The sequence below is a fragment of the Halichoerus grypus genome, chromosome 2 (genome assembly GCF_964656455.1).
Source record: "Halichoerus grypus chromosome 2, mHalGry1.hap1.1, whole genome shotgun sequence".
Lineage (NCBI taxonomy): Eukaryota > Metazoa > Chordata > Mammalia > Carnivora > Phocidae > Halichoerus > Halichoerus grypus.
Window position 1 is genome coordinate 207,222,424 of NC_135713.1, and position 119,338 is coordinate 207,341,761.

Here is a 119,338-nt window from a genome sequence, read left to right on the forward strand (position 1 = left end):
CGCCTGTCAGAACAGGATGTCCACGCCTACCATGCCACTTACCTAAGACTTCTCAGAAAGTAGGGAGTTGGAGCCTGGCTCTAGGCAGGCTTCCTCTTCTGGAGGTTGGTGTCACCCAAAGTCACCCCTGCAAATGCAGGTGACAACCCAGCTCTGAGGTAGCCTGGCTAGATGCGCTCTTAGCAGCTGAGGGAAGAGGAGGTGACCTGATACTCCAGCTGAAGCCTCGTTGATCTTGAGCCACAAGTTAAGTTGGGAGTGCAGAGACAGGTAAGGCAGGACAGCAATCGCCGTCTCTCAAAGGTGAGATTCTAAACATCCTTTTACAGTTTGCTTCCTGCTAGGGAGTGGTCAAGAACATAGAGAAGGGAACAGGAAAGATTCCCTGGGGACATTAAAATGGCCTTAAAATCCAAAGGGTGTCTCCCTTGGTGGGGTGTTTCTACTGGAAGCATCCTCATTCCTAAGGCTGTGTTGGGTTTTACGACAAACAGGCTGCACCACGCAGGTCAGGGTGTTTTCTCAGCCACCTGACTCGTCCAGGATGTGGCTTCCTGACCCTGCCGGGCTGCAGAGTGCTGACCACAGTGCCCGCTCTGCCGGTCCTTCAACCACTCCCTGTTACTTGGGGCAGGCTCGGGGTTCTGGAGCCCACGAGCCACGCCTTCCCGTGGGAGCACACGCAGGAAGTGCCGCCTGGCCAGCAGGGCTAGCTCGTCACTGGCCTGGAAGGGCATCTGGGTTTTGCTCTGCTGGCGTCTCCCCAAATCTAACGGTGGCACAGGACAGTGTAGGGTAGGGCTGGGCTCTCCCTTCACTTGCCATTCCCAGAGGATCCCCAGATTCCCAGAGCCTTCCCTGCATTCTGACTAAGCCCCCTCTCCTGCTAGGACCCAGCAGGGACAGCCCAGTCCAGTCTGCCCAGCCTGGCACGCTGCCTGGAGCCCCCTTCTTTCAGAACAAGTTCTCTTTCCTGGGCCCCACATGAGGTCAGTACAAGGTCAAAGGCCACAGCAGTGGACACGGCTTAGATCCTGCCCAGATCCCGATGAACTAGACAGTGGGGGTGGCTGGTCGTGAGTTGGGGTTTGTGGCTTTGAGTAAATACGAGATCAATCATGGCAACCTGTGCTGAGCACCCGCTAAGCCCCGCCTGAACTCTGTGATGCTGGGTTTGAATGAAGAAGCCAGACTTGCGAGGGCTGGGCACTGCGGAGGGGCCCAAGGAGAACTGAGCTTGCTGTTCATAGGCCAGAGGAAGGGTAATGTGTCTGGAGCTTGTGGAAGGGAGAGAGCTGGGGACGGGCGGCACAGGAACCCCAGCGTTTTAAATTTGATCATAATCATCCAAGCTGGACTTTGTAGCAGCACAGGGGCCCACAAGTGCTCTCAGGCCGCGCTGGTTCTGGGGGAGAGGGCCGTGAGGAAAGTAGGGAGTAAGTGATACACATCACACACTTTGCTTGGGTCGTGGAACACCGGCACTGGCTGTATTGTTGTTGTTAATGATAAATTCTCCAGCAGCCCTAGGATGCTGCACTATGAGCTCACAGATGAGGGCACTGAGGGATGGAGGGGTAGGGGGTGCAAACGCAGGCTGGGGTGGCCTCTTGGTTATCAGTGACCATCCAGGGCCGAGCGCGGGCTGGAAACCCTCTACGACTATCGGCCACTGTGGTCACTTCATCTGCACAAGGTCCCGATGCGACGGGGCTGGTGACCTCTTTGCACCCGAGTGACCCACCTCGCGTCCTCTGTGCCCCTCCCTGGCCGGCCGCTGGCTCTCCAGGGCGGGGGGCACTGTCCAGGGTGCTGGGCTCCAGGGCTGGGGGCTGCTGGGGGAGAGGGGGGTGCAGACCCCTGCTGGGCCGGAATCCGGGCTCCCCGGCACCCCGCCCCGCGGGAAGCGGCAGGCGGCGCCTCCCCCTTGGCCTGGCGCCGGGGCCGCTGGGGGCGCCATGGGCGGCATTCTGGCCGCACCCGCCCGAACTCCCCCACGCCCGCAGGGGCGGGACCCGGACCAGAGAAACGAAACCGGGCGGCGGCGGAGGCTTGCGCGCCGGGGCGCCGCAGGTGCGAGCGGGAGCGGGGCCGCGGGGCCGCTGGGGGCGCGCCGGGCCTCGCCGGGCAGAGGGCGCGGGGCGGGGCGGGGCGGGGCGGGGCGGGCCGCCGGGTCCTCAGGTCTGGGTCGTGGCGCCTGCGCGCTGCGGGCCGTCCCCTCCCGGCTGCCTCTTCCGGCGGCGCCTGGTTTCGGTTTCGCCTCGGGCTCCCGGCCCCGCCCCGCCCCGCCCCGCCCCGCCCCGCCCCGCCCCGCCCCGCGCCGTGCGGACCCCACCCCCGGGCCGCGGGCACCGGTGGGCGCGCGGCGTGCGCGGGGGAGTCCCGGGCGCCGCGCCTCCCCCGGGAGCGGAATCCTTGCTCTCTCGAGTTGCCACACCGGAGCCGCGCTGTCGCCCGGGGTGCCCCTATGTGTGTCCACAGTAACTTTCTGGAGACCGGCATCCCCGCCCCCGTAACCGCGCCGCCCGGAGCGCAGCGTCCTCCCCGGTTTCCAGGGCTGCCCACGGCCACGGTCACCAGGCCAGGGTGGGCACCTCTGCCGCGACAGCCTTGAGGGCCACGAGGTGGCCGCGGGGAGGCCAGAGAAGGAGCGAGTGCAGAGATGGGGGCGGCCGGCCGCCCCTGACCCGCCCCCGCTCCCTGTCCCCCACCGCCCACCCCCGCTGGTAGGCTTGGTTTGGTGGCGGTTGGGAGGATGGGCTTTGAGTTTGGCGCAGTTCTGAAGTTGGGAAGAGTCCGGAAGCGATTGGATAGTGTTGTGCGTGTTCTCTTGGGTTCTCGTTTATGCCCTTAGGCCCCTGGTGGGGGCGAGAAACAATGGGACACTTCACGGAGGATTTCTGAGCCTTCTTGTGACTTTTTTGGTGTGTGGGGAAGCAGAGCCTTGCGGAGGAGGACAGCTTAGGGGTAGAGGCCTGGGCCGTGGGGAGTCACTGAAAGTCACAGAGCGAAAGCCCAGACCAGGATGGTGGTCACTTCCGTGGTCATGTGGTGGTGAGGGGCGAGGTGGGGGCCAGGGCTTGGCGGTGTCGGGTTGAGCCGGGCAGCCTGGCACACACCAGTGTAGCTCTGCCCTGCCCCTGAGAGCTCACTATCTGGTGGACAGTGAGCCAAGTCGGGGGGAGGCAGGGGCGGGCAGCTGGCTGGAAGCAGCAGGACGCAGCCCGTTAGCCCGTTGTTAGGAGTCCTGAGCACTAGCCCTGTTAGCTCTGGGCCGCCCGCGCAGGCGGGTCCCTCGGTCCGGGCATCTCTGCGGTGCTGTCGGCCTCGCCTAATCCCATGTCACCTGTGAGCAGGTGCTTCTGTCTCTGTGCCCCTTGTCCAGTGCACTCTTACACCATGCCTTATCTCAGGGTTTTGCACGGGCTGTGTCTCTGCCCGGAACAAACCCCCCTCCGCCCACACCTAGTTCTCAGTTGTCCCAGCCCCCAGTCTCAGCCAGGGGGGACAGTTTTAGACTCACTGAGTGACGGAGAGCCCAGGAGGGGCGAGCCTGGCTGGGGAAGCAGAAAGGGAATAGGGTGCTGGAGCCCCTGGTGGGGGAGGGGGAGATGCCCCCGGTCAGGAGCCGGGGGTGGGGCGGTTACTTGGTCGGGGGCCCAGGGCTATGAGTGCTGCAGGTGGGGAAGTGCTAGCGCTAGGTTTCGATTGAGCCGGAGGACCTTCTGGGCGCTGTTATTTCACTTTCCCAGAAAATGAAACTGAAGCAGGGCTGTGGTCACATGACAGGTGGCTCAGTATATAGTCAGCTGCCTGGGGACCCTTCCTTTTTCTTCCAGATCTGCAGGAGCGTTCCCGCCTGGAGAAGACCCATCCCGGGAGGAATGAAGTGTCTTTCGTGTGGGCATGTCTCCAAAGATGAAGCCCCCAAGTTCTGCAGCCAGTGTGGACAGAGGCTGCTTCCTGCAGCCCCCGTAGCCGGTAAGGGCCGAATGGGGGCGGTGGGGTAGGCAGCAGCCCAGTCCCACTTCCCTTCGCTGAAATGGAAACTGTGGCCAGCAGGCAGCTCAGTCGGGTAGTATGAGGTCTTCTATGGCTGGAGGAACTCTTACTAGAAGCGCTTTTGTTAGAAGAACAGTTTCATCTGGTCCTTTGCTGGAAGCTTTTGTTGCTTTTTAAAAACTTTCAGGGGTGCCTGGGTGGCTCAGTTGGTAAAGCAGCTGCCTTCAGCTCAGGTCATGATCCCAGAGTCCTGGGATCGAGCCTCGCATCGGGCTCCCTGCTCAGCTCTCTGTGCCTGCCACTCCCCCTGCTTGTGCTCTCATTCTCTCTCCCTGACAAATTAAAAAAAAAAACAAAAAACTTTCAATTTCATTTCTTGGAGAGAACTTGAGGGTTCTCCTCCTTCTCGGGACTGGGAAGTGTCAGGCTGAACTGAGGGATCTTAGTGGATTTCAGAGGATGCTGTGTGGAAGTGGTGTCCCAGGTGCTGTGATGGAGTGCGGGGTCCCCACAGCCTGGACGGGACCCTTCCCGGTGGCAGGTCAGTGCCTGAAAGGGGAATCATGTCAGGTGGCCCCCTCACCAGCCGGCTCAAGTCAGTCCTTAATTCTCTTGGTGTCCAGGACCACAGGCTGCCTTCCTTCCTTTCCTAGGTGTTCTTGGACCACAGGACCTTTGCACTGCCTGTTCCCTCAGCTTGGAATATACCTTTCCTCTGAGGGCAGCACCATTACCCCCTCACCTGTCTTTGCTTCTCCACCTTCTCCTCTGGAGGCTCACTCTGACTACCCCATTGAGAACTACACCTGCCCGCCCCCCCTCCCCGCCCGCACTTTACCAGGCTGTGTGTCCTTCTAGCATTAGCCCACGGCAGTGTGTGGCTCCAGACAAGACCTTTGCCCTCTTGTTGGCTGCTTTACTCCAAGTCCCTGGCACACAGTAGGTGCTTGACTAATAATTTCTGGACCAATCAAAGAAAGTCCTCTAGAAGATCATGTGTGTTTTCTAAATACAGCTTGTGTGTGTTTGCACGGGAGTCAGTAAATGCTTTCGGCACCAGGCCTTCTTGCTTGCCGACCTCTGGGTGATTGGCAAGGGTGCACTGTGTGTTAGGTGTGAAGGGGAGTCACTGGTTCGTTACTCACTCGTTTTTGCTGTGTGCGTACGAAGTGCTCACATCACAGATGTTTTTATTGGACTGACTGTAAGACGTACGAAGAGGCGACTGCTTTTGTTGTCAATTTTTGTTTGATTTTCTTTTGCTCCTGCCCCTTTAGGGGGGAGCTCTGGCTGGAGTCAGACCTGGGGAGTCTGTCTTTTCCTTTGGAACACGAGGGACTGGACTCACGCAGTCGTGCTTGAGTTGGCTTGGTGTCCGCTGTCCTCATGGATTCCTTGCTGTCTGGATATGGAACCGGGGCGTAGCTGAGCTCCCGGTGTCCAGGTGGAATTTCCCACCTGCTAGGGCTCCACACCCTGGTCACTACAACATCCTGAGTGGGAGACCTTGTGAGGGGGGTCTTTGGGACCCCAGAGAGTAAAAACCCCAAATCAGATCAGTTGGTGAGAGCCTGGTGCTGTGCTAAGTATTGAGGGGGGAGCTATCATAAATTCCCATTTTACGGATGCCAAGGGTGAGGCGCAAAGAGGTTAAGTAACCTGTGTGCAGTCCCACGGCCAGCAATTGGCAGAGACAGGATTTGAACCCAGGCCAGCGGCTCTGGAGGGCTTGTGCCCTGGGGGAAGCCGTGGTCTTGCAGCCTCCAAGGGAAGGGAGGGAAGGGGGGCTGCTGGCGGCCCCCTCTGTCTGCTCTGAAGTGCCACCACCTGGGCTGCGTGGATAAGCAGCTCCAGCCCCTGCTGGCCCTGCCTGTAGTGGGGGTCAGGGGTCAGGGGTGAGGCAGGGTGAGTGTGGGGCAGAGGTTGAGTGTGGGCCTCCAGGGTGGAAATGAATTACTGTGACCAGGTAAAGCAGGGGGATCCTGGACGGATAGGCCGAGGACCCCGATGGGCTTTCCTGGAGTCTGGGTCCAGTGCCTGGTGCCTCCTGGAGATCCACCTCTCTGGGGGAACGCGCGCTCCTCCCAGGGGTCTCCGGGGGAGCGCAGTACCTCTGCCCTGCTCCGGTTTTCTGCGAGGGGGTCTCAGCGCGCTGCAGGGGGCAGCCCAGGCGCTCGCCAACAGAACCGGCAAAGGAAGGTCTGTGTGGGAGCCTGGGCGTGTGGCATTTTTACAGGATGCCATGAAGTCTCCCCGTCCTCACAGTAGCCCGGGGGTCACCGTCCACGGCGCTGCCCATCCCAGCAGGTAGGGAGGGCTGGTCAGGTCCCAAGCGTCCCCACCCCTGCCTCCGAGAGGCTGGCAAAGGCCTGGAGAGCGGCCGGGGCGCTGGCTTCTCACGTGGGGGCCCTCCCCTGCGGCTGGCGGGAGCGGGGCCGGTCCTGGTCCCTCTGGCGGGGCGCACGGGGGATCCCCGAGGGCCGGGGTCTCAGGAGCGATGGCGATCTCCCCCAGCGCCCCCGCCCGGCACGGTGCTTCCTGCCTCCCCGCCCCTCCGCCGCCTCGCCCCTCCCTCACGCCGGGCTGTGCCTCTGTTTACAGGAATGCAAAGTGAAACCAAGCTGCCGGGGCAGGGCTGGAGCTGCCCCGGAGAGTCTTCTTCCTGTCAGGCCCTCCCAGGGCTGCCGGGCCGGGGCTTGGGGGCACGCCAGACCAGGGGCTCTGGGGTGGTGGGCAGGGCCGGGGTCTGGGGGCCCAGAGAGTGAATGGTCAGGAAAGAATTCTGAAGACGTTTTTGGTGCAAAAATGGTGGTTCTATTAAAGCAAAAATGGTGGTTCTGTTAAAGCACAGGGACAGGACCCACGGGCAGAAAGAGCTGTGCTGGGGTCGTGAGGAGCGATTGATTATATACTTTTAAGTTAGGATGGGTAGAGACAAAGGAGATTTCCCAAAGGGTTTTCTTAAAGGTTTTTCTTTTTTTTAAAGATTTTTTATTTATTTTTTGACAGAGAGAGACACAGCGAGAGAGGGAACACAAGCAGGGGGAGTGGGAGAGGGAGAAGCAGGCTTCCCGCGGAGCAGGGAGCCCGATGCGGGGCTCGATCCCAGGACCCTGGGACCATGACCCGAGCCGAAGGCAGACGCTTAACGACTGAGCCACCCAGGCGCCCCCCTCAAAGGGTTTTTTTATGTTAAAGAAGACTTATAGGATCCGGGAGGCCTGGCCATTGTTGAGCTAAGGTAGTTTTTGGGTCTGGCAAGACATTAACATGACAGCCCTTGGGAGTTCCTGGAGGAACTTCATCCTCTGCCTGCCTCAAGCGTTTGTCAAGGAAATTTAGTTTTATCTACCATTTCTTTTTGCCTTGGCTCCCCCCGTCACTGGATGACTGGGTCTTGGGGGTGTGGGGGGCCACGTGGATAAAGGCGTGGAAGGGGAGTGTGTGGAGAGTCCCAGCCCATCCTGGGCAGAGGGTGACCAACTTTGCCCGGGTCATGTCGGGCCAGTCCGATGGTGGAGGGTAGGGCCAGGGGAGAGGGTCAGGTGCCCCAGGGGACTCAGTGGGACTTGACCTGGCGTGTTAGAAGTTTATTATCAGGAGATGATATTCACTTTTTTATTTTCCGCTATTTCCCAGTGTCCTTGATGTTTTTATAATGGGAAAAAGATGAGAGCCTGAGGCCCTATAGGCATCCCGGGCAGGGCTGGGCCCACCGGGGGAGCTCGGAGGCAGGACAGGTACAGATGGGGGTGGCCCCAGGGGGGTTTGAGGAGGCAGCGGAGGGTCACCAGTCAGGGATGGAGCCATCCTGCCTGTTCGTGCCTTGGGGCTGGTGGCCACCCGCACAGGCTGTGGGTGTGTGCTCGCTGCGCCGACTTAGGTGGTGGTGGGGGCCAGGGGGACCTGGAGGGTTGTGTTTTCAGTGCGCTGGGTTTTATTATTTTAATTGTGGTGAAACATTTATAACTTGAAATTTACGGTTTTAACGGCGTGTAACTGTTCAGTGGCAGGAAGCACATTGTCACTGCTGTGCCGCCATCCCCACCTCCCCCTCCAGAACGTTCTCATCTTCCCAAACTGAAAGTCTGTCCCCAGTAAACACTAACGCCTCCCACTGCCGCTGGTACCCACCATCCTCTTTCTGACTCTGGGAATGTGACTCCCCTATGGACCTCGTGAGAGAGTGGGAAGCGTGCCTACTTGCTTTAGCCTTCAGGACAGGGAAGGCTGCAGCCCGTGTTTTCCAGCTGAGGGCTAGGCCCGGATGGCTGGGGGCCCCCGGGCTAGCTGGTGGCCGTCCCAAGGGCGCATGCGCTGCAGACCCAGGCCTGCTTCTGGGGCTCTCATTGGAAGGAAGCCTGGGTGTCGGAGTCAGCGTGGCTGACTGGTTTCGGTTGAGCTAATTTTGTGTGACATTTTGTTGTAGCAATGATTTGGGGTTGCTGGTGAGGCTTCTGCCTTCTTCCCTCATTCCTGTACTAATCAGCCAGTGACCTGATTTTGGGATCTGAAGGCGCTCAGACCCACTTGGCTCTCTGGATAGCCCTAGGTTTGTTTGCCTGCAGGAATGCCTGTTTGCAGGAGCAACGCAGGGGAGATCATGCCTCCCAGCATGCATGCGTGCTTCAGGGGTGGGGCACAGGAATTTGCTCTGATTCAGCCAAAATGTCCTGTGGGCAAGGACCATGGCCCCAACAGCTGTCCCCAGGGCCTGTCGTGGCTTCTGTGAAACCATGGGAGGCAGCCCAATGCCTGGGTTCAAACCCTGCTCCCCCATTGTTCTTCCATATTTGTGTCTACCAAACAGTAAGGTGCCAGGAAAAGCACCTCCCCCATTGGGTGGCTGCGAGTACTTAATGGGTTAACATGCAGAGTGTCTACTAAGTGCCAAGGAAGGTTTGCTCTTCCTGAATCCAGCTACATTCCTTTTTATTTTGATGATCATAGAAATATCACATGCTGGTGTGAATTGATGTGATTTGAAGTGGGGTTCAGGAGCGAACGGTCAAGAAAGAATTCTTGAAACGTTTTTGGTGCAAAAAGGGTGGTTTTATTATAACACAGGGACAGGATCCGTGGGCAGGAAGAGCTGCTCCTGGATTGTGAGGAGCTATTGATTATATACTTTGGAGTTGGGGGAGGTAAAGACAGTGCAAAGTTTCCAAAAGGACTTTCCTATCTTAAAGACTCACAGGATCCTGGAGGCCTGGCTATTGTTAAGCTAAAGTTGTCTTTCCTCTAGCAAGGCATTAACATGAAGATTGGGAATTCCTGGAGGAATACTATACTCTGCCTGTCTCAAGTATTTGTCAATAGGCTGCAGGTTATAAGGAAATTTAATTTTATCTACATTTCTTTTGCCTTTGTTCCTCACATCATGAATGACCTTCACGTTATAGGAGAGCATAAAAACCACAAAGCCCCTGACCTTCCCCCAGCCCCAGCCCTTCGCATCCCCAGCTAACACAACACCATTAAGTATTTGATGTGTCCCCTTCTGGATGTTTCCTCTGTGTGGGAACGTGCGTACGCACACGTGTTTCTGTAAGCTGGTGGGGTCATGCTGACGTAGCTTTAGAACATAGGTGAGGTTCGGTGGGGTAGGGTCCAGAGCCGACAGCCAAGGGAGAATTCTTGAGACGTCTTTGGTACAAAAAGGTGGTTTTATTAAAGCACAGAGGGGCGCCTGGGCGGCTCAGTCGGTTAAGCGTCTGCCTTCGGCTCAGGTCATGATCCTGGAGTCCCGGGATCAAGTAACGCATCGGGCTCCCTGCTCAGCGGGGAGTCTGCTTCTCCCTCTGACCCTCCCCCCTCTCATGCTCTCTCTCTCTCTCTCTCATTTCTCTCTCTCTCTCAAATAAATTAAAATCTTTAAAAAAAATTTTTATTAAAGCACGGGGACAGGACCCATGGACAGAGAGTTGCACTGGGGTCATGAGGAGTGGCCCATTATATACTTTCAAGTTGAGAGGGGGTTAGTGATGTAGTTTTAGAATATAAGTGAGGTCTGGGGCCAACAACCAAGAAAGAATTCTTAAGATGTCTCTGGTGCAAAAAGATGATTTTATTAAAGCACGGGGACAGGACCCGTGGGCGGAAAGAGCTGCTGTCCCATAGTTGTGAGGGGTGGCTGCTTATATACTCAGGAGTTGGGGAGGTGAGGACAAAGGGGGTGTTCAGAAGGACTGTCATATGCTAAAGACTCTCCAGGTACTGGAGGCCTGGTTATTGTCAAGCCAAGGCTGTTTTCCCCTCTAATGAGGCACTAACATGAAGACAGTTGGGAGTTTCCTGGAGGGATGTTACATTCCTCCTATCACACGTACTTGTCAATGGGCTTTAGGTTTAGAAGAAATTCAGTTTTATTTACATTTCCTTCTGGAAGCTATTGCTAAGGCTTTTGTAAGTAAACTGAGGGAGACTCCTGTCCTGCAAGACTGTGATCTCTATAGTTAACGGTTTGTTTTTCCTTTAGGGCAGCCAGGAGTGCATGAGGAATGTCACCCATGCCACATGGGGCGGAGGGGGTGGGTAGGACACCAGCTTCTGCTTTGTCCTCAGCAAGCCTTCTGCTCCCTCATCATTAGGGAGAGCGAAAGTCCCTAAGTAATTTCGGAAGCAAGGTTTCCAGGGCCTTGAGGGGCTACCTATTATTGGGAAAAGGTCATTTATTACCATCTAATAAAACCTGAGTCATGAGACCCTTCAGATGTCTATCAGTGGGCCACATGCCTGGGGGATGATTGCCAACATGGATCTTGGGGGGTAGAGATAAAGGGAGTATCCAAAGGAATTTTTATTTATTTTTTATTTATGAAGATTTCATTTATGTATGTATGTGTGTATGTATTTTAGAGAGGGAGAGAGGGAAGGGGCAGAGGGAAAGGGAGAGAGAATCTTAAGCAAGTTCCACACCTAGCGCAGAGCCCAGTGTGGGGCTTGATCGCACAACCCTGAGATCACGACCTGAGCCAAAATCAAGAATTGGATGCTTAACCAGTGAGCCACTCAGGCGCCTCCAAAGCAATTTTTATATGTTAAAGTAGACTTACAGGATCCTGGAGGGTCAGGCTAAGATTGCCTTTTGCCCTTAGCAAAGTGTCCACCTCGAGGCAGCTGAGTCCCTAGAGGAATGTCACTCTGCCTGGTTCAAGGACTTGTCAATGGGCTGTAAGTAGTGAGGAAAATTAATAATTTTTCTTCTGCCGTTGTTTGCCACATCACTAGGCACTTACCTTGTTCCACTGTTTTGCCGTAAGGCACATGGCGGGGTAGATCTTGCCCCCGGAACCAGTCTGTCTGGAGGACAGCCTGGTGTGTTTACAATGCATAGGGCTTCTGGCCCCTCTGACCTAGGGGTTTCGAGGTTTCTTGACCACCCATATCCTCTGTAGCACTGGGTGCTATCGATCTTGCTAATCAGTGCCAAGTGGATGGGTTAGACATGGTATCTCACAGATTTCTTTCTCACTTCCTTGATCAGTAGGGAGCCAAGGATATTTTTGAGGGTTAAGAGGTCACTTGTGCTTCTTTTTCATTGAACTGCCTCTTGTTTTCCTTTTGGGAAGCTCATTTTTTAGAAAAATTCTTACTGGTTTTCATAGTCTTTGGGCCTGTTTATGTTGGAGAGGACCAGAACCCCAGCTCCCTCCTTCATCAGCTGGAGGAATGCACTGGCTACACACACTCCACTCCAGATCCAAGGATTTGGATTTCCGTGGGGCTCCCTCTCTGTCCTGAGTTCCTCGGTCTCTGCATCTTTCTCTGGTCCCCTGCTTTGTCCTTAGGCTGGCTGTATTCACAGAGGCAAGCTGGCTCACCAGTTCCGGTGCCTGGCATCTGTTTGTTTGACTGTGGCAGGAAATCAATGTGTCTGAAACCCCAGTAACCAGACCTGGAGGCCGTCCGCACTTCCTGCCAATCACTGGGGCCAGGAGAAATGCCAGGTTCTCATTGGGTCATGCTAATCAGGGCCCGCCCCATGTAGAGGCAGGTGGAAGAGAGACTGGCCAAAATGCTCACAGTTTATCATCAAAGGAGAGTGGCCCTGGGCTGGTGTGTGCGATATCCTTGGTGCTTTGGTTCTTTGGCCATCAGTTTGTTGGGGAGGAAGAATTTTTCTCTGCCCTTCAAAATGCTTCTGGCTGGTCTAAGAATTAAATTGACACATGACAGATTGACGGGAGAAAATCAAATTTAATTTCCACACAATGAGAGATTGCAAAGACAAGTGAAGGGAGATGTATATGTCACCCTGAACTCAGGAGAAGGGGTAGGCACCTGGGAGAGGGGCTGAGAATGGGGCACCTGTCCCTCAGAAGAGAGGAAGAAGCACTTTGGGCAGGGAGGGGAGTGGCACGTTCTGTTTTGGAGACAATCGGGGCCAGGCCACTCTGCCGCTGCTGACGTCAGAAAGAGCTAGACGCTCAGACTGCACGTGCTGTTTTGGGGGTTCGGCCCCATCCTTGGGGTTGGGGCCAGGGTCCTGGGTCCCTCATGCCCACCCAAGAGCAGACATTGTACCCAGGGAAAGTGCATGATGGGGGAGAGGGCTGATCTGGCCAGTGTCCTGGGAGGATTTTCCTCCGTGACTTCCCTTACTTTTCCTTGAGACCTGACCCATGTGCACGTACCTTTGTAGGTTCTGAGAACAACAATCCTGAGGCAATGCCGGCCCCAGAGGAAAAAATGGAGCGTGGGCAGGAGCTGAGGGAGGACGGCGGCCCCACGGTGGCATCAGACCTTGAGGGAGAGATGGAGCGTGGACAGGAGCTGAGGGAGGATGGTGGCTCTTTCTTCTCCCCGGGCTCGAGTCATCTCCCGCAGGAAGATCTGGATGAGCCCCCTTCCAGCGTCTCCTTGGCCTGCCCAAGAGTGAGAAGAGTGAGTATGCCCGGTCCCTGGCAGGGCGGGTCTGTGAGGAGCGGTACCTGCCCGTTCCCGCTGTGTCTCCGACGGCAGGGACTGGTGGCCGCTGTGGCCGGGCCGGGTCTGGAAGCCTGAGCCGCCACGTGCGTGTGCGGGGCCTCCCCTCCGGACCTCTCGGCCTTCACGGGGCCGGCGCTGAGGTGTCTCGAAGCCACAGAGACAGGACTGGTGCTCCGGGAGCACGCGGCTGGCCAGGCGCTCCTCCCCGCAGAGTGGGGGCGTGGCCGGCCCCCCGCAAGTGTCGGGGGCCCTGGGTGAGGCTGGCGGGGAGCGCCCTGGGCAGGTTCGGGGAGAAGGGCGGCAGAGAAGATCCGTGCTGCACATCAGCCTGTCCGGAGCCAGCGGGCCTGTGCTTTCCTGCTGGAGGCCGAGAGGGATGCTGTCCTTCCGGGTCGGGGTTGGGGCTGCTGTCCTGTCGGTGCTCAGGTCCTTGTGGTGGTCACACCGGTGGGGGAAGCGCTGCAGCTGGCTGTGTCCTGGTCGGTGTGGGCATGGTGTGGGTGTGCGTGGGGGGGGTGTGAGTGTGGGGGTGGGCATGGTGTGGGTGTGCGTGGGGGGAGTGTGAGTGTGGGGGTGAGCATGGTGTGGGGTGTGCGTGGGGGGGGTGTGAGTGTGGGGGTGGGCATGGTGTGGGTGTGCGTGGGGGGAGTGTGAGCGTAGGGGTGGGCATGGTGTGGGGTGTGCGTGGGGGGGTGTGAGTGTGGGGGTGGGCATGGTGTGGGTGTGCGTGGGGGGAGTGTGAGCGTAGGGGTGGGCATGGTGTGGGGTGTGCGTGGGGGGAGTGTGAGTGTAGGGGTGGGCATGGTGTGGGGTGTGCGTGGGGGGGTGTGAGCGTGGGGGTGGGCATGGTGTGGGTGTGCGTGGGGGGAGTGTGAGTGTGGGGTGGGCATGGTGTGGGTGTGCGTGGGGGGAGTGTGAGTGTGGGGGTGGGCATGGTGTGGGGTGTGCGTGGGGGGAGTGTGAGTGTGGGGTGGGCATGGTGTGGGGTGTGCGTGGGGGGGTGTGAGTGTGGGGGTGGGCATGGTGTGGGTGTGCGTGGGGGGAGTGTGAGCGTAGGGGTGGGCATGGTGTGGGGTGTGCGTGGGGGGGGTGTGAGTGTGGGGGTGGGCATGGTGTGGGGGTGGGCATGGTGTGGGTGTGCGTGGGGGGAGTGTGAGCGTAGGGGTGGGCATGGTGTGGGGTGTGCGTGGGGGGAGTGTGAGCGTAGGGGTGGGCATGGTGTGGGGTGTGCGTGGGGGGGTGTGAGTGTGGGGGTGGGCATGGTGTGGGGTGTGCGTGGGGGGAGTGTGAGTGTGGGGTGGGCATGGTGTGGGTGTGCGTGGGGGGAGTGTGGGGGTGGGCATGGTGTGGGGTGTGCGTGGGGGGAGTGTGAGCGTGGGGGTGGGCATGGTGTGGGTGTGCGTGGGGGGAGTGTGAGTGTGGGGTGGGCATGGTGTGGGTGTGCGTGGGGGGAGTGTGAGTGGGGGTGGGCATGGTGTGGGTGTGCGTGGGGGGAGTGTGAGTGTGGGGTGGGCATGGTGTGGGTGTGCGTGGGGGGAGTGTGAGTGGGGGTGGGCATGGTGTGGGTGTGCGTGGGGGGAGTGTGAGTGTGGGGGTGGGCATGGTGTGGGTGTGCGTGGGGGGAGTGTGAGTGTGGGGTGGGCATGGTGTGGGTGTGCGTGGGGGGGAGTGTGAGTGTGGGGGTGGGCATGGTGTGGGGTGTGCGTGGGGGGAGTGTGAGCGTGGGGGTGGGCATGGTGTGGGGTGTGCGTGGGGGGAGTGTGAGTGGGGGTGGGCATGGTGTGGGTGTGCGTGGGGGGAGTGTGAGTGGGGGTGGGCATGGTGTGGGTGTGCGTGGGGGGGAGTGTGAGTGTGGGGGTGGGCATGGTGTGGGGTGTGCGTGGGGGGGGAGTGAGTGTGGGGGTGGGCATGGTGTGGGGTGTGCGTGGGGGGAGTGTGAGTGGGGTGGGCATGGTGTGGGGTGTGCGTGGGGGGAGTGTGAGTGGGGTGGGCATGGTGTGGGTGTGCGTGGGGGGAGTGTGAGCGTGGGGTGGGCATGGTGTGGGGTGTGCGTGGGGGGAGTGTGAGCGTGGGGTGGGCATGGTGTGGGGTGTGCGTGGGGGGAGTGTGAGTGGGGTGGGCATGGTGTGGGGTGTTCGTGGGGGGAGTGTGAGTGGGGGTGGGCATGGTGTGGGTGTGCGTGGGGGGAGTGTGAGTGTGGGGGTGGGCATGGTGTGGGTGTGCGTGGGGGGGAGTGTGAGTGTGGGGGTGGGCATGGTGTGGGGTGTGCGTGGGGGGAGTGTGAGTGGGGGTGGGCATGGTGTGGGTGTGCGTGGGGGGAGTGTGAGTGTGGGGGTGGGCATGGTGTGGGTGTGCGTGGGGGGAGTGTGAGTGTGGGGGTGGGCATGGTGTGGGTGTGCGTGGGGGGGAGTGTGGGGGTGGGCATGGTGTGGGGTGTGCGTGGGGGGAGTGTGAGTGGGGGTGGGCATGGTGTGGGTGTGCGTGGGGGGGAGTGTGAGTGTGGGGGTGGGCATGGTGTGGGGTGTGCGTGGGGGGAGTGTGAGTGGGGGTGGGCATGGTGTGGGGTGTGCGTGGGGGGAGTGTGAGTGGGGGTGGGCATGGTGTGGGTGTGTGTGGGGGGGAGTGTGAGTGTGGGGGTGGGCATGGTGTGGGTGTGTGTGAGGGGGAGTGTGAGTATGGGGGGTGGGCATGGTGTGGGTGTGCGTGGGGGGGAGTGTGAGTGTGGGGGTGGGCATGGTGTGGGGTGTGCGTGGGGGGTTGTGAGTGTGGGGGTGGGGGTATGTGTGTGGTATGTATGTGAGTGTGGTATGGAGTGTGTGTGAGTGGAAGGTGTGTGTGTGGGTGTGTTAATGTGAGGTGTGAGTGGGGTGTGGGGGGTGTGAGTGAGGGGTGAGTGTGTGATGTATGGGTGTGTGTGGGGGGTGTGTGATGTGTGAGTATGTGTGTGTGGGGGGTGTCTGTGTGTGGTATGTGAGTGTGGTGTGGGTGTGAGTGTGCGGTGTATTTGTGATGTGTGAGTGGGGAGGTGTGAGATGTGGCACGTGTTCTGTGCATGTGTGTGTGAGTGAGCGTGTGTCCTTCCCCTTGGCGAGTCAATGTCCAGAGCAGGATGTGGGACAGTGAAGGTTTCGGTGAACTCTGGAAATGGGCGCTGAGGGGCGCACACCCACAGGAGGGCGCGTGGCACTGTGAGTGAGCCTGGTTCTGAGCCCAGCAGGACTGGGTTTTCTTTTTTAACCTTGAAGTAAACAGAGTGAGTTTAAAGCTCTTTTGGAAACAAAAATGGGCAAGAATAAATCAAGAATGCTATGAAAAAGGAAAATCTTGAATGGGACTTACTGTACTAAATCAAACAAAAACGTGGTCCAAAGCCATAGTCAGTAAAACAGTGAATTCTGGGGGCGATTGCTGCACCAGAAGAGACGGCCCTGAGTCAGAACCTCGTATGTACAAGAACTGTGGGGGGGAATATATGTAAATATTTATCTGATCTCTGAATGGGGAAAGATTTTCTGATAATTAAAGCAATGGAAAAGGTTACAAACGAAAGACTGGTGGTTTTGACTTAAAAATACTAAAAATCTCATAGAATATGATAAGCACAAATGAAGAGCAAACAATCTAGGAAAAACATAGAATATTTGTATTTACATAAAAGTATTTTAGCAAAGAGTGAGTTGCTTCAATATGTCAAAAGCTCTTAGAAATCAAGAAGAAAACAGTAAACAACCCAGTCGGAAAAAAATGGGTCAATGGTAGATTGTAGTCTATAAATAAATGGCCTGTAAATTTATACATGTCCCACCTCTGAACTCAAACATGGAAAATAAAAAGAACTGCAAGCTTTTATATGAAACCTATCAAATCAGAGAATTGATTTAAAGTCAGCATTTGGGGCAGAGTTCTCCCTGCACCTGTGGGTAATGTGGTGGGACCACCCAGCAAGACAGGTGCTCTTCTCTGATTTCATTTTGAGAAACGACCCCAGAAAGGCATCTGAAGGTTTTGGAGAGGATTTAATCACAGTCTGAGCTTCTGTGGCCAAACACTGGAATCCTCCTGAATACCCACCATGGGCAGGGCCGTTCGTATTGTCCCTAGGCCAGAATGGACTGTGACCTCCGACTGCTTTTTCTCAAAGATTGAAGCCGTGGGGAAATTCTTGCAATCAGATCAGATAACTAAATAAATAAAAAAATAAAAGAAAAAAACAAACCCCATGGTAAAGGGATACCAGCAAAAACGGCAGAGAAGGGGCCTCCAGGGGCCTGTCTCTCCCAGAGAAGCACCAGCCAAACTGAGCAAAACAGTCAGCATAAGCTCGATTGCACCTTTGGAAAGTCTCAGGAGCAGGAGACTTAGCCCTGGTGGCAGAGCTTGGTTTGTGGGGTTTCGGCCTGGCCCCACCCCCTCCCCACACGGGGAGTCTGAGCGTGCTGCAGGCAACTGGAAGGGCTCCCTGCCCCCGCCAGGGGAGGGAAGTGGGGAGTCACTGCTCAGAGGGCATGGGGTGAGTGACAAGAGGAGGGGTCTTGCCACGTGGGGAAGCACCTGGGTGGTCAGAGGAGGAGGGACGAAGGGGGGCAAGGCAAGTTTGAGCAAGTTTAGGATTGGCTGGTCTGGATGATCTTGGTGGGCTCTGGGCTGTCGGGCTGTCACTCGTCATTTTGTACCCGGCCCTGGGGTGACTTAGGGCAGAGGAACAGTGGCTGAGGGAGTTGGGTGCGGGTGTGGGCTCTGCGTTGGTTGACTTGCAAATGGAAGGGAGTCTTCCACTCTCTCTAGGGGTGAGTTAGCCCTGGGAGCCGCAGTCTCCAGGATTAGCAAGGACCCCAAACTGTCAAAGCATCATAAGCTGCAGAAAATAAAACACAGGATTAATACCAGAGGCGGGAGCAGGACAAGTGAGGGATGAGGAAGGCAGGGAGTGAGCAGGGGTCTCCCGGCCACACTTCGGCTATTACCCTGGGTGAGCAACTCTGGCCACTTGAACGCAGTACAGGACCAGGGAATCCTTGTGGAATGGACAAAGCCATCTTATTAGGGGTTTAGTGTCTGTCAGCCTCGGCCTGCACCATCTCCTCCAGGAAGCCTTCCGGGCTAGAGGCCACCTCTGGGCGGGGCTCCCAGGGGCGCGCTCCGGGCCCTGCACGGGTCCTGCTCTCCAGCGGCCCTGGCAGCAGCTCCCTGGAAATGCAGACTCCCAGGTCCCCCACTTTCGGTCTCTCAAGGTCCCGTAGGAAAGGCTTGCGATGTCGGAGTGTGATACACGGAGGCCCACAAGCAGCACGCTTCCGGGATGTCCCCTGGGAAGCACTTCCAGCGGAGGTTCTCAGCTTTGATCTGGCAGAATGAAGGGTGTGGTGGGCACGGCTCGGCCGCGTGTCCTGCAGCTCTGTCCACTGCCCGCGTCCATTTGTGTCTCTGCTTCAGTCTTTCCAAGATAAAGACATGGCAGATTTGACAGATATAAGGGGGTTTGGTCAGGCTAAGCTTGACGTACTTGAGACATTGAAAGGAAATTGGAGGAGAGTGTTGGGAGAGTATAGTGACCCTAGGAAATAAAATGAGTGTCTCTTCTGTTTAGAGCAAAAGGAAGAGAGGGAAGAAGAGAAAGAACCAGAACGCCTCCACTTCCGCAGAGCTGGACTCCTTGTTGGAGGCCTCCTCCATCCCCAGTAGTGTCAGCTCGCTTGCAAACCCCACCTTCCAGGACTCAGCCCCACCCCAGAGCCAGGCTCCGCAAGGTGGTCCGACCCGCCAGCCGAGCCAGCCCCCGGGTGCCACCCCGACGCCACTGGAGGGTGGTGACCGCCCAGAGCCCGTGGGGCATGTCGAGGCTGGCAGCAGCCCTCTGCAGGACCAGCCCGGGGGAGGTGCCCTTCTGAACGGGAAGGACCATGACACCCCCGAGCCCTCCCAGGGCAGAGGCCCCCCCCAGGAGGGGGCTGGCCCAACCACCTCTGCCAGCAAAGACTGTCCTGGCAAGGAAGGTGCTGCTCAAGAGCTTCTGCCGCCTGAGTCCAAGCGGGGCTCTGAGCCCAGGAAAGAAGCACAGACTGCCGCGCAGCAGGCCGGGGCCCATGCCTCTGGGGTGAGTTGTCAGGGGAGTGATGAGTGGGTCCGCTGTGCCCGGACGGCGGGCTGTGGCCAAGCAGCTCTGCCGTCACCTCCCTGCGTAGGAAGGGCACCCCTGGGACTTGTTCCTTGCGATGGTGCCCCCCCCCCCCCCGCCGAGCCGCTGATCCCTCTCGCTGGGCTGGTGGCAGAGCTGACCCCTACGCCGTCGGGTCATCGCCTGGGCCCTGACGTCTGAGGCCTCTGTCTCCTCCAGGAAGCTGCTGCCGCAGCCCAGCCGGCTGAGCCGGTGGGAGGGGCTGGGGACAAAGTGAAAGCCAAGACTCAGAGCAAGAAACGGCTGCCAGCAAGCGCCCCTGCTTCCCCAGAACACCGCCAGGTAGGGCATCTTGTTCTTTATTTTTTATTTTATTTATTTATTTATTTATTTAAGATTTTATTTATTTGAGAGAGAGAGAATGAGAGAGAGAGAGAGAGAGAGCACATGAGAGGGGGGAGGGTCAGAGGGAGAAGCAGACTCCCTGCCAAGCAGGTAGCCCGATGCGGGACTCCATCCCAGGACTGCAGGATCATGACCTGAGCTGAAGGCAGTTGCTTAACCAACTGAGCCACCCAGGTGCCCCGGGCATCTTGTTCTTAAAAGCCTCTGCGTCCTGCTGTCTGTCCCACCATCTGCTCCTTTAGGCCCCGTTCCTTCTAAAGTTCGTCCTTCGTTCAGTCGTTCGGTGATTCTCTTTTGGGTGCTAGGGATACAGCCATGAAGGAGACCTGACTCCTGCTGTCATGGCCCACCTTCTACAGGGGGAAAGACAGAAAGCAAAGTCAGCATGGCGAGAGCCACGGAGAAAAGCAGGGTGTGGGTGGAGGGTGCTGGAGGTGGGTGCTGAGAGAGCATCGCCAGGCAAGGCCTCCCCAGGGGGGTGCAGGTGGAGCAGAGATCTGCAAGAGTGAGGGGCAAGCCATGTGGCTCTCTGGGGACATGTCCCAGGCAACAATGGCAGGTGCAAAGGCCCTGTGGCAGAGTGTGGTGGGCCTGTTTAGGGAACAGGAAGGAAGCCAGTGCCCCCAGGAGCAGGTGAGGGGAAAAGGGTTGCAGAGGGACTCTTGGAGGCTGTAGCAAGTGGGTCAGAGGGCAGTGGAAGGTTCTGAGCAGGGAAGGGACACGACCACTCTGGCTGCTATGACAAGCGTTGACTGGAGGGGGCAAATGTGGAAGTTGGTCCTAAAGGTTGGGGCTCGGTTACTTGTTCCAGGAAGCTGAAACCAAGAAGACAGCCGTTACTGGAGAAAAAGCACGTGGAAGTGAGAAGGCCAAGCCAGAGAGTCCGAAGAAGCCAGAAGGGAATAACAAGAGTTGTGTGGCCGCGGTGAAAAATGAGAAGGAGCAACAGAACCGCAAAGCCGGAGCGTGTGAAGTGAAGGAGAGGTGGGTGTGCACCCTGGCACTTGGGAGCAAGGACACAACCTGCCCCGGGCAGGGGACGGAGATTCCTAGGCTGCCCTTCTTGGAGACTCTTTTGGGGGGCCACGCGTCCCCTCTCCTTGCTTGGTGAAATGCTCCAGCACACAGCGTGCAAAGGCCCTGGGGTCCCTGAGGCCACGTGGGCCTTACAGAACTCAGGGGAGAAGCTGGTACATCCCAGAGTGCTCATCAGCCCCCTCCCGCCAATGCCCTCAGCCCTTCAGAGCTGGGCTGAGATGGCCCCCCACCCTGTGGGTAGAAGCCCACCTTCCTGGTCCACCGGGGAGGGAGACCCAGGAGGACCCACATGGCATGGGGTCTGTCTGAAGTGTGGATGCTCTCGCACTCTGCCAGGGTGTGTGTTAGTGCACAGTCGAGAAACAAGGACCCTGTTGTGCACGTGTGTGTATGTGCATGTGCATGTGTGTGTGCGTGCAGGGGGGCAGGCAGATCTAGACCTAATTGGTGTTTCCTTTTACGGCTTTCTTCCAGCCCACTGAGTCAGCAGGAGAGCATCACGGTGTACTTCCATGCAATCATCTCTAAGGATTTCAGCTTCGACCCCAGCCACCACCAAGTGTTCGTCAAGGGGGGAGAAGAATTTGGGAAGCCCAAGTGGAATTTGAATGTCTGTGAGATGCACTGCACCAAGTGAGTGTACCAAGGGCTTTGTGGGGAACGTACAGAATATCCGGTCTTTGAAATACGTTGAAATAATAGTTTTTTTCAAGTTGATGACGTTCTTACACTTTGGAAAACGACTGTTTCAAACATCTGTATAATGCATTTCTGTGTCGTATGTCATCATGGCCCCTTTAATGTTGGTTCTGTCTGCAAACTATGTCTCATTCTAGAAGCATCCTCTTGGGCAGTAGATTTATAGCTTTGGGTCTGCACTCCAGGCTGCGTTTGAGGGGAGCTAAAATGTTCCAAATAGGAGTTTTTGTGGATAACCGGCTGGTGTCGTGTTTATTCAGAGACCTGCATGAGAACGGGTTCCTCGTGGAAGGCAGCGCTGTCCTGTCCCGGCAGCACCTGAATAAACCCATTCCTTACAAGTACGTCGTCAAGCGCGGCAAGGGCCACGTGGAATATGAGTACATCTACAAACAGCAGCAGAGCAGCGAGCACGTCAACCGCTGCCTGAGGGTCGTGGCCGCACATCTGGGCTCGGGAGGTGAGTCGCTGGCTGGGCCCCCGGCTGAGCTCGGCAGTGCGGGCACCAGGCCTCGCGAAGCGGCTGTTCCTCTGCAGAGCAGGCCTCCCCGCCCGCCCCCGGGGTCCTCTTCCCTGGCATGGCCCCCGCCCCCCAGGCCCCCGCCTCCAGCTCTGCGTTGAAGAAACCTGCGTTTAGAAGCCTGTTTTTGATCAGTGTAATGGAACCACTCGCTTCCAAGGGGAAACCAGGAAAAGGATTTTCACTAACGGGCGGGGAGGGTGAAGCCGCTGGGGGTGAGGGGGTGAGGGGGTGAGGGGTGAGCGGCTGGGCGGAGGGGCCGCAGGGCGCTGGCAGGAAGGTGCAGGGCAGGAGGACGAGGCTGGAGCTGCGGGCACCCACCCCCTGCCCCAGAGACTGTGAGTCAGACCCCCGCCCGCACCCACAGCCCTGCTGCTTGGCGTCCTGGCCGCCCTCCACTCTTCTCCTTTCTCCTGTTTATGTCTAGTGGTTTTCTTTTCTCTTCTTTTCTGTTTTTTCTTTGTTCTATTTTCCACTCGTATGCAGTGTGTGTGAACATGGTGTGTGTGTGTGAACATGGTGTGTGTGTGGAGTGTGTGTGTGTGAACATGTGTGTGTGTGGAGTGTGTGTGTGAACATGGTGTGTGTGTGGAGTGTGTGTGTGGTGTGTGAACATGTGTGTGTGTGTGAACATGGTATGTGTGTGGAGTGTGGTGTGTGAACATGATGTGTGTGGAGTGTGTGTGGTGTGTGAACATTGTGTGTGTGAATATGATGTGTGTGTGGAGTGTGTGTGGTATGTGAACATGTGTGTGTGTGAGCATGATGTGTGTGTGGAGTGTGTGGTGTGTGAACATGTGTGTATGTGTGAACATGGTGTGTGTGTGGAGTGTGTGTGGTGTGTGAACATGATGTGTGTGTGGAGTGTGTGTGTGGTGTGTGAACATGTGTGTGTGCGTGAACATGGTATGTGTGTGGAGTGTGGTGTGTGAGCATGATATGTGTGTGGAGTGTGTGTGGTGTGTGAACATTGTGTGTGTGAATATGATGTGTGTGTGGAGTGTGTGTGGTGTGTGAACATGTGTGTGTGTGTGAGCATGATGTGTGTGTGGAGTGTGTGTGGTGTGTGAACATGGTGTGTGTGTGTAGTGTGTGTGGTGTGTGAACATGTGTGTGGTGTGTGAACATGGTGTGTGTGTGGAGTGTGTGTGGTGTGTGAACATGTGTATGTGTGTGAACATGGTGTGTGTGTGGAGTGTGTGTGGTGTGTGAACATGGTGTGTGTGTGGAGTGTGTGTGAACATGTGTGTGTGTGAACATGGTGTGTGTGTGGAGTGTGTGTGGTGTGTGAACATGTGTGTGTGAACATGGTGTGTGTGTGGAGTGTGTGTGGTGTGTGAACATGGTGTGTGTGTGGAGTGTGTGTGTGTGAACATGGTGTGTGTGTGGAGTGTGTGTGGTGTGTGAACATGGTGTGTGTGTGGAGTGTGTGGTGTGTGAACATGGTGTGTGTGTGGAGTGTGTGTGTGTGAACATGGTGTGTGTGTGGTGTGTGAACATGGTGTGTGTGTGGAGTGTGTGTGTGTGAACATGGTGTGTGTGTGGAGTGTGTGTGTGTGAACATGGTGTGTGTGTGGAGTGTGTGTGGTGTGTGAACATGGTGTGTGTGTGGCGTGTGTGGTGTGTGTTCTACCTATACACGATCTCCGTGGCTTCCACATGGGGAACTTGCGTGGACCTTCTCTGTGGCCCGCTGCCCGCTCTGTGGCGGGGTCCCCGTGTGCTGAGCAAGACCGGGCAGTGTGCTGGGGGCGCTCGGATCTCCGACCGTCGAGTGGGTGAAGCCTGTTTGATAGTAAGTCCTTTCTCGAGCAGTTGGCCCGTCAGCTCCCGAGAGGCCTGTCTGCGTCCGTCTGTAGCCGGCGCTCCTCCCTGTTGCTGGGCCGTGAGCTCCGTGGCCTCCAGACACAGGGTGACTGTCAGGACCTGGGGCCGCTGGTGCCTGAGCCAAGCGGGCGGGTTGGGGCGTCGGAGCGGGACGGAGCTGAGGCCTGGTGACCAGCGGGAGGGCCCACTGGCTGGCTTTCCGCGGGCCAGGAGGTCATTGCTTGAGCCCAGGGGCGGGGTGCCCCAGCCGCTGACATCGTCCCTGCAGGCGGTTTGGGAAGGGTGTCTGGAAGGTGCTGGAAACGTGGTGATTGAGAGAGGTTTTGGGCTCTGCTCTACCTCGTGTGGCAGGGGCTCATCTATAGTAACTTAAATAAACGCAGGTTTCCTTATGCCCAGTGCGGGTGGGGGGAGAGGTGTCTGCCCCCCTTCCTCCCTCTAAGCGTCCCCGCAGAGCGTGAGCCTCAGCGGCCAGGTTCCAGAGTGGGGGTTCCGGGCTGCAGCCCCGTGCCCCAAGAGACCCAGACCAAGGAAGCGCATGCTGGTGGCCTGGCTGTGGGGGGCCTGAGTGTTGTCCCTCCGTGGTCCTCCGCGGCCCTCCGCAGTCCCTCCACTGTCCCTACACTGTCCCTCCACTGTCCCTCCGTGGTCCCTCCACTGTCCCTCCGCGGTCCCTTTGCTGTCCCTCCGTGGTCCGTCCGCAGTCCCTCCATGGCCCTCCGCGGTCCCTCTGCCACGTGCCGGTGCCGTTCTGCCTGGAACCAGGTGGTGCACCTGCTGTCCGCACCTCCAGCTCCTGCTTCTCCATCTCCGCCCTCGTCTCTGCTCTGCCCTTTGCTCTGGGGTCTGCCTCTCCGGCCACCTCTCTGTTTCGCTGGGCTTTCATTGGTTTGTTTTATTTCATGGTTTTTCATTCAGTCTGACCATCTTCAGTGGATGCACTTAGCCTGCTGGTTGCTACTGGACTTTTGCCATCTTGACTTGTCTTTTCTAGTCACCTTGCTTTCATGCCCTTTTTTGGGTGTTTTTTCTAACTTGCAGAATTTCTTTTTCTTTCTCTTTTCTCTAGTGGGTTGGAAACTTAAACATTTTATTTATTTTCTTCTGGTAGATTCTGAGAAACCGAGACCTCTGATGTCCCCCCTCCCCCCATCCCAGGGTCGAGGGTGTCCCCTTCACGGAGCCCTGGGTGGCACTCCCTCCCCCTCTGGGAAGGGGGTCTGGTCAGGCCAGGAGCTCACATGGGCCTCTGGAGGTGGGACGCAGAGAGCAGGAAAAGCAGTAATTCCCGACAGTAATTTCAAGTTCTCGCCAGGCTGGGATGGAGCAGGGGTGGGGTGAGGGGGGACCTCTGTGCAGACAGTGGGATGCACAGAGTACCCGTTCTTCCTGAGACTTGCACATTCCGATCTTTATGGCTGAGTTTATGTGTTCATGTTGCCTCTGGCTGTCTTACTGATCCCTTGGTCTTCTAATTATTTTGCAGCTGATTTTGCTGGATTTTCTAATCAACACTCGTACCTTTGCACCTAGTCCCAAGAGCAGGGGTGGACTCAGCCCTGGCCGTGCATCGAGGGCTCTGTCTTGTCTGTCCTGCATGGAGTGGGCGTCACAGCTCCCAGCACAGAGGAAACTAGCTCTTGTAACTTAGCAAAGTGGGGTGCTCAGCTGCTAGTGAGTGCAGTTTCGGGATGGAATTCTTAACCTTTGTGTGATCACTTTCTAACGAACCCACGTACCAAGTGTGCTGGGTCGTCTGGTTCAGTAAAGACATGTTTCGAGTATTTTCAGGCCTGCTGAATCCTGGGACCTTGGGTCCCCCTCTAATCACTGTGGGGCGGCAAGGGTCCGCGTCCTAAACACAGCTCTGCTCCCCCATGGGACCAACCTCCGCGTTGCTTCTCCACCGGCGGGGCCCTGGCCCACATGAGTTCGGTTCCTTCCCTTCCTCTGCCTCCTCCAGTCCATCGGTCCGCCTGCCGGGGAGGGGGGCGGTGTCTAGGTCAGCGCGTTCGGATGGCCCACAGTGTGGTGTTTTCCTCTCTTCACTCTTAGACTGGCACCAGTATGATGATGTGGTTCGTATGAGGTGCCCGGGGACGCTTCAGAAGTTGATGAATTCTCTGACGGACGGTATAAGGAAGGACGTGGTGAAGGGGAAGCAGATCGCGGCCACCGTCATGCTGGACAGCATCTTCAGCATCCTGCAGACCTGGAACGCCATCAACCTGAAGAGCTTTTTTACCCAGTTCCAGCAGTTTTATTTTGTCGTGAAAGTGCCCATGATCTACGAAGGCCAGGCACAGCCCTGGCACGCTCTGCAGTACAATGAGAAGGAGGTACTGGGTATCAGGGGTGTCCCCCGCCGCTCCCCCCTCTTCTGGGCAGTCGGCACCACCCCTCTTCTTACTGGCAGGGGTTGTCCCGGGGAGCAGATGGGGGCAGGTGGACGTCGCCCTGCCCGTCGTGCAGGCACTGCTGCTCGTGGATTCTCTGTCCTCCCCATTTTCTTCCTTCCCCACCCCTCCCCCACCCCTGGTCCCACCTCCTCTCCCGGCCACACCCCCACCCCACCCCAGTTCCCACCCCCTCATCCCCCTTGCCCCCCAACCTGGCCTCTGGGGGAGTGGAAGGAATGGGTGGAACCCTCCTTTATCACCTCCCACCACGTTTTGGGATGGCCCTGGCAGTGTTGAGAGGAACCTGGGGCCATTTCTGAGATGGAAGTTGGACCCTTGCAAGCATGGAGGGGCCCCTCCACCAGGCAGGGTTTCTGGACTGCACCATTGGTGGTAGCTCCTAGCAAAGGCCCACGGCCACTAGGCCTGGGAGGTGGGGGGTGCTCAGGGTTTGTTGGGGAGGGCAGGGCAGTGGGATGGCCCCTCCATGGGAGCTGTGTCCGCCCCTCGGGGGCCTTGGTCCGTTGCCCAGCTGACCTGGCACTGAGGGCAATGAAGGGGCCCCTCTCACACCCCTGATGGCTTCAACTCCATGGTTCTGTCTTTTCTTCTGGGACCAGGTGAAGAGAAACCTGTGGGAGTATTTGAAAAAACAAGCGGCGCCGTTTCTGGAAAGAAGTGGGGGCCCTCTGCCTGAAGACAGCCCAGTGAGGAGTAAATTGAGAATGGGCCTGATTATCCTTTTTGCAGTGGAAAAATTTGACATTCCCTTATCAGAGAATGACCTGAAGCTGCTCTGTTGCCTTCTTTGCTCGAACGCCAGTTCACCAGGTGACCTTGACAGTGACCTAAGGCACATCTTTGGAACAGGACACAGGTATTGTGTGTGTGTCAAATGATTTTATAGCTGTTTATAATGATGATCTGATTATACAAATGAGCGTTTGTCACAGGTTGGATGCAGACGTGCCAGGAGTAAAGTCTGCCCGTGATTTCACTCACCTGCCAGTTCAGTGTCTGCCTCGCCAGCCTTCTTCCTCGCATATGTTTGGTTTTTACTTTTATTACTCTTCTATCGAATAGCTTGTTTTTGAGAAGCTTTGTGGTGTATCATGCCTTGCCCCTGGTGACCCAAAATGAATAAACCTTTTTTTTTTTAATTAAAAAAATAAATAAATAAAGGAGGTGGGGCACCTGGCTGGCTCAGCCGGTGGTGTGGACGACTCTTGATCTCGGGGTTGTGAGTTGGAGCGCCACGTTGGGTGTAGAGATGACTTAGAAATAAAATCTTTAAATTGATTTTTTTGTTAGTTTTTTTTTTTTTTTTTTTAAGTAGGCTTCACACCCAACGTGGGCCTCCAAAGCACAGCCCCAAGATCAAAGTCACACACTCCACTGACCGAACCAGCCAGGCGCTCCACATAAAAATGAAATCTTAAAAAAAGAAAAGCAAAACAGGAGAAGTATTTTATTTGAGCCCAAGTTAAAGCAGCTAACTGGGACACACACCAAGAGGAGCATGCATGCTCCGGGGAGGGAACACGAGGTGCAGGTGATACGTGCTTTTTACGGAAGGAGTTACAGATCATCACGACAAAGGACATTCCAGAAAGTTATAGACTTTATCTTATGCGTTTAATATGTGCAAGACTTTAATCTTATGGGAACCAGGACGTGTTTTCTCTTTTTCTTATCTTTCTGTTTGGAATGCTTCTTTTTGATTTTTTTTTTTTTAATGAAGCAGACATACCATGTGTGCTCTGTGCAGAAACACAGCCCGTGGGTTGAGATCATTTTGACCTTTGTAAATGTCAAAGTTTAGCTTCCCTGGGAGCCAAGGAGCAGCGCCCACAAGCACGAAAACTTGAAAATGTCCTGTATCACCCTGTGTACGTAAGGTTGCAGGGATTAGGGCTTGAAGATTGACTCTAGGGGCCCAGCCCAGGCATGCCCATGGAAGCAAGGGGGTGCTCTCCCTGGGCCTCAGCCACAGGGCGCTGGGCCAGGTGCAGTGTGGAGGCACCGGCCTGCCCTGAGGAGCTTCCGTTGGCCCGGGTGGAGGGGCCCGCCCAGCACCCGCTGATTTCAGGGCCTTCCTGCGCTGTTTTCGGCAGCTGTGTGAACGGAACTAGAGGGCGGTAGGAGGCGGCCTTCCCTGAGCAGTGAGTCTTATTAGGACAGCTGCCTCTTGGTTTTACAAACTTGAAACACTGAGTGCAACACTACATTTTTTAAGAGAGAGGAATTGGCAGCAAATGTACAGAGTGTTTTGAGTGTTTCCAAGCACCGGCGAGCATTAATATCTTGCGACTAAGCAGTTTGCTGAGTGTTGTTGGCAGGCTGCCCCCCTGCACTGGCCAAGTGGCTTTCTATCTGGATTTACTGTTCCCAGAGGGTCTGGGCCCACAGATCACATAGCCCCTCTGAACCTCAGCTGTCAGGGGGATAGACATTTGCTGTGGGGCTTCAGGGAAGGCATGTCCAGGGCCCGAAGCTCCGCGGGGTGCTGAGGGCGCCCCCGGTGTCCCATGCAACCACGTTTCTCCTGGGGCTAGTCACTCTTTTCGGCCACCCCCGAGCGCTCCTTCCCTCCTCTGTGTGGGTTGCTGTCAGACCCCTGGGGCAGGACACTGGCCATCCCAGCTCACCGTGGGCTCTCTGCTTCCTTCCCAGCTGGCGAGAGTTCTTGGTCAACCTGTGCGGACAGTGCATAGCGAAAACAGTGGACCTCTGGGTGTTCACCCTGCCCGTCTTGCACCACTGCGTGGCGTCATCCCCTCAAGGAAAGGACTCCAGGAAGCAGTCTGAGGACACCTGGGCGGCCCTGGAAGGAATCTCCTTCTCTGAGTTTCGGGAAAGAAGGCTAGATCAGTAAGTTGTAGAGCTGCACTTCCATCTGTAAATCTTGGAATCATGGCTGTGCTTCGGGGATCTCCGGTGAGCCCCCGGGTGCACACATTCCCGCTTCTAGGGCTCTTTTAAAATGACTTTTTCAACAAATTTTAAACATACAAGAAATGTAACGAAGAATATAAAAAAGAAAAAAACAGCCTGCATCCCCAGAGATAATCGTTGTTGCTAACACTTTGGCATGCACATTTCTGGGATTTTGTCCGAACGCAGCTTTGCGGGCACCTTAGGTGCTCGACAACAGCAGCAGATTCTGTATTCTGTTTTCCCACGGGCTCTTTTTCACTTCACAGTACTTTGTGAGCAACTCTATGTTGGTAAACACGCGGCTACATTGTTGTAATGACTGCTTACTCATTAGAACTTATTTTTACTTAAGCAGTGACTGGGCACGTGGATTATTTCTTCTTTCTGCACTCTGACTTTGTAAGCATGCATGCTTTGACGAGCATCCTTGGTGCTTCCCTGTCCAATTCTTTCCTCGAGCTAGATCCCTGAAAGCAGGACTGCCAGGTAAAGGCTTGGCACATGGTACGTGCAAATCTTGAGGTAGTGAAGTACTCATCTCCAGACCAGGTGAGCAAAGCTTTCTTAGAGAAGACACAGAACGCACAATCCACAAATGAAAAATGGTAAATCGAACTTAAGGACAAAAATCAAATCAAAATTAAATTAAAAATTTTTAAAAGATGAAAACTTCTGCTCAGTTGCAAGCACAATGCCCCCCGTTCACATTGTCTTGTGTCAGAGAAAGGAATCCAAGTCTCACCTGCTCCCACCCCTCCACCAACTCAGTACACTCCTGCCCATAGGTTCTTAGGGATTAAAATAGCTCAATTAAGTTATTGCTCCTTCACTATTATTGGAAACTTTAGAAGTTAAAGCCCAGTTAAGATTATTTAGATCATTGCATATATTTTAAGGACCCTTCAGTGGTGTACAAACCGTCTGGAAGAAATTCAGTTGTTGACAGTGGAGAATGGCAAGCACCAGCCTTGGTCTTAAAGACCCTGTCTTTCAGGCAGACGTGGTCTTTACTATGCCGTGAACCTTCATCCATGCGATCTTTGTACACCTGTGACTTCTGTGGCACCTCACTTTATTTTCCAGTGGTCATCTTCTGGGGTCTCTAGTACAGTGTCACAGAATCAACATAATTTAAAGACCTTCACTGGGCTCACTTGGACTCTTTGATCTGGAGCATTCACTCAGTCGCTCATCGAAGTGCTTAATTCATAAATCATTGCAGCCAGTATGGAAAAATCATCTCAAAAAGTTAACAGCGGAGCCACCCTGTGAACCAGAGGTCCCTCTTGTGGGTGTGTATCCCAAGGAAATGAAATCGGTATCTGAAAGGCATACACACAGCCCCATGGTCTCTGCGGCGTTATTCACAATAGCCGAGACGTGGAAACCACCGAGTGCGCGTTGACCGATGAGTGGGTAACGAAGATGTGAGACACGCACCCCCCCCGCCCACGGGAATATGATGCACTTGTGTGGAAGCTAAAAAAGTCAAATTCATAGAGACAGAGAGTAGGATGGAGGCTGCGGGCGGAACTCGGGAGGTGTTGGTTGTTGTACAAATTTACAGCTAGAAGATGAGTAAGTTCTGGGACCCTAATGTGCAGCGTGGTGACTACAGTTAGTGATACTGTATGATAGACTTCCAGGTTGCGGAGAGAGTAGATCTTTTTTTTTTTTGAAAGATTTTATTTATTTGACAGAGACACAGTGAGAGAGGGAACTCAAGCAGGGGGAGTGGGAGAGGGAGAAGCGGACTTCCCGCCGAGCAGAGAGCCCGATGCAGGGCTCGATCCCAGGACCCTGGGATCATGACCTGAGCAGAAGGCAGACGCTTAACGACTGAGCCACCCAGGCGCCCCGAGAGTAGATCTTAAATGCTGTTAGGACAAGAGAGGAATGGTGGTCATGTGACGTGGCGCTGGCCCTAGCTAATCTTTCCGTGAAGTGTATCAAGTCAACACATCGTACTCGTTAAGCTTACACAACATTAGATGTCAGTGATATCTCAATAAAGCTGGAAAAAGTACTTAAATCTTAGTGAAGGTTTCTGCGTGGTAAAATATACACATCACATAATTTGCCCTCTTACTCGTTTTCGGTGTGGAGTTCAGTGGCATCCGACACACTCGTGTTGTTGGGCCTCCACCTTCCGTCCCAGAGGTTTTTCAAATCGAAACTCTGTCTGCATTAAGCAACATCTCTGCTTCCCCTGTGCCCCCACTCCTGGGTAAGCACCATCCTACTTTCTGTCTCCGTGAATTTGTGCACGCTAGGGACCTCACAGAACTGGAGTCAGAGTGTCTGTCCTCGCACCACCGGCTGGTTTCACTCAGCATCGTGTCCTCAAGGTTCATCCATTTTGGTGAATTCTTAATATGTTATTGTTTGCTTTTCATTTGATTCAATTATTTTTAAAGTTGGAACTTTATAGGTCTCTTCTAACATGACTGTACTTACCTTAACTCCGTCTGTGTGTGTTGACCCCACGGCTGCCCTTCTGTTCCTGTCGTCCCTTGTACAGGACACAGTTAGTTCAGCTCATGGGAGAGCGGAGCCATTTGCTGTACGTAGATGCGTGTCTGTTCCGGTCCTGGTTCAGTCTGCTGCCTCTGAGGAACTTGGTTTCCTACATGAAGAACCTCGTGGACTATCTGAGTCACTTCCCGGCTTGCGTCCTGGACTGCCTTCTAGGGACGTCGTACCGGCTTCAAGGGTTTACGGAAGTCTCTGGCAAAAATCTGGAGGTCTGTTGTCTGTTGTCCGGAACAGGCTCTCGAGTCCTTGCTTAGCAAAAGCAGATCAGAAACTAGACATTCAGGGCCTGTGATTCCTTTTTTCTGAAATCCTGGCAGTGAAGCACTTCGAAACCAGAGACGTGGTGGGCCGCTGTTTCTTAGGGCTACAGGGGTGTCTGCTTCCCATTACTCTGGGGCGGGCGACCCGGGCGTTCAGGCCGTGTGTGTGTGTGTGTGTGTGTGTTGTGTGTGTGTGTGTGTGTGTGTGTGTGTGTTGGGGCGGGGGTCCAGGCAGGGCCCACACAGCTGCTCTCTTCTTTCCCATTTCGTGGGGTGCAGAAAACAGTATAATCTTAAATCCTGAATTGTATTTGTGAAGGATGTAAGCTTGGTTCTTGAGCACCTTAAAACTCATTTGTAGAAAGAAAAGAACCCATTGTTTTGCCTTATTTAGGTTGTTTTTATTTTTATTTTTTTCCAGTTCTGTTTTCAGAAAGATGGTGGCATCATGATTAACTCTTTTCCTATCTTTTCTCTTCACTGCCCCAGAACATTGAGGAAATGTTTCAAATGCTGTTGCACCTCCTGGATATTTATCAGGACAAGTAAGTAGAAATGTGAAACGCAGCCTCTGTCTTGCCCGAGGTTACCCACACACACACTGACTGGCGGTGCCCCCTATTTGCTGTTGAAATCAGAAGATCCTCAATATATATCCCAACTCCTTTTTGAGCTATTAACATCCTGGTTTTGTTTTGTCTTGTTTTAAGGGAAAATAATAGATATCAGCTGCTAAGATTTTGGTTTATTTCCATCTAGTCTTTTTTCCTATACATTTTCTTCCATTTATTTTTTAAATGATCACCATATTGCATATTCATGCTTGTGTTCTGCATTTCTTTAATGTTGGTCTCTATGTCTTTTGCAAGTCAGGTCGGTTGAAAATGAAAATCAAACGTAGCTTTACGTAGTTATCTGAAATCATGTGCTGCTACAGATCTGTATGACCTCTGACCCCCCGAAGGGCGCTGTACTGCAGAATGCAGAACAACAGAAGCCCACACGTGGCTGACAGGTGTTTCCTGAGATCCTCAGGGCTTTTCCCATATCACCTCCCCTGAATTTTTAGGGTGTTCAGGATGGCTGTGGGGGCATCAGATCTGTTAATGTCAAGCCCTGGTGGCTTCGAGGCCTCTCCGGGGTCCATCACAGAAGCACCCCCACAGTGCCTTTCTCCCCCCACCTGCCACACTGCGCTCTGGTCAGCTCCCGTCAGCTTGGGCCGCGTGCCAGCCAGGGAAGGCGAGACCTGGTCCCCACGCACAGTGCCCGTTCTAGCATTTTTCCCCATCCCTCCCTCCCTCCCTGGATCTTTCTGAATTTTTTTCAAATTTATGTAGTATCTTAATCTTCAGTGATACGCATCCCTAGCTTCTTTTTTTCAAATAAGGGGCTACACCTGGGAATAGTGTCACTTGATTTTGTTAAAACAGTTCAGACCATGGAGACAAACCAGAAGGACTTTGTTTCTTTTTTATCTTGGTCATAAGTTCAGGATCTATTGAAATGTTCCCAATGTTAGTGTGTATGGGATCAGAACCGTGCCTTACTCGTAGGCATTTTGAAGGGAAGGAGCTTGTCAGAGATCGTGGGTACTGTTTTCTCACGCCTCCTAAATGACTTCAGTGATCTCTCTTAACTCTTTGCGGGGTAGGATTCTTGAGGAGCCCTTGGTACAGCCCTACTTGACCGCGTGCCTGAGACTTCATGAAACTGTCTGCCGCATCACAAAAGACCAAAAGTTTTATGAGCTGCCTGCCTTATCTGCTGAGATTGTTTGCAGAATTATTACACTTAAGCCTCTAGTGGTAAGTGGAACACACACACCACGTCGCACCCACAGTAAGTATGGAATTTCAAGTGGCCTCAATTCAGAACGGAGATCAGCTGGTTTCTAGGATTGCTAAAGGGACACAGAGTGGCTGATTCCGTCCTCAGATATTTGCTGGGCACCTGCCCCATGCCCGGTTCTGTTCTGTGCGTTGAGAATGTTTGGTGAGCGAGTCTGCACACTGGCCCTCCTGGGGCTTCTGCTGGAGGCAGAGAGGCAGTGCGGGGTCAAAGCACAGAACGGGTTAATTAACGAGCAGTGCAGGTGGCTGGGAAGTCAGGCAAGGTACCCACAACGTGTACCCGAAATGCATGTCCATGCGTGGTCGTTCCCATGTGACCTCATTTCCTGCACACTGTTCCTTAAATGCAGCAGCCGAGTCCACCCGTCCCAAGTGCACACCTCAGGGCCTTCCACACGGGTGCACGCCCTTGTGCTGCCTCCCGAATCAAGCTGTAGGGAGACCCCGGTGCCCTGTGCCCTCTCCCTCCACTCCCTCCGCACGCCTCCCACGGGGAACCGCCTTCTGTCTCCTACCGCCGAACCTGAGTTTTGCCTGTCTTTGAACTTCCTGTGTTTTGTGTCTGCTTGCTTCACCCAACACTGTGTCTCTGAGACTCACGCCCATTGCTGCTCACGGCAGGACTGGCTTCTTGTTTTGTACTCTTTGCACGCTTGAGTTTATGGGCTTCAATTTGAAGATGATAGGAGATTTTACATTTACACTGACCAATTTTTTGTTAACTGTATTGCGATTCAGAACTGGGATGTTAGTGATAGGAAAGAATTCAGTGTATGTTTTAACTTTATTCTTTTCACTTTTTCTTCTTTAAAATACAAAAGACACATTTTTAAAATAACTATTACTGGTAAGATGATTGCTTTTTATGAAGCAAGTGTCATTTAAACCATCACAGGCAGGTGCCCACTTCCAAATAAGCTGTGTTTAGGAAATTTGTCAGTTTTCTAGGGTATATTTTCCTGCAGAAAAAAAGTCTTAAATATGGGTTGGAACCCCAGACCAGTGTAATCTACATCATGGTAAAAATACTCTACCTGTGCCATAAAAACAAAAAGGTTTGCAAAACTACAATTCAACAAAAGTGTATGATGAGTTTTCAACCAACTTCTGGATGGGTCCTGACACAGAGGGTTAACTGGATTGGCAGGACACCAGATGGAGAAAAGCAAGAAGCACACATGTGAGCCTTCCAGCTTAGATTCTCAGGCTTGGGCTGTTCACTTCTTGCCTGTCTCTGCCTGGCCCTGTGCTGGGTGCAGGGGACACCAGGATGGGGGTGACAAAGGCCCTCCTCGCAGCGAGGTCTCTGTGGGGGGGCACCCAGTGAACATGTAACTGCAACACAGGGGACAGACAGTAAGCTGGAGTCGATAAGGTGCCCTGAGAACCGAGGGCAGGGCTTGCGTTCCTATGAAGAGGACACAGCCCTCACCAGGTCAGGGAGGAGGAATGTCACCGCTCCTGAGGGCCTGCAAGGAACGGAGTGTGGCAGGAAAGGAGCCAGGTCCAGACAAGGCCAGATCACAGGGAAGGCACACCGTGCTGAAGCTCTGGATTATTCTAGAAAGTGCTGTGCCATTGGGGATTTAAAACAAGGGCTGATCGCTTCTCGGCCTTTTGGCTAAGATCAAGTGTAGTATCTGTTCTTATCAGTTTAAAACAAGGGCTGAGATGTCCAATTTTCAGCTGAGAACCATCGCCACCTCTTGCCATCCACTGATCTGGCATGCTGGCCAGGCACACCTCCACCCACCCTCCCAAGCATCTGGCGCCCTCCTCATCTTTAGGGACAGAGCCTCCTCCCGCCCCAGGCTGGGTTCCGTCCCCTTTGTGTGCCTTGGGAATACCTCGTACTTTCCCTACTTGGCATCTACCGTGGTTAATGCCTGTCTGTCTGTCTGTGGATGGTTGCCCGCTCCCCCGCAGCATCAGCATCTGCTGGGCCACCAGGCGGGAGGGAGGGCACGTGGTGGTTCTCAGGGAGTGTCCCTGGAGGGAGGAGTGGCAGTAGATCCCGTTGTGGGTCCTGACACTTCTAATTTGTGGGACTCCATTGAAGAACACACGCTAGCACAGAGCTGGGAAGACCCTCCCAGGGCCTCAGGGAGCAGCTGCCGCTGAGGTGGGGGTTCTGACGCCTGCACTCATGCAACTGTGCTTCTGCCGCGGTGGGGAGGCATTGCCAGATCCCGTGGCCCCAGGGAACACGGATCTTCCAGAGGGAGAGAGGGAGTAGGGGAAGCCTCATGGGAAGAAAGCATGGACAGGAGGGGCCTTGGGTTTACCTCTGGCCCACAGCGGGCTGTTTCTGTGGCCAAGGAGCAGGGGTTTGCATGACACACTAGAAGGGGGGGGTGTCTCTGAGCTGTTGGAGGCTCTGTGATTGGGGCTCATCCTCTCCCAGCCAGTCTGGAGAAGGTGGGCGGGCGTGGCCTGGGCTGGCATGATCTGCTCATTGGTAAGGCTGGGTTCCCTGTGCTGTCACTGTGCTGGGGCGGTTCATGGGGGTGGAGTGCTTGTCCTTCCCACCCCTCCCCCACTTTGCCTGAGCTGTCAGCTCCCAGAGCGAACCCAGAGTCCAGGAAAACTGAAGCGCCTTGAAATGCACGCCCTGGTGAGGCGGGTGTCCCGAACGCACTCGTGTGACTCAGAGGTTGCTGTTCTCGAGTGCCTGCTGTGGATTGAGAAGGGAGAGTGGTGTCTCCAGAATAGCCTGAGTCACAGCTCGGGGACCATTACACGCCCCCTCTCTCCTGCTGCAGCAGGATTCAGCCGAAGGGCCGAGAAAGGAAGCCGGGAAGATTTCTGTGCAAACAGTATTCCAGCAGACAGTCACCTGGACAAGAACTTGGCTTCAGGGCATTTTCCGGGAGAGCATCTTTGGGCACACCTACTCGTCACCTGTCACGTTCAGATACCGGGAGGAAATCAAGGTAAGCTCTGCTGGGCCGAGATGCTGGCCAAAGGGGTCCGAGCAGGGATGCAACGTGCTGGCCCTGGGCTGGTGCTCCATCCGCAGGATCAGAGAGCCCAGTGCTGGTCGCGCTGCCCACAGGCCCCCATGATGGGCCTCGTGGAAAGTGCAGGGACACGGGGCCTTCGGGCTCTGTTTGAGCAAGGAAGGTGGGAGGTAGCTATGGCTGGAAATGTCAGGAAACAGTGGAGGCAAGAGGTACTTGAAGGGGAAACTGGGCAGAAGGGTTTCTGATGTCAGAGAGGGAAATAAGCCTCAGAAAGGCTGAGAGGTTTCCAGAACGAGGCTGGATGAGGTGTGGGAGGACGGGCCACTGTGGGGTCTGGCCCATGGGGGTCACCTAAGCGAGAGCGGACGAGTTGCTCAGAGACGGAGGGGTGGGAAAAGGGATGTGCTGAAGGCTGGGGGTTTTTTACGTCCTCTCCTGTTTTTTATCCTAACGCCTTAATGTCTTCTTCCTACTTCCTACAAGTTATGAAGGGTCTACCACTTGAGCTTCCAGGGTGTTGGGGAGACCACGGAACCCACTTAAAATGATCTCCATGCTTGACATGAGATTTTTGGCAATCCTGTCAATGTGCCACGTGACCCGTCTGGCTTTATGGGACTGGGTTAGGTCCTGCAGGGTTGTCTACACGTCCTGTCCGTTTCCTTTCTTGTTCCCCCCCCAAAACTATAGAGGTGACTGCCACTAAGGAAAATGCCCGAAAGGAAAACACTGGCCAAGAAAAGCATATGATCCTCAGAGGCTGCAGGTTCTCCTGGCTGGTGGCCAGCGAGTCAGCAGTGTGTATGCAGCTGGTTCCGTACTTCCATCCTGGAGTGATCCGTGGTTTTCCTTCCCACGTCTGCCTGGGGTGATGCAACTAGTATCTGGCTCACGGTTCATTTCCAGATTCTCCTCAGTCTCCTAATCAGACCTAGCCTCTACGTCAGTGCCCGTTTCCCATCAAGATAGAAAGTGGCTGCACATGTTGGTCCCTCGCATAGAATAGTCTAGAATATGGGCAAAAAAATAGCCCCCAAAAAGGACAGAAAGTTGCAAATTTCAGCTTGTGACTCTTAAGCATCAGAAAAGTCTTCTGTAATTGCTCTGCGAAATTTCAGACTAAGACTTAAATCCCACCGAAACAAAATGATTGAATTATTGAGTTATAATTGCTGAGTTATTAAATGTTATTTCAAGATTTCAAATGGTATAATCCCCCAAACATTAAGAACGAGTTCAGGATGGCTTTTGGTCCATTGACATGAGAGGATGATTTTCAGTTAAATGCAGTAGTAATGGTGAAATGATAATGTTAATTAAAATGTCATTGAGCATCCCCTCTGAGGCTGGTGCTGCTGTCCCCCTGTCTCGTGGAGGAGGCAACCACAGTTTGGGGAGATGGGGCAAACCCAGCCATGTTCTTGAAGACTGTTAGCTAGCGCTAGGACACAGCTGTGGAAAGGGAGATGAGCAACCCAGCCAAATGGCTCATTTTACCAGGTTTCAACAGGATATCACCTTCCAGGGACACTTTAACGGGATGGTCATAAAATCACACGGCTGAGACCATACAGGAACAGGGCTGATGACCCTTGCTATATCTCAGACTTGCTACTTCTCCCCACAGAGGGGAAAAGATCATGAATCCAAATACTCGGAGCACAGAACTTCTGGCACTCATCCTGAGAGGGACCGAGGCTGAGATCAAAGTGAAGAAAACGCACATGAGTCTTGAACTTTATTTATTTATTTATTAAAGATTTTATTTGTTTATTTGACACAGAGAGAGAGACAGTGAGAGAGGGAACACAAGCAGGGGGAGCAGGAGAGGGAGAAGCAGGCTTCCCGCCGGGCAGGGAGCCTGATGCGGGGCTCGATCCCAGGACCCTGGGATCATGACCTGAGCCGAAGGCAGACGCTTAATGACTGAGCCACCCAGGCGCCCCTTGAACTTTATTTAGAAACTTCGTGGTTGGTGGTGGAACAGACATAGTACTTCTGGAGCGATCTGTGTGTCCTGTTAAGACTGAGCAAATAGCACAGGAGTCAACACTGTCGGGAGCCAGAGTTCTTTCTCACCGTGGGGAAGAGAGCTGCGGCAAAGGGCAAGGGGCCAGCGGTGTTGGTGTGAACTCATGACCCAAAAAGCTGTAGTGGCTCCCAGCTCTCTCCACTGAAAGGCCTAGAAATCAGGACAGCCAGGCCCGGGAGCACAGTGGGAGCGCCAGGCATGGTTGCTAAATACCAGCCCCACGAAGAAACCTGTGCTTCTGGAAGGACAGCAGGTTCCAGAGGCAGCAGGAAGAGTGCAGCGCCAGCCTGGGGCCAGTGGTGGGAACTGGGGTGATGGCGGGCTGGCATCCTAGAGTAGACCCTGGGATGGAGACGAGCTGCATCCGTAGCTCATGCTGCTCTAGCAATGCCCCTTCTCTAGCTTCCATAGCCCTACTGAGGCCAAGGAAGGCATGAACTGCAGGGGAAGTTGGGTTGAGCATACATGCGAACCGTCTTATCTTTGCAGGATTTTTATAAATTGGAAGTTATCCCACATGTTTAAAAAAGGACACAGAAGCTAGTCTGAAGGACAATTAGCCAAATCTAGGACAATTTGATCATCCAAATGAGTAACACCATTACTGGATTACAAGTCATTGATACTTGTTTATAGAAAAAAAGGAGGGGGGAGAGAAAGGAAAGCTTTTTTTTTTTTTTTTTTTTTTTTTTTAAGCAGTCTCCATGTCCAGTGTGGAGCCTGACTCAGACCTCGATCTCATGAACCTGAGATCATGACCTGAGCCAAAATCAAGGGCCAGATGCTTAACTGACTGTCCTTTTTTTTTTTTTTTTTTTTAATGAAGAATGCAGCTGGCTGGCTCAGTCCATAGAGTGAGTCTCTACCTCAGAGTCGTGAGTTTAAGCCCCACATTGGGCATGGAGCCTACTTAAAAAAACAAAAGAAAACAAAAAACACCCTTCATTCTGTAACACGGCAGGAGTAATGGACTTAGGCAAGATTCATCCATGGGTGAACTCAGTGCATAGGAGTGTGAAGGAGCAGGATATCCAGCGTAGCCTGCCACAGATGACCATTTAATGCAAAGGAGAAAAGGAGAAGAGAAATCCAGCAGCCCTGGCCATCAGCCCTGACGGGACAGGGGTCTCATGGCCTCCTTCTGCAAGTCTGATGCGACAGCACTCCCGAGGTCTCAGGCGAGCTGTGGGAAGGTGCTGACTCTCGACCCTGCCTGACCTACAAAAATACATTTTCAATATGGCTCAACTTCATAGTGCTCCTGCCCCAAAAAATCAAATCTGGATCTCCTCCCGGGAGAATTATGAGCCAGATCAGGTCGAGAGACAGTCTACAGGACAGCAGAGTGTGGACAGCGCCCCCATCAGAGAACTGGGTCCCACTGACATGAAGTGCCCTGAGTGTGGCACGTGGATCGTGATCGTGCAGCAGAAGGGCCACGGTGTTTGGAGATGCCTGCCCGAGTCTTTCAGGGCCACATGGCGTGGTACCTGCACCTCCTCTTCCAGTGGTTCTGCAGAGAAAGCGCTTCTTATAGAGAGAGCACAAGAGAGGAAGTAGCTGTTGAGTATTAGCACCTGGGGAATCCAGCTGAAGAAATATGGGTGTCATTGGGCCACTCTTGTAACTGTTTTTGTATGTTCGAAGGTTTTTGAAATAAAGCAAGGGAGAGAAATACTTTCAGAATAAAAACCAGTTACACGGTAGAAGGACCCTCCTGGTTGCCTGGTCCTGTCAGGGCCCTTGCTTCTCAAAGGCTGGGGTGGGTGGCTCTGACTCACCACTGACACAGCTCACCAGGGACAAAGACAGGCTCAAAACCCAGGTGCCCATCGCCCCTGGAACTGCCATAATAGTCTCTCCTTTTTCATAGAATTCATCATGGCACTTAGTTGTCATGTGGCTGTCACTGACATGTGGGCTTTGCAGGTCTGGAGACGGCTGGCGGAAATAAGCTTCCCCGTGGAGTATGGCTGGAAGGAGTCCTTGATGGGGGACTTGGAAGGGAGAATCAAACAGGTACCAGAAGTCAGGATGTTCTTTTCAGGGGGCATTTTGATGAAGCCAGACCATCTGTAACAACCTACAGATAGAACGGTGCATTTGAATGGATAGCCCTAGTGTGCGCAGGGCATTGGGTCAGTATGACCTTGCATTTTTCATCCAGCCTTACTAGTTTGACCAAAGATGATATTCCAGTGAAGAGGAAGGGAACGGGGTCTTGCCACCAGGGAAACCCTAGGTATGGGGAGTAAAGCCCCCCATATGCAGTAGCTCCAAGTGGCTTGTTGGTGACAGAAGCCTTAACCCAGTGACAAATGAAACAAGTGTTCTTCGTTTTTAGTGAAAGCTTGTGACCCTAGGAAAATTAGGGTTTGTTTTTACATGATAGGCGATGTTTATATGTAACTATTAAATGATGCTTTTTAGAGAAGTAGAAACAAGGGGAAATCACTTATTTTTCAAAATTTACCTGTTTTTGTAAGCTGCGGGGCCAGGCGCTTTTTCTGCAGGGTAGGAAGGGAGACTCTGAATTGGGAGTCTTGTTTGTGTCATGGCTACAGTTAGAGGGGCCCCGCGGGGGACACGGTCAGTGCGGGGTGGAAGGTGGAATAATGGGGACCCGCTGCAGGGTGGGGAAAGTAGAGAATAATGTTCTTACTGCGCAGTGTTAAGAGTGCAGCCCCCAAAGCGCTCACTGTTCTCGCAGGAGAAGCCTCTGGTCCAGATCTCCGCCTTCTGCAGCCCCCACTGGGATGCCACGGGCCTAGAGGACAGCGTGTCGAAATGCTTCGAGAAGTGTGTCATTGAAGCAGTGAGCTCAGCCTGCCAGGTGAGCCACCCCTCTCGCCCGGGGACGCGTCTGGGTTCCCCGCGGTCTCGACATCCCGAGCTGGGGGCCGGGTGCTGAGCCCCGCCGGTCCTGGGCCCCGCCGCCAGCGCAGGCGTGGGCACGGGCATCCGCCTCCCGGCCCAGGGGAAGGTTCTGCAGTTCGGTGTCCCCGACGGCCTCCCTGAGATGCCGCCCAGCTTCCTGCGGCCACAGGTGCCGCGCCGTCAGCCCAGCCGCTCGCGGGGGAGCTCGGAGGGCGAGCGGGTCACTGCTGCGGGCCTGTGTTACCGCCGGCGGCGTGCGGTGGAACCCTCCCCAGGCCGACGGAACGTTTACGGAAGAAAATGGACGAAGTTGAAAAGATTCTGTCGACTCACTTGGGGGGAGCGTCTTCTCTGCAAAGCGGGAAGTGATTCTGCAGCACACGGCCTCTTAGGAACAGCCTCCGACTGTGCGTGTGTGCGCATGTGCGCATGTGCGCGCGCGTACGCATGCGTGTGTGCGTGCGTGTGCGCGTGCGCGGAAGTGCGTGCACGCGCTCGTGCTCTAGGGTTTTCTGTACGTGGGATCCCGTCATAGCTGCTGGGAGTAGTTTTACTTCTTCCTCTCCGACCCGGATGATGCAGATGCGTCTGTAGCTTGTTCTTGTTAATTGGTCTGATTCGAAGCCCCGGGGCAGACGTCCTCGTCTGGCTCCCCATCTCCGGAGGATGCCCTCGGTCCTTCGCCCTGAGCGCGTCGTTGGTTAGCCGGGGGCTTTCCGCACGAGCCTTTCGTCAGGTCGAGGATTCTCCTCGTGTTCCTGCTTCATGGGGAGATTTATCCCAGATGGCATGGGATGTTGTGTGGAAGGTTTCTGCGTCTCCGGAGACGAGCCTGTGATTCCCCCCCTTTTCCCTAGATACGATGTATCACGCTAACAAAGTCTTTTTTTTTTTTTTTAAGATTTTGTTTATTCATTTCCGAGAGAGAGAGAGAGAAAGAGAGAGCGAGAGTACGAGCAGGGGGAGGGGCAGAGGCAGAGGGAGAAGCAGGCTTCCCGCGGAGCAGGGAGCCCCATGTGGGGCTCGATCCCAGGACCCCGGGATCACGACCTGAGCCGAAGGCAGAGTCTTAACGACTGAGCCACCCGCGCCCCATGTTAACAAATTCTTTATGTTAAACCAACCTTGCCTCCCGGGGATAAATCCCACTTGGTCACGGTGTATAATTCTCCTTATAAGTATTTCTTATAAACTAACCCTATTTTTTTTTTTTTTTTTACAAGTTACCAAAACTTTTTGTACAAACTTTGAACCTAAAGAAGGGGGAGGACATTTTATCTCTTGGTGGAGAATTGAAACATATGTGCTGTGTGTAGGCAGGCTTTAAAAGAATGACAGTTTAGAGTTAGGGTTTATGACAGAGTGTGTGTGTACCACTGGTTTACACATATTATTATGGTTGGTGTTTTTCATGGTAAGTCCGGGAAAAACACAGAAAGTGACGGTGAGCCAGAAGGAGAGGGGCTGTGGCCTGCAGGCGCGTCTGTGTGTGTCTGTGCGCGCCTGTTTCCACATCTGTGTGTATGTGCGTGCACATCTCCATGTCTCTGCTACCCGTCACATATGAGGAGTCAGCACACAGGGAAACGGGAATGTCTTGGAAAAAGTGAAGTATTTTATTCTCTTGCTTTTTTTTTGAGATTCTTAAACTATTCACAAAGAATTTCTGGAGTGCTATTGGATGAGAGATTTGTTATGTTATTCAAAAGCAAACCAATAAAAAAAACCCTCCTCCATCTCTCTCTCTTTGTTCATTATCTTATAGTCTCAGACCAGTATTCTTGAGAGAATCTCTTCTCATGACCTGCGGAAATTTGGCACTCTTGTGTCGGCTGTGATCACTAAGTCCTGGCCGAGAAACAACGGGGAGGCCATGGATGACCTGGATGAGGTTTTAAAGCACCTGCTCACATGGCTGGACGTCAAGCATCTCTTCAAGTTATGCGGTACGTCTGTGTGGGGTGCTGGGAATGCTTGCTCTGTCTGCTTGTGTCTGCCCGACCCCCGGGGTAGGGGAGCAGACTATGACCTGGTACTCCGTTAGGATGTGTTGATGTTTGACAAAGGAAGCAGACCTGATGGAGGAACCCAGGGGGATTCAGAATATCCTACACTGTGAATAAGAACTAATCCCAGGGGTGCCTGGGTGGCTTAGTCGTTAGGCATCTGCCTTCGGCTCAGGTCATGATCTCAGGGTCCTGGGATCGAGCCCCACATCAGGCTCCCTGCTCAGTGGGAAGCCTGCTTCTCCCTCCCCCTCTCCCCCTGCTTGTGTTCCCTCTCTTGCTGTCTCTCTCTGTGTCAAATAAATAAATAAAATAAATCTTTGGAAAAAAAAACCACTAACCCCAAAAGCCACCCTTCCCTGAATGCTGGCCATGCCCCAGCTACCGTGCCAACATAGGTTCCCTGACACAGTCCTCGAAGATCCCTGTTCTTCAGATGGCGGTGTAATGTGACTTACCCAAGATCTCAGGGATAAGTATCAAGGACTAAAATTCAAACTCACGTGTGTCTGGCTGTAGAAACCCCTCTGTTAGTCTGGGATCAGCGTCAATGTCCGATCCTATATTGTCGACTTTTGACCAAAGACTAAGTACCATCTGTCTCTTTCGCCCCCACCCCCGCACCGCCTGAGTGTTTTGTGATCAAAGAGGGGGAAATACGTATTGCCCCAAAAACATCACATTACAGTTTGTAAGTCGTCAGATTCAGATTTAGTGGGAAAGCACTGGATTTAGAACTAAAAATCCCAGTGAGATGATTTTGGAGTCTCTGTTCCATCAGATGACAGGGACAGCCAAAAAAAAGCTGAGTTCCTTGCATGTGGGTGTGGTAGGGATAAAGTAAGATCATGGATGTGGGATTTTAATGTACATTATTGAAAGCTACTCACTTGAAAAGATTACATTTGTGTTTTTTAAAATTAATAGACACTTTTTTTTTTTTAAAGATTTTATTTATTTGAGAGAGAGAATGAGAGAGAGAGAGAGAGAGCACATGAAAGGGGGGAGGGTCAGAGGGAGAAGCAGACTCCCTGCTGAGCAGGGAGCCCGATGCGGGACTCGATCCTGGGACTCCAGGATCATGACCTGAGCCGAAGGCAGTCGCTTAACCAACTGAGCCACCCAGGCGCCCTAATAGACACTTTTTGAGCAGCTGTAAGTTTACAGGAAAATTGAGCAGAATGTACAGAGTTCACATATTTGTACCTCCCTGCCCCCGACACACAGTTTTTCCTGCTATTAATGTCTTAATGTGGTGTGGGACATTGGTTATAACTGAGGAGCCAATATTGACACAATTATTAACTAAAGTCCACAGTTTGCGTTAGGGTTCACGGTTGGTGTTGTACACTCCGTGGGTTTGGACAAATGTACAATGTGTGTCCACCAGTAGGATATCCTACAGAATAGTCTCACTGCCCTAAAGATGCCCCGCGCTGCACCTGTTCACCCCTCCCCCACGCCTCCCTGTAGCTCTGCCTTTCTCAGAATGTTCTCCAGTTGGAGTCGTACAGCCTCTGGCCTCTTCAGATGGGCTTCTTTCAGTTAGTGATATGCATTTAAGTTTCCTCCATGTCTTTTGTGGCTCAAAGTGCCTTTGTTTTTATCACCAAATAATATTCCATCGTCTGGATGGACCACAGTTTGTCCATTCACCCACTGAAGGACGTATCGGTGCTTCCAGGAATTTGCAATTATGAACAAAGCTGGTGCATGTGCTTTTAATGGCACAGAGAAATCCGGTCTTCTCATCATGCCGTGCAACCCTAAAATTACTCAGAGGGAAAACTTCTGGTGGTTGAACTAAATATATTTAAAAACTCTGTCTTCTAGATTGATCTTAAAATTCAAATTCAAAATTTTGCCAGAGAGCCAAGATGTGCAGAGAATCAAACCCTCACATTGATGTTTCTCTGTTTCCACGTGCTGTGAAAACGCCCCCTTAAGACCATCTGGGTCACCCTCACTGGGTTCGAGTGCAGCCACTCTTCCCCTGCACGGATTCTCCAGCTGGGGGCACGCAGAGGAGACAAGTGGTTTAAGAATGATATTCAGCATGCTGAGGGGGCCCCCGGTTTTAAAACCACGAGCAATGTGGCTCTCCTGGCTGATTCCCGCCATGGGAGGAGTCCTCTTCATGAACAAGGTCATTGGGAAGCTTTCCAGGCAAAAGCAGAATCGAGTGAAGGGAGAAGCACATCTGGAGACACAGAGTGACCTTCACTTGTCTTGTGTGGAAGTGGGGGCAGAACAATGAGGAGGCTGTTGGGGACCAACCCCTGTGCTTCTCAGAGTCGGGGGGAGAAGCGGGCACCCACTGTTTTAACTCTGTTCTCCACCTGATCAGGAACCGATGAGACGATATTAGCCAGTGTTACCGAGGACAGCAAGAGGCTGTTGGCTATCGCCGACTCTGTGTTCACGAAAGTCAGTGGGGACCTCCTGAATGCCACCATTTTAGTTGGACAACTGGAGCTCATCACGAAGTACACAGATCGGTTTCTGGACATCTGGCAGATAAGTAAGTATCCGAGTGGGGTCTGGGCTTCAGGTTAGTGGGCAATGACTGCACTTGCCTGTGTATTTTGTAGAGGGGAGACATTTGTCATCTTTACGATGAGTGGCTCTTCCTGTCAGTAAGTGGAGAGGGGATGGTTTCTAATGCTCCGGAAAACAGTGGGAAAGTGATAAGGCGGTGACCCAGTAAGACCCGCTCTGTCTCTCTCCACGCAGCTGAGCTCATAGGCATCTTGCCCGTGCGGCTGTGCACACAGCCCCCTTGTCCCTCCCCGTAGCCATGAACGTGGAGCATCTTCAAAGGGATGTGGAGGAGACAGTTGCATGGAAAAGGCTCTGCTTGTTTGTTCTACTGGGTTCCTTTTTTCTTCCAGAGAGAAAAGGTCTTTTACCCCAAGAGAAAAAGCACAACATGAAGGAAGTGCTGGACTGGAGAAAGGATGAGCTGAAATTTCTGAAGAGAGAGAAGACGTGTGTGGACAGTCTCCTGAGGTTGTGTGAGCAGGTGAAACATCTGATAAAAGGTGATACTCCTAAGAGTGAACATGAACGACATTGAGGGACCCCCAGGGGGGAAGGGTCAGAGGAGCAGACAGTGAACACGAGTCACAGGGCAGCCTCGGGGGAGGCAAGTCACACGCACGCACCTCCTTATTCTTTTTGGTATTTATCCCCATGCCCCTGCATGGCGCACCTAGATGTCCCCTTCACCGTTCAGGCTGAAGCATCAGTCCCCGTGGAACATGAGGGCTGGGTCTCTGTTTCTCCAGGCCCCGCACACACACGCACCCCTTCCAGCCTCCCTCCATTCCCGGTCCTTTCAGGGTTTCAAGCAGATCACCATTCAGGTCTATGATCACGTCTGTGTAAATACACCATTCACAACCAAGCCGTGAAATAGACCATCGTTGTTTTATATTTCTTGCACCAGCATTGTTGTTTCTGGAATTAAAATTCTCGTCTTCTTCTATGCTTTGTTTTCAATTCAACCCCTGGCTCTTTACCAATTGTGTGGATTTCCTTACAAAACAATCAGTTAGATCTTCCAGAAGGATTCTCCCCAGACTGGAGGGCTGTAGTTCTAGAATCTTCCTTCACCATCCTAGGGGTTTCCTTTACATCTCTCCCCAGTTAGATCTGTTTCCCAGACCCCATGATTCTCCTGTCTTTCACTCCTGTGTTTTAGTGGAATGAGTTCTCTGTCCCCTGCTCACTCCCGAGAGAGGGAACACATCTCGAATCCTTGCGCATCTGAGGATGTCTGCCCTTGTGCCAGGGTAACCCCTGGGCCAGGCAGAATTACAGAGCAGAAATCCTGCAGGATCTTGGACGTGTTGCTGCACCGTCCCGGTCACTGTTGAGAATTCACATGGGATTCTCACTATTGATCCTGTGTGTGTGGCATGCTTACTCTCTCTGGAGGCTCTCCAGATCTTTTTGGTCCCACTCTTCTGAAAGTTCATAATGATGTACCTTGGTCAGGGTTGGTTTCCATCCACCGTATTGGACATAATGGGATGGGTTTTTCTGGTCCAGAAATCCACATCCTTGACTCCTGGGCAATTCTCCTGAGTTCTTTAAGTGGTTAGTTTTTCTCCATGGAAATGCACATCGTTGGGTGCCAGACCTCCTGGGGTGGCCATCGAACTTCCCTAACTTCCTCTTCTGTTGCCTGTCTCTTTGGTTTCCGCTCTGCTTTCGGAGAAATTTCTGCAACATAACTGTCAACCTTTGCATTGTGTTTTTCGTTTCACTTCACACGAATATTTGATTTACGGGAGCAACTTCTTCTCTGAATGACCTTTTTTTATACTATCCTGTTCTTGTTCACAACTGTAGTGTCTTATTTTTCTGAGATTATTGGCATTTTTGGTTTAGAGTTCTTTCTTGTCTTTTTTTTTTTTTTATGATTTACTCATTTACTTGAGAGGGAGAGAGCAGGGGGAGGAGCAGAGGGAGAGAGAGAATCCCAAGCAGACTCCCCACTGAGTGTGGAGCCTGACACGGGGCTCGATCTCAGGACTCTGAGATCATGACCTGAGCTGAAATCAAGAGTTAGAGCTCAACCAATTGAGCCACCCAGGCACCCCTAGAGGTTTCCTTGTCTTTTACTCCCAGAGTTTCCTGTTTCCTCCGAGTCGTCTTTATGTTGCTACGTTTTCATATCTGTCTTTCACGTAAAAGATTTTTCACGTATGTCTGGGAATTCTTTTTCTGTCTGTACAAAGAGGGGGACCCAGCAAACCCATGGAAGACCCTGAGGGTGGTGCAGCTAGCCCTGTGGTGGACACGTTAGGTCTTCTCTGGGGCTAGCCGGCTTGGTGGCCACAGAGCACCCTCCACATTAGCAGCTGTCCCTTGCTGGTGTGGAAAGGGCGGCTGGCCTGCTATCTAGAATGGGGTGGGCAAGAAAGTCGGACCTCTTCACTAGCCTTTCAAGCCAGGCCTCCTCACTTCCTCACCAGCTCCCTACCTCCAGCAGCCGTACAACCAGTGTGTATGCTGCTGGGAATCCTGTGTCAGGAGCCTGGCTGACTCCCAGCCTCCCTGTTGCGGGCTGGGGTTCCACGTCCTGGGGCCCAGCTTGGCCTTGGCCACTGCTGCACATCTGCTTTTCAACTCCCGCCCCCCCCCCCGCCCTTTTCTGCTCCTCCCAGCCCAGCTGGCTTATGACTTTTCCAAGACCATGTCTGTTCTGCCCCTGGAGTGTGGGATGTGGGGAGGGAGTGAAGCAGGCAGTGTCCATGCTGTCATCCCTGCCCAGAAGTGACCGTGCTTGCTTTGTTGTGAAAATTCATGAACAAGCTGGGAGTTGGGTGGGGGCTGGTGGGGAGACAAATGGGTTCTTAGTGAGGAGAAATGCCAGCAAGTGTGTTCATGTGAGTTTTCTTATGAGTAGCAAGGACAGTAGGTATGTGGAAAATAAAATACAATGGTGTGGCCAGTAGAGGTTTGACTTCTGATGTTCCTTTATGGTTTCAAAGTGGATGTGGAAGAGATGGCAGAAAGACACTTGGAAGATCTCGGCAGTAAAAGACTGAGTGACGCTGTGACAGTGAGGTTGTCACCCAGCTCCCCGGACGTGAAGAGGACAACGCATTACAACCTGAGCCCCCAAGTCCAAGAGATGGCCGAAAAGGTGGAGCAGCTAAAGGAGAGCTACATCTTCCGGGTCTTCTGGGAAGACGCTGCAGAAGTGCTGAGTGGGCCCGAGGAAGAGGTGGAAAGGCAGATTCTTCAGCCTGAGGAGGTCTATAGATCTCTGTTTCTCCCTTGTTTCAAGAGGTTTATGAAACTATATGAGGATCTGAGGTCAGGAGAGATCACCTTTCAGGAGGTCGACACCACCTTCAAGGACTTTGTGAATAAATACAGCGACCTCGACACTGACCTCCGTCTTATGTGTGTCCTGGACCCCAGCGACCAACGGGACTGGATCAGGGATCGCGTTGGGCAGATCAGGGAGTACCATCACCTGAACCAGGCTGTCAGCTCAGCCAAGGTCATCTTGAAGGTCAAGGAGAATTTGGGCCTGACCGGTGACTTTGGTGTTCTGCACACTTTGTTAAACTTTGTAAGTTATTTGCCAGGGACCCGTGGGGTGGGGGGTGGGGGGCTCCCATGGGCTCCCCGGGTTCTGGAAGCTGGACAGGATGGTTTCACAGCTTCCCCCAGGAGTTCTTGTTGCATCTCACCGGATGCCTGATGATGCCAAGGGCTTTGTTTCTACCTGTTTATAAGCAGTGCGTGCACTCCTGGCGAGTGAGCATTTTCTCACGTGGCCATGAGGGACAAGAATTTGGGAATGTGCAGTGACCCTCTTCTGGTAGCCAAGGATTTGGAATGAGTCATCTGGTTTCATCAGGCTAGAGAGAGGCTGGAGAGGCAAGAGCTGGGTTTGTTTTGCCCCCTCTGCGTTCACATCTCTAGTGCTGGCAAGGAGTGGTACACAGTAAGCCGCCTCTGCTGTGGTGAAGAAGCAGGGGCTTTGCTTTGTGTTCCTTCAGGCGAGGATTTACAAGGTATCCCATGATCTATGTTATGATGTAGATGTGAAGATGGTGAAAATTTAGCACAAAATTTGGAATTATGCACACCTGGGCTTAGATCCCAGCAGTGTGTTCTCAAGTAGGTCACTGCTCTGGGCCTCCGCTTCTTTACCCATGAAATAGGAAAATTAACAGTATGCACCTGGGAGAGTTCTTGCGTAAGGTGCTTTGTGGACTGCCAGGTATGGAGGAATAGTAACTACTGTGGATCGATGGGGGGACGGCAGTGGGGGCTCTAGCGTCCCAACTCCCGGTCAGGAGCTTCGTGCACCTGCCTTAAGCTGCTGCAAGTCCAGGAAGAGTGGGACGGGGTCTTTGGGATGGTCAGTGCCGCTGCTTGGACTCCAGGGTTCCAGGTAACCAGGTCCAGCCCACAGTAGAGCTCTGTCTTGCAGACTGACAACTTTGATATGTATCGCCATGAGAAGCTGGAGCGGATCAGCAAGCAGCTTATCCATGCCAGCAAGCTGCTGCAGGACATCAGTGAGACCCGGTCCCAGTGTCTGAGTGAGCTGTCCCTGAGCAAGGAGTTCATCAGCTGGGTCCGGGAGGCTCTCGGAGGTACAGCCGGTCATTGAGGTTGCTGGGAGTCGGGGGAGAGTGTTGAGATGGCTCATGGGTTCCATAAGCTTGCAGGCAGTCCCTCCCCTTGCTCCCGGGCTGTGGAGAGAGCAGACGTGCCGTCTGCACCCCTTCCGTAGCTGCGGTGTGTGCCTCCTCGATTGTCGGGAGAATGGGCCTCAGGGCCGTATTTCGTATGTTCCAGCATAAAAACTTCCCTTGGCTACTTTTTGCCCCCACTCTGGAGGCTTGCTGTGAACAGTTGGGTATCATTTTCTTACAAATCTTGTCCCCTTTAGCTTTTTCCTCTGGTTGATTTTAACTAGAAAATAAGGTAAGCTCTTGTCCACAGAAGAGATTTCATTACATCAGCTCATCAGTGTTATGTGCACTTCTTTTTTTGGCCAAGAGCTTGGAAGCCTTTTTTGTCCTGTGGTTTAGGTGCCTCTGGCAGAGGGGTTGCACGGTGGGGAGGAGAGGTAAGGAAGACAGGTGGAAGAAGCAGGAAAGGGGCGGCAGGCGTACTGGTATGCAGGGAGGGGGTGCTGTCTCTCATCCGGATGCTCAGTACTTTCAACTGTGGGCTCCTTGGCCCACTTTGATGCACATCCTTTGATCAGTAAGTAGCCCAAAGAGAATTATCTCCATTTCTTTATAGTTAATGTCAACATAGCATTTACCAGCTGAGCCCATTTCTTTTTGTATTAAACAGCGATGTTGTGGGGCTTACACGCGACAAAGTGCACGGAAGCCTTGTGCCGTGTCCGGATGTTGCTGTTGCTTTGTAAGGGCCAGGCATTGGCCAGTGGTGTCAACATCAACAGCAAAAGAAACACGGCCCCAGATTTGTACTAAAAGCAGGAAGTGGATCAGACCCTAAAAATCCATCACTATCCATTTATAGCCTAAGTGTTCTTGTTTGAGGTCTGAGTGTGGGATTGTCCTGGAGCCCCCAGGCGCTCACCTGTCTCTCCTCGCCCCAAGGCATCAACGAGCTGAAGGTATTTGTGGACCTGGCCTCTATCTCCGCGGGGGAGAATGACATCGATGTGGACCGGGTGGCCTGTTTCCACGACGCCGTGCAGGGCTATGCGTCGCTGCTGTATAAGCTGGATGCGAGTGCGGGATTTGACGAGTTCATGATGCGTCTCGAAGAACTGTGGAAGGCCCTGGAGAATGACCTGCACCTGCCCTATAAACTGGTAAGTCTCCCTTCTGGCTTCATCCGACCAAGCACACAAAGCTGCATACCGGGTCGTTCGGCATCACGAGGGGCAGGACTACAAGTCACCCCACCTGTGTGGCACATGTTAAAATGCTGTTTAAAACCAGTTTTCCTTCGTATGTGGAAATGCTTTCTTTCCCTTGTTACGTTAGAAAGTAGGATTCAAAATTTCACGTAAATAAGAGCAATTTCCACCGTGCAAAACACACATGGAGAAAAGACTAACATATGACCAGTGTTTTTTTTCTGAATGGTGGTGTTACTTAATTCTGTATATTTCTTGGTACTTTCCATGTTTTCCACAATTGGTATAAATTAAATTTCTTTAAATAATCTCTACGCCCAACATGGGGCTTGAACTCAGGACCCTGGGATCAAGAATTGCATGCTCCACAGACTGAGCCAGCCAGGCACCACTGTAAATTAATTTTCTTTTTTAATTTAATTTTATGTTAGTCACCATACAGTACATCATCAGTTTTTGATGTAGTGATCCATGCTTCACCGTTCTCATACAACACCCAGTGCTCCATGCAGTACGTGCCCTCCCCAATACCCATCACCAGGCTAACCCATCCCCCCGCCCGCCTCCCCTCTAACACCCCCAGTCTGTTTCTCAGAGTCCATAGTCTCTCATGGTTCGTCTCTCCCTCCTATTTCCCCCCCTTCGTTTTTCCCTTCCTTCTCCTAATGTCCTCCATGCTGTTCCCTATGTTCCACAAATAAGTGAAACCATATGATAATTGACTTCCCTACTTGACTTATTTCACTTAGCATCATCTCCTCCAGTCCCATTCATGTTGATGTAAAAGTTGGGTATTCATCCCTACTGATGGCTGAGTAATATTTCATTGTATATATGGACCACATCTTCTTTATCCATTTGTAAATTTTTAAAAATATTTATTTATTTGACAGAGAGAGACCCAGTGAGAGAGGGAACACAAGCAGGGGGAGTGGGAGAGGGAGAAGGAGGTTTCCCGCTGAGCAGGGAACCCGACATGGTGCTCAATCCCAGGACCCTGGGATCATGACCTGAGCCAAAGGCAGACGCTTAACGACTGAGCCACCCAGGCGCCCCTATCCGTTTGTAAATTAATTTTTTATCAGAAAAATGAATGAACATGTTAGTTTGAGTAAACCATTTGCACCGGGGTCCGAGCAGACCCATCCTGTGTCGCGTGGCTAGTGCGCAGAAGTGATGTCCGCCAGATCTACCGGAGGGTGAGGGAGGAAAGGAGAAGCAAAAGGACCAGGTAGAGGTGGCTCCATTCCTGCTGCTGGAAGCTTATGTCCGAACAAAAAGTCTTTGTTGTAGTTTCTCCAAGTGCTTCCATTTGGACTTGGGGTCCCCAGAAGCACACTTAGAATGTAAGGCCGCACTGCTCTGCTCTGTCCAGCATTACCCCTGCCTAGGGGCCTGGCAGCACGAAGCCCTCCCATCATTCCATCCACCTGCCCCCATGTGCTCGCCAGGGCAGTGGCCACTGGGAGGGACACAGACAGGCCATTACATAAAGTGCAACACTGTGGGACAGCGACTGAGAGGGATAAACGAGAGGGCAGTGGGTGAGGAAGGCCTCCCCTGCGGGCAGGAGATGGGGACGGGGGGCTTGCCCCGTGGGAGCAGAGACGGAGTAGCCACAGGAAGAAGAGAAAGAAGGTCGCTCACACCGTGGCCTGTTTCCCCTCCTGTCCCAACAGCGTGACTCTGCCAGGAACTTGGAGTGGCTGAAAACTGTGAAGGAAAGTCACGGGTCAGTAGAACTCTCTTCCCTGTCATTGGCAACAGCCATCAATGACAAAGGCATCTATGCGATCCGGGCCCCCAAGGATGGCCAAAAGGTGAGCCTCCCTGCCTCCTGGCACAGCTAGCAGTGGTATGTGCAGGCTGCTGCAGAGTGGGGTGGGGGTGGGGTTCTGCCTCCAGAAAAACGACCTCTGAGCATACACAGTTCCACAGATCTCCCCAGACACGGTTCTGCAGTTGCTCCTGCCCGAGAGCCATGGAGGCCGTGAGGAGGTGCGAGTCTACTCTTTGGAAGACCTCAAGGAGCTTTTGAACAAATTGATGCTGATGTCTGGCAAGAAAGATCACAGCAACGTTCAAGTAGAGGTATTTTCCAAGGTGAGAACTCGTGATGACATTGGGGCCAAGCAGATGTCATGAGCTCATGTTTGGGCAGAGGACTCTCACTGCCCAGTAACCAGAGAAAGTCAGAAGGGTTTGAGTTTGGATTAGTTGATAGGAAGCATTCTGCTTTAAGTCCATGGAGCGGGGAGCCAGCAGGTCTGCAGAATGCAATCACCCCAATTCCTGACCCCAAGAGACGTCTGAGCTCCAACAGGCCCTTTGGTCGGTAGTCCCTTCTTAAGATGCACAGACCGAATTGTCCTTAGTCCTCCGAATCGCAGAGGAGATAACCCCATGGGCAGGTCTTAGACTCCTCTTGCTTCGCTCACTCTGTAAATCAGCAGGAACCCACAAAGACTTAAAGATTTACATAGTCATTCTTCATCGAAATCAAAAGTGACCATGTTGATAAAGGAATATCCATTTATGACGTAACAGTCTCTGGACTTTGTTACGGGTTTTTTCTTTCAAGGTTGTTTGTATTTTATGATGACATCCTTTAGCCTTACCAGAGAGTCCTATGGGAGGCTGATGATGTAAATGGGGAAATAAGGCCTCTGTGATTACCCTGTGTGCTCAAGGCCACACAGGGAACCAGTGGAAAGACATGAACCCAAGTACTTCAAGTTATATCTGCATCCGTGTCATTCTGGACGGTTGTTAGGAACTCTGGCGCAGCTCTGTGACATCTGCCTCCTGGTTCCATTTGCCACAGGTGTTCTGCAATGTGCAGAGGCTTGTCCAAGCTTTCATAAACCTTTACTGTGCTGGAAACATGTTGTTCAGGGCCTGGCATGCCAGGGTGTACTGCTCCCCCTGGCACAGCATCTCCATTTGGATGGACTTCTGCTTGGAGCCCATAAGCCGGCTCAAGGGCAGTGAGCCAGTGGCCGAGCTGTTGGAGGCCATCAGCAGGCAGATGGAGCACTTCCTGGACCACTGGAAGGGCTTCGTGGCAGAGAAGCGGGCCAAGCACTTTTATCTCAACTACTACACTGCCGAGCAGCTGGTGTACCTGAGCACAGAGCTCAAGAGACAGACGCCCAGCAACGCTGCTCTCACCATGCTGTCCTTCATCAAAGGCAACTGCACCCCGAAGGACGTCGCGAAGGCCCTCGAGGGGCCCGACGGTGAGGCTGCCAGGCACCACGAGAGCACGGTGGTCGAGGGGCTGCAGCTGATGCTCCTGCATGAGTTGAGCCTGGTGGGCAAGCTGAGGGCCGTCATGGAGCAGTCGATGGCGTGCATGAGTGCCTTCCTGCCTCACTGCCTGGACCTGGAGACCCTCGGCCGCTGTCTGGCCCTCCTGGGCTGGATGAGCGGACGTCCTGTGGAGCGGCTCCTCCCCAGTGGCCTGCACGCCGGCCAGCCCAACCTCCTCCTCTGTGGCCACTCTGAGGTGCTGTCGGCGGCCCTGGCCATCTACATGCAAACCCCGCACCAGCCGCTGCCCACCTTCGACGAGGTGCTGCTCTGCACCCCGGGAACCACATTTGAGGAGGTGGCACTGCTCCTGCACCGTTGCCTGACCCCAGGCTCCCGGGGACAGGGCGTCTACAGCCTGCTGTATGCGGACCTGCTGAGCTACGAGGTGGCCTGCCAGGTGGAGGCGCTCTTCCTGAGCCTGTGCTCGAAGCCGCACCGTGAGGACTTCCAGCTGGTGATGATCTGTGACTCTGAGCGGGAACATTGCCACCTGCCCTCGGCCTTCAGCCAGCACAAGGTCCTTGTCACCCCCCAGGCGCCCCTCCAGGACATCCAGGCCTACCTGGCTCGGCATTTCCAGGTCCCCGAGCACACGCCATCGGCTGCCGACGTGTTCCGGGACCGGATGTGCGTGGGGATCGTGGCCTCCAAGCGAGCGGGCGTTGGTAATGACAACTCCTGGGGTGGGTGGGCCCCTTGGGTCCCAGGGACCATCTGGCAGCCCTTCCCTATCCAGCAGGGGCAACTCAGGTGGAGCCCTCTGTAGGGAGGGAAACTGAGTCCCGGGGAGGTTTTGATTCTCAAGCTGTAAATCGGGGCCTGTGCTGGAACGGGACACCCTTTCTCCCTGGGTTTCACGCTCAGGTGAGTCCAGGGAGCAAGTCACCTTCCTCTGAATAGGCTTCTCTGAAACTCCTTCTCTTTTAAACTCCGTTGGCCACTTCAGGGTTGATGTGGGTCTTGAGGGCAGAGGGAGGTGTGATTGCTTTGTCTTGGGAAGAAACAGATGCCCCTTGACTTCCCTTTTTTGACTTTATCCCCTTAACAGCACAACCTTCTCTGCATGGAAAACCTGCACCTCCCCTCCCCTGGAAGTGCGTGGCACAGCCTCTGTCCTTCGATCGGATTGCCACCATCCATCCCAGGGGATGGCAAGGATAGTGAGCAGGCGGCAGCAAGGAGATTTGAGGGTTCAGAAGTGTGTTCTTTAACGTGATGTTACATTGCTTCTGTTCTGAATTTTGCGTAGAGAAATGACTTGTAATCTTTCTGGATTCTCTCATTCCTGGTCCACAGCCCTGGCACCTAATTTCCATATTTTATTTTGTTTCATTTTTTTAAGATTTTATTTATTAGGGAGAGAAGAGCACGGAGGGAGGGGCAGAGGGAGAGGGACAAGCAGACTCAGCGCTGAGCGAGGAGCCCAACGTGGGGCTCGATCCCAAGACCCTGGGATCCTGACCTGAGCAGAAATCAAGAGTCAGACGCTTAACCCACTGATTTCCATGTTTTAATGTTATAGGAAAGTCTCTCTATGTGGAGAGATTACATGGAAAACTGAAAATGAAGCTTAGAGGCAAAAAAGTGCCCCTAAAGGTGATCCGACTAATCGACCCTCAGGTGGATGAGAACCAGGTTCTGCGCTCCCTCCTGCCTTTCCTGGAGGCTGACGGCCAGACGAGACCCACGATCTTCCACTTCGATGTGACCTCTTCAGTACGTGCCCCAGGATTTCAGTCGAGTGGCCCCCATGTCCCGCCCTGCCTCCTCCCCCTATAAAGAATTTCCTCTGTGTGTGTGACATTCAGTATCACCATGTCCAAGGACAGAGTACTACGGTCCTCAGGGTTGGGAGATCTCATCGTCTTTTGTGTATGTGCTAACAAATCTGCGTGATTCTGTCTCTAGGTGCAGACTGGACTTTGGGTGTTCATTTTCAAGCTCCTCATCCTCCGGTACTTAATGGATATAAATGGGAAAATGTGGTTTCGGAACCCGTGCCATTTATACATCATTGAAATCCTGGAAAGGACTCCAACGCTGCCCAAGAGGCCTTCAAGACGGGTGTGTATCACAGAGCCTTTTCATGTGTCTGTTCCAGCACTCCCCACTTCTCCTCAGTGAACCCACTGGCTGCCGTGTTAGTAAAGATAAATTAATCTTTTTTTTTTTTTTTTTTTTTTTTAAAGATTTTATTTATTTATTTGACAGAGAGAGAGCACAAGTAGGCAGAGCGGCAGGCAGAGGGAGAGGGAGAAGCAGGCTTCCCGCCGAGCAGGGAGCCCGATGCGGGGCTCGATCCCAGGACCCTGGGATCATGACCTGAGCTGAAGGCAGACGCTTAACGACTGAGCCACCCAGGCGCCCCAGTAAAGATAAATTAATCTTTACAGTTATTTTTTAATAATGTCTGGAATGAAAATACTCTTACTAGTTAGAAGTATCTTGAGTTTGATTTGTTCGATTTGGGATTGATGCTATTTGGGTGAAATGCCAGAGGTGCTCGGAACATGGTAAATCTGCTGGGCACAGTCTGTCCTTCTTAATGCCAGCTAAGATGGGAAAGAGGCTCTTGTCATATACACTTCTTAACAAAAGGAACCTTGTGCACACACGCACACAAACACGTGTGCTTAGTAGAGATTTTGTTTCAGGAAGTTGGGTGACAAGGACCTAACAGTGGAGCAGGTAGCTCCCATGATGCCTCAACATACAAGAGAGCAACCTGTGCACAAAGGAGTCCACAGAAATCAATTTATGGAAGTGGGTTCTTAAAAGGGTCCATCCAGTGTAGATCGCGTGGAGGATTAAAATGCAGAAGATTTTTTAGGAAGTGAAGTCATAACCATTTTATTTGTGTCTCCGCTTTCTAGAGTACACACACCCCCCACTTCAGTTTTCTCGATGTCTTCCCAAAAGTCACCTGCCGGCCTCCCAAAGAAGTGATAGACATGGAGCTGAATCCAAAAGAGAGCTACAGCGATCCAGGGATGGATCAGAGAGTGTTCTGCAGCGAGACTTTCCAGAGGCCTTACCAATATTTGAAACGGTTCCATGAGAAACAAAACCTAGACACGTTTCGGTACCAGGAAGGCTCCGTGGAAGGCACCCCTGGGGAATGCCTCCAGTATTTCCTAATTTACTGCGGGTTGATAAATCCGTCCTGGTCAGAGCTACGGAACTTTGCTGGGTTCCTGAATTATCAGCTTAGAGATTGTGAGGCTTCCCTCTTCTGTAACCCAGACGTGATTGGAGACACACTGCAAGGCTTCAAGAACTTTGTGGTCACCTTCATGATCTTCATGGCAAGAGATTTCGCCACACCGACACTTCATACATCCGATCAAAGCCCAGGGAGGCACACCGTCACCATGGACGGGGTCAGGGAAGAAGACCTAGCCCCTTTCACTCTCCGGAAGAGATGGGAGTCAGAGCCTCACCCATATGTGTTCTTCAATGGTGACCACACGTCCATGACCTTCATAGGCTTCCACATCCAGCCCAATGGGAGTGGCAGCCTTGACGCCGTCGATCTCTCCAGTGGGAGGGTGATCAAGAAAGACGTCATGGGAATGGAACTGTATCGGGGGCTGTTGCTTCAGAGGGTGCCCTTCAATGTTGACTTTGATAAGCTGCCCAGACATGAGAAACTTGTAAAGCTCTGCCTGGCATTGGGGATCCAGTGGCCCATGGACCCTGATGAAACTTACGAGCTCACAATGGACAATATGCTGAAGATCCTTGCCATTGAGATGCGGTTCCGGTGTGGGATCCCCGTCATCATCATGGGAGAGACTGGCTGCGGGAAAACCAGGCTCATTAAATTCCTCAGTGACCTGCGACGTGGGGGTACCAAAGCTGAAACCATGAAGCTGGTCAAGGTCCATGGAGGAACCACTGCAGAGATGATCTACTCCAAAGTCCGGGAGGCAGAGGAACTTGCTCTCTTCAACAAGGACCGACATCAGCTGGACACCATCTTGTTCTTCGATGAAGCCAACACGACGGAAGCCGTAAGTTGTATCAAGGAAGTGCTGTGCGATCGTACAGCGGGCGGCCGGCCCCTGGCCAGAGACTCGGGCCTGCATGTCATAGCGGCGTGCAACCCTTACCGGAAGCACTCCCAGGGCATGATCTGCCGTTTGGAGTCGGCCGGTTTGGGGTACAGGGTCAGTGCCGAGGACACGGCGGAGAGGCTCGGCTCCATCCCCCTGAGGCAGCTGGTGTACCGAGTGCACGCTCTGCCGCCCAGCCTGACCCCACTGGTGTGGGACTTCGGACAGCTGAGTGACGCCACCGAGAAGCTCTACATCCAGCAGATCGTGCAGAGGCTGGTGGACTCCATCGGTGTGGATGCAGACGAGACGCGCGTGGTCACAGACGTGCTTTCTGCCTCTCAGGGTTTCATGAGGACGACAGTAAACGAGTGCAGCTTTGTCAGCCTCAGGGACGTGGAGCGCTGTGTCAAAGTGTTCAAATGGTTTTACAGCCACAGTAGGATGCTCCTGTCAAAGTTGGATTCCTTTCTCCAGGAGTCCCACATCAGCAGAAACAACTTGGAGAGAGATCCTGTCCTCTGGTCCCTGGTGCTAGCCCTCGGGGTGTGCTATCACGCCTCTTTAGAACAGAAGGAGTCATACTGGAGAGACATTTGCAGGCTCTTTCCAGAACCATATAATGACAGCAAGGTTATTCTGGAGGAGATAACTCAAACACAGGGTCTTTTTCTAAATGGTGTGTCTTTAAGGAAAACCATTGCTAAGAACTCGGCTTTGAAGGAGAATGTCTTCATGATGGTTATCTGCATTGAGCTGAAGATTCCCCTCTTCCTGGTGGGGAAGCCCGGCAGCTCCAAATCTCTTGCCAAGACCATTGTGGCAGATGCCATGCAAGGCCCGGCAGCTCACTCGGACCTCTTCCGGAGCCTGAAGCAGGTCCATCTGGTATCATTCCAGTGCAGCCCACACTCTACCCCCCAAGGCATCATAAGCACCTTCAGACAGTGTGCCCGCTTCCAGCAGGGGAAGGACCTACAGCAGTACGTCTCTGTGGTGGTGTTGGATGAGGTTGGACTGGCAGAAGACTCGCCTAAAATGCCCCTGAAGGCTCTGCACCCACTGTTGGAATACGGATGCATTGAAGATGATCCTGCCCCCCACAAAAAGGTTGGCTTCATAGGCATTTCCAATTGGGCCCTGGACCCTGCCAAGATGAACCGGGGTATTTTTGTGTCACGCGGCAGTCCCAACAAGAAAGAGCTCATAGAGAGTGCTCAGGGGATTTGCTCTTCAGAGCCCCTAGTTCAGCAAAGAGTCCAAGGGTACCTTGCACCCTTTGCCAGAGCCTATGAAACAGTGTGTCAGAAGCAAGACAAGGAGTTCTTTGGGCTTCGTGACTACTATAGCCTCATCAAAATGGTCTTCGCCAAGGCAAAGGCTTCTAATAGAGAGCCCTCCCCACGAGATATTGCACAAGCTGTCCTTCGGAACTTCAGTGGCAAAGATGATATCCAGGCTCTGGACATTTTTACAGCCAATTTACCTGAGGTGAAGTGCTCAGAAGAAGTCAGCACCATGCAGCTGATCCAGCAGAACATGTACAGTGACCTTCAGAAGGTGTCAGGCAAGGAGCTGGATGACTCTGAGTCCCGCTACCTGCTTGTGCTGACCAGAAACTACTCAGCCCTGCAGGTCCTGCAGCAGACGTTCTTCAGGGAGCACCAGCAGCCAGAGATCATTTTCGGTTCCAGCTTTCCCAGGGACCAAGAGTACACCCAGGTCTGCAGAAATATCAACCGAGTGAAGATCTGCATGGAAACTGGCAAGATGGTGGTGCTGCTCAACCTACAGAGCCTCTACGAGAGCCTCTACGATGCGCTCAATCAGTACTACGTCTACCTCGGAGGCCAGAAGTACGTGGACCTTGGTCTGGGGACCCATCGGGTCAAATGTCGGGTTCACCCAGACTTCCGCTTGATAGTCATTGAAGAGAAAGACGTTGTCTACAAACATTTTCCCATCCCTCTCATTAACCGGCTGGAGAAACACTATCTGGATATCAACACCGTTTTGGAGAAATGGCAGAAAAATATCGTAGAAGAGCTCAAGAGCTGGGTGGAGAGATTTGTAGATGTGAAAGCAGAGCAGTTTGTAGCCAGACACAAATACAGCCCTTCTGAAGTCTTCGTGGGCTACCACCCGGACGCGTGTGCCTCTGTGGTGCTCCAGGTCAGTGAGAGGCGGGCTCGCAGCCCCTTGACCGAGGAGCTGTACCAGCAGGTGTCCGAGGAGGCCAAGCTGCTGCTCCTGGGTTGTTCCACGCCAGACGCGGTGGTTCGGCTGCGTGCCACCTCCCTGGGCCTGTCCGCCGCGCAGTCCCTGTCGCAAGAATACTACCACAGGCAGCAGCATGACTCCTTTGCAGACTTCCTCCAGGCTCAGCTTCGCACCGTGGATCTGGAACGCCGTGTCGTCTTCACAGAGGTGATAATAATTTTACCCTTGTCTTCCTTCATCTCAGAGGCCTTGCATCCCTCGTTTCAAGAATTCAGGATTCTTTCCAAGCCAGTGTTCAGAAGTCATAAATGGATATGTTGAGACTTTAGTTTCTCTCCACTAAGTGCGAGGAAACCCAGATATTCACCAAAATTCAATGAAAGCAAGTTTTGAGTGCCTGTTTCTGTGCAGAGCTCTGTGCTGATAGTAAAATTATATACAGTGTTCACTTCAGCAAATGAAGTGACACATTTGAGTACCGTGCTGAGGGCACCAAGGATATAGGAATGCATTGGCACAGTTCTTGGCCTTGGTCATCATGCGGTGTAAGACTTGTGAACGGATGCCATGGGCATCACACGACGGTGCTATCCGTAGGGGCAATAAGGAGCAATGCCCATGAGAGCTTGAGGTCAGAGGACCCTCAAGCAGATTGTGAAATGCGTCTGGGAAAGTATTATAGGCAGAGGTTCCTACTTGAGCAAAGGTGTCGAGGTGTGAAACAGTGCCGTCTCTGCCAGAAACCAGGAGCCGGTCGCCAGGCAGCGTGAAGCTCGAGGGTGCAAGGGCCAAGAGATGGGGGTGAGATGCCATTGGAGGGACTTCATGGAGGGTCTGATCAGCGGTGCTGACGAGCTGGGTCTGCCGTCAAGAGGGGAGGGATAGAGGAATGCATATTGAGGTGTGTCCCATTGCCTGGGAGAGGGAGGAGAAAGCCTGATAAGAAGACTTATCACAGAGAAATAGGGAGGGAGGCTGCTGTACCAGTTCAGTCAAAGTAGAGGAGCGGGTAGAGGGAACTGAGAAATAGTTAGGATGTGCATCGGCAGAGCTAATGACTTACTCCATTTGGGGGCTGTGGAAGACGAAGGGGTCTAGGGATGGTTTCCTGGATTCTTCCTTGGATGGCTGGAGGTTTGGTTAATTATAGTCCAGGAATGAGCCACAAATATTGGTGGTAAATTCCGTTTGGGACAGACTTTGATGCCCCTGTGGCATCCAGGCAGACACATCTGTCATGCAGTTGGATATAGGAATCAGAAGCTCAGTGGAAAGGCTAGCCTGGAGTTAGGGGCTCAGGAGCTATGATATCTGCACGCCCAAAAGGAGTATTTTTGGGTTACTCTGTGTGTGTGTGGGGGGGTGTGATCCAGTGTTACAGGAGAATTGGTCATAACTGTGGGGCGGAAGGAGCACTGTCCATTTGAACTCCATCTGGAAGTATGCAGAAGACCAGGAGGGAGGAATGGCATTTGTGTTGAGCCCTAAGGGATCATCAGAATTTCTAGGAGGGGCCAGGCAGGAAGAGACACTGGAGTCCGAGGAGATTTGAAGGCACCTGGGGACAGGATGAGTCTTCTCTCCGATACCTTTTGATTTCATAGGTTCTGTTTGCCTCAACACTGCCTCATTTTTTTAAAACTCCTCTGGGTTTGGATTCTTTTCTGTGTACCAAATGCACAGTGCATGCTGGGCCCATAGAAGATATTTGCTTAACATTCTCATGTTTCTAATCCCAGCAGACCTGCAACCTTCCTTGAATTCTAGCAAATAATTAGCATTTCCTGACTTTGCAGATCACCACTTTCTCCAGACTGCTGACCAGCCGTGACTGTGAAAGTTTGGAATCAGAAGTAATGGATGGAGCTCTGAGGCCCACGGTCCTGTCTCTGCAGCAGTTTGACACCAAGAGCTCATTCCTCAGAGAAGTCCAGTGAGGCTTCCCCCCTTCCCTCTGTGTCCCCTCCACCCCCAGTGCTGACCGCTCTGTGCTTTACGTGCATGACTTCAGGGACCACTGGTGCCGGCACCAGCCCTGGTTAGTGAACACCGAGGACACGTGACGGAGAAAGACGGTGTCCCATTCTCCTTGTGCCCCGTCTCTACTGCCTTCTGCATGGGCATCCTTCTCTTAGGGAAGCACTTACTGGAGTTTGTGTGCTCTCCACTCGCATAGAGAACCCTGCCAGAGTGATTCCACACCAATAAATTCCTTCATATTTCCCATCCCTCCAGGGAATTTTATCACCCATTGTTTAGGGCAGACAATTTCCTTTTTCTTTCAGAAACTGCTTAACTAACGTAGCCAGATGTAAAATCCTTATTATTCAAACAGATTTTGAAGATGGAGTCCGTAGTGCTCAGCTCATCGCTTCAGCTAAGTATGTTTTTGTTATTTTTCTCAGAAACTACCCAGAAAGCTCAAATTTTATTCAGGAGTTCCTAAAGAATTTCTTCCCTGAAAACAGTATGGTATTAGAATAAACAAAGAAATAAAAATAAAAGGACTCTTGCTTTTTGTTCCTCACAGATAAGGGGTTAGAGAAAAGGCTAAAACAAGGCAAAAATGGTAAAATGTCAAGAGGTGTAAATAATAGATTATTAGTAGGATATGAAACAATATCCTAGGAACGTATTGTCTGCAGACATGTCTTGGTAATTATTGGTGTTAAATTATACAATTTGAATATATTGCAAGTTCAAGAGCAATCAGTATGTAAAAGCTTTCATTTGTATTTATTGGACGTTTTTATAGTATTAGTAAATAGCAGAAGTTTGGTATTTTTAGAATTAACTGTTCTCTTATTAAGTTAGGGGAAAGATGATTTCTGGGCCTCTGAAGGCATTGGAAGCCATATTTCATAGCATGGTTGTGGGTTCACAGAATCCTGCTTCTCAGGATGGACAGTTCAGCTAGCCTTACCCATCGAGGGTTGTAGGACAGGGCTCCTGATCAATAAGGAGAGGGCACTTCGAAGCAGAGGGACACAGGAGTGGGGAAGAAAATGTACCTGTTGGGACAGAGCTTGCCTTCCTTCTTTCATGAGAGGAGACAGTGAGCATGAGGGTGTGAAATTTATCTCGGGGCACCTGGGGGGCTCAGTCGGTGAAGTGTCTGCCTTCGGCTCAGGTCATGATCTCGGGGTCCTGGGATCGAGCCCCGCATTGGGCTCCCTGCTCAGCGGGGAGCCTCCTTTTCCCTCCTCCACTCCCCCTGCTTGTGCTCAGTCTCTCTCTGTCAAATAAATAAAATCTTAAAAAAAGAAGAAATTTATCTAAAACTAAAAAGACACGAGATTGAACACGACCACTCATAGGACACCCTTCAGCCACTTCACGACTTTGGTTTTATTTATTTGCTTGTTTTCTTTGTTTTGTCTTTGCTTGTTTGTTTTAAAATAGGTATTCTGCCATAAATGAAATCAACAAGATGCGAGACAATAAGGATTGCATCTTGGTCTATTTTATCACAAAACTGTCCCGGATGGGAAGTGGAGCATCCTACGTGGGATTCCATGGAGGTAGGATGAAAATGTTAGTGAAAATGCTTATTTAGATCATGTCTGAGATCTTTCTAATTTGGTCCCATGGTGTACAAGTCTGGAATTAGAACATTGATGTTAATCTCAGCAATACTCGTTTCAGATTCAGTGAGCTTTCTTACCAGTGGTTACCGTGGGAAACACTCATGTCTGGACTTGCTGCTCCAGCGTACGGCATCCCCTTTATAGACCGGTAGATAAACGCTTGATTGGCCTCTCTGGGTCCTTGCCCCTCGTAACACGGACAACCCAGAGAAGATCCTGCCGGCTGGTCCTTTTACAGAAGCGCCAATACTTTCTTCCTGTTTCTGGAGGGAGGGAAATGCTCTCTTAAACCTCTTTCTCTCTCTTTTTCTTCTAAGAACTAAACCAACTAATATGTTAAGGAAATTGGTATTCTAGAAATTGGCAAATAACAGTTTAGAGAATGGGAGGCACGTCTGGCCAGTTTCCCACACTCTTCACTAACTGTGACGCAGCAAGTATAATACAAAATGTAAGAAAACTCAGAAACTTTCAGATACCCTTTACACAAAGGCAGTTCTCTTCATTCTTACGACCGATGTTCACGTTTTGGTCACTGGCGTAGACACAGAGCCAGGTGGTTTCTGCATGGATTCCAGGCTTTGGGCATCAGGGCACACGTCACTGAGCAGCAGTGTACTGAAACAGCTTGTGGCTGACAAGAGGACGCCAGGAAAGGCATGGGGAGACTCCAGGTGGCTTTTACTTCCCACAGGGCTGTGGCAGTCTGTGCACATTGACGATCTCCGGAAGTCCACGGTCATGGTTTCAGATGTGACTAAGTTGCAGGATGTGGCCATCAGCCAGCTCTTTAAGCCAGAAGAGAACCCTGAGTGTAAGTCGGGAGGAAGCCTTTGGGAATGTAGGTAGGACGGTAGGAGTGGCAGCCACGGGTGCAGAGGTGCAGGGAGGTGCACTGCTGTCCCGTGAGGGCCAGGCCGTGCCCTTGTCCCCATTGAGTCCTTGCACCTGCCCCGGTGGGGCACGAGTCCACGGGCACTGCCTGCTCCTTCCCAGGGCCAGTCACTGGTCAGGAGTCCCACATGGGAAAGCGGGTCTTCGTGGACGCAGCAGGCTGTGAAGTGGGGGTCTCTGCCACGTGTCACACCCTGGTCACCGGGGCTGCGTGTCAGCTGTGCACCCTGGACGGGAGGAAGGGTTGCCGCTGGTGGCCCGCACAGACGGGGCCGGTCAGGGGCCAGCCTACATGATCCGTGGCCTCTCCTGTGGGGCCTGCAGCGGGGGCGAGGGGCCGGGAGGCCTGTGGGGAGAGCCCACGTGCCACTCCTGTCCCCAGCAGCTTGCCTGTGCTTCTCTTGCAGCGGAGCCAGGACACGGGGCCGGAGACGGCCGGGAGGAGGCAGAGGAAACCCAGGCTGCAGGGTCAGGGGAGGCGGCAGAGGCGGGCTTGGGAACAGAAGGCTCTGAGTTGTTGGGCAGCGGATGCGCTGAGCGAGGCAGGAGTAATGTGAGTTCTGGCTCTTTCTCGTTCTTGGGCCTCCCGGAAGGCCAGGCTACCCTGGAGGTGGCCTCCCCCTCACCCCTGGAGTAGAAGCCCAAGACCAGGGCAGGGTTCCCCACGGTGGAGTCCCCCGGCAGTGGCCCTCAAAGGGACGGGGCGGGCTGCGGGGCCAGGAGGCCTTACTCTCCCCGCCATACACGTGCAGATCGTGGACACCACCAGCCTGCTGCAGAGCTGCGTACAGGGTGCCGTGGGCATGCTCAGGGACCAGGAGGGCCGCCCGCGCGGCATGCGGAGAGTGGAGATTCTTCTCGGCCTCTTGAATGAGGATGACACGGAGAAAGGTGCAGGGCCCCGGGGTCACACACAGGCGGGCGCCCCCTAACGAGTGCCCGTGGGACATGCCCAGGACTCGGCTCCTCTGCTCTTTTGCAGCCGCTTTCCTGAGGGTGTGCAAGGCGCGCCTCTGTGCTCTCCTCGAGCAGCAGGAGGAGAACGGCTTCTTCAACGTGAAGGCGTGGGTGTCGAGGGAAGCTTTGAATCAGGACGCTCTCCAGGAGGCAGGCACATTCAGGTACCGGGATGAAGGGCGCTGGTGGGGGGGCGAGATGTGGTGGCGGGGCAGGAGTGCCCCGGCCGTGGATGGCTCGGCCACCTGCTTCTTCCTAAAGCTCTGAGCGGTTCAGAGCAGTCACGTGTTTTCTCGGAAAGGTGCAGGATGGTCCGGGTGGTGGGTACATGGGGTTTGCTAGACTCTTCTCTACTTTTCTGCATGTTTACGTTCTGTCCTAACAACAACAGAAACGGAACACCTGTTCTTGCAGGATGTAAACATTGGCCCGCGTGTTCGTCCCACAGAGATAGCTGCTGTTGTAGGTTGTGGAGGAGGTGATAGGCAGGGAGGGAGGGAAAATGACTGTCCCAGGCCTGCAGCTTGGTTGAAGTTACGTGATAACCACCGACATCAGACTCGGGAGTGTTCATTCATCGGCCATGGTCCTTTTTCTGTAAAACCCTGACCGTTTTTTCAGGACTAAGTGAAGACAATCCGTGTCATGGAGGGAGGCAGGATGCTGTGGGTTCCCCAAGGAAGATTCGGCCTCCCCTCGTCCGCAGAGTCCTCGTGGGCTTGTGACAGTCACTCTGCCCCTGGTTTCCTCACTTCTGAGAGAACGTTCAGCTCACCTGAAGCCCCTCCCATCCGGTCTTCCCAGCTGTGATCCGTGTGGCTTCGGGGACACTGCCTTTGTGTGATGGGCAGGAGAGAAATGTGGGAGCCCAGAGTTGAGGGGAAGGTGTGAGCTTGTCGGTGTTGGTTTCTGCTGTGGGGGGATTTCTGCGTCAGTTTTCTTCTCTAGTTACCCTTAATGTCTTTCCTACTTTCACTTTCTGAGTGAGGAATTTTAGAAGATCAGATCCAAATCTAGATTGTTTCCTTGGTCATTCCTCACAGATATTACTAAATACTTAATTTCACATCAGTACTCCTTAAAATCTGCATTTTTGGTGCCTCTCCAGCCACCGGACTTCCCACACTTGCCAGGTGTTCCGAGTGGCACGTGGCCCCACTTCTGTCTGCTCTGCCGGGGGCTGTGGCTTCGGGGCTGGCCCCCCTTAGCTGCCCCAGTGCTCTCTGAACACACCTTCGTGGAGTGGTCAGGGCCACACCTGTAGGTCCCCTGTGTCAGCTGTCAGGCGGGCTCTGAAGCCTGCTAGCCCACTCTCACAATCTCGACATCTGTCTCTGTTTACCATCCACGTACTTGGGACCCAAGTCATTTGCCCCCTAGGGATTAAAATCCAAGGCGTGATAGTCCTGGTTGTTCCTAACGTCCGAGGTCTGTATGCCTGTCCAGGTACGCCTTCCTGGGTGCCCTGCAGCCGGCCTTCTGTACTTCCCCGATGTGGGCGCTCTCTCCTTCAGTCAAGTGCTCTCTTGATTGTTAGCATGCTTTGTTTCCTCAGTAGACGCTTGTGAATTCTCGCCAGGTCCCTGCACACCACATACTTTAAGAAGGAAATCATCTTTCTTTCTTCTTTTCAAAATGGAGCCTGAATTGGTCTCCCTGACTAGCTGGTAGTAGATGTGTTACACTGTGTTACAGAGTTTATGATTATGTATAAACTTCGTGGTAACAGCGAAGGACAGCATAGTTCATAGAAGCAGTGAAATGTTCCTCTGGATATGTGAACACTCAGATCCAGCGTACACAACCGTCAACAGGAGCTACCTTCTAGAGAGACAGGTGCTTTCCTGTTTCGCTTGACCTGGAACACATTTATTTTGCCTTGTGCTTTATTATATTCTTTGCACAACTGTTTTTTGTTTTTTTTTTTTCCTTAGAGTAACATTTATTTTTTCCCCAAATGCCACATGGTCCCTCTTTCTTTATAGAGTCTGGACAACTTGCTGTGGGAAATTAGCTATATAACAGAATTCAACAAATGCTGCTTGGCCTTTTCAGGGAACCAATGACCATATTTTCCATGTAGAATTAAGGTCCGTTCCAGTCCTGCCTCCAATCTTAGAAGTTTCTATCTGTGAATTTTTCTTCGAGTACTTAAAAACAATGGCAGTTAGCGTTTACTGCTGTAGCCATAGTGTGGAATCGGTAGACCAGACCTGCTGTTCCAGCCCAGAAGGAGCCAAACGTCAAAAGGAGGCGGGACTTCCACGGCAGCGTGTGCTGGTCGAGCTGGAATGAGATCTCCTCTTCCTGCGCTGTAGGCAGACCCTCTGGAAGCGGGTCCAGGGTGTGGTGACCCCTCTCCTGGCGAGCATGGTATCTGTCCTGGACAGAGACAGCAACCTCGAGCTACTGATCAGGCCAGACTCTCCATCCTGGACAAGAGATCTTTGGATGTTTATTTTCCGGGACATGAAGCTTCTGAACATTCCTCTGGTGACAAACGATACGAGGTAAATAGGAGAGTTTCTTTTTGTGGGAAGGGGAAAAAATTGTAATGCAGCAGAAGTCTTCATGTGCTCTTCCAAGTAATTGATGAAGCCTAGGTTTCAATTTTGGAATCACATTTATTTTATTTTTTATTTTTTTAAGATTTTATTTTTAAGTACTCTCTACACGCAGCATGGGGCTCGAACTCACAACCCCGAGATCAGGTGTCGCACGCTCCACCAATGGAGCCAGCCAGGCGCCCCTGCATCACATATATTTTAAACGCTGCGTCCTTCTGCAGCCTGAGGGTGATGGCATTACAGTAACAAATGGGAGTTCTGGGAGGTTCTGAGAAATCCTGGTCTCATTCCCCTTCCTCATTCCCCTGCTTCCGGAGCACCCGTCACAGGTAGAATTGCCAGCTTCAGCTTCGTCTACACTGGCGAGGCTGTGCTTCAGAGAGCTGTTTGATCTGTGGGGCTCTGTCTGTTCCTCACTCCGCAGCACGACCCACACGGCCCACCCTGGGCCTGCTCTTGCGCAACTCACTCTCAGCAGGCCTCCCAAAAGCTTCCTCTTGGATTTCAGGGGCTTCAATTTTGGAGTATGGGTGAATAAAGAGTATAGAGGTAACTGGGATTCTGAATCTCCAGTGGAAACACTTACTCAGAAGACAAGGCACCGTTGACCGTGAGGGAAAGGGTTGCTTCAGACAAGCCGTGTTCTATATGCGTAGGTGGAGGGTGAGGGTAGGTCCAGACACCGCAAGACCCGGTTCTGGCCCAGACGTTGGGCAGCCTGCTTGACTCTTCCCAGCCTTGGTTCGTTTCTGTTTGTCTGTGAGACAGAGATGATCTGTGGACATCCTGGATTCCTTTGTAATAGAAGCCCTGAGCTGTGAAATGGGCCAGCAGGCTGCCTCTGAAGCCTTTTAAGCACCTGTGTTGTTGAGCATGGAGAGGAACTGGCATCAGTGTGGGTCTCCTGCCTCGAGCAATCTCTCACTGATCCTGTCCTTTGTCCTCCTTTGCCTGACTGCAGACCTAAAAGTGAGATGCCCTACATCACGGTGCAGAACTACATGAGCCCTCCCGAGGACGTGTCTAGTGACGTCCCATTTAGCTGGAGAATCAAGGACTATCTGGAGGAACTGTGGGTCCAGGCTCAGTACATCACTGGAGCTGAAGGTGAGCCCAGGGATGTGGTGAAACAGGACATGTCCTGACTCGCCGTCATAAGTGGGTCATTGCCATTCGGAGGCTTCTGGACAGCTAGGGCACCAGCACTCAGGAGATGTCCCTAAGTGAGCCTTTCCCAACAGTGACCACAGAGTGGAATAGCTTCCTCCAAACTGAGCAGTCAGTGTCCTGAACCACGAGGCTCCTTGTTCTGCCGTCACAGGCCAGACAGGCTGGCCATAGGCCATAGGCATCCCCGGAAATCCGGGGTAGTGCATGCTTTTTTGCAAAAGTCATCTTTCATACGTGAGATAGTCTTTTCAAAGTTTACTTATGGTATTACCTTTGAAAAAAAACAGGTCAAGGGGCGCCTGGGTGGCTCAGTCTGTTAAGCGTCTGCCTCCTTCAGCTCAGGTCATGATCTCAGGGTCCTGGGATAGAGCCCCGCATCGGGCTCCCTGCTCCGCGGGGCGTCTGCTTCTTTCTCTCTCTCTCTCTCTCTCTCTCCCCCTTCCCCCCCCCGCCCCTCTCCACTGCTCATTCTCTCTCTCTCATTCTCTCTCAGATACATAAGTAAAAATCTTTAAAAAAAAAACAAAAGGTCAAAATACCTGACCATCTTACTTCTGTGGGTACACATTCTGCAACTTTCTCTGAACAAACTGAAGCAGTCTCTATCCTGAGGAAGGAGTGTTTCTTTTTTTCAAGGCCGTACCCTAACTGACCCTGCTTTCCTGTGACAGCAGGTGACTTAGGGGCCTGCACTCGTCCACTAGAGGCAGAGCTTTCTGGTTTAAGCGGCACGTGACCCCAGCCCCTGAAGAGCAGCCCACTCATTCCTGGCCCACTTGGGCCCTGGGGTTCCTGAAGCACATTATGTTGCTAGCCATAGAGCCTGGTCTGTCTCAGGTCGTTTCATCCCTTGGGGGCCAGCTAGGCTGTTGGTGACAAATCTAACATCTGTTCTGCCTTTGTTTCTGTTACTCCACTGGAAAAACATCTCAAATGTCTAGAAAGGACCATTAAATCCTGCAGCTCGCTCCCCTTTGCCAAGAGCCGCTGTTCAGCGGAGCCTTATCCGCGGTTACTGCTTGCAGAGCTGCCCTTCCCCAGGAGATGCGAGGTGTTCTGAATGCAGGGCAAGAGTTACGCCTCACGTTCTCCCTCCATACCCTCCACTGCTCTCCTCTGCAGGAGTGTCGAAGAAGTTAGTGGAAATCTTTCGGCAGACCCCCCTGGGCAGGTTTCTTGCTCAGCTCAGTGTAGAATGGCAACGAGAACTGTTTATGTGCTACATTAAGGACTTTCTCCTCTTGACGATGAGAGTGTCCACGTGGGAAGAACTGAAGGTAAGTGCTGGGTCTGGGGCGGGGTGATGCTGGCGTCACATGGACGCGTGCAAGCCATTCTTCCACTGCTGAGTGTGTGACCCTCAGCCCCCACCTGGGGCCCCCAAACCATGGGCTTTTCATTAACACGAGGAAGACCTCCAATTTCCCTGTAACACCTTCTTTTTAAATGTGGAGTTTCTCTTGAAGAAAATTAGGTGAATATTTAACTGATCATTACAGACAATAACGGTAACTGAAATTTTAGTGGACATTATGATACTTCCGATGACCGAAGGATTTCAAACTTAAGTACATAAAAAAAGAAAGTGACAAATTTGAGGAGAATATATTTACAACCAGTATGATTAAGGGTTAATAAAATATTCTTAGGAATTTAGGGGCGCCTGGCTGGCTCCGTCAGTGGAGTGTGTGACTCTTGATCTCAGGGTTGTGAGTTCGAGTCCCATGTTGGGTGTACAGATTACTTAAAAATATAGAATAAAATTGGGGGCCTGAATGGCTCAGTAGGTTAAGCCTCTGACTCTTGATCTCAGCTTAGGTCTTGATCTCAGGGTCCTGAGTTCAAGCCCCACGCTGGGCTCCACACAGGGCATGCAGCCTACTTAAAAAAATAAAGTGCAATAAAACATCCTTAGGAATCAATAAGAAAGTCTCCTTGGGGCACCTGGGTGGCTCAGTCAGTTAAGCATCTGCCTTTGGCTCAGGTCATGATCCCAGAGTCCCCAGAGGGAGAGCCGGAGGGGCCGAGGGAAACGGAGAGAATCCTGAGTAGACTCACCACTGAGCCTGGAGCCCAACACAGATTTTGATCTCATGACCCTGAGATCACAACCTGAGCTAAAATCAGGAGTCGGATGCTTAACCCACTGAGCCACCCAGGTGCCTCAGAGAGTCTTCTAATTTTAAAAAATAGTTGGAAGTTATATAAACTAAGAATTAAATTTTATACAGAGATCTAGAAACATTAGAAAAACTAGCTAGCCTCACTGTTAAGTCAACAGAACATGAGTGGTTTTTAGATACTGCTTTCACTTGCCCACGTAGCAGGACTGGTTTGTGACAAGGCCAGAGACTCCTCCATTGCTGGGAATCAGCCAGTGCTCCTGGAAAAGCCTGAAGGCAGGGATTGGGAACCTAACAAAATCTGAACCGGAGTTTTTGTCCCGAGAGCATGATCAGATGTGGGCACACGTTTTACCCACGGGAATGTTCTTTCTAGCTTTGTTTCTTAAAACGAAAAAATAGAAACAATTTAATTGTCCATCATAAAAGGTGAGGCAAATTAAGTTACAGCCATTTGATTGGTGAATGGTTATTGTAATTGGTGCACACATTAACAATGGTGTTCTTCAAGTGTATTTAATGACGGAAGTGTTCATAATGGATATTAAGTGGGGGAAAATCAGGAGTACACCGTGGTTGTAATTTGAGGACAAAACGGAGGCAGAATATGGATATAAAATGCCTAGAAGGGGTGACACCAGAAAGTACCCAGGGACAGTAACAGTGTGCGTGGTTTTTAATGTTCTCTTTTGTCATTTCTGAGCAGTTCAAATTTTCCACTGTGAAAACGTATTTTTTCTTTGTATTTTACAGACGTACGATAAAAGCTTGTTTCTCATCTCAGGTTTTGCAGGTGGCACTGGGGTCCTGCATTAATCAAGTGCAGGCAGGGAAGCCGGAGGAATATGTCTCCTTACCGTGGGTGCACCTCGCTTATCAGCACTTCAGGGGCCGGCTGCAGAACTTGTCCAGAATCTTGACTGTCTACCCCCAGATTCTACAAGTGCTATTTTACAACATAACAGAAGGCCCATGGAACACCAGATTGGACGGACATGAGCTGGTATGGCCTCTCGTGGAGACAGTTTGTGCTCAGAGTCAGGGCTTGGCCTTCCTGGAGCGGGGGGGTGGGGGGGGTTTGCTTCCAGGGCTGCCCGGGATGGGAAAGCCCGGGAGCCGTGTTCTGCACGGGAGACTGCTTCCCGGGGCAGGTGGGCCTGAGTAAGGCAGAGATGCGAGGAGCACATCTGACTCATGCCTTCTATGGCCCAGGACGAGAAAAGTTGAGGCTCAAGCCTGGAGCACAAGAACACACTGGGTCACAGCCTGGACCTCTGGACTTAGCACGTAGAGCAGCGAGAAGGGGTGAGGGTGCTGTTTCATCAGGTGCTTGTTCTCCGTCCCCCAGACCCTGGATGCACTGGCAGCAGTGGCCTGCACGGAGGTGCTGACGAGGGACATCCTGCAGCCCAGCCCTCAGGTGTGGCTGCAGATGGTGAAGAATCTGTCCATGCCGCTGGAGCTCCTGGGCTCTGACGGGTACCTGCCAAGCTGCGGGAGGGTGGCCAGAGATGTCATCAGGGAAGTCAGGTGAGACCGGCAGCCCGGCCCGCACCCATCCCTTCCCCATGTGCTCACCTGCGGCTGGCCGGGTCCCAGGCATGTGGGGTTCTCTTGCCCTGGAAAAGGGTCCTTTCCTCACTCACATCCCATCACATCTGCTGAACCTTCTTCTGTGCCAGGCAGCATGCTGAGGCTGGAGACACAGAGAGGGAAACCGCATTCAGGGAGTGCTTGGGGTGTAGGCGGGACAGAAGGGAGCGGGTGCTTGGGGTCCCGTGGGAGAAATGCTGGCAGAAGGGAGCAGTGGGAAGGGGCCCCAGGCAGGACAGTGGGCACCAGCAGGGCAGAGGAGAGGTGACGAGCAGTTAGGCTAGGCGTCCCGTGCTGGCCGTCCAGAGCCAGGCAGTACTCAGGCGGCACAGGCTGCGTGTAGGACATGGCCCCCTGGTCCCCTCTGCTCTGCAAGTCTCAGGGAGGCCGTGGGGGACACGGAGGTGGCTGGGAGGTGGCTGGGGGTTGGGAGCACACAGTCTTCCGTCTGCCTTCACCCCACCCCTTTCTCGGATCCTGCCCTGCCCCCTCCGCCTGGCGTCTCAGACGCTATTGTCCGAGCTCAGGGAGTGACAGCCCTCTCTCACAGAACCCATTGGAACCGCATTTTCCCCGTGGCCCTTTTTGTGGAACACGTGCTCCTGGGGGTTGAGAGCCAGATTCCTGAGCTGCAGGCTCTGGTGACTGAGTACGTCTTCCTGCTGAACAAGGTGAGTGCTTGGGCCGGGCTGGCTGAGCCAGCAGCACCCGCGGGCCTCCTCCTAGGGTGCAGGGCCCTGAGGCGTCATCGGACATTTATCTGTGGGGCGCTACATCCCCTTCCAGCTGAGAGTTGCATCTGGAAGTGCAGAGGAGCGTGATTTTATCACACCGGCCATGACATCCGCCATGTGCAGGTGTTTGTCTACCTCTCGTGAGCGCCAGTCAGGGTTCCCCAGCAGGAATGGAAGCGACTCAGGCTGAGGCAGGGAAGATGCTCTGGAACCCGGGGGACGGCTCCACCCAGGCCTCCAGTGGCCTCAGACTTGCCCAGCCCAGCAGTGTGGTCCCTGGGGAGGCCAGGTTTGCACGAGAGTGCCACTGGGCTATCGGCTTCTAAGCAGGGGCTGTGGTGGACCAAGGAAACAGGAAACCCTGGGACCTCTGCTACTTGACACCCTTCATAAAGTTAGCAACGCACAGGACAGTGCCCCTGCAGGAAAAGCCACCATCTCTGTGCCCTCGCACTCAGCAACAATGGCCACTCAGCCAAAGATGGCTTCTGCCTCGGTTACCCCTGGAGCCTCGCACGAGTGCATCTAACAGCTTTAGCTGTCCAGGCTCTGACGTGCAGGGGGCACGCTCTGAGGAGGCTGACATGGACACCAGGAGCCAGTCTCCTTCTCAGTGACCAGAGTATCAGTGGCAGAAACAAAATGTTAGGCCTTCTCTCACATGACCGTGTGAGCCTAAGCAGTCCGGGGCAGCGGACGGCTCCCCCCCATCAGGTGCCCCAGCTCCTCTGAGTTGTCCCTTTGTTGTCCTCACTACACAACCTCCACCTCGTGGTCTGAGAAGGCCCTTCTTGCCGTCATGTGCCACGGGACACGAAGCATGGGCCGTTTTGAGAGCACAAGCCAGAGTATGTCCACACCACTGCAGGTCATAGCTCACTGCCCTAAAGGCAGTCATGGCCTCACCTAGCCACAGGGGAGGTAGGGACATCTCGGGTGGCGTGGTTATACGCCCAGGTAGAACCTGGAGGTTCTTTTGATGAGAGGAAAGTGGAGAAAGAACTCTAGAAAAAGCTGGTGCTCTGGCACCCAGGATGAGCACAGGGACCCATGGTGCACTTCTTCCTGCACAGACGCCACCTGTAGCCTGTCTGCGAGCCCTGCCCCATCACTGGCCGGGAGCCCCGGGGGCTGCTCCATCCGTCCAGCCAGTCCAGTGTGGCTCCTAATGGCCAGGTGGCCGGCAAGCCAAAAGAGAAGTTACCAGGTCCCTGCACGCCGGTACGCACACACACACGGGCCTTTGCAGGCTAGGTGTGTGGGAGGTCTGTAGGCCAGTAAAGTCACCCCAGGAACTTGCTGGGTTTCTGGTGTGTTTCTTCCCAGTCAGATCTGGGTGTGAATGACCAGAGCCAGAGGTCTTCTCTCATGCATTTTCACACCTGAAGGCTCTCGTGTTTATGGCCTCATGCTCTCCTTGTCCCCTCCAAGGCCACCCTTGAGGCCACTCACAACAAGAGGCCAGAGGGGGAACATTGCCTGCAAGGCTGGCTCCCGTCGTCTGGCTGGGAAGGAAGGCTTAACCGGGCGAGGCCTGGGGTCTCAACTCATCTTCGACTGGGGCCACCTTTTGAGAGCGGCCACTTAGAGTGAGCCTGCGCCCACAGTCAGCAAAGCCTCCCCCAGGACTTTGGCAAAAGCTGTGAAAAGATGGATGTTCTGTTTAGTTCTGTAGAAAGGATGGGTGGATGGGTGGATGGATGGGTAGATAGTTGGATAGATAGATGTTGGTACGTAGATTCTCTTGCCCTGTGATCTGCCTCCCACGGGGTCACATGGGACAGTCTTACCAGATGTTGTGTGTGGATCATAAGGCCATCAGCTTTCTAGTCTGAAATGTCCCTATCCTTACCAACCAGCGTCCAGCCACTAGACTACTGCTGTTTTTTCATTGAGGTAAAATACACATTACATAAAATGTATCAGTTTCACCATCTTTAGGTGCACAGATTAGTGACATCAAGCACATTCACATGTGATGATGATGTACTATCATCACCACTGTCTGTCTCCAGAACTCATTCATCTTGCAAAACTGAAACTCTGTCCCCATGAAACATTGACTCCCCATCCCTCCTCCCGGCCCTGGTGCCCACCACCCTACTGTCTGTCTCTCTGATTTGATGACTAGGGACCTCACACAAGTGAAATCCTCCAGTATTTATCCTTTTGTGAGTGGCTGGCTGCACAGTGTCCTCCATGTCCATCCATGTGGCAGGCATCAGGATGTTCTTCCTTCTTAAGGCTGAATAATATTCCACCGTGTGAGTGGACCACATTTGGTTCATCCATCCACCCACCAATGGACATTCAGTTTGTTGCCACCTTTTGGCGACAGGGAGTAACGTGTGCAAGTATCTGAGTCCCTGCTTTCGATGCTTTCGGAGATCTACCTGCAAGTGGAATTGCTGGGCCATATGGAGATTCTGTGTTTAACTGTTTGAGGAACCACTGAACTGTTTTCCACAGGGGCTGTAGCCACTGCACTCCTACCCACAGTGCACCACGTTCCCGTTGTCTCCACATCCTTGCCAACACTTATTTTTCGGTTGGTTTGGTTTGGTTTGGTTTATAATGGCTGTCCTAATGGGTGTGAGGTCGCATCTTATTATGGCTTTGATTTGCATTTCCCTGATGACTAATGATGTCGAGCACCTTCCTAAGTGCTTGTGGCCCATTTGTACGTCTTTTTTGGGAGATGTCTGTTCAAATCCTTTGCTTCCTTGTGAATTAGGCTGTTGGTAACAAATCAAATTTAGCAAGGTATTAAAAACACGTATCATTTCGGGGTGTCTGGGTGGCTCAGTTGGTTGGGTATCTGCCTTCAGCTCGGGTTGTGGTCCCAGAGTCCCAGGATCGAGCCCCGCATCGGGCTCCCTGCTCAGCGAGGAGTCTTCTTCTCCCTCTGTCCTTCCCCCGGCTCATGCTCTCTCTCTCTCTCTCTCTCACCCTCCCTCAGATAAATAAGTAAATAAAATCTTTTAAAGCAACACATATTTCAAAGTGAGATTAATCCTGGGAATTCAGAGATAGCTCAGAAATCATAAAATCATAAATGTCATCAGCTAACGTAACAAATTAAAAGGTAAAACCTTAAATGCTCATTTCAGAAGGTACAGAAAAAGCATTTAATAAAATTTGTAATTTGGAAAAAAGATACTCTTGGCAAACTGGAAAGAGAAGGGGATTCTCTTTATGCTGATAATGATATCTATTGCACGCATCATGCCTGAGCCCAAAATTCCAGAAGCACACCCATCACACTCATTATCTTATGTCATTGAAGATGTGCATCTCCTAAAATCCAGTGCTTCCCCTTCTAAACACGTGCCTTAGAGAAACTTCCCATTGGTATACTCAGGCGGACACATGGAAGGATGTTGGGTGCAGAACTGTAATTGCAGAACAAAGGGAACATTCTAGATGCCCATTAACCAGAAAACAAGTAACTGGTATATCTGCCAGTGGGTGCCCTGCAGCAGCTAACAGGAGTGATCTGGACCTACGTATAGCAGCGAAAACTTACGTACAGCGGGACATCACTGATGCAGAGGCTAAACCCATTCAGAACAGTAACATGATCTTCATGCACGCGTGCAAATGTAGTGAACGTGGGAATTTAGGAAGGCGGTCCTCTGGGGGAGGGGAAGGAGGGCCATGTGCTCAGGAAGGCGGTCCTCTGGGGGAGGGGAAGGAGGGCCATGTGCTCAGGAAGGGACGTGGGGTTGCAGCTGTATCTGTAATGTTTTGTTTCTTTAAAAAATAGTCTACAACAGATATTCCAAAAATAAGATTTTTTAAAGCTAGGTGATGGATACACAGGTGGGCATTATGTTATCATTTAAAGTTTGAAATATCTTGGGGCACCTGAGTGGCTCAGTCAGTAAAGCGTCTGCCTTCGGCTCAGGTCAGGATCCCAGGTTCCTGGGATCGAGTCCCACGTCGGGCTCCCTGCTCAGCTGGGAGTCTGCTTCTCCCTCTCCCTCTCCCTCTGCCCCTCCCCTCTGCCCGTGCTCTCAGGCTTTCTCTCTTCTCTCTCTCAAATAATTAAATTAAAAAAAAAAAATTAAAAAAAAGTTTGAAATATCTCATAATGGGAGAAGTGTGAACCTGAGAAAAAGAGAGGAAGAGGGAAAAATCAGAAGTGGCGAATCTCATCCTACCCCAAATGCAGCATAATGATAAAGGGCATTCACAGCTAAAGAAACTGCTAGAAACAAAGGCCTTGCCCTGCAGGCTGACCCGGCGGTCCCAGGGCCCAGCAGCTGGGGGGGGGGTGCCCGATGCGTGCCCTGTGTTCCCCGGGGGAGAGTGGTCTTGCCTGGCTGACCTTTGCCCTTCCTCACGCCTCATCAGCCTCCTCATCACTGCCCCTCTCTCCATCAGTGTCTGCAGGAGGACTCTGACATCAAGACATACAGGCCTTTCGTCGCAGTGATGAGCACTCTACGTAAGTGCAAGGACCAGGCCAGCAAGACCCTCGCCAGGTAAGATCTTCAGTTGGAGATCCCCGTGGCGGGGAGCGCTGCACGTGTGGGGTCTGCAGCTGCTCGCAGCCGCTTCTCTGCTTCAGAGCCGGTGCCCCTGCTTGGATTCTAGGGTTGAGATTGAGCCGTGCCCTGTCTGCCTGGGAGATGCCCAGGATCCGGTCTGCCTGCCCTGTGACCATGTCTTCTGCTTGAGCTGCATCAAGGTCTGGCTCACCCTGGGGCAGATGAGATGCCCCTTTTGTTTAACAGACTTGCCAGAAGACTACTCTCTAACCGTGTCCCAGGAACACAGGTAAATCACCCTTTCTCCTCTTTTTCTTCCTTTTTTTGGCAAGTACAGTATTCAGAAATATAAACTGTATTAACCTTAGAGAACCTGACTTTGGAGAACCATCCTAAGAGAGACTGCCACCTTCATAAACCCCTAGTGTCTCAAAATCATTCCTTCTGCAAGACACATCCAAGCGTAGATTTGGGAGACGACACGATTAGAGGAAATAAAACAGAAAGTCATAAATTAGATAAAACCATCACAGGATACCCAAGGAGCTTAGGACACAGCCAGTTTGGCTCCAGTGACCTGAGGGCAAAGCTAGTTCCTGTCTGGCCGTGCTCTTCGGAGCAGTGGTAGAAACAAACGGAAGCTCTGTGGGCTCAGTGACCTTCAGCTCCGCTCTGGCGATGGCTCCTCTCCCTTCTGATGCCTCCTGACAGTGTGCAAAGCCAGCCCAGGGCACGGGATCTTTGCAGACTTTAGGATAAAAGGGTATTGCTGGCTCGTCCCAAGGACCAAAGCGCTCCTAGAAAGGGACGAGTCTGCATAGCATCAGGCGGTGCGCATCCAGCTCAGTCAGTGTAAGGAGATGGTTGCGTCTTTTTACTGAACATCACAGAATGCCGTCCAAGTCCCGAAGCACTGTGTGTGCAGGGATTCTGGAGCATGCTCTGCAGGCCCGTTGACTGCGTTCCAACCATTCCCCAGGGAGGCCATCAAGAAACACGCCTGCGTCCGGCAGCTGTGCAACAGTTTCTTCCTGGACCTGGTCTCCACCGTGTGCTTCAAAGATAATTCTCCACCACAGAAGGAGGTGATCGATGTTCTGCTAAATTTACTCTTTGTGCAAAAGGAGCTTTTAAGAGACACTTCCCAAAGTAAGTTGCTTACTTCCTGTGGACCTAAAAATCCAGTTCCTTGTCTCACTTCTTCATGGCTGATGGGAAAATGAGCCACCTCTCTCCCTCTGGCTTAAGGACACCGTGAACACACCAAATCCCTCTCTCCGTTCAATGACGTTGTGGATAAGACCCCTGTCATCCGCTCGGTGGTCCTGAAACTGCTGTTGAAGTACAGGTGAGCGCAGCTAGCATGGGGTTTGCTTCTAGAACGCCTTGCCGCCTACTTCCCTCCTGGCTGCTGCTTTGCTGCCAAGCACCCTTGCCTGAGCTGGTAGGGAGTTCAGGATTCGGCGGGGGGGCGTCTGCAGGAGGGACCTCCTGGCTCCTTTATGTGTGCTGCTTGTGTGCCTGACCCCTTCACCTCTAGGCACGGGAGTTCGACGTCACCACGAGCACCTTGTTAGCAAGGAGGAAGCAGATTCCAGGGAGAGGAGCGAGGTGCTGTGATGCGTGGGGGAACCTGTGGGTGGGAGCCGGCAGTTCTGAGCCTCCTCACACAGCTGCCTAGTCCTGTGATCCGGGGGCTGCTAACTGAGAATGTCCCCTCACCTTCGTGGTCCTGCATGCCACCTGCGTCTCACTTCAGCGTTTCAGTTTCTCTGATCCTGTGAACGGACAGAGAAGCCCCTATGGTGCCAACGCTCAGTACTCTTGTCCAGTTATGCTATTATAGAGATTTCTTAGGAAGCTGATCTGTATTCAGAGGCTTCTTTGCGAGGACACTTTGTACACTCGGCCTGTGTTCTGACTTGCCACAGCATTCTTTGAGGTGATCGCAAAATCAAGATGCTCTAAGAAGCGTTCCAACAGGGGTGCCTGGGTGGCTCAAGTCAGTTGAGCATCTGCCTTCAGCTCAGGTCATGATCTCCAGATCCTGGGGTCGAGCCCCGCGTCAGGCTCCCTGCTGAGGGAGCCTGCCTCTCCCTGTCCCACTCCCCCTGCTCCTGCTCTCTTTCTCTCTTTCTCAAATAAAAAAACAAAAAATAAGTTCCAATAGAAACAACTATTTCTAGCTTAAGTGTCCCAAAGCAGACTCAGAATGAAGATTAGATTTACATTTAAAATGTGGATCTTTTGCAACCTTATCTATGGACGTTTCGTTTTGCTTTTTATTTTTTATTTTTTTACTTTCATCATTTGTGAAATCGTCTGTTCAAACAGGATTCCTGAAGGATTTTCAAATAAACGGCTTTTAAAATACATTTTATTATAGAAGTAGTATCTTAGTATACCTTAAAGTGGTTTTTAAGACATATTTGTCAAGTTGACCTGAGATCTGAAAAGAGCCGCTTTTGATGTCGTGTCATTTTTACTCATTTTGATAAATGTGTGAGATCTGTACTCATTCGAATTTCTTTGCTTAGAGAAATGGAAACGTAGTCAGTGACACACATACATCTTGACATATAGTGTAGAGTAGACACGTTAACGGGAGTAGAGACAGTACCCTTAAGGGTAAATGCTTCAAGCTTCAATATTTAGAGACTAAACATTACAGAACTCATTTTTTATTTAATTTTTTATTTTTATTTTTATTTTTTTAAAAGATTTTATTTATTTATTTGACAGAGAGAGACACGGCGAGAGAGGGAACACAAGCAGGGAGAGTGGGAGGGAGAGAAGCAGGCTTCCCGCTGAGCAGGGAGCCCGATGCGGGACTCGATCCCAGGACCCTGGGATCATGACCTGAGCCGAAGGCAGATGCTTAACCGACTGAGCCACCCAGGCGCCCCTCATTTAATTTTTTTTAAAGATGTATTTATTTTAGAGGAGTGGGGGAGGAGCAGAGGGAGAGAGAGAATCTCAAGCACACTCCCCACTGAGCCCAGAGGCTGATGCAGGGCTCGATCCGACAACCCTGTGATCATGACCTGAGCAAAAATCAAGAATCAGATGCTCAACTGACTGAGCCACCCAAGCGCCCCCAGAACTAATTTGATTTGATTTTTAAGATTTATTCATTTGAGAGAGGGAGTAAGTGAGAGAGAAAGAGAGCACGAGCATGAGAGGGAGAAGCAGACTCCCCGCCAAGCAAGGAGCCTGACTTGGGGCCTATCCTGGGACCCCGCAATCATGACCTGAGCTGAAGGTAGATGCTTAACCCACTGAGCCACCAGGCAGCCCCAGTAGTGATTTTAAAAAGAAAATCTCAAGACCTAAAACATGATTTAAGATCTGCCTTGTCATTCTCTGAGTTGAGAAGTACTTGCTTCTGCACTCTGGCAGTTTGAGCATTTTTGTTTGTGGTGCCCACTAGCTGGCCACAGAGTTGTGGAGGAGCACCACGCTCCCCCACCCTGGGCTCACACGCCCCAGGCCGCCTGTACCCCACACCAGGAGGGAGGCCGGCCACACTTTGTGGTCGTGCCTCCCTCCGCCAAGTGTGGATTGCAGCTGTGTACTTCCTGCTTAGGTGGGGTGTCGACAGCACCCCGAGCGAGAACCGTCTATGGTCTGGCATGGATCTAGTGTTGTGGTTTCTTTTCCAAGTGCCTGTCTGTGGACCTCTGGGGGGGGTCCCCAGGGTCAAAACCATTTTAAAACATTACAGGATGGTACTTGCCTTTTTCAACACGTTGGTCCTTGCGGTGATGTTACCGAAGCGGTGAAGGAGGACACTGCCGGCGTCCCAGCACCGGGAAACTGGGTGACAGCCCTCGTGGTTCTCACCTTCGTGCACGTGTAGTGTTAATAAATGCCAGCCTCACGTAAGAATATTCTAGATGAAGCCACAGAAACCACTCATTTTACTCAGCCTCCACCCTTGAGGACAGGACTTTTTAACATCCTGTCAAAATGAGAAGCGCACACAGAGGGCGCCGGCTGCACACTGAAGTAAACAGTTTTCTCGAGGAAGATCTCTCCTGCGATTCTTGAGTTCCCCACTGAGCTGGCCTCTTGTTTTATGGAATAGCTTTTACACTTGAGAGAATGACCAGCACACCACAGTTATTCAGAGCTGGGCACTTGGCAGGCATTTTCTCGAAAACAAGCAAAGGCGGCAACTGATAGTGTTTGGGACTAATGATAAAATTGAGGCTTTTAAGCAAATATTGGAATCCTGGAAAACAAAACCTATCAGCTTCCTCATACTTAGAGGCTTTTTGGTGGTATAGGCAGTGATGTTAGTGAAGGTGAGGCTTTTAAAAATACCTTGTGGAACAGGGGCGCCTGGGTGGCTCAGTTGGTTAAGCGACTGCCTTCGGCTCAGGTCATGATCCTGGAGTCCCTGGATCGAGTCCCGCATCGGGCTCCCTGCTCGGCAGGGAGCCTGCTTCTCCCTCTGACCCTCCCCCATCTCATGTGCTCTCTCTCTCTCTCTCTCTCATTCTCTCTGTCTCAAATAAGTAAATAAAAAATCTTTAAAAAAAAAAAAATACCTTGTGGAACAAAAATGTCAACATTTGCAAGATCTGCATAGCTCAGTGAACCAATATTTTCCACATGACCAATGCATGATGTCACAGAATCACGCATTACTTTAAAAAAAATCCATTCAAGTGCAAGGTAGGTCATTTGATTTTAATGTAATTGAGTATGAAAAGTGCACTGATGTGGTCTCAGATTGCACATTGCAGCTAACCTATAGAAATGATCATTTATCAAGTTTTGGTATTGTGTCAAAGAAAAATATTCACCATCATCTGGAAATACTATGAAAATATATCTTTCTTTTCCAACGACATAATGTATGAGACCAGATTTTCTTCATCTACTTCACTGTCACCGGAAGCAGGAGCAAGATTGGAAAGTCCAGCTAAGTTCTGCTAAACCAGGCATTAAAGAGATTTGCATGGATGGAAAACAAAGCCCCTCTTCTTACTAATTAATTTTTGTTTTGGAAAATAGTTTGGTTTTTTTAAAAATGTTATTTGTTTTTAACATGTAATGGGTTTATATATTAAATGAGTTGATAAATATTTTCCCCTTTTTTCAGTTTTAATTTCTACTGTCATAAATATTGATAGATTCAACCCACATAAACAAAAGCTTTTTGGGGTTCTCAATTTTTAAGACTCTAAAGGAGCTCTGAAACCAAAAAGTCTGAGAACAGATGGTCTAAAATATGGAATTTTGTATTCCTCCAATATTGCACTAAAATATTTTCAGTAGGGGCACCTGGATGTCTCAGTCAGTTGAGTGTCTGCCTTCAGCTCAGGTCATGATCCTGGGGTCCTGGGATCGAGCCCCGCATCGGGCTCCCTGTTCAGTGGGGAGCCTGCTTCTCCCTCTGCCTGCCGCTCCCCCTGCTTGTGCTGTCTCTCTGTCAAATCAATAAATAAAATCTTCAAAAATAAGTAAATAAAAATAAAATATTTTCAATAAAATGTTGTTACAAGCTATATGTATATATCTATGTGGGTATGTATATATTTATATGGGGAGATAGAGGGAGGTGGATAGGTAGGTAGGTAGACAGATACTTTCTTTCTCTCTCTTTTTTTCTGGTACAGAGACCACCAGGTACCCTATTTCTCTTTCCATAGCTTCCAAGAAGTAAAAGATTATATCCAGGCTTACTTGTCCCTGTTGGAGGAGAAGGCCCTGGTAACTGAAGATAAAACCGAGCTGTACATCCTCTTCAGCAGCTGCCTGGAGGTGAGTGCGCCGTAACTGCCCTGCACGACTCCCCCAAACTCACTGCACCGTGTGGTTGATTCAGTGGAAAAATGTCTCTGAAAATTCACAGAAGATAATTTTCATCGGTGAAGTGAACAGGTGCACTGCTGCATGCACGCACACAAAGGGTTTCTGCAGACTTGCTTCTGCCCCCCGTGGCTGTGTGTCCTGCCACGCGCGGCCTGGGCCAGAGAACAGAAACTCGCCCCCCGACTTAACTGTGCTCATCTCCAGCTGGCAAGCCTAGGACTGCTTTTCGTTTTTATTCTCCCTGTTTTGTTACTTCCCAAAATTTTACCAGGTGTGTGAGAAAATTAGATCATACGACATGTTTTTTTCTCATATGTTTTCTCTTCCCCTCCTTCTTGCCCCCACCCAAAAAGGGATGTTCTTTTGCCATGATTCAGTACAGTTACCCTCAAGCTTACGGTATTTCTATTCTTATTCTCCACCATCACAGGGTAGAGATTTGGGAAGGTTGGGGATGTGCATGCTTTTTTTTCTGGTTCTTTGTTCCCTAGGATTCACTGTACGAGAAGACTAGTGCTCTGTCTACCAGCGAGGAGCTGACGTACCTGAGGGAGGAAGGGGTCTTCCTGAGGACCTGCTTGGGGCGGCACGGCCCGGAGCCGGCCAGCGAGGCGTCGGTGGAGTACCTGCAGGAGATGGCCAGGATCCGCCTGTGTCTCAACAGGGCTTCTGACTTCCTCGGCGAGCTTCAGGAGGGCTCAGGCAGGTCTCCTTCTGCACCTTTCTTTACCCCAGGCTTAGGGAGCCCGTGATTTAGACATTTGGCGAGTTCTCAGAGCAACCCCGCTCTATACCATGTCCCCTTTCTCCTTGATTGGTTTGTTCACTGTGAGCTCGTGGCCACTGGGGCGCCTGCCTTTGGCCTGGCTCTGTGTCCTAGACGGGCGGGCAGCAGGTCTTCTCGGCCGCCATCCGTCCCCCTCTCTCGGGCTCTGCAGAACTGGTCAGGGAGAAGCAGGCCTACCTGCGGCAGGTGGAGCGCTTCTGCCGGCAAGGGAGGAACGACTGGCACCGGGTGTACCTGGTGAGGAAGCTCGCCAGCCAGCGAGGGATGGAGTTTCTGCAGCGTCTTTGCAGACAGGGCCAGCCGGCGCAGTGGGTGCTCCCCCAGGAGGCTGTGGTGCCGCAGGTGAGGACCCCTGATCTTGTGTCCCACCCCACCCCCCCCACCCCCGTGGCTGCTCTGGTCCTTGCGTCTCTGCTTTGGTTAACCTGAGCCAGCTTGTGATGCGCTGGAGGCGGCCGGCCGGCCGTGGGGGACAGGTGTGTGCATGTGCTTCTGCTTTGTCGGCTGTCTGCAGAAAAGCCTCTTTAAGTCACCACTTCTGATCCAGTTTGATGTGGGGAAAGCCAAAAAACGATTCTGTGGCTTTTGCTTTTGCCAAATTAAAAGTAACTCAGCTTGGGACGCCTGGGCGGCTCGGTCAGTTAAGCGTCTGCCTTCGGCTCAGGTCATGATCTCAGGTCCTGGAATCCAGCCCCGTATCAGGCTCCCTGCTCCGCGGGGAGTCTGCTTCTTCCTCTCCCTCTGCCCCCACCGCTCCCCCTGCTTATGCTCTCTCTCTCTCTGACAAATAAATAAAATCTTTAAAAAAAAAAAAAAAAGTAATTCAGCTTGCAGAAGTCCTTTCTCTCCTCAGCAGGCAGAGGTAGGAAGCATGAGAATGAGGATAATAGAATTGTAGCAATTTAGGCTTGGGGGTCACTCTGTAGCCCTTTCTTGGGGTTATAACAATTGCACTAAAAATCCTGGTTTTCCTTTTTACTCCTGATGGGAGCGTATAGTCAACATACTGCAGTCACCTGCCTTTGGTCTCTGCTCTCGGTGGGGACAGGGTCAGCGCTGCCTCCTCCCCCGGTTTCTCACCCACTCACCCCTTCACTGGACGAGGGGGAGGCACCTCCCAACACAGCAGGGGACTGTCATGCCCAGGGCTGGACCTCTAACAGTTACCCGGGTCCTTTACCTTTCCAGATGGTTCTTTGCTAACCCTGCCCTTGCCCCCTCCCCTGTGATTAACCCCTGTGTTCCTGGGCTTTGCAGGAGGATCATCCAAGCCAGATGGACCCATACCTGGTGCACGGTGATGAATATAAGGCTCTTCGTGATGCAGTGGGCACAGCTGTCCTTGAGTGCAAGTCCCTGGCTACTGTGGCTGGTCCAAAGGTAAGACAGGCCCCAGGCCTCCCTCTGCACCAAATGGCGCCCCTTAGAGCCTGCATCTGCCTCGTTAGTGTCAAATGACCCAGTGGAAGAGGCACCCCAGGGCGACATGCCATGTTGGGCATCATGTGTCCACAGCCTCGGTGTGCCTGGCTGAATGAAACAAGAGGCCATTAGCAACGGAGTTAGGGGACAGATTTGCTCGACCTGCTGACCTGCCAGGCCAGGGCCTTCAGCAGCTCCCTCCTAAGTGCTCACGTGTGTTACTTCTTTCGAGACCCTGCTGGAGCTTCACTTCCTCCGATGTCACCCTGATGGCAGACACGCGAGCAGCACTGGGGAAATTCCTTCCCTCGATTCCTGGCCGTGCTGATGGGGGTGTTTATTTTCATAAAGGGGCAGGGTTTTTAGCATCTAATTTTTAAGCAGTTCTGGTCTTGCTTCCTCTTTGAGTCCCTGTTTACCATGGCGCTGTGCCAGGAAGCGAGGAAGTAAATAAACAGCCTCTTTCTGCTCAGAAGAAGTTTCAAGGAACGGCAAAGTGGTCAGAAAAATAGACGGTGATTTCTGTTACTTGTGTCCTAAGTGATGTGGTAACTGTGCATTGCATTTCACAGCAGAATGTTTATGAGCCTCATGGTCTCAGAGGTGCAGGGTGGTGGGCATCCAGGTCTCGGGAAAGGCTCACCGGCCTCCCCCTGGTTGAAGAGCTGAACCAGCAGGACTCTTGGCCCTCAGGTGGACGTGTGGAATGGCTGCAAGCCTCACTGGGGTCTGCGCTTTTTGCTTCAGGTCTATAGGAACCCCGGCCCTCGGCAGGCGGCCCACTTACTGTTAGCGCTCTTCAGAGAGGTTGCCACTTTGTACCGATTCCGAGACACAAACCTCCATCCTAAGCCAGAGGTGAGTGTCTGCATTCAGGGTGGTGCTCATCATCTCTGGAGCTGGAGGGGCTTTTCTGAATAGAAGTAAAAGCCACAAGCAAATTATGCCCATAATTTTTTTTTTTACCTAGGATGGGGGTTCTCAATTTACTTTTTTTTTTAAGATTTATTTATTTTAGAGGGTGGGGGAGGGGCAGAGGGAGAGGGAGAATCTGAAGCAGACTCTGCGCTGAGTGGGGAGCCTGATGCAGGACTCCATCTCCTGACCCTGAGATCATGACCTGAGCCAAAATCAAGAGTCTGACGCTCAGCCAACTGAGCCCCCCAAGGCGCCCCTCAACTTTCTTATGTGGAGGAACGACTTGCTGTGTCACCCAGAACTCTCAGAATTATGATGAAGAACAAAGTCAAGAACATGAGAAACTGTTGGCATTAGTGCTCGGTGTGTGGTGCTCTGCTTGCAGGTGGAAATGCTCTTGTCTGGATAATTGCCCCTCAAACCGTATTTGATAAGTGTTCATGTCAACATATATGCCTGGCGTAAGAGCAAACGTTTGGCTTCACATCATATTCTTCTTTGATATATTTTTCAATATTAAAACATTTTTTCCCATCAGCAATGTGAGGCTCTGAACAAGTTCATCGAGGAAAGCAAGGTCCTGTCTTCTCCAGACATGAGACATTTTGCAACATCCCTTGTGACCAACACGCTGCCCCTGCTGAGGACGGGTGTCGGGGACAGCAGCCTTGAGGGCACAGTGGCAGAACTGGCTATTCACGCTGCGATTGTCCTCCTGTGTGGACACGGCGAAGTCTTGGAACCCCTGCAGAATCTGGCCTTCTCCCCGGCTGACATGGTGGTAAGACCGGGGCGTGGTTTCTCTGGTGGCCTGTCCCTGGGCACCTGTTGAAACTGCCTGTCTCATAGCTCCTCTCTCTGCCTCTGTCCCACCTGACACCTGAGTCCACAGTGACAGCCAGAGCCCTCGTTCTGTTTTCCCGGTGGAGAACTTGCAGGTGGAGAAGAGGGAGAGTCCAGAGTCTACCTTGTCGCCCCAGGGCAGTGGCAGCCAGCCCAGTCTCTCACCTTCCTGAAGCCTTCTCTGCTTTCTTGGCTTTTCAGAGTGCTTATCTTCCAACGATGCCCGAAGACTTGCTGGCTCAAGCTCGGAACTGGAAGGGTCTGGAAGGAGTCCGCTGGTACAGTAAGTGTCAGATTCTGAGATGGGGTCACTGTCCTCTGTGCTTTGAACTGGGGTCCCCGTGGTTTGTGCCTGAAGGTCCCAGACGCCTGCCTTGTGCCACCGTCGGGGCTTTTGCAGAACAGGGCGCCCTGCTGACCACAGAGGACGTGTGTCAGGCCCTTCCTGAGTCCCGTCCCGGGGGAGGATCCGCATGGCATACACTTCTTTTGCCTGATGTGAGCTGCACCAGTGGCTCAGGCAGGGGCCAGCTCAACCAAGTTTTTGACCCAAAGATAATTCTTTTTGAAGTATAGAACTAGGAGCCCAAGTAATGTAACCCATACTTTATGTAAACTTTGCTGTTGCCTGAGAAAATCTTTTTCTTTTTTTAAATTTTTATTTATTTTTTTAAACAGACAAAGCCAGGTTCCCTCTTTTTTTTTTTTAAGTTTATTTATTTTTTTTTAGTAATCTCTACACGTAACATGGGGCTGGAACCCCCAATTCCAAGATCAAGAGTCGCATGCTCCTCCAACTGAGCCAGTCAGGTGCCCCTGAACAAATAATCCTTTTAAACTAATTGTAAAAGTTGTTCTAAAACACTCTCTTGGGGCGCCTGGGTGGCTCAGTTGATGAAGTGTCTGACTCTTGGTTTTGGCTCAGGTCATGATCTCAGGATCCTGGGATCCAGTCCCGCATTGGGCTCCCCACTCAGCACAGAGTCTGCTTGAGATTCTCCCTCAGCCTCTGCCCCTCCCTCCCCCCACTTGCACGCTCTCTCTCTCTCTTTCTTGATATAATAAATAATGAAATCTTTTTAAAAACCCATGCTCTTTAAAAACAAAAAATCAAAGAGAAAGAGAGAGTATAAAATAGGCCGATGCTGCCTCCCAGAGCAGCCCCTGCAGGAGACTGTAATGGGGTTTCTCCCTGCTCTGTCAGATGAAGCTCACACATAGTTTTCACTAACGTGCTCAGGACCAGTACTCTGTGTTTTGTTTGGTTAGGCCGGAGAGGAGAGCGTTGGCTTTCTTTCTTAACCTCGGGTCATTAGGTAAAACCTCACCAGCCAACATGTCTCCTGTTGTTCTTTTAACAGTATGTCCCAATGGTCACCCGTGCTCTGTGGGAGAGGTGAGTCTTGGTATTTAGGGTGGTGTTTGCAGGGCTCAAAAGTTTGTTCCTCTAGATCTGAGCAGGGGGGCACGGGGGAAGAGGTTAGTGAGGGTCATGACCTTCTAGAGAACATAGACTCTTTTCAGGGCTGTTTACGGTGCTCCAACCAAACATCTAAGCCGTGCAGAGGGCCTGCAGACCTTCCTCTGTGTTGTGGGGCTGTCCTGAGCACGGTGGGCTGTGGTAGGGCGCTGAGCAGCATTCCTGGTCTCAACTCCCAGAGGCCAGCAGCTCCACAGGTCGCCAGGGTGACAACCAAAAATGTGTCCAGACATTGCGAAAGTCCCTCTCGGAAACAAAACTGCTGCTAGCCATCCTTCGCAGCCACTGCCGCGTGGGGTCAGTGACACATGCAAGGGGTTGACTGGCCCATAGGCTGGATCAGAGGAGATGTGCTCTAGACACCACAGGACAGGAAAAAGAGACTCTGGATGGTAAACCCCGGCGGAGAGAGCTGTGTGCGCCTCACCTCCGCCTCCTGCAGCATCTGGCGGGGGCCTCCGACGTGTCTCCTCTGTTTGCCCAGTGGCAGGCTGTTGAATTGTACAAAGTAAATGAGAGACCTAGAGGAGGAAAGGCGATACATATACACTGCATGTGTATGAGCTTCGCCCACTTCCTCATCCACGAAGTGGGGAGAGCGAAGCACATTCTTGCCGAGACTTCTCTCCACTCTGATGGTCTGAGGTCTGGGGCTTCAGGCTGGTCTGGCCTGTGACAGGCTGTGATTCTCAGTGTACAGCAGCCCACAACCAGATTTGGAAAAATGAGGCTTTGGAAGGAGCAAATCATATGGTTACCTTTTTTTTTTTTTTAATAAAAAAGTCCAAACTGAGTTCAGGAATTAAATTTGGAGGCTGCGGTAGTTTCCGGGCGCTAAATAATGAAGCTGTGGTGTGGTGGTCAGGGGGGCGGGGAAGAGCAGAGAACGTGAGAAAGGAAGGCTGATTTCATATTCGTCTACAAAGTGTCTATTTGGGAGTAAAACTCAAGTTGTCTCTCCTGCTTAAAAAGTCCACATTCACTCACATGCACCATATTTGCACAGAGCATCTGCCCTGTGTCCTGGGGCTCCAGTCGCTGGCACATGCTCGAAGTAGAACAAGCAATCCACGTGCCACGTGTGGATTGGCCTACCAGGGTGGTGTGTGTGCATGAAGCGCTACTCCTCCAAAACTGAGCTCAGGCACGTTTGTCTTTGTCCTAGTGTGGCCAGCCAATGGAACAGAGCCATTGTGTTGACTGCGGTGCCCTAATTGGAGGGATTAATCACAGACCTGAGACTGGATTTCAAGTTATCAAGTATGTAAGAGTGTATTTCTTTTCTAAGTGATCAAACCATGGGTTTTTTGGGCTGTCTTTATTCCAGTGGATAAATTGCTGCTAAGTACGATATTAATTACTATTATGCACTTGGGCCTGTGTCACGTTGGGTCTCAGTGCCGAGGTCCCTGTGGTCATGTCACAGTGAGGTGTGTGATCTGTCGTTGGCTGACTGGGCTCTTAAATGCAGAGCAGACCACACGTTAGTATGTCTTATCCAGATGTCTTCCATGTGAGCCTGGGGCGTGCCCCTGTAGAAATATGCTTGACACACACAATTGACTTAATTCAGAGGGACATTGAAGTCCGCAGAGCCACAAACTAGGCTTTTGTCTATCTGAGCTCACGCTGTCTCACTTGTAAACTCTGTTAACTTCCTCCACTGTTTGCAGGAAGTGAAGGAGACACGGTCCTTCTTACCAGACACTCCAGAATCCACATGCATAGCTTGTGTCCCTATCCCAGCCTTCCCTCGAGATGAGTGTGGTTCCCCGTGCTTCCCCAGATGGCAGGTGGGGCCTCCCTATGGCCATCACACATTTTGGCTCTTCTGGTGCTGTTATAGTTTAAAATACCTTAGTCTGTTATCTCCACAAACCATCAGAATGTTCTAGAACCTCCAATATTTTTGCAACAATGATGTATCTATCATACTGCACCTCCCATCTGGATGTGATATGAAATTCTTTGCCAGACCTTCAACCCCAGTTTTCAGTTTGGGAAAATGAGATCGATGTACACACATCCCGATGTCAATGTCACCCGTCCCAAACGCAGGCCTTCCTTAGCCTGCCTGCTCCCCTCCCCGTGATGATTTCAGTGGGAGACGCAGGTGCAGACCTTGTCCTGACACGCGGCCCGGGGATCGCACAAATAGCCAGTCGGTTCAGCTGCTTCACACAGAATGGAGTGGGCTGTGTTCAGCCAGGAAGGGGAGGCTGGACAGAAGACCCTGAGGCGAGAGGTCTGGGCTTACGAGAAAAAGTCCTGGAACACCGTTTTCTTCAGAATGGCAAACCTCGTCTCGAGTCCCAGGAACCTGAGGTGTGCCCCAAGGGCTGAGGAGGAATGGCCATCTTCAGTCTCCACCATCTTCTCTCGTTTTCTCCAGTAACGACAGAGACAGAACGCAGACTGGCCACGTGCTGGGAGCCCCACTGTCCAGAGGTGAAGCGGTGGTGGTTTCTGACCGAAAGCTGTCCCCAGTGGTCTTCCTGCTCATCCGGTTGCTCACTCACCTGGCCCTGCTCCTGGGAGCCGCCCAGAGTCCTCAGGTAGAGCACGGCCAGTTCCTGCCAGGCCATGTGTTTGCTCGTTTGCTTCTAACAACCCACTGTAGGTTTTCACAGTGAGTCCTTTTGTCTGCAGAGTGCTGACCACCTCCTGTGGATTAGGATACCTCCCCGTCACTGTTCCCTAATCCACAGAGCAATAGAACATGCACACATCCTCATTTCCCACTGTGGCATATGATGGTGTCGGGGAACTACCCGTCAGGTTACATAAAATCCGTTTTATTTTTTTTTTAAGATTTTTATTTATTTAGAGAGAGAGGGAACAGAGGAGAAGGGCAGAGGGAGAGGGAGAATCGCAAGCAGACGCCACACTGAGCACAGAGCCTGACATGGATAGGGCTTGATCCCACGACCCTGAGATCGTGACCTGAGCCAAAACCAAGAGGCAGACGCTCAACCGACTGAGCCACGCAGACGCCCCTAAAATCCATCTTAAATGAGCACTCCATGTCTCAGTGCACACCTAGGAGCGGAGAGGCTTGCTCCGGGAAAGAAAGCACACTGTGTCTCCTCTAAGTGGATTAACCGTGATAGCAAATGTTGAGGCTTTGACATTCTTTTATTTTTAGGTTTGTACACAGTGTAGCTTTAATGGGTTAGAGATGAGGCTATTCCCACGTAAGCTTACAAACATGCATCTTGATGAAGGAAGACATTACTTGAGAGGCGGTTATACACTGTGTGGTTTTGATGAGTTAAGAACAGGGCTGTGAGACTATTTCGTGCTGACAATGTCAAAGGCGGTCATTCCCAGACCTCGGTCGCTCCTAGTGCTCTCGCCTCCTCTGCTTGAGCGGTGCTCCCGCCGCCCCTCCAGCATCCTCGGAGAAGCGGCCTCTGACTTGGTGCTGGCTTTCCTTCCTGGGGCTGTGCGGGCGCCCCAGCTCCCGACAGACGAGATCCTGTGTCTCGTGGCCCTTGCAGGCTCTCAGGCACATCATCAGGCCTCCGGTGCAGGATCCCAGAGGCTTTCTGCAGGAGCACATCCACAGCGACCTGCAGCAGCTGATGAAGACGCTGGGAAAGAGTGCCGACGAGACCACCACCGTGGTGCACCTCGTGCTGTGCGGCCTCCTCCGAGGGCAGCACCACCCTTCCCGCTGGAGTGAGCACATGGGGCCGGGCGGCGGGGGGGGGGCGGGTGGCACACGGCATGGCCACTGCTCACGACACCCGAGTCAGATACAGGGAAGCAGGGAGAAGCATGCGGAAGAGAACACAGAAGGTCAGCTCGTCTTTGCGTTGCCCCTACCGGGTTGAGACCTGTGGTCCTGTGTGGTCATGTGCACAGGGGTGTTGTGTGTGCGTGCACGGTGCGGGGCGCTGTGCAGTTTCAGAAGCCGGCCTGGTGTGCGGTGCCCCTGCTGCACGACGGACTTGTGTCGTCCAGGACGGGCGATGTGTGAGTCGTCACCGTCGAGAGACCGGTGCCTGATCATCTGTTGGGACTTGTCCTCCTTGGACCCCTGGCCTGTCTGGGGGTCCTTCTGCTTTTCCTAAGGACGTGGCTGTCCGGGGCTGCCTGACTGTGTTGACGTGTCCACAGTTTGCTGCATGGAAAAGTAGGCAACAAACCATTGTGGTCACTGAGCTAATGTTCTCATTTTAAAAACTGAAATCCATAGAAAGGGAAGGTCCATAAGGTAACTTAGTAAAACAGTTATCTTTGGCACTGAGAGTGACTTTATTTTCTTCTTGTTTATTTGTATCTTCACAAAGATCATGGGGTCGGTGGGAACAGCAAGGACCATTTTTATTTTTTATTTATTTATTTTTTAAAGATTTTATTTATTTGAGAGAGAGAATGGGAGAGAGAGAGAGCACACAAGAGGGGGGAGCGGGAGAGGGAGAATCAGACTCCCCACTGAGCAGGGAGCCCAATGCAGGACTCGATCCCGGGACTCCAGGATCGTGACCTGAGCCGAAGGCAGTCGCTTAACCAACTGAGCCACCCAGGCGCCCAAGGACCATTTTTAAATACTCAGGTTAATTTAGGAAGAAGCGCCCTGCCCACCCCTGAAAGGGAGCATGATTTGGTCATCCTTAGGTCCTGTTTATGGAGCTGCTGTGCTTTCTGTTCCTTGGGTAACCCATGCATGCTTCCTTATAGGGTCTTCTGGTTTCGATGCAAGACTGTCGACCAGAGAGCGGAGAAATAGCTGGGAGAAGGCCATGCAGACCCTCATTCTCCCTGAGCTGAAGGTACGTGGCCAGTGGCCTGGCTGGGAACCTGTGGGCAGGTATCCTGGGTGTCCCCCAGGCACTTGGGGCAGCGAGCATCGGGGTGCTGTTGGGGGCTCTGGCCGAGCCCCAGCCCAGGGCTTGGCCGCCCGGCCACTGTACCGCCCTGCTGTCCCTGCGCCCTCTGCCCCTGTGGCCGGGCGGGCAGGTTGAGGGGTTAGTGTGAGTCCAGAAAGCGCAGGTGACTCTCGGTCCCCCACCTGTTACAGCAGGATGTGAGAGCAGCAGGTAGACAAACTGTCATGGAGATACCCACCAGAAATGTGTGATTCGTCCCTCCTCTGTCAGATAAGAACAGCATTGAGAGTAAATAAGCCCAATGGGAAATAAAAGACTGGGCATGGAACACAGGTCTGGGAGTCTCCTGTCTGCAGAGACGAAGCCTGCAAACGAACTGTAAGCAGTCTCGAAAGACAAGGAGTGTGAGTGCCTGGTTGCCTACAGGACCCAGTAGGACAGACTGTCTAAATGGCCCGCTGCTGAAGCCACTGGGTGTCCCCACCTGCACGAGTGGTCTCACCTCCAGGCCCTGTACCGTTCTCTCGCCCAGGATCTGGAGAAAGCCCTGCTGACAGTGACAACCCTCATCAGCCAAGATGAGCGGATCAGCTCCAACCCTTTGGCCAGAATCGTGTACGGTGACCCGACGGCCTTCCTGCGTCAGCTGCCCCAGAAGAGTGTGGTCCACTGCTCTAAGATGTGGACCTGCAGGAGGAGGGTCACCGTGGAGTACCTCCAGCACGTGGTAGAGCAGAAGAATGGGCAGGAAGCCGTGCCCATCCTCTGGAAGTTCCTGCAGAAGGTAAGGCTGCCCCGCAGTGACCACTTGAGGGTCCGCCTTTATTTAGTCAGTGGGGCATCTAACCGACAGTGTCAGGGCTTCGCTTTTCTGATGGAACGCTGGTAGCAGAAGACTCGGGGCCTCCTCGTACACATCAGACTGTGAAGCCGTTTGAAGCGTAAAGTCATAGAGGAAAACCATAGGCAGGTCAGGGTTAGCAGGAGTCTGTGAAGCATGCGAGGGCCAGGACGGTATCTCCCCAGTCACTCAGCAGGAAGGAGCAGGATTCAAATCTTCGGGCGGTGTCTGTTCACCTTCCCCCCCGACCCCCAGTGCCAGGAGCACCTGGCCATCAGTGACTGTTGAATGAAAAAGCTTTCGTCAGACAGTCCAGAATCTCCCGTGTTCCCGACCCGGCCTTGGGGGAAGGGAGCAGTGTGGTGAGTCGGTCCCGTCAGTTAGACCATAAACATACCCCGTGTCAGCCTTGTTCCACGTGAAGGCTTGTCTTCCACAGTTGTCTGTCGAGCCCTTCCCCCTGGACCAGCGTTTGCAGTCCAGCAAGAAGTGTGGGGACTCAGAAATGTCTGACGGTCGGTGAAAGGGCAGGAGTTCCCATGGGAAGGGGTTCCTAGGTCTCCCACGGAGGCGCCCCATTCCATTTGACTGGAGATGCTTGGGTCCTGTCCTCAGATGACACACGGGGGGATGCCCGGCCTGGTTGCCTATATTCCTGGCCTTTCTGCTCTTGGCAGATTCTCTGCACACCCAGCCCCTCACAGGGGCCCATGAGGCCAATTTCTTTCATGCGTTTTTGGCAAACACACATGATGTGTCAGCTCCAGGAGGCCAGGGACTGTCCCTGGTGTGCAGGACATGAGGCACCCAGGCGGCAGGCTCTGGTGAACGACGGGACCCTGAGTAGCCTGATGGGGCATCACCTAACACGGCACGCTGACAGGATCAAATGCAAACACGGGCCCTGAGCCAGCCCCAGGGTCTGTTTCCCCAAGAACGTGTTCTAGGTGAACTAACACGTGGCTGGGCTTCCCTCTCCAGGAGGCAGAGCTGAGACTCGTGAGATTCTTGCCTGAGATTTTGGCTCTGCAGAGGGATCTCGTGAAGCGGTTCCAGAACGTTTCAGAAGCTGAATACCAATCCATCCGCTCTTTCATGAGCAGCCACCACGAAGGTACGGGTCTGCTCTGGTAAGAGGTCGGCACCACCCGTGTTTGGCGGCTCGAAGGGATCACTGCAGCAGGGCTGGGGGAGGTGCAGGCGGGGCTCTGGGTGTTCTGCGCCCCCAGCTTTTAGTGCCCAGCAGTGGGTGCCGTGAATCCCAAAAGCCCCACAGAGGCCTGCTACGGCTAAACACGCTGCCGGGTCTCCAGCCCCTGGAGCTCGGCGTCAGTGCTTACACACGTGGCTGAGCCCAGAGGCGTGAAGTTGGGCTCTTTCCAAAGACCGTGAGATGTCGTCGGTTGGACCTGACGGGGTAGGTGTTTCCATGGTTCTAAAACAGTGTTTTGTTTGACAGACGGGTTGAAGCAGTTACTCCACAGAAGAGTTGGTATTTTTCTGTCAACATGGAATAAGCTGAGGAGGTCACTTCAGACCAATGGTAGGAGCCACACTCCCTGCTGCCAGCCCGACTCAGCGGTCACAGAGCGCCGTGCCACATGCGTTTCACCTGTGACCCTCTGAGTGGAGGTGTCTGGGACACGTGAAATGGCCTAGCGGGAAAACTAAGTCCCCAGTCACGTTGGGTGTGTCGATACGGACTCAGGAAGGAGTTGAGGACGTTTGAAGCCAGTCAGCGCGGGGGAGAGGTGGGAGGCGCAGCCGTCAGAGCGTCCCTGGCTCCGGCCTTGACTGGCTCCGTCAGAGCGTCCCTGGCTCCGCTGGGAGCAGCGGCAGAGACCAGGGGAGGCCTCTGCTTACAACACCCTGTCCTCTAAAGGTGAAGTCAAGCTGCCGGAAGACTACTGCGCCGCCGACCTGGACATGGACACTGATTTCGAGGTCATGCTGCCTCGTCGCCGTGGCCAGGGCCTCTGTTCCACCGCCTTAGTCAGCTACTTGATCAGCCTGCACAATGAAATAGTCTACACCGTGGAGAAGTTCTCCAGCGGAGGCAGCAGGTGAGTGCGTGCCTGCAGGGGAAGCTGATTCTGAGCGGGCTCACCCGCGGCCGCTGGGCCGGCCAGGGCGGACGTGCCCAGAGGCGGCAGCTTCCGTCCCTCGGTCCGGCTCTCGGGGTCCACAGGCCTGGCAGTATGTTCATCTGCTCGGACTGGGAACATTAGCTGGGAGCTGGCTCCATGTCGCCCAGAGCCCCGGGCCACGTGTGCCTGCTGGGACACTGAGTCCTGCGACTCTGTGTCCCTCAGCTACTCCGTCGATGCCTCCGAGATCACAGACCTGCACGTCATCAGTTACGAGGTCGAGCGGGACCTGATGCCGCTGATTCTGTCCAATTGCCAGTACCAGGTGGAGCAAGGCCGGGAGACCCTGCAGGAGTTCGACCTGGAGAAGATCCAGCGCCAGGTCACCAGCCGCTTCCTGCATGGCAAACCCAGGCTCACCCTCAAGGTTTGGCTGACCCCGTGGTATTTATTGGGTCGGCACATCTGTTTGGTGAAAGTTGGCCCAAGTGTGGCTTTTATCCAGCAGTTTCAGAGTGAGTGGGAGCGAGGATGACCGTCCAGCCACGTGTCTCCCCAGAGGCCAGGACTCCACTCCTGGCCATACCTCAAGGCCATCGGCTCTCTTGAGCTGCCACCGAGCCTCCATCCCTCCGGGGTCTCTGCAGGTCCCAACGGACCGGTTGTTGGATTTCTCCGCCATAGTAATGGCGTTGCCTCCCGCGCCTGATGGCCCTGGCAGCTGCCTCATGTAGCTGCCCCAGCCCCCTGCTTCCGCCCCCAGCCTCCGTCTCAGGTGTGACCGCTGCAGTAGCCCCCACCACTCCCTGCCTCCCGCGTCTTCAGGCCACATTCTGAAGCCAGATCTGGCTCTCGTCGCTTCCTGGTGATGGCCCGACCCCGACGGGCATCCCGGCGCACGTGGGGTAAAGCCCATGCTGCTCGTCCCGGCCTGTCTCCGGCCACTTCTCACGGCCTGCGTGGACTCCTGTGACCTCGAGCACTGGACCGCCCTCCCTCCCCAAACACCCTGTGTACTTTCACGTCTCTGTTCGTTCACCTAGGCTGTTCTGTTCCTTCCAGGTCCGGTCAGAGACCTTGTGCATGGGGTGTGTGTGCTCCCTCACCGCCCACAATTAGGCTCTGAACTGATGGCGCCCTGGGCCGCTCTCACCGGCTCTACCATCCCTCTTGTCTAGCAGAGGGACTGTGTTGTGTGAGGCTGTGTGCAGTCGTGGTTGGGGGAGTACACGAACGGGAGGGCCCCACGTTCCTGTGTCCCCAGTGGCTCGCCAGCCTACAGCATCCTACGTGAGGCATCTGAGTGGCCGTCGAGGCGAGGCCGGGTCCCTTGTTGTGTCCCTGGTTCCACGGAGACATCACAGGGCCACAAGGCGGCATGCTGTGCCCGGCGGCGTGTGGACGGCACGGTACTGCAGCGGAGTTACCGCTCAGGAAGCCTCCATGGTGGATTCCGTGTCCAGAGACTGTTTTCTTTCTCAATTTAGGGAATACCCACTCTGGTGTACAGACGGGACTGGAACTATGAACATCTCTTTACGGACATCAGGAACAAACTCCCACAGGTGATCACGACACACCTTACCGGGTGCATGGCGCTTTTACCTGGTCACGGTGCTCTCCTCCCGTGCGGACTGCGCAGCGTCACTCTGGGCGTTGGCTGGGGGCACCGCAGGGGGGCCTCCTGAGTTCCCTGGGCCCACTGCTCTTTCCAGAGGGCAAGCAGGACGCAAATCAGCAAAAGTGTTCTTGTTGAAATCCTGCATTCGTTTCTTAGTAATGATGTCATGACCGGGTATGCTGATGCAGAAGGTCCAGAGAACCTGTGTCCGTGCTTTGGGTTTATGTGTGGGGGGGGTGTGCGTCTGGTGTGCGCGTGCGTCCGTATGAATCTCCTCACAGAGCTGCTTTGAGGACTCCGTAACCTCACGTCTGTTTGTGTAAGGAGTCCGGATACCGCTGCCACTCAGGAATCACCAAGTGTTAACTGTCCTTATCGTTAGAAGGGTCGTCCCACCTTGTGGCCTTGGCAGCGAACAGGGCCAGCGTTCTTGCCAGGCAACAATGCCCAGGAAGCCCCAGCCATGGACCCCTGTCCCATCTCTGATTTCCTAGAAACCCCTCCCCAACGCAGCCATCAGCGCCATTTGCGGGCAGCTGCTGTCCTTCAGCGATGCGTGCGAAGCTCTGTCCATCATCGAAGTCACTCTGGGGTTTCTGAGCACGGCCGGCGGCGATCCGAACATGTCCTTGAATGTGTACGTCCAAGACGTGCTGCGCATGGGCGACCAGACAGCCCTGGTTCTAACGGTGGGTCTTGGTTGGGGCTCTCTTACAGGTTAATGCACACTGCCCTCCCCACTTCCTGCCGGGATTAGCGCCAGTCGGGGTCCACAGGATGCACTCTGGTGCTAGAGGCAGGGATGCGCCCTCAATGTGAGACTCTGAACCGGGCACGTCACAGATGCCCCCCCGCGGCACGCCAGCCACCTGCCTCGCGCGATGGGAATAGGCTCTGAGATGGGGCCGGCAGAGGGGGCACGACACTCCGGAGGCCAGGCCCACGGCTGGTGCATGCGTGCAGGAGGTGTCCGTGTCCATGGAGAGGGGCATCGGTAGCCCGGGAGCAGAAGGGCCCCCACGCCTGCCTGTTCCCGCTCAGCCCCGCCCCTGTTTCTTTCAGGCCTTCAGCAGATGCCAGCTGAAGCACACAATTGCCCTCTGGCAACTCCTGTCAGCCCACAGGTCGGAACAGCTGCTCCGACTGCGTAAGGTGAGTGCAGCCCCGCCCCCGCTGGCCTGGGGGCCGCCCTGCCTCCTCCCGGCCTCCTGCTGCCTCTGTTCTGGTTTGTTCTAGGAGCCCTTCAGGGATATCAGTGCCCAGTACAAAGTAGATCTCAGCTCAGAAAATGCTAAGTGCCTCAGCACTTTCCTGAATCAGACGGACCTTGACTCCTTCCTCCTGGAGCTTCATGAAATGATGATCTTGAAACTGAAGAGCCCCCAGGCCAAGGACATCTTCAAACCTGAGTGGACGTACGTAGGGGTTCGTTTGCAGGTGGGCCCGGCGCACGTGGGGAGTCCTGCAGTCTCTCCCGAGATCTTCTAGATCTTCTAGGACATGGAAGATCCCATGCCCTGCTCTCTCACCCCCTCCAGGCCCCCCTCGCACTGGCTTTGGTCTCGGTTGGGTTTTTTTAAATAATTATAGAAGTCATATATTCTCATTATAACAAGTGTACTTATGTCAGAGATGTGCATTTTATTTTTAACTTTTTTCTGTTTTTGTTGGGAGTGTAATTAACATAGCGTTATATTAGTTCTAGGTGTGTAATATGGTGATTCAGCAATTCTGTACGTCACTCAGTGCTCATCAGGACACGTGTGCTCTTCATCCCCATCGCCTGTCTCACTTGTCCCTCCACCTCCCCTCTGGTGACCAGTGCTTGGTTCTCTATAGTTAAGAGTCTGGTTTTTTTTGTTTGTTTGTTTGCTCTTTTTTTCTTTGTTTATCTGTTTCTTAAATTCCACATGAGTGATATCACATGGTATTTTTCTTTCTCTGATTGACTTATTTCACTCAGCATAATACCCTCCAGTTCCATCCACGTCGTTGCAAATGGCAAGACTTCATTCTTTTTTTTTTTTTTTTTTTTAAGATTTTATTTATTTATTAATGAGAGACACAGAGAGAGAGAGGCAGAGGGAGAAGCAGGCTCCCAAGGAGCAGAGAGCCCGATGCGGGACTCGATCCCAGGACCCTGGGATCATGACCTGAGCCGAAGGCAGACGCTTAACCATCTGAGCCACCCAGGCGCCCCAAGACTTCATTCTTTTTGATGACTAATATTCCATAGTATATATATACACACCATAACTTCTTTTTAAAATTTATTTAAATTCGATTAACATGTAATGTATTATTGGTTTCAGAGGTAGAGTTCAGTGATTTATCAGTCTTATATAACACCCAGTGCTCATTACGTCCCTTGTCCTCCTTAATGCCCATCACTCAGTTATCCCATCCCCCCACCTCCCTCCCCTCCAGCAACCTGCAGTTTGTTTCAGGAGTCTCTTATGGTTTGTCTCCCTCTCTGATTTTGTCTCGTTTTATTTTTTCCTCTCTTCTCCTGTGCTCCTGTTTTGTTTCTTAAATTCCACATATGAGTGAAATCATATAATTGTCTTTCTCTGATTGACTTATTTCACTCAGCATAATACCCTCTAGTTCCAGCCACGTTGTTGCAAATGGCAAGATTTCATTTTCTGATGGATGAGTAATATTACATTGTATATATAGACCACCTTTTCTTTATCCATTCATCTATTGATGGACATCTAGACTCTTTCCATAGTTTGGCTATTGTGGGTATTGCTGCTATAAACATTGGGGTGCAGGTGCCCCTTCAGATCCCTACATTTGTATCTTTGGGGTAAATACTTAGTAGTTCAAAGAATATCAGTGTAAGCAAGTATAGGCCAGACAGCATAATGGAAGAAAACCAAAATATGAAGTGTGCTGGCAAGGAGAACTGGGATTGGATTATCTATTTAGAAAAACAGGAACCAGGGGCGCCTGGTGGCTCAGTCGTTAATCGTCTGCCTTTGGCTCAGGTCATGATCCCAGGGTCCTGAGATCAAGTCGTGCATCAGGCTCCCTGCTCGGCGGGGAGTCTGCTTCTCCCTCTGCCTGCCGCTCTGCCTATTGTGCTCTCTGTCAAATAAATAAAAATCTTTAAAAAAAAAAAAAGAAAAAGCCACACCAATGTATAGTATGTGAGAATACCCAACACTGGATATTATCTGTCTTTTACATGTTTACCAATCAAATGGCCAAAAACGGAGATCTCATTTTTACTTGTATTTTCTTATTTCCTAGTGAAGCTGCTGCACGTATTTTCCTAATGTATCTGCCAGTTTTGTATCTTCCCCTGAATTATCTGTTGATATCTGTTATGTTTCTTTTCGGCTATTTCTTTTTTCATAATCTTAAAAGATTTAAGATTAACCTTTTATTTGTTATGTTACAAATGCTCTACCTCAGTCTTTAATTTCAGAAAGCCAGATCTGGCAGAATTTTTCTATAAGGACTAGGAAAATATAGCTATAAGGGTCTTCCTTATCCAAAGGTTGTGAAGTATTCTGCCATGTTCCCTTCCTGTGCTTTTATAGTTTCATGTACATCTGCTGTGTTAACCACTTGATTATTTATGTGTGATGTGAGGGATTTACCGTTCCTGTTTTTCTTTTTTCTTTTTTTTAGATTTTATTTATTTATTTGAGAGAGAATGAGCATGAACGGGGTGGGGGGAGCAGCAGAGGGAGAGAGAGAAGCAGGCTCCCCGCCAAGCAGGGAGCCCGATGCGGGGCTCGATCGCAGGACCCTGGGATCATGACCTGAGCCAAAGACAGACACTTAACTGAGCCACCCAGGCGCCCCTGATTCCTGTTTTTCTAAATAGATAATCCAATCCCAGTTCTCCTCGCCAGCACACTTCATATTTACAGTTTCCTTCCATTACACTGGCGTACACCTGCATACCTTGATATTCTTTGAACGTATTCAACAAGTCTTTACTATCCTGGACTTTTAGTGCAGAGAAAAAAGATCCCTTTCCTAGAAAATTGAGCATCTTTGTTAATATAAAACATGAAATGGAATACAAGTTTTTTTTGAATGGTGAGGCCGTGTGTTCGTATAGCAGGTCACATTAGCAGAGTGTTTACAGGAACGTGACCCAGCCATTACCAGGGTCAGCTCCGTTCTGTGCTGTTTGTATGGTGTGGTGTGGTAAGCAGCAGGTGCGTCCTTCAGCCCTTCCACCCCGGGTTCTAGTCCCCGCTCAGGAACTCAGTAGTTGGTTGACTTTACTTTGATGGTCTCCACGAGCACTTGGAGACAGTGACGACCCCTGATGGTGTCCTTGCATTATATGGGAGACCACTTAACCTTCTGTCTCTTGTTCCTTGGTTTTTCAGCCTGAGACACACTCTGGCAAGTTACATGGAAACCAAAAACAGTGAAATTCTTCCTGAACTGGAATTCCAGTTCCCAGAGAAGATACTGTTGTGCAGTTGTGTCCCCGTGTGGAGCCTGGCTGCTGAGCTGAAGCGGGGTCGGCAAGGGAGGTAGAGTCTGCTCTGCCCGCCTCTGCCACCGCCCCAGCTGGGGCTTCCTGGGGGGCTGCAGGACCCCCGTGTGCTGTGCCACGGACAGCCGGGAGTGCCACACAGCTTCAGGAGATGTGCACGTTCCACATCTTTCTCGTCAGATTGTGAGTGCTGTCCAGGGGGAGGGGATAACTGGAGACGCCGTGAAACCAGAACCAACCACCTTTCCATTCCCGGGGGGACCAAACACGTGCTCCTCAGCTTCCCCTGACAGCGGTGGATGGTGCCTTCAGCTCGCCAGCTGGAGACTGGCACGCACTCACCCTGGCCCCTCTCTCTCCAGAACGAGGGAGGGGAAACGGGGCTATTGATTTTGCTTCTGCTTTCCTTCTCATTTATTCTGCACTCATAGAGGAGAATCCGGCTTGTTTCTTCCTTCCAATACCTTCAGTCCTGCGTATTGTACACATATTTGTAGGTTTCCATGAAGGCCTGAGAAAGTGCCAGACCCTTTTTTGTCTCCTCCCAAATACAAGTCAGCATGTTCTGTGAATGCCTTGAGGCCAAACCTCCCAGCTCTCACGTGGCCCCCCGGAGTTTCACGGGTCAGAGCTTTCCTCGTTGACACAATCAAGAGACTGGCGTGATGGCCAGATTTGCTTCTGATTCTTGGGGTTTTAAATTCTAAATGAAAGTTTATCAATTAACCTTGGATCAAAGGCAGGGTTCTGGCATTTTCCTGCGAACTTTTGGACTGTCCAGCATCATGCTAAATAAACGTGTGGTCTTGATGTGACCTCGATGTCCCTGACGTGTGACTATCTCGTTCTTCCTCTGGATCTCGGCCATGCCATAAAAACAGACTCAGAGAGAATACAGAACCAGCTAAGTTTCTGAAAAAGGAAGAGAATAGTCGACCAGCTCTGATGGTGTACCTCTTCTCTTACTGGGAGGTTGTGCCTCTTTTGCACAATGCCCTCGGATACTTGTGGCCTCTGGACTGGCTCCTGCTCCCAGGTGGCTCAGCACCCATTAGCACGGAGATGCCTACTGTTCACAAGTCAGAGGCAGATGTCTTCAGTGTACATTCCGAATGAGTGAACGACTCAGTCAACTTGAAATCAGGCTCTTGGGGTGAGAACAGGAACAGAAAATGCTTCCAGGACCGTTGTCACCCTGCGGCCACAGTGGAGGGAGCTGCAGGCGGAAGAAGCCGCCCCCCACTCTCTTCCGTGTCTGATGAAGGGGGGCACGGTAATCCAGACCCCTCAGCGATTAATCTGATACAACCGCCAATGTGCACTTAGTAACCTAGGATTGTTCCGTCATTCTAGACTATGCAAAAAATCCGCCTGGATTGCCCATTTAATGGAGGGGGACCTTGTTCAACTCCTCGACTTGCACTTGGAATTCCTTTGATACCTCCAAGCTGGGACAGAGCTGGCGTGGCCATCAGGTGCTGCTCTGGGTCCTCACTGTGCCACACCTTCGCGGGGGGAGTCGGGTGTCAGTCTTGTGCTGTGAAACTTTTTTTTGGCTGGGAACTTTTTCCCCCACACTTTTATGAAGGATTTTTTAACGAAGGTATTTTGTTTTGTATGCTATGCTTTCAAAGCCTTAATTGTCCTATCTAGCATTATCTGGCCTAGCACAGGCAAATGTAAATTTTGTTATACTTGTGATATTTGTTTTAATAAACTTGAGTTTTGCTGCTAAAGAATCCTTGTTGAGGGCAGAGCTTCTGTTTATGGCAAGTAGACATTAACTCAGCTTTGGGGAATGGTTTTGGTTTTTTGTGGAAATGTACTCGTAGATGCATCCATGAAGTGGAAGGTTCCGGACAGAAAGTGTTCACTCTGGTGTAGAAGGTGGGAGGTAAATTTTCGCCAGGACAAAATGACAGCAGAGCTCGGGATCCACAGTTGGCCACCACTAGCCAGGCGCCAGACTCCAGGGCAGAAGCCTCAGCCTCGGCCTCAGAGGGGTGAAGCCGCACTCCCTGCCTGAGTTATTATCACTGGAAAACAGCAGTGCTCCAGCAGAGGTGTGAGTGCTGTGTCCACAGGCCGGGCCATGGGGTGCGAACAACAGTTCCTCCGCACAAGGAAATACACGCAACGGATAAACTGTCCGCTCCCAGCGGCCCCCTCACGTTTGAGTGGTAAAATACCACACTTAGGGGAAAATTGCATTTTCTCTTCCAAACGGAAAGGCTCCCCAGGGAGAGAACCTGTAGGCTTCCAGAGAAGGGCTTGCCCCTGCTGTCAGACCTCTTTTCTTCCGCAGTTTCTGCTTCAAGCCCACCGACCCGTCCCCTGCCTTCTCGTGTCCTCACTGACCACCACCTTCCCCTCCTCCTCCTCCTCGTTCCCATCTCTGATCACATCCAGCCACCTGCACATTTCCCTGTTGGAGCTCCTTCTGCTTTCGGCCCAGGCAGAGACAGTCACTAGGCTGGTGGTGACTCACCCGAAAATCTTCATGACTGATCACTATCTCCTCTTTAAGACCTTGTTGTGTGTGTAAATTATGTACCTGTTGTCCCGGGCTGTGGGATTTCATCATTTATTAACTGAGACAGCCATGAGATATGTCGGCGATTCCTGGGTTCAGGCAACGCTCTCCAAGCCCTTCTTGGTCACTAATTAAGCTTATGCACAAGCATCGTGAATCTCAGTTCCAACCGGAAAAGCAGCACCAGAAAAAGGTAAACGCTGATCTCCCCTCATCAGGGTCCTGGGGACAGCAGGACCCTGCTTCCTTCTGAGGAGGTGGGAGGATTTGGGGGAGCCATCTAGGCAAGAGCAGAAAGAAGTGGAGGGAAGGGCCCTAGCTGGAGCACACACAAGCTACCCCAAGACCTTGCACGTCCTACACAGACCTGCCCTCAACCCTGCCCCGTTCCTCCACCCCCAACCTGATGATGAGTGTGCCGCAGGCCCAGCATCCCCGCCCCCTGACTGCCTGTACCCTGAAGCGTGGCAGAGCCAAGGCCCAGAGCCACTTTGGCCCCAGCTCCACAGGCCCACGAATGGCCCCCAGCCCCAATCCAAGGGCCTCCTCGTCCTCACCACCGTGTACCCTGACAAGGGCGACACACAACACGTCCATGTCCCAGACGGACCCCAGTGTGAATCCCGGCTCTCCCATTTGCCAGTTCTGCAGCCTTGAGCAAGGCCTTGACCTCTTGAAGCCTCGACTTCTCGATGTGCTGTGGTGAGAAAGAAGATGGTGCAGGTAAACGACAGGGCACGGTGCCTGCCGTGCGGTGGGCGCTGAGGTGGGACTCATTCCTTCTCCCTGCTGAACACTTGCCCATCCTTCAAGGCCCCGTCAGTTGTCAAATGCTATACGCCTTTCCTGAACCTCAGACGTCCCTAGTTCCTTTTGAGACCTATATTCAGACTACAGTTCTTACCCACACACTTCTCTGCATCCCCCTGGTACGATACACAGCATGGGTCAAGCGCCTGCACGTCAGCCTCACCGGCTGCCTTTGTGCCTCAAATACACCAGTGTCTTGCCGGCCACAGGACCCTTGCACGTGCGGTGCCCTTTGCCCGCGCTCGTCGTAACTCTCCTCCTGAGAGGCCCTCCCCGGGGCCAGTCCAGAGCCGGCTGGTACGTCACTCTCACTGCAGCAGGCCGCCGTGCACCTGCGCCCGAGGAAGCTGTAACCCCAACATCCAGCACAAGGCCTGGCACAAGGGAGCACGGAGTAAATACTCATTCAGTGGAGGAGCTTAGAGCCAAGAGTCAGTGTTCCAGCCGTTGTCTGCGTGTCGCACGGCGGCTGAGGCTTTGGGCCCGCCATGACCCACGAGTCTGGCCCGGTGAGGACTGCGTCCTGCTCTCAGAACTTTCACCGAGGTCCTTGGACCTAAAACCACAGTCGCGGTTGGGGCTGACACTCGGTGATGGGGTCCGAAGCCAAAGGAGAGACAGAATGCCAGGAGGGAGGGTCAGTCCCGCCCTGCGCCTCCCATGTGCCCTGCACCCCTCCCTGCGCCAGGAGCCTGCGGGCCAGCGCCCTCCCCAGGCAGCGGGCTGACAGCGCCGCACTGCGAACCGGGCTGTCGCCTGTCCCTGCCCGCAGCCCACACCGATCTGCGCATCCCTCGGCTCTGCTGCTCCGCCGTCTAGGCACGAGGCTGCTCTAAGCGCCGCCCGAGCCTTCGAGCCGACGAAGACTCCCGCGCACGCGCTCACACGCTCCTGCCAGCGTGCGTCCGGACGTGCTGCTGGGCTGCTCGGGTCGCCGGGGTGGGGGCTGGGGGGCGGCGAAGGGGGGGAGGAGGGCTGAGGGGGGCCGGGGTCGGGGGGCTTCCAGCGAGCCTCCCGCCACCAGGCGGCGGCGTCTGGAAACACACAGGTCGGACCCCGAGCTCCAGCCAGCACTCCAAGACCACGAAGACGACCGGGCGCCTGCGCGCAGGCCACCGGAAATGACGGCAGCGGGAAGTGACGCCACCGGAAGGGGCGCTTGGGGGGCGCGCCATGGCCCGGGAGGCGGTGGCGTGGCCGCCTGAGGAGACTCTGTCGCTCTGGAAACGGTAATGGGGTTGGCTGACTGCCAAGTTTCGGGGGCTGGAGGGACTTTGGGGCTAAGGGGGCCCGTCCCGCTTCCGGCGCGCGGACGAAAGGGCCTTCGGGAGTTGTAGTCTGCGGGGTCAGCCGCGCTTGCTTCCGGCGCCGGGTCTCGGAGCGGTGAGAAGGTGGGGGCGAGACCGTGGACGGGGTGTACCCGAGGCCGGGCTTCCCGGGGAGGGCGGGCGAGACCGCGGAGGGCGTGTCCCCGGGAAGAGGGGGTGAGACCGTGGAGGGGTGTTCACGGGGCCGGGCTCCCCGGGAAGGGGGTGGTGAGACCGGGAGTGCCCCAGGGAAGAGCCTCAACCTCTCCTCCCCCCGGGCCCGGACGTGCGGGGTCGGGAGGTCCGCTGGACGTGTGTCGCCCTCAGGGAGCAAGCCCGGCTGAAGGCCCTCGTCGTGGACCGGGACACGGAGGCGTGGCAGCGGGACGCCGCCTTCTCGGGGCTGCAGAGGGTCGGGGGCGTGGACGTGTCCTTTGTGAAGGGCGACAGCGTCAGCGCTTGTGCCTCCCTGGTGGTGCTCAGCTACCCCGAGCTCGAGGTAACCCCGGGGCGCCCCGCTCTGGCTGGGGCATCGGGACGGGCCAGCGTAGAACCCTGCTTCTCCTTTCGTAGGATTTCCTGAATAGGTTGGGAAGCTTTTGAGGAAGGAAGGAGGGGAGTAAAAACAAAGAGATTCTGTGACTTAGAATCTGAATTAACTCCTGTCTTTACTTCAAGCGGATCGCCGCCTTGGGCTTCCCGTCTCAGTGACCCGCGGCAGCACACCCCGACTTGCCCACGCTGGAAATCCCTGTCTCCCCAGAGAGTCATTCACACGTTCAGTTCTGTTCTGTCCCACACTAGCTCCATTTTTGCAGGAATCTGGCCCCCTGTCTGCATCTGCCCGACTGTGGGGATGTGCGCTGTCCCCCCTCCTGCAGGTGACCGAGTAGAAGCTTCACTGGGTCTTCTGCCTTCGGGACTGCCCTCTGTGGCCTCTTCTCCATGCTGTCAGCAGAGCGATTTTCCTAAAAAGTAGGTGTGGTCACGCCACCACCTAGTTCACTTAGAACACTTCAGTGCCCACTCTGTGATTTCATGGAAAATGGGGTTGTACTTGCTTATAAGTGTAAAGACCCTTCGGAATCGGACCCTACCGAATGTCAAGCCGTAGGTCCGACTCTCACCAACCCCCATTCCCCACTCTGGAGTACTTCAGATTCCTCAAACATGCCGTGCTCTCTCTGCCTGCCTGACCTTTGCACTGATGTTTCCTCTCCTGGCTAACCCCTACTCACCTCTCAGGTCCCCCGGTAAGCACCCCCCCCCCCCCCGCAGGACCAGGAAATACTCAGTACCCTCTCTTTCCCCTTTACTACACTGGGGTGGAATAGGTGGGTCTCTCTGCCTCCACAGTGATAGGAACCGGGTTGCCTTGCCCACCAGCTGTAGCTGTGGGAGCTTGATGCCTGCCCCATGGAGACACTCAGATAGATACGTGAACGAGTCAACAGTATGCCCGTGATTCGTTTGGGGTCCACAGTTCAGGAAGCCTTGACTAAAGAAGAACTTGACAAGGAAACCTTTGCTCTGCAGCTCAGAGGTTTTCCCTCCCTCGTCTGCCTGCTCCTAAAGACCGCATTTTCCTGCTTCAGTGTCTTCGTGCTTTAATTGGAAGACCCTGTTAGTCAAAACTCAGCAGAAATGTACTGAGCGCCTGCTGTGTGCTGAGAGCGGGATCTAGGGTGGTAGTGGAACCAGAGTCCCTGCCCTCACAGGTCCCCTGGTCAGTTTGTAGGATGGCCTTGGGGATAAGGCCCAGCCTCCGGAGCCAGACAGCCTGGGTCTTTACCTCCCCTCTGCCACTCCCACTCCACCCCCCTGGGCCTCTCACTTCCTCTTTTCTAACTCGGGGACAGTGACATTGTTGATAGCCAGCTCAGTTGTGAGGGATAAATGAGATCATGCATGGAAAGCAATTAGTTGGCACATGGTAAGCCCTCAAAAAATAAACATTAGCCAGTTTCTCACTTTTCAAGACCTACTTCGCATAGTCCCATCTTTGTTCTTTCCCCTCGATGCAGGATTAACCCCCTCTCATCCCTGTCCATGGTGTCTTTCTCATGCAGTGCTTTTTCCATTGTAGTAAAGTTAGGGCACTGACGGGGGCTTCTCAAGGGTGGGGTGATCCTCTTGTAACCCCAGCACAGAGCAGAGTGCCTGCTGCTTGGATGGACTCGGTGTTCATTGTCCTGTGCTGCGGGAGCTTAGACTAGGAATGGGGCTTGGGCAGAGTCTGGTGGCTCCCGGAAGCTCCCAAATGCCTGATCGCAGGTCTGCCCAGTCAGTCTCCTGGAGGTGTATACAAATCCCATAGGCAAATCCAGAGAGAAAATAAGTGCCTGGTCGCTGAGGGCTAGGGAGAAGGATGGATAGGGTGTGACTGCAAATGGAGGCAAGATTTATTTGGGGGGGGGGTCATGAAAATGTTCTAGGATCAGATGGTTGTACAACTCTGTAAATAAAAAACATTGAAGTATGCACCTCAAACAAGTGAACTCTATAGTAGTAAATTCTACCTCAGTAAAGTTTTTAAAATATATATAAATCCCAGAGCCCCAACTCATTTCTGGAAAGAAAAAAGAATCTCCCAGGAAATCTGCTTCTTTAAATAAGCGTCCCTGTGATCGCGCAGCAGAGCCAGGGTGGGAAGCGCTGGTCTGCCTTCCATGCAGCCAGGAATCCTTTCCTCAGCATCCCTGACAATTGGGGGCCTCACAGCAGAGCCCATTCCATGGTTCGATGCCTGGTTAGTATGTTCTTTTCTACAGGGAGCTGAAATGTTTGTGACTTCTGCCCGTCGATTGAGCCTCAGGCAGCAGAGTGCAGAACAGACCTTTCCCGCCTTCCTCCATGTCCACCCTCCCACTCTCTGAAGACCACTCTGTGCCCTCCGTCTGTCTGCTCTGCTCTGTCCTCAGAGGCTCACTGCTGTGACTTCCAGCTTCTTCCCTTGCTGCTGGCCCTCCGGGATGCCCGCAGTTAGCAGGGTCCGTCTTTGCGTCAGGCTCCAGAACTGAACCGAGTTCCACCCACGTTCGGTGGGTCTAAATGCACCGAAGAGACTGAGGGTTTAGGAGCCACGTCACCCACTTGGGTGGAACCTGCAGATCTTCACAGAGATTACTGACCGTCCAGGCCGTGCTCACACAGCCATTACACAACTGAGTTTCTTTTCTTTTTCCAGATTTTTAACGTGGAAATATGTAAACATTGAAACATTGGAAGAATAACACATTGAACACCCGTGTACTCTTCTGCTTAGATCCAGCTGTTGCCAACTGAGTTCTCGTTTTCTTCTTTTTTTTTAATTTTTTTAAGGATTTTTATTTATTGAGAGAGTGAATGATAGAGAGTATGAGAGGAAGGAGGGTCAGAGGGAGGGAGAAGCAGGCTCCCCGCTGAGCAGGGAGCCCGATGCGGGACTCGATCCCTGGACTCCAGGATCATGACCTGAGCTGAAGGCAGTTGCTCAACCAACTGAGCCACCCAGGCGCCCTTGAGTTCTCGTTTTCTGTGTGCGTGCATGTGTGTGTGCGTGTATGCGCGTGCGCTGAGGGATCCGCAAGTGTTAACAGCTCACCTGGGAGCACCTCTGCAGGCCTGTCTTGGGAGGGACCTACGTGATAGCCGCAGTCCCGTAGCACCGCCTGAATCCCTGTCCATGTCACATTTCCCCAGTTGCCTCTTGAGCTGGTTTTGCTTTCTGATTGTAGAGGGTGGACGTATGGTGCATGCCCACTGCTGCCCTTGGGTCATGTGGACTCTGGGCGGGGGTACCCCTTATGGTACCTGTTTCCTTTACTCCTTTTCTTTCAGATATTTCTTGAGCTAACTGTTCCAGGTCCGTTTCTCCAAGTTGACAGCTGGCTTTTTGAATGTGTGGGGTCGGATTTCCCTTCTTTCTGGAATGTTTCTTGGATTGAGGCTTTAAGTGCTCTGTTGAAGCACTCAGCCCCATCACCCTGTTTTTCTTCTTCGGCCATGCTCTCTGGCTTTTCTGGCTATCAGGTGTTTTTGTTTATGTCCATCCTGAGTGTTTAATTTTTGCCTTGTGCTCTCCATCTGCGTGTAGGAATGGTTCATTTTCCTCCGCCGCTGCACAGCTAGTTGGCAGCATTTATTTAACAAGTCGTGAGTTGGGTCATTGCCGTCTGAGTTTGCACAGCCTTCAGTGTGCATGGCGAGTCGTGTTTAGACAGGTGTCTGGAGGGCCGGGGCTTTGGGTGGCTGGCTGGGTTTCTCATCATGAGGGACGGGGAAGTGTAGTTGCTCCAGTAAGCGGTGTCCTTTTCTGAGTTGACCATGGCCAGCATGCCTTCCGACTCTTGACACTCTTGTTTCTGAAGAGCCTCGCACTTCTGGCCTCATTTTCTTCACCACAACCCTGCAGGGCTCCCCTGTTTCTCCCCAGAGGCCGAGTCTTCCTGCAAGACCCCTGCTGGTCCCGTGTCCTCCCATGCCTCTTCCCCCGGGTCCCCACTGGCCAGGACTGCCTACGGGTCTCATTCTGTCTGTTCCCCAGCACCGGCCCTCCCCCCCCAGTCCCCACCTGTCCTTGCCCAGCCCAGATCTAGAGCTGTCTCTGCTGTTTCAGGCTGTTCACTTCCCCACGTAGGTGCACGTGGATGGTCGTAATAGGCTCCTCCCTGGGTCATGCCGTGGACATGGTGTCCGCGGAGCTTTATGCCCTCTCCTTGTGGGTCTCTGGCCTCTGGAGCTTGTGTGGACAGATTCAGACGTAAGCAGCCGTGATCCTGTGAGAGCTCAGGCCACATTTGAGCTTCGTGGGGCTCTGTGCTCCAGCCACTGGGCTCACCGTGAATCCGTTTGTCTGCTCTGTCTTCAGATGAGACCCTGCCCACTTTAGGTCATTGGCAGTTGGATAAGCTTCCTGTGAGTCCATGATCAGGATGCTGGAGTCACAAGCCCCCACCCTCATGTTTGGGGAAAGCGGCCTCTTCTCTGGGGCGTAAGCACTTCGAGCCCAGCTTTGGGGTGGGGAGTTGAAGGTGTGGTTTGGAAGGCCCCAGGGCTCTTTGCTCTGGTGGCCTCACAGTCTCTCTTTAGATTGTCCTGTCCCTTGGGACCCAATTTCTCTTTCAGACCGTCTAGCTCTGAGAACCCGCCTGTCCTTTTCTGGATTCTTTGAAATCTCTTTTCATAGAGCCGGGTTTGCCTTTTTTGTGGTTGTAACCCTGTGAAGACCTGGCCTTTCCTTCTAATGGGGAACAGTGACATCCTTACTCTGGTAGCACTTCACACACATGCTCTTGTGCTTTTTCTTCTCTGAGCCTCCCGACAGCTGACAGCCGGGTGTGGGGTGGGCAGAGGGGACCCAAGCAGGAGGGCCTGGTGCAGGAAGTGTGTGAGCACCTTTGAAAGGCAGCAGGCTGATTCCCCGCCACCCATTTGCAGGGCGATCACCTTGTCACCGAGCACTCTCCCCCAGATAGGTGTGGCTTGGGGGGGTGCTGGGAGATGGGGAGGGAGCTGGCAGCACCACGAGGCCTAAAGGACGAAGGGCCAAGGGCCGCGCCCCCCTGTGACCTGGGTGCCCGGTGACAGGTGGTGTATGAGGACTGCTGCATGGTTAGCCTGACGGCGCCCTACGTGTCGGGCTTCCTGGCCTTCCGAGAGGTGCCCTTCCTGGTGGATGCAGTGCGGCGGCTGCGGGAGAAGGAGCCCCGCCTTGTGCCCCAGGCAGGTACCTCGACTCCAAGGAGAAGGGCCCTCGGTTTCCACCCAGGAGGGAAGGCCTCGGCCGGCCACATTACCCACCGCATGGGGAGACCTCTGAACTCCCTGGAAAGGATGCACTTTTACCTTGAGAGGGATCACATTTTCTGAAAAGCCGCCCGTGCCCCCCAGAAGTGGCAGTCCCACCCCCCTTGGTCCGGGATGCCCTGGTCTGATGGGCAGGGGACAGTTCGGCTGACTGACTTTCACCTGTGGCTCTTCCAGGTCCTCCTTGTGGATGGAAATGGGGTTCTCCACCACCGAGGTAATCCTGCTCCCAAAAGACAGGGCCCAGGAGGGGGCGGTTCTGACCAGTGTCCTACCGGAGTGCCTGCACCTTGCCCCGGGCCCTCTCCTGCAGGCCTGGCACTGGCCACGCTTCCCTGGGCTTGATTTCATTGTCAGGACCCCGCCCAGGAAAGAATCCTGCTTCTTGTCACCCCCGCCTCTTTCCTGCCCGCCCCTGAAGCCTCCCCTAGCACTCCATGCTGGCCCATCTCAAGCGCCCTTGGCCAGTTTCGTCCTGACTGCTGCTCAGATGGCCTGTCCCACCTCGTCCCACCTCGAGTAGTGACAGGCCCTCGATGGAAACCAGACAGGGGTGCCATTCCCCACTGGCGCTGGGAAACTTGCACCCATCCGGGCACTGGGACACTGACCACAGAGAGAGTGACCGAGGGAGAGGAGAGGTTTCACCCTCAGACACAAGCCTGGGGGTGGGGCAGCAGAGGGACCTGGTAAGGCTGGCCCTGGGACCCCTGGGTGCCAGCATGGGGCCTGGCCCCAGTCATTGTATATGCACTGCCCGGCAGGAGCCCCAAGGATGTGTTGGGAGGGTGACCAGGCCTGATGGCAGCTACAAAGGGGAGAAGAGGATGGAAAGTGCCAGAAAGAAGAGAACCAGTGTGAAGTATGCTGAACTAATCAGGCTCCTGACCTTGCCAGGGGGAAGGAGTCATCTTCCACCCCAGCCTGACAGCTGTGAAATTGGAGTAGAGGGCTGCATCCCGGGTCAGGCTGGCGCTCCCAGTCCTGTCTTCCCAGTCCTCAGTCCGCCAACAGGCCTCTGTTTACCTGGGAAGATTCGGCGGGTTCTGGTTTGTCCTCTGTCTCCACACCGTCTCTCGACTACTTGGCTCACTGCCCCACCAGCCCAGCCTCGCTCTCTGCCCCTGCAGGCTTCGGAGTGGCCTGTCACCTTGGCGTCCTCACAGACTTGCCCTGCGTTGGGGTAGCCAAGAAACTCCTACAGGTGGACGGGCTAGAGAACGATGCCCAGCACAAGGAGAAGGTGAGGGATGGGGGCGACCCCCGCACAAGGGGGAGGTGAGGGATGGGGGCGACCCCCGCACAAGGGGGAGGTGAGGGATGGGGGGCGACCCCCGCACAGGGGGAGGTGAGGGATGGGGGGTGACCCCTGCACAAGGGGGAGGTGAGGGATGGGGGCGACCCCCGCACAAGGGGGAGGTGAGGGATGGGGGCGACCCCCGCACAAGGGGGAGGTGAGGGATGGGGGCGACCCCCGCACAAGGGGGAGGTGAGGGATGGGGGCGACCCCCGCACAAGGGGGAGGTGAGGGATGGGGGCGACCCCCGCACAAGGGGGAGGTGAGGGATGGGGGGCGACCCCCGCACAAGGGGGAGGTGAGGGATGGGGGTGATGTCCTGCACAAGGGGAGGGCACGGAGAGGGCCTGTGAGGGGCATGCAGGCTCAGACAACCCCACGGACCTGCCCCGTAGGCACCTCTGATCCAGCCCTGGCCTGCTGGCGCTCTCACCGTCCTGGCTCCCTAGCCCAGAGTAAGAAAGCCCCACCTTTCTCTGTGCATGCCCTGCGTCCCCTGTGGGTCTTGGATCATGGCAGCAGATGGCCAGTCTGGAGGAGTGCACTCCTGTCTGAGCTCGCCCAGCTTCCTGGGCGCATGCTCGCCGCTCCCGTACCCACTACCTGTGGGCTGCTATGGCGGCCCGTGTAGGGCAAGGGCCTGCAGTCACTGGGGACAGGACATCTGGGAGCCTGTGGGGCCCCAGCCCAGGGCCTGCAGCTTGGTGCTGCCCGGCCTGCTTCAGAGCTTCCTCGCCGCACCTGCTCCCAGCATCTCCCTCCTTTGGCCCCTTCAAGGCTGGCATTGAGAACGTGACACCCCACCCTGGAGGGACCCAGTGACGCGTAAGGCTCTACCGCTGGATGGCCGACTCCGAGAGCAGTGATCACATCTGTCTCGTTCCTCCGGACAGACCAGTGTCTGGCAGAACAGTTGTTGGTGGAGTTGGAGACCAAACTTAGGTGGCTCCAGAGTCACTCAGTGGACCAGTCCCCGCCCCTAGAAAGACTTTGCTGGGTTTAACCAAACATCCTTAAATTCCTCGCAGGAGAGAAAGAGGCAGGAAGTGGTTCTGGCCCACGGGAAGCACCTGTGTGTCCAGCGGTCAGGTTGGGTGGGCAGACATGCACCAGGCCTTCATTCCAGCCTGGCACCTCCATCCATCAGCCCTGGGGCCTAGGTGGGCTGCTGCCCCTTCTTCAGGCCCCGGATTCCTCATCCGCAGAACAAGGAAGAGAGAACTGAGTTCCAAGGGTCTCATCAGGGTTGGACAGTGCTGGGGATGGCCTCCTGGACGCCAAGTCCGCTCGTGGGACGGGTGTGCGCACGGCCGAGGCCGCGTGGCTTCACAAGGGCTGCAGACCATGTGCAGACCTGGGCCCTTCCCTCTCCTTGCCTAGCGGCTGCTCAGACTTCAAAAACTAACAGGCCTGCCCTCTGCCCTCCACTGAGAAAAGACTTTTTCCATGTTTTTTCTTCCTGTTTTCCAGATACGACTTCTGCAGGCTGGAGGAGATTCATTTCCTCTGATAGGAGGCTCTGGGACTGTCCTGGGCATGGTGAGTGGCCAGGGGCCTGCACCCCTGGGGTGGCACCCGCAAACACGCATGCAGGTGTTCATGCACTCCAGACCCTGTCCGCTCCCCCGCCCCTCTGACTGACCCAGGGTGTGCCCTGCGCCCCAACCCTCGGCTGTGCCGAGGGGACCTCTGGGCTGCACTCGCCACAGCCTGCCCCTGGCTGGTTGTCAGTCGTGGAGTCCCCCGGGGTTGGCTCTACCGCGCTCTGACTTTGCCTTCCTTGTCCCAGGCCCTGAAGAGCCACAAGCACAGCAGCAAGCCCCTCTACGTCTCTGTGGGCCACAAGATAAGCCTGGAGGCCGCCGTGCGCCTCACTCGAGGCTGCTGCAGGTTCCGGATCCCAGAGCCCGTGCGCCAGGTGGGTGGGCCACATGCGCCTCCTGCTCTTCCCTCACCACTAGCTCCTGTGGAGGGGCCTGGTTGGGCCCCACTGGGCTCTGGGGGGAGGAGAGGGGGGGACCAGAGCTGATCCTGGGGCCCTGCCCTGCGTGGGCCCTGGGGCCTGCCGTGCTCCTGCACGCAGCTTCAGCCTCCTGCACCCCATACTGGGGTCATCGGGAGCATCAGCTGATGTCAGCTCGGGCGGCAGAGTGGCCTGCCCACCCCTGGTGAACCCCTCAGTGCCTGACCTGCCCAGCTGGCCTGGGAGCGAGCCCGCATCCTCTGCTGGGGAGGCCCCTGCGGGGCTGCGGGTGGTGCTGAGGAAGGCTTGTGCTGGACCAGGCATCAGTCAGGAGATGGCGGAATGTGGCCGGGCCAGGCCCCCAGCACCTAAATCGGCGACGGTGGGGGTTGGGGGGAGCAAAACTTTGGGGAACAGGTTGGCTCGGCTGAAAAAAAAACTCAGCCTCTAGGAGATAGAACTGAGCACAAGCTGCCCATGGGCCTGCATTGGTGGGCTCGGTGCTGACAGGGCATCACCAGTCACAGGTAGGTGTGTGTCCCGGGGAAGCCCGTGAGAAGCCGTCCTCAGGAAGAGACCAGCCAGAGGAGGGGGAAAGGCAGTCCAGGCTCAAGGACCCACATCTGTAAAGGCCCTGGTGCGGGAATGGATCTGATGCCGGCAGGAAAGTCAGAGGAAGGTGCGGCCAGAGCCAGGGCCGGGGTGGCGCAAGGCCCTCAGCAAGGCTTCCTCGCAGGGACCTGGGTGTGAGTCACAAGCAGTGGCTGTGGGCGGGGTGGAGGAGCTGGGGGCGCCCGTCTAGGCAAGAGGTGCTGGTTTGTGCTGTCCAGCCCTGGGGCCCAGGTTCCTGGCGCGGTGCTGCTGTAGGACAGGAGGGCAGAGCGCCTGGACACCTCCCTGGTACCTGCTGCTTCCCCGTCTCCCCATGACCTGCGCTGGGTCAGCTCGAGGTGACTGGGCCCAGGGGCCCCAGCCAGATGCTGAGAGCTGGTCCACACAGCTCAGCACGCCGGTGACGCCCTGGCTGTG

General features: G+C 53.3%; 2 protein-coding genes and 1 pseudogene across 10 annotated transcripts in view; all 3 read left to right on the top strand.

Moving 5' to 3' along the window:
• Positions 1–3,839: 3,839 nt before the first annotated feature.
• On the top strand, positions 3,840–106,351 carry RNF213 (ring finger protein 213). 5 transcript variants are annotated; one of them, XM_078066230.1, is made up of 67 exons: positions 3,840–3,981; positions 12,647–12,888; positions 18,521–19,027; positions 19,268–19,390; positions 20,265–20,437; positions 20,966–21,124; positions 21,451–21,650; positions 25,593–25,876; positions 26,557–26,813; positions 28,610–28,807; positions 31,395–31,617; positions 32,158–32,213; positions 33,323–33,476; positions 36,284–36,454; positions 40,446–40,535; positions 41,227–41,349; positions 43,159–43,339; positions 45,747–45,920; positions 46,291–46,440; positions 48,901–49,490; positions 50,361–50,526; positions 51,511–51,728; positions 53,456–53,596; positions 53,715–53,879; positions 54,601–55,756; positions 56,614–56,807; positions 57,000–57,155; positions 57,965–61,573; positions 63,163–63,299; positions 63,652–63,747; positions 64,769–64,887; positions 65,648–65,767; positions 66,255–66,400; positions 66,600–66,738; positions 66,830–66,968; positions 69,123–69,314; positions 70,333–70,478; positions 71,664–71,818; positions 73,449–73,667; positions 74,013–74,194; positions 74,808–74,928; positions 79,378–79,478; positions 79,591–79,773; positions 80,464–80,633; positions 80,733–80,832; positions 85,112–85,256; positions 85,799–86,009; positions 86,246–86,436; positions 87,352–87,474; positions 88,264–88,374; positions 88,973–89,215; positions 89,479–89,560; positions 90,639–90,673; positions 91,923–92,017; positions 93,150–93,312; positions 94,258–94,438; positions 95,444–95,535; positions 96,125–96,376; positions 97,415–97,547; positions 97,893–97,976; positions 98,316–98,496; positions 98,746–98,947; positions 100,008–100,085; positions 100,636–100,830; positions 101,204–101,293; positions 101,378–101,556; positions 104,500–106,351. In XM_078066230.1, exons 1-67 carry the CDS (start codon positions 3,885–3,887, stop codon positions 104,651–104,653), a joined length of 15,642 nt encoding a protein of 5,213 aa, XP_077922356.1. In that variant the 5' UTR covers positions 3,840–3,884; the 3' UTR covers positions 104,654–106,351. The 5 variants fall into 5 exon arrangements, 4 of the variants coding, with proteins under 4 accessions (XP_077922356.1, XP_077922358.1, XP_077922357.1 ...); XM_078066232.1 differs by having other exon boundaries at positions 85,145–85,256; XM_078066231.1 differs by having other exon boundaries at positions 36,287–36,454.
• On the top strand, positions 35,123–35,229 carry LOC144381210 (U2 spliceosomal RNA; annotated as a pseudogene).
• Positions 106,352–108,879: 2,528 nt separating the features above from the next.
• Positions 108,880–119,338, top strand: part of ENDOV (endonuclease V) — a 12,429-nt gene continuing 1,970 nt past the window's right edge. Inside the window, exons 1-8 of one of the 5 annotated variants that reach the window (XR_013445271.1) lie at positions 108,880–109,184; positions 109,590–109,761; positions 114,831–114,969; positions 115,227–115,266; positions 116,180–116,292; positions 116,742–116,801; positions 117,817–117,885; positions 118,136–118,264. Coding sequence is in view for 3 of the 5 variants with exons in the window: in XM_036067400.2 (XP_035923293.1) it covers positions 109,129–109,184; positions 109,590–109,761; positions 114,831–114,965; positions 115,227–115,266; positions 116,180–116,292; positions 117,817–117,885; positions 118,136–118,264 (714 nt within the window). In the remaining 2 variants the exon portion in view is untranslated. Of the gene's footprint in view, positions 109,185–109,245; positions 109,347–109,589; positions 109,762–114,830; positions 114,970–115,226; positions 115,267–116,179; positions 116,293–116,741; positions 116,802–117,816; positions 117,886–118,135; positions 118,265–119,338 lie in introns of those variants that run through there. The other 4 variants (XR_004909334.2, XM_036067400.2, XM_078066234.1 and 1 more) reach the window with 4 other exon arrangements.

What these genes read in the sequence shown, in the direction of transcription:
- RNF213 (XM_078066230.1), top strand. Translation starts at nt 3,885, where the DNA reads ATGAAGTGTCTTTCGTGTGGGCATGTCTCCAAAGATGAAGCCCCCAAG. An exon ending in TGCACCTGCCCTATAAACTG is followed by an intron (nt 51,729 to 53,455) that starts GTAAGTCTCCCT and finishes CTGTCCCAACAG; the next exon opens with CGTGACTCTGCCAGGAACTT. An exon ending in AGGAGGCTGTGGTGCCGCAG is followed by an intron (nt 86,437 to 87,351) that starts GTGAGGACCCCT and finishes TGGGCTTTGCAG; the next exon opens with GAGGATCATCCAAGCCAGAT.